Raw genomic sequence first — 144,179 nt, 5'->3', positions numbered from 1 at the left:
AGAGGAGAGAGAATTTGAGCACTTACATTTAGAGGCAGCAATGACTTCTAGCCTGTAAGTCGGATGGGCTGTTGAAGATATGTCTGCAGTAAGAAGGTGACTGATCACCTTTAAACATTTGTTTTCTGGTATTTCAATGTAATTTTATTATGTTTTGTAGAAATTGCTATTATTTCATTATAGAATGAGAAGAAATGAAGCAATAGGTAGAACTTGAAGATCTGGAGAGTTCTGGAAAGGTTAAACATCTTTGTTAAACTATGTGCAAGATATATGAGTTTCATGTGTTTGGGGCCCCAAAGCTTGACTAAGTGATATTTTTTTCATAAATGGTGTGATGTGGGATTCTGAAACTAGGTAGTGTTTCTAGGACATTTCTGAGAAGGGTATTTATGTCATTAATCACTTGGATTTTCTGATTATTTGTATTTATGCCCAATTCTAATTTAGAAAATTACAGTGTCAATCTTTAAAACCAATCCTTAATTTTTAGTGAATGGAAGGTCGCACCATCCACAAGAAAAGCAGCTGTGCTGAAATCTAAGCATTTAGGATTAGGAAGTATTATTGACCCCAGATTTGGTTTTAGTAGACTATTTTATGGCTTGGAAAATGTGATGATCATTGATTCATCCAAAAACTTTCTAGCCACTTGTGATGGTATCCAACTTTGCATGACCCTGTAGCTGAGTCAGTAGCATGGAAGAACAGTGGTGACAGATTGCTTGTATTTCAGCTGGATGTTGCTTTAACTCTTGAATCCTGGTAGAGTTAATAAAGTTTTCTTTTCTTGAACGTGACTTGCTGTGTGACCAGAACTGTGAGGGTAATATGGCCAAGAGGAAAGTAAATTTTAACTAGAATATCCTGCAGAGGGGGCACATCTGGCACCACAGTAGTGCCTCCTGCTCTCCCCAAGGTGCACCCACCAGGTGATTGCTGAGCAATGCCAGCACTGCCTGATGATTCTCTGGGGATGTTGGGAAGAGCTTTGCACCTAAGTGGAGCAAACTGGTGTATCTGTTTCCCTGTCTCCATTTATTAGCAGCAAGAAATTCAACAAGCTATGTAATATTTGAGCTGCCAGCTGCCTAAAATTTCACTGAGAAAAATTGTAAGTCAGGCACAATAGTTTTCAAATGCTTCCACACCTCTTGGGGAATGTAGGTGTTAAACTAAGATTTTGAGGCATTAAGATTTTGGGGGAAGTATGCACACAGACATAAATATTTTTATGCCTTTTAGATAGTACCCGTGGGCTTCCAGCAACCTGCCAGTGTGCTTTGCTTTCCAAGGTCAAAGAGCCCACTTTATTGTGCTTTATTCTGGCAGATGACATGAGGAAAACTGTGCTTTAAAGCAGCTTGCATGTAAGGCCTCCTTTGCAAAGCGTGAAGGAGAGCCTATAGTGTGATATTTGATCTTTTAGAATCTCTAGTTGAGTGAAATGCCTTAAATAGAAAATAGGCCTGTTCTGAATGAAAACCTACCCTGGGCACTGTGCAGATAGGCACCTTTATTGCTTCCAGAAGAACTTGTCTCATGTAAATGGATATTCTGTTACTAGAGTCCTCTTTTTTTCCCAATAGCTCTAATAGTCATTTAAAAATAACAGAATAGTGTGGAATGCTCTATTTTATAGCTTAGCTGTATTCACCCTGCTGTAACTACCCTGGACTGCTTTTACCATATCTGAGGCTTTTTACTGCAATTCAATTGATTTACAAAATCCAGTGGCTCCCATAATCAAGTTCCAAAACAGTGTAGATGAAGATGACAGCAGCAAAGCAACAGAGGAATTGTTTTGTTTGCTTAGGATTTTTTTTCCCCACTAAACCTACCCACTCACTCGGAACACAAAGATTATAAATCCTTCAAAAGGTAGAAAAATTATGTATGATTGAACTGATTGCCATTAGGAAACACAACATTTGTCATTGTTTCATATCACCTTTCTGCACTATATTTTGGTGGGGTTTTCCCAAAGTTTGTGACATATGTGTGATTAACCTGTATCAAAACAAAGACCAGCTCTTCCATTTTGAGGTGCAGCATGAAACGAGTGCTATACAGGCAGGACTCATACAGCTCATAATGCTATACCTTTCTCTAATAGTTACAGAATCTTTTCTTAAAATTCCCTTTATAGGGAATTTAATAGTTATAGCTTTTTAGATACAGCTTTAATTCTTGGTAAAATTTAAGTCAGATTTGCTGAACCAAATAGCTACTTTAGCATCTGATGTAATCAGAAAAACAAAGTGGTTCCCTCAGTAGCATCTTGCTCTCTCCACATATTTCAGACTCTACTACTACCTGAAAGGAGGTTGTAGCAAAGTGGGGGTCAGTCTTTTCCATCTAGTAGCAAGTGAAAAAAGAAGGAGAAATAGCCTCAAGTTTCTCTAGAAGAGGTTTAGATGGATATTGGGAAAATTTTCTGCATCAAAAGGGTTGTCAACAATTGGAACAAAGTGCCCAGAAAAGTGTTTGAGTCACTATCCCTGGAGGTATTTGAAAGACATGTGGGAGTAGCACCTGCAGCCATGGTTTAGTGGCAAGCATGAAGATGCTGAGTTAGCAGCTGGACTTGATGATCTCAGAGGTCTTTCCCAACCTGAAAAATTCTATGATTCTGTACCAGGGAGATTGTGTTAAGATTGTAGGTAGAGATTCAATTTCTCCTAATGTTGTTCATGATAGGTGAACTGTCTACTTAAAACTTAAAGGTCTCCTTGTCCAAATATAAATATTGATTTGAACTGGTTTGTTTGTTTGTCTGTTTGGGTTTTTTGTTTGTTTGGGGTGGTTTTTTTTGTTTGGTTGGTTTTTTGTTTGGTTTTTTTGTTGGTTTTTTTTTGGGGGGGTTTTGTTGGTTTGTTGGTTTTGGTTTGGGGGTTTTTTTCTGACACTGTTGTGTATCGTAATACACTTAAGGAAGAGTTTGCATTTTTAAGACTGTTCAACATTTCCCTCTCAAGAGCAGAAACTTAAAGAGCAGATTGAAGGATTAATCACTTGTAAAAGGCAGACATACTTAATTAAGGATAGTTAACATTCTTTGGGAGGAACATTAACTGAACTAAGGAAGATATCTGCTCTTTCTCTGGTCTAGTGGAAACAAGGGTCACTTAAGAATACAAAGCCATGAGATGTCAGGGAATGATACATCTGTGTGGGTGATGCACAATGTGCAGTGCACAGGCAGGAACTCTTTGAGGTTCATCCAGTGAGGCTCATATCCATATGCTTCACTGCATCCTTCAGGAACAATGACAATTGTTCTCTATCACCTGCACACCTGACTGGTTTCTCCTCCTCCCTGGCCCACACAGGAAGCTCACAGACTCCATCCCCTGTGCCCAGCAGTGCTGCTTGCAGCACCTACAGGCACCTTTCAAACACTTCTGCACACAGAGAGTTACCCTCAGCCTCTGCCTCTGAAGGTATTTCTCACCACTGGTCAGAAGAAAACCTGACATATGAAATTCATAATTAAAGCCACAGATGATAAACAATGAAAAGTATGTCTAGAGTGTCTGGATGCAGTTTTGCACAGACCAGTGCAATCTTTGGCTGTGCCAGGCAATTGCCTTTTGGAAACATTGGGTGGCTGGAAATTATTCTGTTTAACTTTTGCTTGTGCAAAAATCATCAACCTCATGACAGCATCTGTTACTAACCCAAAGGTCATAGATGTCCAACTTCCATTTATATGAAATAGAACCAGATGCAGACTATAAAATGATCTGAATATTTTTTAAATGACTTCACTGATATTTGTCTCATATTTTCTTACAATTCATGATTAATATTTAAAAAGGTGATTTATCTTTCATCTTGGGTTCCACCATTGTTGACTTAACCTTAAGAAAGCGTGATATAGCTTGAGAAGGAAGATCACTTGCAAAACGTATTTTTTAAATATATTTCAATTAGTAAAACATGAATTAAACCTGTAGAGTTATAAATTATAGATATTAAAAGAAGATTATGTTGGGTTTTTTTCTTTTTTTTTTTTTTTCTTCTCACAAGCAGGGTAAAGCTAAGGAATTTTTGTCCTTTTAATATACTGCTTTGGATGACAAAACTATGCCAAACCGATTAACAACTTTTGACCCAACAGCTGTGATTGGTAGAGGTAGATCATAAGTAGGAGGCTGTCTCTTTCCCCATTTTGTATTACTAGTAGTATGTTATAACAATTAAAGGACAAAGTTCTCATCCTATTTTTGGTGGCAAAAATTCAAGAGATATTTATCCTGAAGGAAATATGGTATTTATGGAAAAGCTTTCTGAGGTTCTAGTAAGGCTGTCTGGTTGTTTCAGCAAACAAAAGTTGCAGGCAATTATCTGAAAACCATAGAACTGAAGCTTCTGAATTCAATTTAGCACTTCTTTCACTGTATTGCTGAGGGCAATGCTGCTCGTGCATGAAGCCAAATATGTGTTTGAATACTTTCACTGAATAAAATTACTGAACAAAATTATAAATTTCTGTCTATAGTGTGAGTTCTGTTATGCTTCTGTTTGAAGTTACTTAATGCATGAGATATGTGTGCTAATTTTGTCTTTACAACTTTTTTAGTGTTATGTTACATCTATTTATTCATAAAATAAAAAATAAAATAAAAAATACTGGTTTTAAGAATGATACCAATTGCAATTTTTCTAATGCCAAAAAAAAAATAAAGGTAATAAAAAGCACAAAGTGTGTTGTCTACAAGAATTTATGAAGTTATTTCAACAAATGGTGGTAACATTATCAATAAAAACCTATTTGAATCATTATCATAGCACATCTCAGGACCTATGTGACACTTGGAGACACATCAAATCTTCACAAAAAAATGAAATAATGGATAAAATTGTGATGAAACACTGTGAGCTTTGTTCTTTGTGAAAACTCCATATTCTAATTGCAATGATTTTAAAGAAAGTACTCCAGTCATCTTCCTATCACTTTCCAAAGCAAATTGTGTTCTCTCTATAACATCTGAAGAAATAAAAGTATTTTTGTTTGCAGGAGGTACAGAGGGCTGATGTAATTCAAAAATGAAAGATGATAAAAAATAAGTGAAATTAGAGTGCAGTGTAAGGAAAACCGATCCAAAAACTCTGCTGTCACGTTTGTGACTTGCTAGGTAAAGACTATGACATCACTCTTCCAGTTTTGTTGCTTGTTAGTTTGATTTTAGAAAAGGACTTATAAAACTGTACAGTAAAATTCTTTGTTGTGAGGGTGGGGAGACTAGAATTTGTTTCCCAGAGGTGTTATGGGTGCCTCATCCCTGGAAGTGTTTGTTCTAAGCCAGACTGGGGCTCTGACCACCTGATCCAGAGGAAGGTGAAAGGATGGATATGTGTGCTTTTTAAGAGCATCAGCAGACCTTCTTGGTCCTGGTAACTAACTAGTCCTGGTATCAGAGTTATTCCATGTCACACCCTGAAGAGTCTGCCTGACCCCCACCACCTTAACAGAGAAGATGTTTCCGGTTTGGAAATGTAAATGATCACTTTCCTAAATAAAAGATTTATAGTTTTAAACCTCTGTTGAACAGAATCACTACAGAAAAATACCAGGCACAATTGTTTGAATGACGGTTAATCAGCTGAAAACAACCCCCACATAATAAAATTGAAAACACAAATCTTTATTTGAACACTTGTTGTATATGCAGATTTGTAGGTCCAGTTAGCTAGGTTAAATTCATTCTATAGATCTATAGATAGTACTATAGTACTATAGATCAATAAAAACAAAGTGGGTTTTATTTATGAAGAAATTTGAGATTTTCTCTTAAATTCCAGATTCTCTGTTATTTAGTAACTTAGTTTCTAAGCTTTGAAAAGTCCATTTTCTTCTTATTTTTCTATGAAAATAAAAGTTTTAGGGGTAATGAGGGGGCTTTTTTACTTTTTTTTCTTTTTTCCCTTCATATGCACCTGCACATTTTGCACTGTTTTTTAAACAGCTGTGTTTGGTAGTTTAAGTGATGCCTGTCACAAAAACAAATGCCTCAATGGTCACCAGTTGTCTCCTCTGTTCAGTGACTCACAAAGCTGCTCAGAACACTTTTTTAACAAAGAAATTAATATAATTCCTAACTACAAGGCAACATTTAGAATCTGTTAGAGGAAGGCAAATGTGGAGTAATGTAACACATAAGTGATTCTCTTTTTTATTAATGTCTCTTTTTTTCTACCAAGACCTGTGAAAATGGATTAATGATACATTTTTCTTACTCATATCCTTGCCCCAGTACTCATCTTACTGTCCATGCAAAATCCCATGAAGTGGAGTGAGGCTTTGTTTAAAGTGCAAGGAAGACACAAATGGGAGACGGAAACAAGAACATCATAACAATATATAAATAAATAATGAATATATGAGATCAGTATCTTGCAAACTTAGGGCACGTGAGCATCTCATGTGAGCTGTCCTGCTGACATCAGTGGAAAGCTCGCGTGATTTGTTGAATTTTCCTAGCAAAAGTTCTTGCATTAGTCACAGGAATGGCATTAAAGTGCATGATTTGCTTCTTTCTCTTTGAGCACTGCATGTTCTTGCTTAAGTAATACTGAGGTCAGAGCACTCCTCCTTCTTATAAGTTCATGCGTGGAGATGATGATGATAATAATAACAATAATAATAGCAATAATAATTTAAAGAAATTAAGCTCTTATTTCTTTCATACACTTTTGAGGTCATTGCTATAAGTTCAGCATTTTATCATTCCTTTTGTAGCTATTCCTTTGCATCCCCTTAAAAATGCCAGAGCTTTGCTGATATTCTGCTTATGGTACAATGACACAGTTATTATAAGTTCTCTTCTCACAGAACTTATCAATGACCAGGATGAACTCTGCTGCTCACTGTTTCCAACACACACTCTAGAGAAAGACCATTCTTTCCTAAGAAGTAAAAAATACCCTTTAAAGACCCCCAAAAAACCCCCAGACTTCAACAGGATATTGTATTAAAGCCAGAAAGAGCTGTGATAACAGTCAAGAGTTGTCCAACTGCTCTGGGCACCTCTTCAGAAGGACAATCACTGCTAATTTGTTACATGATGGTCCTGATAGTAGGAACTTACCTCTTGGGGATGTGTTGATACCTTCACCTCCCTTGTTGTCTTCCAAGGCTGTAAATTCTGCCTGTCGTGTTAAGACCTTATTCCTGTTAGATTACTTAGGGAACTGTTGTGTAGGGTCAGCTTTCATTTTCCTTTCCAGTCCTGTCCTGATAATCTCTCCTGTTGACTGAGAGAAAGAAAAAAATCACATGTATGCATGTATATAATAAAAAATATTTATTATCCATGCACTAGCTTAGTGCTTTTGAATGTGTTTTCAAAATAATTTTGTTTAATCTAAACTGTGCAGATTTGAAATTTTATTTTTCTCTTCTCTTTTGGATGAGATTTTTATCTCATTTCTGGTTTACATCTATGCTGACAGGTTTATGACATTGCTGCTATGTTTTGCCAACTATAAGAGTGTAGACAACTGCTCCTAGCAGTGAAAAAGTACCTGTGTAGCACTTAGAAATGACAGGTGTGAGGTTTGTGAGTGGCTAAGCTATCAAGAGCCATTACCAACAAAAAGTCAGTGTTTATTGGATGCTGCTTTGTCCATAATGTCAGTAACTTCTGCAGTTTCATAAAACCAACTTTTATTGTTGCAGTTTGGGCTGGAGTGGTTGCTGTGGGATGTGTCAGAAGACAACAGCTTCATGCAGATCAGAAAGTAGGAAAATTCCCCAGCATGGTCCCATCCTGTTTGTAACCATAATTCCATCCGTGTCAAGCAGCAGAGGAGGGCCCAGTCCCTTCAGCATCCTCTTTATAGGTATATATAGGCTTCTTTCAAGGCACTGCTGGGTTTCTGTAGGTCAGAAGCTTGTTTGTCTGGGCCTCATGACCCCAAACATTTTGCTCTTTTAATCGTACTGAATGGGAAGTAGAAATTCAGTGGAAAGACTAATTCAGACAAAAACTTGCGCATCAAAACAAATAATTAAAAATTCTTACATTAGAGGCAAATTTCCCTAAGCCATTATCTATGGCTCACCACAGGCTACAGCCTTGGCTGAAAGTACCTCCACAGTGGGACTGCAGGGATAAAGCTGTTTCACCAGGCATGTAGCACCAGCCAAATTCCTAATGTGGGACAATTCTCTAGTTACTCTGTGAAGTTAGAATTGATTTTAAAATGAGGCTGGTGGATGGATCCAGCTGTAAATGCTCATTGCACAGCCCTGTGGATGTGAGGTACATTAGATGTAGTTCAACTCTGTACTTCAGAGCCTTGATCTCATTTCTAATTACAATCAGCCTAAGGGAAGGAACAAGAGAAGCCTTATAAAAAATGGGCCCAAACCCAACCATGTGAATATGCATGACCATGTTGCACAAGTGCAACCTAGGTAATGCAGGTGACTGACCCAAAACATTATAATATGCTCTCTGGCCTTAAAATTTATGGGTCACACCCTCAGTTCATATTCACAACTCATCTGGGATAGTGCATCTCTCTGAGAATTTGTTGGCATTTCTACACAGCTAATTACTGGTCTGGTTTTTTTTTTTTTTTTTTTAATTTTCTCATATTTTACATAGAAGTGTAGTTTCTCTCCCATTTCACACTCAGTGCTGAGACAATGCACTCCCTGCCCACAGGGCTTGCCTACTTTCATCTGCAGATGGGATGAAAGTAGCTCAAGGCCACTTTATTTTGTTGCTGGGAATATATATTCCAGCACTTTATTTTGGTGCTGGGAATATATATAGCAATTGTGAACTACACTTGCAGGACTCTCCCCAACAGCTCTGTTTGGGCCTGAGGCTGAAGTTAGTCTGTCTAAAAAGACAAGAAGAGCTGAGAGATGATATTGAACTGTTTTGGCACATACTAAGTCCGTTCACCTCCCCCAGGTATTGTGAACAGAAAAGGTTAAGCAGGCAGCTCAGCTAAGTCACTTCAGATGTGTATGTCAGGAATAAATACTTGCAATGTCACACCCACACTGATGAGTTGCTGGCTTCAAGCAAACTGCAGTGCAAGTTTATGAGAGATGTGAGCTGCTCTGAGCCTGGTACAGGCTGGGACTCCACATGAGCAGACCAGCCACATCCCAGAGTGAGTGCAGGCTCACATGCAAGGTTTTGTTGTTGCAAATCACTGACTTGGGTTGCCACAAGGCAGGATTTGGAAAGCAGCATCTCAGCAGTTTAGTTTCTGGAGGCAGCACTCCTGGAAGAAGATGCAAGTCACAAAATTGTGCCTGGCATCTCATTTGCCCCAAGTACTTCAGTCTCAATATAAAAGCCAAAAAGCCATTAATAAGTGAAATCCACACTAATCCTCCAGCAATGTCAGCATGGTACTGGTATCAAGAGGAGTCCGTCATTAAAACTGGAAATATCCCTCATCCAAAACAGTGCCCTGATGACTCTGAGAACTTGGTGTTTATGCCAGAGGGTATAAAAGGAAAGATGGATAGGGAAAGAAAAAAAATGTCTTTACAGTTTATCTGACAATGATCCAGTTAAACAGGAAGACAGTCCCTCTCAGTATAAATCTTTACAACTTTATTGAAGTCTATGCTTGGCTGCACCAGCACTCATGACACTTACTCATGATTTTGATTTTGAAATAACAGCTCAGCAGTCCTTTGGCTTTCTTATTTCATATTATCAGACTGCAAAGGCATTGAAACTTCCCATAAGCTCTGGGGGAAAAAAAAAATCAGTTTTTAACACTAGGCCGTTGGTTTTCTATGTGTGCAGTTTTTTTGACTGAGGAGAAGAAAGCTAAAAGGATAATTTGAATGCTTTACTGAATATTTTGAATTCAAATTGACTGTGGGCTTTTAAAATGCAAATTTAATAAACCAGTGCTTAGATAAACACACTTTAGTTTGCAGCTGCTTCTAATGTTAACCATTTGTGCTGTAAATAGCATGAAGACGAGAAAGAAAAATTGAGTGATGTTCAGCCATGACATATGGACAGAATTTTGGCTTCTGTTGTCTTGGAGAAACATCTTTAGTTAAAAAAAAATCAGGTATTCTACATATTTGGCAAAATTGAGGTACATAATAGAAGCTTAGCCAAAGTTTTCTCACAGCTAGAAAGGCTGAGCATTTGATTTGAGTTGTGAGTAAAGCTTAGCTCTGAAGCTTATTTCTCTGCCAGGAACCATGCAGGTTTCTATTGAATCCCTAAATGATTTTTTTTTAGAAAAGCATTTGTTCTAGGGTCTTCCAAAATTTAACACCCATTGGAATAAACCCTTTTTCATGTTCTTTCTTCAAATTAATTACTTAATCAAAAACTAAGTAAAGGAAAACCTTGAGAATCCTGACTATTTTGCCATTAAGATTCCCCATGTCCTCCCACAGTGCCCACATATCTGGAAGTTGCTTACAGCTCCTTTTTTACTCCAAGACCCCTATTCCATAGCCATATACACAGTCCAAAGCTGATCTGAGTAGAGTAAAGCACTACACAGTGTCAGGTTGTCAGAGAAGAGCTCCTAGGAGATGTTTTGCAGAGCCTTCCCCCCAGCAGCCTGACAACACCTATGTCAGAACAATTCTACACAGCAAAGAGCACATTTTGTGTGAAGTGCTTGGGAATTTACCTCCTTTTTTCGTGCTATCAGCTGCTATCACAGTCTATTTCTTCATGCTTGAAAAAAGAAAATGAAGATGTTCCAGGTAAAAGCACTTCTGCTCTGTGAAATCGAAAAGGGCTATTCTGGAATGTCACAGCTTTTGTCATGCAATGCTTTAATTGGATGCCATGTCCTCAACAGCCTGCAGTCCAAAGAGATCAGCTTTACTTAAAGCTTTTGAAAGATACAAAGAAAGAGATGGCAAATAGCAAGATAAATAGCAGCTTTATGAAGCAGAATGAGATTGTGGTTTTATCAGGGAACTGTGGAGCCAGGGAGGGTTAAGGGTGAGGGAGGTGGCAGATATTTTGTAGGAACTGAGTACTTCTTTTCCTTGAAGGGACTTGTTATTTAAAGGCCCACATTTTACCACTGCAGAGATCTCTGAATTCTGAAAAATATTCGGACCGTGGTTGAACACTGGTGTCATTACAAATATAAGACTCACTGTCCAAGGAAAGTGCAAGGAGATGGCACCTGAGCCAAAGCCTTGTGTAGAGGACTGAGGCACTGAGAGTATAAAGATCACTTTCTAGAAATGACATGCCATGCAAAAGGTCCCAATGCCATATAGCTGACTTAAATAATTTCTCAGAAATCTAATTGCGCCTTGTCACTGCTCCATCAGGGTTCTGGATCTCATTCAAGAAATTTCTTGTGTACAAAGAAGTTACAGTAGCATCCACATTATTTCTTTTCTTGTATTTTTTTTTAATCCTGTTCTTTTCCTCACCCATCTCTCATCTTTAAAACAGGAATTCTAAAGAAGAGTCAACAAAAAGCAGTTCTGGAATATAAAAGCAGGAGGTGAGATCCATTTTCCCTAAATTTGTGTCTATATTTTAGATGTTTGCTGTTGAGCTCAGTACTTGGCTTTCTGCCTGATTCAAAGCAATGACTTTAGGCAGTTATGTCTCCTTTTAGGACAAAAGGATACTCACCTCAAAAATTGCTTCTTCTTTCTTCTGGGAGACAGCTGTACACTTCCACAGTAGCACAGGCTGCACTCTGTGCTCAGACTTCTCCTGTGCAGTATGCCTGGTTCAGCCAAAGATATCCTGTAGGATCTTTGGCAAAACATCTCGTAATTTCATGCTGATATAAACCTTTCACTGCTCACACAACAGCAGAGCTATCCTCTGTCTGATGCCCTGCTAGACTGGGTGTTGGCCAGGGCAGGTGATCATCTTCTATTAAGAAGAATCACAATCCTATTTGGAGCTATGAAGTTTTACACTGGTTGCAGCAATTTTAAATGCCATGCTACTTATTCATTAATATTCTTTAAAACACATAGAAGAGGTGAAATACTTAGAATGAGTTGAAGTTAAACTACTGAGGAAAAAGCACAGCTATGAGTGGACCAGAAGACAGTGAAAGAACTCTCTTGGGAAAGTGTAGGTCAGCATTTGTTCAGTTCTGTAATAAAAAAAGTGTAATTTTAGTCCAGCTTTATGGTAAATGGCTTTAGGTCTACCTAGTGTCTGACTCCTAAGAATCTTTATCCTTCCTCAGTGGAAATGACTGGATTCTTAAAAATATGAATTATGGAATTCTATAAAGGTAATCCCAGCAGGAAAGCTAAAACTGATTTAAAGAGAAGAGTGCAGCCCTCTGTGATTCTGACATTTCTAAAAGTTTGGAATTTATTAAGATAACAAGGCAAATCCTTCTGTTTTCCAGAAAGGAACAAATCTTCTCCCAATGAACAATAAATTAATTTTCCTAATTTTTGTGGATGGACGTACAATTTCTTTTTCCTCTTTCAAAATCCAGCATTCAAAAATCAGTTGGTTTTTCAAAGATTTATTTATTTTTGGATGTGCATGAAATGCTGTCTTGCCAGGACCTGAATAATTTAGAACAGGACAAAAACACATGTGGGATTTCTCCTTTAATCAATGTCAGTTCCACATACCCTGCAAAGGGATTTTCCAAGGGTTAATATATATTATGTATTGTCACTCTTAATTTCTTCTCCATATAAATAAGATAACATTTCTACTGAAGTAAAGTCCAAATGGCACTCCAAGCTTGTAGCTAATTCTTTTTTTTTTTTTTTTTTTTTGCCTTTACAACTTCCGAGCACCTTTATTGAAGACAAATCTAGCTTCCAAAAGACACCAAAAACTTCCAAACAAAACAAAACACCACTCAGCTTTCCCTTTATTGTTTTCTAAGCATACAGGTATAAAGAGTTCCATGAATGGAGCTTCTGGTATATACTTCATAATTTATAGAACCCTCTTTTCTATGAGAGGGAGACCTTGTGGATACACAGTCAAAGGAAGTTCACACCCTGTCGTGGACCAAGGAGAAAAAATTCAGGCAAACAACCCCTACATTCCACTTTTATAGTACCTTCCAAAATCAGTTTTATCCTGAAGTAGCTTCTCTTATGTATAAAGCCTGAATTTGCAACATATTTTAAACTGCCTTCTGCCGGTGCATGGGATGGTATCTCTGTAGTCTCTGTGCCTCCATCAAGTGTTAGTCTGTCACAGAGTGGTTCAGGCAGTGAACAAAATCAGGACGTAGTGCAAGGTATTCAAAATACTTTGGAATTAAGCTAGGTTCTCAGCCACCTCAAGAGTTTCAAGTCCTGCAGAATAAATCAGAGTAAATAATCTTCAGTGGATGGTGGTTTTGGATTTAGAGTTTGAATCTAAATTTATATCCAGTATCAACGAGCTGATGCTGTTAGTGGATTATAATATTCTATAGCCTGTTGCAATCCTTAAGCTCTCAGCCCCATCAATAGCTACTTGACTTTAAGAATATCTACTACTTCACTTTCCTTCCAAAAGTGGAACTGACACAAAGAGAATTGTCTCTGGGATGAGAAAGAGACAGAAAATCTCTGGAAGTCTGTGCTAACACATTTTAGCCAGATGTACAAAGATTTTCCTATTCTTTTCCTATTGATTTATCTGGTTTCTGTTTTTTTCCATCTTTCTGCTTTGTTTTCTTTCAATAGGAAACAAAATACCCACCCACGAAAAGAAAAATCAAAAAATAATGGTAAAGCATAGGTCCACGGACATATCTTTTGAAGCAGCTATTTTCAAAGTAAAACATTTTTAGTGAAATATTCGTAGTAGATCTACTAATTTTATTTAGAGCATTTAATCTAGATATGTAATTGCTTTAAGAACAATGTCTTTTTTCAATAAACATTTGGTTCATTTCTCTGATAGTCCCTTGTGAAGTCACTGAAGAAAGAAAAAAGGAGGACATCAAAGGACTTCCAAAACCAACAGATTCATCATCTTCCAGGATAAAATTTTTGCAAGAGCCAAGTCTACTGTGGAAAAGCAATATCTCAGCAGGAGGGTGCAAATTCACTCACTGTTTTGTTCCCATCCATACAAATCTTCAGAACTGGTATAATGACTGTAAGGCAAATGAACTCAGGAGGCAGTTTTCTCATCTGCAGCATCAAATCTAAGAACAGATAATCTACCCCAATAAAGGTCCAAGGCACAAAAAAGAAGAAAGCACTGAGCAACTCCATTTTTAAAGACTGACAACTGGTAGAGAGGTGTCAGCATCACTGAGACCTTGTTAAAATTTTGGCATAAATTTTCAGAATCACTTGATTTTGAGATGGCAGACATGGAGTTAGGCCAATTTTGATCCATTCAGAGTTTGGCATTGATCAGTGCTGAATGTCTTTACATCAGTTTTGGAATTTGTCCCTCACTTTAATCCATATTTTGCCTTGCAAGTCGACAAGATGGGACTGACATATTTCAGTAAGTCTTTGTGAATCATTTCCAGTGCCCTTGAATGATCACAGATCGTCTGCTGTGGCAACTACAACTTCCTACGCCAACTAAATACTCCCTAAAATATTTGGAAAAGGACAACTCACCTGAAAGTGACAGGAAAACAGCATTGCTTCACCTCTCCAAGACAAAGCATTTGACTTTTTTAGACTGGATCATTTCGTTTCAGGTTTGAATTTTTTTGAGTTCTGCTAAGTTTTTGGTTTGGTGTTTGTTTGTTTTGCACACTGATCAGATTTCTGAGAATTAAAATATGTAAGGTAAAATGAGAAATCCCCAAGATTTCATAAATTGTATCTCAGCATATCCAGTCATGCTTCTCACCACATTGACTAAAAAGAATGATTAAGAAAATAATTTTGGTCTATGCTTTTTTTGTCATGCATTTCTGTAAGTCAACACATCTCAGCGCTGGAACTTTGCAGTGTTTAGCCATAAGTAATTGCATTTACAGCCGAAGTACAGCTATCACATTACTCAGGTCAAAAGCCAATTTATTTATAATGCAAGACATTTCAAAACTGACATCTGTTCTTGAAATACACAGAACTTCTGAATTGACGTCAGTGATGTAACCACACAGAAGAACGCTTCCGGTGGATTTCCTTAGAGTTTTTATCTTAATGATAACGTAGCTCAATATAGAGAAATCTGCTTGCTTTTTTTTTTTTTTTTTTTTTTTTTTTTTTTTTTTTTTTTTTTTTTTTTTTAATGCCACACAATGGTGTGAAAGAATGAATTTAAAAAAATATCCCAATTATGTGAAGCAAATTCACACTTGGCAAGCATAGTTATCTTTATATCATGAGGACTTTTTTTTTTTGGACAGATGCAGAGATGATAGACACTTCTGGGAGATTGTCTCTTTCTGTAGAAGATGAAACCTTGAAAGTTGGGATCACTTGTGAACTGGAGAGTGAACAAGTAGAGGTATGCTTTCAAATTTTCCTTTATTTTTCAAAGGTAAACTGGCAGCAGTAGCTATGGGATTTCTCTAAGCAAATAATATTTTCTGGAAAAACTTCTGGCTATGACTTAACTGTGCAGTTTTCAGTCTTTATCATAGTATGAAACACATATTGAGAGAATAACTTACTGCAGCTACTGAAAATATCATTAAAATAGAGATTATTTCACTGGACTTCATATTTGGGAGATATCCCTCCAGAATTTTTTACTTGAAAAGGACTCATTAGGAAACAAGGGGTTTTTTTTCTTAGCTATTTACAGGGTGTCAGCCTATAAGAAGGTCATAAGGAAGCAAGTTTTCTGGGACCATCAGTGATATTTCAATGTCTACATATAAGACATATAGTTAGATTTTTCCACCTAACTATAAAATAATGAGCAAAACCACTGAAAGTGGAAAAATCAAGTGTAATTTTAAAATACCTGTATGAGGAATATTCTTGAGGCATTTTGTGCTCTTGAATTTATTCATAACCTGATTAGTCCATCCCTGACGCTGAGTAACTCAAAAGTTAGGTATCTCCTGAATCCTTGAAATTTTTAGTTGTCTTCTCTGGTTAATGATGACACCACTGGCTAACCCAGGCCCATACAGTTGCATTATGGTAGGGAAATACCATTAAATCATCTAGTCTGTGTAGTGACTTACTCTTGACCATTAATTGAGGGGATTAGTATATTTCAGATTAGTATATTTCAGTATATTCCTCATAGCAGGATTCTTTTGTTGCTTCATTAGCAGCAGAAGGATATAAATTCTTCCCTGGGACAGGAATGACACCATTTACATGGAATATGAAGGCCCCAGTCAGCCAGGAAGCACATGTAGGGGTTTAGTCCACCCCCAGCACAGCCTGTTCTAGATTTACATCCACAGAGGGGTGAATTCTGACCCACAGACATGCACATCTGGCCAGCCCAGCTGGATGAGGCTCTGTATACCTAGACCTACAGCTACTTCCAAAAGGGTTGGGGCAAAATTCTGTCTGCCTTTCTTTCACAAGGATTCCCTCCTCTTTTCAAATGCACTCCACATTTTGACAAAAGTTCCAGAAATGTAACTATTTCTGAATTTTCTACCCTTTTTAAAGACTGAAATTAGGATGGTGTTTAGTACTCACCAGACAGACCTTTTATTAGGTTACTTGGTTTCAAACGTATTCTTGCTTAAGTTAATCAGAATTACTAAAAAAATCATCTTAGGGGAGTCATAATGCTAAGTGTAAAAAGTAGTTCAAGCATTTTCCAAATTTAATACAAAATGTGCCGTATAATACTGAATTTCTCCAGTTCTCCCTCTCCCTCTTGAATACCCACCACACAGAGTATAAAGCATTTCACTGTGGAGGGTCGTAAGTGTGACTTGAGTGATTATGACTCAAGTGAAATAAGTGTTTTCAAGAATCAAGTTTGCTTGTTCCCTTTAGGAATACAAAACTAGATGTCGCAATGGCCCCAGACAATGACACAGAACTTGCTTAATCTGCAGAATTACTAGGAATGTAGGTGATGCCTGAAGCAGGGCTTTGCTTTTTATTCCATGAGGATACTGTATTTTAGATGGAAGAATAAATTGGATTTTGATCGAAACAATGGAAATAGTTATTTGAAAATCTTCACTCTTTTTTTTTTTTTTTTCCCAGGAAAACAACCTAAGCTTTTAGCTACCACTGTGTTTCCAACAAAGGACTGAGGCCCCTAAAATCAGTGTTTTGGATGCAAATTCTTTTTCTAAGTTGTCTAAAATTTTTCTTATTATGTCCAAATAGATGTTCTTATTTAAGCGTATCATGAGAGCAGAAACATCATATAAAGAGAAGTAGAGAGAGCACAGAATAGATGAATATGAAATGGCCAGGTTAGGCATGAAAAAAAAGTTTTCAACTGCTAGTACATACAGTGAGATTTTATGATAACTTTAATGAGATTGTGATGACATGAAATGTGCCTATTTTTATTATGTTGATAGATAGAACTGTATGATATTCTTGCCTGTAATAAAAGAGACCATGAAAATAAGTGTTCTGCAACTCTATTCCACATCATTTGGAGATCCCACTTATATTCATTTTAATGGATATTATGTGCCCAATTACTAAGCTAATTTTGAAAACATGTTTTGCTGTTTAAAAATTGTACAGGACCTTCAGAGGATGTGTGTTGTGTTGTCAAACAAGTCTCCCTGTGAGCTAGATACCAATCACAAACATGACATTTTGAATCAACATTTTCAAAACCAGATGGCTAGAACTAGATTCTGAGATTCCTATTTAGGACTTCATTGACTTTTCAGAAGTCCAAGCTTTAAAAACGGAGACTTCAGTAAGTTGATATGCAGACTTTGAAAACAAGAGCATTCAGAATATGCGTCTGAACTTTGAAGAGCAAGGTGCTTACCCTCATAGACAGAATTCCTTCAGTTTTGTGTTATATGATGTTTTTCATGGATTTTCACTTAAAATCCCCTTCTTTTTTCAACTGCATTGATGCACTTGATTAGCTTTCTTACACTTAATTAAGTGAAAGAATCATTTGTGAAGCTGGATGCTTCTTGTGCATCTAGAAGAGGCAAATTAGGCTGTTTACTTTTACAACTGAACCACCTAGTTTATTTCTCTATTTTTTAATTTTTTTTTTAATTTTTCTGGCATGGCATGGTCAGTCTATCTCCATCTGTTCCCCATTTCAAGAAGACATCATTAACCCCACTATTTGTGGTAAAATGAATGAAATAAAACATGGCAAAGAAGAAGATCCTTTCAAATTCTTTTAAAAATCCCCTAAGTCTGTGGAACAGACATGCTTTTTTGAACAAGTTTCAGAGCAGTAACATGATTTACTGTATTTTCAACTCAAACTGCATCTACATTAAATCACCACTTTATGTGATGTCAAGGTGAATGTACAGATGGAAAGAGAAGCAGAACATATAAATATTTAAGGGATTGAAAGATAAGGGATTTAAGCATATGCAGTGGCAAATCACCTTTAGAAATTGTATTTGGTAATTTCCAGGTTTTGGAGTCTACAATAGGTAGATTTTCCATGATAACTGATGAAGAAAGTTTGCCTTATTCTTCAGCCAATACTGACTTTCTAGGCAACCTGGACATCATTCCAGCAAGACCTACCACAAGAATGTGTCTGTATTTTTCTACAATCAATTATTTTATTCAGTTTCAGAGGTTACATGGGTTTTGGTTAGGCATATAGAATGTAACTCATCGCTGAATGACAGAATCACTTATAATTCATGCTTTCATGGCTATTGTGAATTCATCTTAGGGAATTACTTACAGATGAGGGATTAGAATAAGTCCTCCTGCCTGGATAGCATATATTTCTGAGATCTGAGTCAGTAGTGATACTGGATTGTGAAGAAGAAAGGTGGGTTTTGCTAAAGAAAAGGAAAACAGGTACATCTAACTCTCTGTCCTCTGATTCAGGAAACAGTTCTATTGTGGCTGCTTCACGGTGGCTTTTGGTTACATTTTATGTCATAATTATGAAGTGAATTTGTGGCAAAATGAAGTTAAACCATGACTGCTCTTCTTTCATTTGGTTAGTCATCAGGTTTTCTTGAAAGGGTATTATTCAGAAAATGAGGTCTCAGGGGAAGCGACAGTTGTCTACGTCTGTGGAATTGTTGCTCACCAACAGGCCCACAATACCAATAAAGGGTTAAACTATAAAGGTAAGATTTTTATCAGTAAAAGCTGTGTGTGCATACCCCATCAGAAATAATGTCTCCACATCTCTTTTATAAACAGAGGGAAAGTTCCTTTGATCTGTTTTAGATATCCAACTTACAATGAACTTCATAGTGACATGACTGCCTTTTTGCACTGAATGTGACAGGGGCCTTGCTAACTGGTTTGGAAGCAGTCACTAACATTTAGTCAAGTCAGTCACACCTAGATTTCTAGCATTGTTTAAACTTACTTGGTGTTAAAGCTGCCTCTGTAATTTATGTATTCCGTAAATAAAAGAACAACCAAAAAAGTGGAAACTTGGAAAGCAATGGCACTTGAAACAGTCTAGATACCAAAAAATTCTTTTATCAGAGATGTTTACACTTCATGCTTGAAAAGCAATGTTTGCTAACATTGTTGTTGGATCAGTTAGACATGGAGATTAAAAGCACATTGCAATTGTCTAACCAAAAGAAAAAGAACAGGAACTAAACCCCTCAGAGAACAATAGTTGTAGTTTCTGGAGGTGATGTTGAGTCATCAACAGACTTCTGCCCCTGGAAGAATGTTTAGGAAGTGAAAGTGCAGTCTTGGGTATTGCAACCAGCCAGAACAACAACCAGACAAGATCAAGTGATATGATCTGACTATGTCTGTGTCTTCTCAAAAAAAAAAAAAAAAAAAAAAAATTATTTTTTCTTTTCTTTTTTCCCTTGTGGTAATTGTCCTTAAGAATTTATAATTGTTTAAGATGGATCTGCAAGGGAATCCTCCCAATTCCATAGCACAAGTGCAACCTCAGCCAACAATTCTACCAATTAATTCTGAACTTTCACATGAGTATCTAAAAATCGTTTTGTCTTTTAATGTTAAAACCAGCTTTTACCTGTTGATTATAGCATTTTTATCTATTATGTGGCCAGAATTTTCTAGGATTCTCACAAAAAAAAAATAAATTGAAGATTATGTCATTCATACTCAATGTATCACAAGCCAGAAAGTCATGAGGGGAGAGGAAAGCATGACAATGAGGTCATACAATTAATCAGAGGAAGAACATATTAAATGATCCTGGTTTTTCCTCTTCTTTTCTCCACTAAGTCTGATTTTCCAACAGTGTGTCTATGAACTCAAGAAGCAAGCATGGAGACAGTGAATAGGGCTGAAAAAACTGCAAGAACTTATAAGAAATTGTCAAGGAATGTGCACTTTGTAAAAGAGGGTGGCAATGACTGTGTGATGTATGACTGGAAAGCAAGAAGAAATGTTGGAATTATATTATGAATGTATTAGAGGAAATGGGCATCTCAGAATGTTTGGAGGGATGTGATTATTAAAGCAAGAAGTATAGACAACTTGCCTTGATTACACTGGACTTCATGGACAAATTATTCTAGACGGGACCTTCCACAGAAGAGTATGAATGAGATCATAACTTTAAAAGCTCTGGAGCACAGACATGTAAATTCTGAGTAGTTAGTCTAAGCATGACAGATAAAAATCCATATAAATAAATTAAGAAATAAACATGGAAAAGGAGGAGTCTCGGTGTAGTGGTTGATAATGAGGAAATAGAGCTGCCAGTGGGGCTGCTGAGAGCAGTTAGAAAAATGAGCAGTGAAGAACAATCGAGGGGACCAGGGAGAAGCTGGCTGCCAAGAAGAAGGGAAATGACTAAATGCATTAAGGACAACAGGAAGATCAAATAGGCTTTGAGCCAGGTCAGAAAAAGAAATTCAGAGGGAAGCTACCATGGCTCATGTGCTGGATTGAGTGATTATTCTGCAGAGAAAGCAACAACTGAGATATCATAAAGTCTCTAACATTTAGAAGAAAAAACAGAGGTAAGACAGATCCCATGAAACTTCTCATACAAGAGAACAGACCTTCATCAAATTTCAGTGGCTTTTGATAATTGTCTTTGATAATTGTTTGCAAATTTTCTTCTGCAGACCTGTGCAGTACTGAATTGGTGAACTGGGTTTCTCTGTTCCAGCAGTTTCTCATCACAATGTGAAAGATTCATCTCATTCCTTGATGGTAGCTTTTTATGCTTGTAGCAATTCCCTCTGGTTACTAATGGATCATTTACACATCTGAGAATGTTGTTAAGAAGCTCCTGAGGTGGAAAGAGATTCCAGCTGTACCTACTGCTCCTATTTCTTATGGCAGGCTCCTGAGAGTTGCACAACTGCCTATTAGCAAGTTGATGATGGATGGAACAGCTGTAAATTTACAAATAACGATAAGCTTGAGACTCCTAAATTAGTTAGAAAACAGAAGTTTTCAAATTTTAAACCAGACCTTAAGCCAGGATCTTTTTACAGGATAATGCCACCAACAAGACAATAGGTCAGTGGCTGGAAGTTACAAGCATTTCTCTGTCCTTTCAAGTGGTTCTCCAACTCTTTTGAAAATAAATTATTGAAATCTCAGGCTAATTTACCACAATGTTTTAAGGAAGGGCTTTAAGTTTTCAACTGATCTGTTGGATCATAATCAAAAATCTATATGTTCCCTTCCATATCATCTCTATTCTTCTGCAAAATCACCTACATTTATTTATTCTGGGAGGTAAGTGAAAAGTAAAGAATTAGTGTATTAAGGAGGCAAAACAATTATAGTTGCTTAAGGATGGTGAGAAAGAAGAAACAGCAGAATAAGGAGGAAGGAAGAATAATGCCGCTGGTTCAGGAGATGGAAAAGAGAGAGCACCATACCCCTGGTGATTCTGTGAATCTGTTAAAGAAAAAATAACTTTAAGAGAACGGTCTGGGAAGGTGAAAAGGAGAGAATGAAGAAGATGTGAACTTGATGTACAGAAAGCTTGTTTTTCTTGCTGCCTTTGACAGAAAGCCAGAAATATATTTGAAAGGCCAAAGAGATTTCTACTGAAGGAGAAATGAACAAGTTTTCTGGAAAGACAAAACTCTTATTCCAATCATGCTTGCAAGTTTGAAAGGAACGGAATGAAAAGTGACCTTTGTTTTTTTTTCCTGTTGTTTCACCTCCTGCCTCTTTCATCTCAAGGACTGATTGGTGGGCTTGACCTTACCTAATGTTAGAAATCTTCATCTGAGCTAATTTTTAACACATGTAGATTAAGGTGTTTCTGGCATTCATTCACTACCAGGAGCGTAATCTGCATCTATAATCTTAGGACCTCAGAGGACTCTGGGCAGAAAGAAAAGGCACTGGAAGGTCTTGGAGGATAATTCATTTCACAAACAAATCTGTATTTTTGCTGTTTGGGTTTTTGTCTTAATTTTGATGTATCTCTAGACTTTATTCATTTAATAATGAATTATGTAGAAGGTGTCTCCTAGGCCTAACAGATTTCAAATCTCTCTTCCTTTTGGATTTAAAAATCCTTGAAATTATTTATTGTAATGGTAACTCAGTCTAAAAATGTCAATGCTCTATGTAGTTCATACCAGGGAACAGAAACAAAAAATATTGAGCTTTAAAATGCACACAAAGAAAGAAGACAGGGGAGAGAAACATAAATTTAGTGGTTCTATTTTCATCTTCAACAGGCATTAGTACCAACTTGTTAATTGTTCTGAAGAGCTACATGATTAGTGAAGGAGTACATGGAGTACTTGTTTCACTTAATACTCAGGTTATTGGTTTTTATAGAACTAAAGTTTATATGAAAACACAGAACATGACAGAAGACTAAAGAGCATTAGTAGGCACTTCTAGTTAATGTCCACAGTCTCATATATGGAGTTCAATGATGCTACTGTGTGAAAATATGCTCCAGCATATGGAGGGTAGGACTCAACAAGAGCAAGTCCAGCTAGTGAGAACTGAGATCTGTGTAGGACTGTGTAATAGCGGCAGCAGATGCATCTGCAGGAAAGGTTTTTCAACCCTTCTGTCTCCAAAATTTCAGTGCCTGTCTTGTCTATCCACTTATTCACATGATTCAAAATGAACTTTTATGGAACTGCTCACTTGCTTAAGCATTAGGCCTAAGATAGGCCTCTGGTTAATTGCTTTTCTCTTCTATTCACTAATTGTGTATAAAACTTTTCTAAACCCAATTCAATGACAATAATCTCATAGTGTGTATGAAAAAGGAGAGGAAATTGCCACCAAGGGAAATTAGAACACGAAGACACTTATTTTCCTTTGGTACTTTTTCCTGTGAAGACAATACTTTTATTGATGTTCTGTTGTATCACTTTATTGCTTCATTTAGATCAGCTCTGCAGTACTTTCCAAATTTAAATATGAAATGTGTGACTCTCTTCTTTCATTGTCCAATTTAAAAAAAAAATGTGACTGAACATTCTCATTTGAACATCAACTGTGTGCTTTACAGAGATGATTCATGAGATACCAAGTCATGGGGAAAATTGAAGGGTAAAAGGGCACCCTGAATCCTATTACTTTTTTTTCTGTGTTGATTTGGGTTTTTTTTGAAATAGGTAGCTTTTTACTGTTTCTTTATCTGCCTTTGTGATTTCTGCTAGTCTTTATGTTCTCAGAATAAAATAGAGGCACAATCATGGAAAAGGGAAAAATAATCAGAAAGCAAAAGGCCACTTAACTTTCACTCAGATACAGCACAACCATGGCTTTGCTGGAAGAATGAAGACTGATGCCAAACTCAAGCAACATTGCCTATGAACAAACCAGCTAATACTTTTTCACAGCTTTTGTAACTGAGGCTGGTTTCAGATCAAACCACGGAGTATACAGATGTATTTAAATAAGTATCTTGCTTAAGAAGAATTTTTTTTTGTTTGAGAAACAAAGTTGAGTGGAAATTCACTGACAGACTAGAATACAATGTTTACTTGGAATAGATGACCTTCAAAGCAAGTCTAAACTTCTACACTGTTAAGAATATCTGTCCAACACCTCTATTATTTATTATTATTCGACTGTAGACATCTTTTTGACCCCACTACACAAAAAAGGCCTATTTCCCTACATATGAAATTTTCCTTACAGCGAAACTGTTCCCCTAAAAGTGTGAGGCAGCATTATTTTGCCATAATTCCAACTCCAAGTATAGCCCTAGAATTGACTTTATTTTTAACAGACATAAGCAAATTAATTTGCATAGTCAACCCAAAGTAAGAATGTGTATTTTTAGTGCCATTTTAAGCTTAGTTCAAGTATTGTTTACTTTACTAATCAGTTGGTTTTGTTAGTGCTGTTTATGTGATGCTGTAGGAACATGAATTAAAACTCCAATATTGAAATCAGAAATCAATGGAAGAAAAAAAAGAATTATTGCACTAAATGATCCTTTACATGGTGAATAATTTTATTTTTAAGAATGCAATTACAAATATGATTAATGACATCTGTAGTGGCCTGTGGAGAATATCTGCCTATCTATGTTTTTACAAGTATGAGAATAATATGTCAGTGAAATTCTGTCTACGGTCTATTCCTATATTAAGAATTTTCCAGCCCCAACCCCCTCCAAATATGGATTAAAACTATATTTTTATTTCTTCCAATTGTGCACAATGTTGATATAAATATAATGTAATTTTTTTATCCACTTGCTAATGTTATTATTCCTCAAAATCATCACAGTTGTCCTTCAGATCCTGCATGTGACTATACACATATATATGTTTCTGAAGCAGAGTCTTTGAATGGCCCATGATCTGCTTGATAATGACTTATTGCACACAGGGTTTACCTTTATTAAACATGCCACAGTATTATGAAGGCCAGAATTTGGTCCAGTTGTTCAAATTTTGAGATGAAGCTGTTAAAAAAGTTCAGCCATAATAATTTGTCTCTTTTGGGGCATGAACTGCTGACACGCTTTTTGTCTGGCCAATCAGTATGATAACTGAGTTGGAAAATCCTTTCTGGTAACATGAATGTAGTCACAAATATGTCATCTTCTCATACCTTTATGGAAAACCAGTACAGCATTCCTGTCTGTCTTCAACAAAACTAATTAGCAGGCTAATGAGGGTAGCAGATTGAACAACTCCTTTGGGTTTTCAAAGGAGTTGAAGGAAAAGTCAGCATTATTTGAACATTGCTGCCTGCTTTCCTTTGAAAATTCCATAATAAAACATAGAGATACAGACAGACATACACAGAAATCAGAATATAGATACTGTGCAATTAAATAAAAGGTTTTCTTTAACAAATGCAGGCTCAAGCTTTTAGTTGTTTTTAAAAATTCTCTTCTGTAACAAAATATTTTTGCCTTTAACATTGCTGATATTTATCCATAGTACTTTGCTATTTATGTATTTTTCTATTTTTAAACTTATTTCATTTTCATCCAGGTTTTGCAGTAGTATGGGGGATTTGTTGTAGAAGCTATAGTCTTTCTGACACCAAGAGAGTGTAATGTGGCTGGATCCAACCTTGTTCCAGACATTTTAAGTAATCTTACATAGCATTGCTCTTAACTACAAGAGCATTCTGTTGCTGCATGCATTAGACTTGACAGATTATGATTTTTCAGGTTATACACAAGGTCTACATCCTTCTGTAGTGAATACTGGAAAGCATTTTTCAATATTCATAATTGCCATTTCTTGCTGGATTGTCCATCATCTGAAATATTATTTCCAAAAAAAAATAAGTCAAACTTTTCAGGAGAAAAAAAGTTAGCACTTACTTTTGAAAATTCCAGTTGTATGCAACAAATATAACCAGATATAAAAGAATTTTAAGATAAGGACATTTCAAACTGTTTTTTATTCGGTATGTTGTGCAAAAATGGACATTGCCCAATAAAAAGTTTTAGCAGTGTCTTCACAGGGTCTTTAAAGTTTCTATATTCCTGAAATATAAATCTTAGTGATGAATGAATTTATATCTAATTGTATAATTTGCTTCCTTTGCCTAAAAGTTTGCTGAAAAGACACTGGTTTATCATCTCTCAGATTAATTTCATTCTTTGCAAGTACATTTAAGACCGTGTGAAATGAAATGGAGAAAGAATAAAGCCCTAAATAAGTTGATTAAAAAAAAAAAAAAAAAAAAAAAAAAAAAAAAGAACATCAGTCTCAATAGTGCTCATCAGGCAATTTTCAAATCATGTATCTGGTTTTGTCTGGAACAAGACTGTATATTGCAGTACAGTGTCTACAAATTTCAAGTCATGTTGAAAACTTTAACCCCCAGCTATTTCTTTGTCTGACCTTTTAATAAAAATACAAAAGATGTGGACAATTTTAACACATATAAAAATTATATGCATATGCATTTTCATTCTAGTCAATAAAATCTTGCCTTTCAGAACTCAGAACATTTATACTTTAAGAGATGAGAAATGATATCCAAGAAGATGTTCCATTAAGCTGAGGTGAGCAGTAACATAATAACTGAAATAAAATTTTGAAACTTTCTTCAGTGTGTTTCAGAAAAGAAAAGAGACATCAACCTAGGCATATTATTGTTTGTTTTTCCAGAACAATATTTCTGGTCTACGAAAAAAACACATGAGAAGAATCACTTATCAAGTCAGGCCATCCACAGCATGTATATTTTTTCTCCTTGAAGTATTCTGTATCTGAAAAGTCAGCAGTTTAACTCATTTTATTGGCCAGACACACCCTTTCTTTGCATTTGGAGCATTGAATAGGAATGTAGTAAAGATTGGATAGGAAAGTCAGTAGTTCCATCTACTAAGGTGCTGAAGATATGAATTTAAGCTTTTCTCTGGACTTGCACTTACATCTTAGTTGTATGAGGGAAGGAATCAAAAGTGATGCTAGTCACATCAATCCTTTTTTCCATGGATGTGGTGTCCTATAACTATTCTGTTCATTATATACCTACCCCAGTACATGACCAATGTCTTCTTCCATGTAGCAAAAAGGAAGGAGCTGAATTTTAAGTAAAGTAAGTTTTGTCCTCATGGCTGTTTCCAATTTCTTTGTAAATATTTCACACAGTGCGAAATAGCGAAGAGCAACATTGGCTACTTCTTGGTTTCCCCAACTCTCCATACCTCCAGCAGAAGAAAAACATACTTGAACAGTCCTGGAACATTTCTGCTTCCAGTGATATGGAGATATGGCAAATTTCTTCATTTAAATCCATCCCAGTAAGAAGTCAACTGCACTGTGAATTTTATTTCTCTTTTGTCCCTTCAAAAATTCTCCTTTTATCTCATCTGACATGTTTATAGCAAAGGAGGAAACATGATAAAAAACTCATAACACCTGATAGAGACAGCAAAACAAAGATATGTACCACTTGTGGAACTTCAAAAATTCAACCCATTGTTGGGTTAGAATTGTGTCTAAGCATCTTAAATTTCCAATCGCATATGATTCTTCTTATAGGTGATAATGATTGATGGCAATGTGGTAGCATGTTAGTTCAGGAAGGAAAAAAACAAACAGGTTGTGATGAGGAAACTGTTTAAACAATATGAAACTGCCAAATTTAAATGTGCCCTTTAAATGAATCCATCCTCTCTACCTCTCTTTTGCAAGTGCTGTAAATATGTCACTTCTGTTTTCTTTAGTTTCAGACTCTTCTTATCTCTTAATAGAGTTTGATGGAAATATCCCACTAGCTCTTTCCCCCTTTTTCAACATGTCCAATGAAGCAGGGTTACAAAAACCAGGGCAACACTGAAAACTGCTATTTGCATGATCATATCTCTTGCCAATTTTCACTTCTGCTCTCAATTTATTCCACACAGCTGATTTTAATAGCAATAACAAAGTTTCTGATATGCACAGTATGGTTTTTTGAACTTCAGTCTAAAGAAGTAGGCTAAAAATTTCCAAAGGCAGCGTTTAATTCCTGGTGTAGTGATGATTTAAGCATTCAAATTAAGACAAGTGAGATCCTATTTTAGAAATGCTGAGCATCAGCAAGTCTGAGTTCTAGAGCATTAAAACTCAGCACAGCCAAATTATCAAGCAGGCACATACAAGCACTCCAAATCAGAGCCTGTTTTTGGAAAATTTAGCCTTGTTTCTTAAGGGTGAAATCTCGGCCTTTCAAAGCCAATTACAAATCTCCCAATGACTTCAATAAGCTTGGATTTCACCCTTTATATTTTATAGGAAAAAACAAGCAACTCATACAGAAGTTTCTCTTTTATGATTTTCTTGATGTTTGCTCAACCCTGGCTTCCCTTTAGGTAGGAAAAATCATGGTTTTAATTTAAACTCCATAAAAACAAATAAACAGTAGCTTAATTACAAGGGTGGATGGGATGTTTCACAATGCTTAAACTAATGTAGTAAAACACCAAGTGTTTGAAAAAACATTTTTAAAACTCAGAAAACTTTAAACTGTAGTGTGTCTTCTCCTCCCTATTCCCAACAATGCTGGAGTTGCTAATTTTACAGCACAAATGGGAAACTGATGACAATTCCTAGTAAAGTAGGTTCCATTTATTTTGACTCATGCCAACAGCAGTACTGTAGAAGAACATTTTTAACTGCTTTATCTGTAGTAGGCACTTCAGTATGTACCTCTAACATACACTGTATTTCTCCTCCAACTCTATAATATTGAGCTCTTCCCATTTAATTAGGTACAATAATCTCATACTCATAAAGGTCTTATGTTTGTATAAAAACATTTGTGCCCATGCCAATAATTTATAAAATACTTTTACTGGTTGTCATCCTTAAAGATTAAATCCCTACTAATGATTCAATAGGGACAGTATTACAATACAAAAACTGAAACACAAAGAGTATATATTTTTTAACATATAGGCAGTCTCTTGGTCCTTGCGTTGGTCTGATCAGGTGAAAATGGGCCAGTAAGCCTTAGCCCCTACAAAAACTCTTGTAAAATCTTAAAGATTCTTCTGCTCTGTATCTGTGACATATTAAAAAATGCCCTGCCAGTTCAAAGACTGAATGACTTATTTATGTATTCCAGTCCTTCCACTTGCCCATTTCTCCATGTGTTCACAATGCAAGGATCAGCTATGATAACACAGAAAATACAGCTCTTTGTTTTGAATATGTACACGTCTCATCTATGTTGACTTGTTTTTCATAGGAAGATTAGATAAACCAAGATTTTTATCTGATGACTCCCTGACTGCTCCATTTCAGGACTAAAGCAGAACCAAGAATATTGTTGGTCCACATATGTAGGGTCTTGGCATGAAAAATGGTTTTGAGAAATACTACATCTCTTTTTTGGGGGATATGATAATATTTTCTTTGAAACTTATTCCACTCCTCTTCAGTTCAAAGATTTGAGGACAGTTTTCCTTTCCACCTGCAGGAGGCAGTGTCAGCAGTGCTCATATTATCTTTATTTAATTTCACTTGGTGCATTCGCACTAGTGGCCAGACAGTCAAGAGGCCTTATTTCCTGCTCAGATTTGTGCCTTGAGCCACGCAGCCTACTTAGAGTACAGCTAGCATTTATGGGAAATAAGCTGAAGGAAAGAAAACTTGTCCTCCCTTATTTCAGTGGTTGGTTGTTTTCAAATGGATTGGTGAAGCTGTCTATGGCTGGAGGGTCTCATTTGTGGAGGCACCAGAAGACAGACAACCTTTGATCATCATGCCCAAGGCACAACACTGGATTCTATTTTAGAGCACAAGAGTAATTTTAGAAAGTTTTCCTTCAGCAGCCAGCAAAGGTAAAATAACAAGAGAATGGTTCCTTGCTGTGTGCCTAGAGGTCATATTTTCATCTGAGCTCCCCAAAGTCACAAACATTTCTTTTGTAAATTGCACTCATTGCCATTCAATATCAGTGCTAAATTTTAGTCATCCTATTGAAGTACATTTTTGCTGGGTTTTTAACCAAACAAAATATTACTGGTTATTTCTATAAATAAAGGAGAGCATTCAGCCAGTGTATTTTATCTGGATCTGCTTTTGGACACTGTAAACTGTTTCCAGGATTTTAAGTCTCTTAATAGAGAGCGTATCCTTACCTACCCACCTATCAATTCTGGGTTTATAATGTTCCTAGAAAATATGCTCAGAAAATAATGTACTTCACTAGACCACTTTACCTTTTGCCTGGCAATGCTCCTGAGGCATCTGTTGTCAGATCAAGGGAACATTGAAAGGTCTTAAATTTGATCTCTCAGACAGCTGTGCTAATTTAACTAAAGGGGCTACAAGAGAGGATGGAGAGAAATCTATAAAATATTTGGCTGACATTTGAAAAAAGAGATAGGATGTTTTCTTGTTAACCTTTAGAGCAGCCCATTACATAAATTGTGACAATGTTCTCAGATTAAATGAGACTGTATTCTGTCTTAGCTCTAAATTTATCACTTCAGCAAATGAATTCTACTGTAAATTCTGGCAATATATCTTTTAAAGAATGCTGTTTATCTCACTGGGGAAGCAGAGTGCTGATAAATAAGGAGCACAGCCTTTTGGATGAAACATGGTAAAGACGGATTGAAAAGAAGATTCAATAGCATTGCTTTCCTGCTTCAGTGTAGGAATGTTCCATGTTATGTGTCTGATTTAATGACAGGTTTCTCATAGCATTTCTGTAAGTTCTGAGATGATAAGCAAAAAAGATCAATGAAATGTTGCCTTCTCATAACATTTGATTATGTGAATTCTAATTACATATGAAAAGCATTTGTACAGAATTTAATGATGAATGGTTGAATGAAGCTAAGCTTCAGCTCCTACTTAGCTTTCCATTCACTCTAAATGAATAATTTTCACCAACTTAAGTCTATAAGCTCAGGCTGAGAATGGATGTTTTAAATAATTTAATTTTAAGCTCTCCTAAAATTAAAACAACTTCAATGGAATTTTTGCATTTCCCAAAGACTAAACCCTGCGATAGTTCCTAAGTGATTAAATTTCTTTTTGTTCATTCAAAACCTGAGTAATACAAGAAGCTGAAATATAGAGAAGCTATGGAAATCTAAAAGGTTCATGTACATCTTTAGGGAGAGAGTAGAAAAAAGTTGGAAAATTATTTTAGATTAAAATATGAACATATGTTATAAGACTATGAAATTTTATCAGAGGCTGTCAGTTTATAAAAACTTCTTGCTAGAAATGACTGACTCAATTTCTGTTAAAAATTATTTTTAAATGTTAATACATTACCTAATAACAAACCAAAAATTAAGAAGAAGAACCTTCATTCCATTAGGATGAATTATGAACTTTTGAAACCTAAAAATCCCCACTTTCAATATTACTTAAACTGCACTGTGGAAGCAGTAAGGAGTTGGTAAAAGTCAAGGGGTTACACACTTTGTAATGTTCAGAACACTCAGATTATTTTAAGGGTAAATTGTCAGAATTGTAAGCTCTGCAAGTTTCAAACTATAATTGCATTACTCATAAAAGAACTGCTTACTTGCCTAAATATAGCAAAGATTGTTCCTTATAGAGAAAAAAAATTATTTTTGGTAAGGTTTTGCATTCTGAGGGAACTGAACAGAGCTGACCAGAAAGCAGAAGTATATAATCCTACCAGTCCCAGACACTAATTTTGTTGAAGGTTGCAGTGTTTCTTTATTTTATCTTTATTTATCTTTATTTAGAAAGTTTGTTGGGTGATGGTGACTAATAGCTGAACATCTGGATGCAGTGACCTTTAAAAGCCTTTAGTCATTACTGTGCCCAATTAAACTCAATATCAACAGAAGTGCTTGCATTTTGACTGGATTAGTATAAATCACTTTGCAAATACATTGTGCAAACAGGGGGAAGTATTACCATCCCGGGCTCATTCCCCTCTAATGACTTCAGCAGGATGGGTCAGGAGCTGAGGATTTGTTTTGGTTTTTGTTTCCAAAGTACAAACTTTGACAATTAAGAAAATTAATTAATGAAGTTAGCTGGACCAAATAGCTCAGAAACTTCATCAAGGAACACAACTGGAATTTATCTAAGTCAAACATACAAAAATTATCTGGGATTCACATCTCATACAGAGAGAAAATAACTTTTAAGAAAGCTTTTTAAAGGCCTAAGTGGATAAACAGCCATCTCATAAAAAGGATATTAGCAATAAACAGGGAGTTTATCTGGAATGGCAAAATGAGTGATCATTTAGGGAAGTTTTACTTTAAAGGTCAAAAAGTGAAAGAACAAAGCGAAAATTTTGAAAAGCCAAGCTGAGTTTGTCTTTATAAAGTCAAATAAAGCAGGTGAGCAGAAGGGTCTTCTAAAAATGTCCAAAATGTGAAAGTTTGGCTCCTGTTCAGTGAGGGATCAAGATAAAAGAAAACCTAAAGTGGCACCAGAGCCCAACATTCAACAGAGCAACTGTTGGAAGAAGGAGATGGATGGGCCAGAGATCAGCTGAGGCACTCAGGCTTCAGGCACCTCATTGGAGACAAGAAGGAGCCATGGCCAGGCTGGGACTTTGGCAGCAGGAAGGGCTGAGATCCAGGCCAGCATGAATGATGATCTGGGTGACCAGGATAGCTGGGCAGGGCTGTGGTGGGGCCAGGGTGGGACATCAGCTGGGCAGGGGCCATGTACAGGGTTGTGGCAGGGCTGGAGACGTGTTCTCTGGCCTCTCTGGGGCAGGCACTGCAGCTCCAGGGGCTGGAATGCCATCCTGTGCTGTGGCAGGGAGGCACATTTGTTTCCAAACAGAGTTTCCCAAGTGTTTAGACTTAAGCAGAGTGATTGGAAGCCTGGTTTTCCCATGCTCCTCTAAAATCAATGGGGAAAAAATCCTTTATTAACAAAAGCTCAAACTCTCTAAGGTCTAATTCTTGTCTCTCCATAGACAGGTCTTTGGGCAGTTTTTGTATTCATGTGTTGTGAAGTGATGTGCTGAATTTGGGAGTGCTGGAAAATGTTGCTTCAGACCTTCAAGAAAATGGACTCAGAATGTAGCAAGAAATAATAAAGATTCTGTCAGATTGAAGAATTTACTTTATAGCTAGAAGCTGTACAACACAAAATTTGTATTTAAAAGAAGAAAAATGAGATCTTGGGTGGCTGAGGAACAATTGTTTAACCTTTGTAATATGGAACACCTGGAGAAAGTGTAATTGAAGATTTCACAATAAACAGAAAATGACATAATACACAATGAGTTTTTCAAAGTTAATCATAGCCTGCCAACAGAGATCTTTTGATTTTCCAAACAGTGTACACATCCAAAGCTCATTGTGATATCATGTCATATAGGAAGCTTTTAATTTTACTACAATAAAATTATGGATTTGTGAAAGTAAGATAACAATAGATTGTGATGAAGGTAACTGTCAAGCGAGAGACACTGTAACTTTTTGTAACTAATATTGTTTAGTATTTCTAATTAGTGTTTACAGAATAAAAAGTAGATATGTTTCCATAGGGCTTTTCAATATTCAGAGTATGTTGTATGTAGCTAGACTGGGTGTCACTTTATGCTTCCTAACTACCAAAAGTCCCCGTTCCTTAATTGTTAACACTGGTGACCTACCTGGAGCATATCACAGTTCCTTCCAAACTAGATATTTGAGTATCTGGCAGAAACAAAGCTGCTGTGTGTCTGGATCTTGCCCTGAGGTAGTCTTAAGAGAACTCTTTCACATGAAGCAGATTTAATATAAACATTGTCAATGTAAGAGTGATGACTTAGAACACCAAAGTGTTAGGAATAGAACAAAATCCAACAGTACAACATGCCCAGACTTACATGTGGATCTCAGAAAAATATCATATGGTTCAACAGTCATAAATACAGAAGCAGAGAAAGATCAAGTACTTAAATTTAGGCTTTAAGAAATTGCTTGAAAAATCTTAATCCTTTTGTTCTGGTGAAGGACAGAGAGCTATTGCTGTTCTCTGGTAGACCATCTCTATTAGCAACAGAAAGCTGGCAAAATAAAAACTGATTTGGAGTCATTAACCCCAGCTTAGAAACTCTAAGGGAGCACTAATATTTAGATAGATGCAAAGACTTCTCAATAAATACAGCAGTCTTATAGGTTGTGTCTAAACTGAATTGCAGGTGTGAACGTAATGTGAATAAAAATCTCAGTTCCTGGTAATTCAGATTAGGGGGCAAGGCTGAAAACCTGCTCTGATCTGATCCAATTTCCTGAATGTTATTTTCTGCAAAGGAGTGAAGCAAAGAAGGGGATATGATTTGTGCCTATCATGGAATGGATGTTAACTGAACTGAAGAAGCATTTCATTATGTGCAAAGCAAAACTAAAAAGACTGAAAGAAACAAAAATATAATTAAGAAAGTCATAATAGGAAAAAACACAACAATATTCTCTCACAGCAGATAAAAATTACAAACACTATTGAATTTAAGCCTCTTAGAAGTGTTATTGCATTGTAAGGTTAAAAGTCTTCAGATTTATATCTGATTGAAGTTTGAAAGATAAAGGAATATATTCAATTAGTGAAGTAGAACTGTAAGCAAAACTAAATAGCCATCTAACTTGACTTTTAAATATTCCTGGCAAATATGTACATGAAAATTAGACGTAATTGATTTTATCCTCTTACCTTACCTTTTTTTATGGAAAGTACCAAAAGGAAAATGAACTGCAATGATTACTGATCTAACTACATAAATATCCACAGCCATTTTCTTAGATACTGCCTTGCTCAGACTAGAACTGGAAAACCTTACAGCTAACCTTTTGGCTTCAGTTTTCCCATTTTCTCCCTACTTTACTTTTTATGGATTTATTCCAAAGACAATTTGGCAGTAAATATAATTTCTTTTTTATCCAGTCTATGACTTTTTAAAATTCAGATATCTGCATCACATCTGTGGAAAAAAAAAGCATATGCCATTATTGAATTTTCTAATGAAAGAGAAGAACTCTCTAAGTGATCTTAAATTGATGAGAAAAATTGCACATCAAATATTGTCACAAGACAAACTGAGAGAAACGCATACTGATCAGGGTGGTTGCTGTTTTCAAATCCTGTTCCTGACAACCTGTTGCTATGTAAATCCAATCTCTGCAAAAGCCATCTCTCTATATATGTTTATATAAGTTGCATAAGGAAGGTATAGCATAAATCTGTGATGTTGAGGACGCTCAAGACCTAAGTCCTGAGACAAGACATGTAACGCATTGGCTTGGATTCATGGTTTCAGATGTCTGGAAGGTTTCTCAGAGCAGAAATCAAAGCCTCCTGCCTCAGCATTCCCCACAAATTAACATGATGCTGGACACGTCCAGCCAGGCCTTCCATGAGGCAGCACTGTGGATGGTGGGAAATATGACATGGCTGTTCCAAGGAACGGAAGCACTCCTCAAGAGGTTTGCAAACATTGCTGGAGACACAGAAAGCAATTCAGAGTTTGCTACAAAAGGCGCAGGCAGTCAAACAGCATGGACCTCAGCTCACACAGGTACTCTCAGTTGTTGAAGGTGGGATTTTTAATGGCCCATGCACCTGTTTATAATAAAATCAATTGTCAAGTTTTCCCCTAGATACACTGAAGCAGAAACAGGCTAGTGCTGAGTGGCAGTGGCAACACCACAAAACCAAAACATATCTTTCTTGAATGGTCTTCTGTCTAAGATCGGGATTCTCACAATTCCCAGAAATGTCTGTGGTAATTTGCTGACTGCAAGGAACTGTTTTCCTCTCGATTGCGTGTTTCAGCCGTGGCATGCACTCAGCTCCTGTGTGTTGAGTATTTGTTGCCTGCCTTGCAGGTTACTCTTAAAGAGAGAAAGAGCAGGTCACAGGAGACTGTGCACTATCAGTGGTGATGGGAGCAAGCAAAAGCTGAGAGGTGCTATGATGTATTTACCTTTGACTACAAGATCCTCTGTTTGGATTTAACAAATTAGCTTCTCAGAAGTTTGCTCATCTGAGCAGCAGCTGTTTGCCATATGGATCAAAACTGTATTTGGCAAATGGAATCACTTCCTCAAGCCCATCTGATTTTCATGTACAGTCATATATCAGAATGTCTAAGGGAGGAGTTTGCTGGTCTGCTGAGGGTGGTTCAGCTGAGAAATGTTTATTTTGTATCCCAGTTTCCTTTTTTTTTCTTTTTTTCCCAGAAAATTTTTCTCCTACATAATACTTAAAACCCAGCAAAAGCAAAAAGTCTTAAAAACAAATCTTACAAAGTAATATGAGGAAAACAAAAGGTAGTGAAAAAGCAGATGAGAAATCTGTTTTATTTTTTGTAAAATAAGACAAATACTCTGAGTGAAATTCTGTCTCTAAGGAAGTAAGAAACACTGTATTTTTTATATCTACTAAGTATTGTATTACTATCAACAGATATGAGAATTTAATCAAAGAATATGAAGATTATGCATGTCAGCTATAATATTAATGCAGGAAGCATTAATAGCATTAATACTTTAAAATGTTGACAAGGAATTTCCCAGTTTAACTAATTATGGTTTAAGTCTATGCAATGGGATTATGTAAACAGAAAGAAAAAAAACCCTGGTATGGGTCATAATCCTATGAGCACATAATTTTAGTTATAGATTTCTAGCACTGCTCATGCAAATCTGTCACAGCAGATTTCATGCTTTTAATGAATGAATAGAGCCTCACAACACCACCTGGTTGTTATGGGTTAGAATTGTTGGAGCCAGTAACTGAAATGAATGAGATTAGGAAATTTATTCAAGGACATAATGCATATCCAGATTTACATATTATGTTCACATGTTCCCATGTGAATTCCTACACCAACAACACAAATCACAAAACGTCAGAGAGATAATACATACATAAAAATTAGGTAATGTGTAGTTGTGGATTTATTTATAACTTTGGGATACTGTCCTCATGACCAGAACACTGATTAACTGACTTCTTGAGTTCTTGACTCATGACTTATCTAATCAGAACCTTAGCTACACAAAGAATGATTTTTTATCATTATAAGGACTATTTTTATTACTTTTATTATTTTTATTCTTCTAAGTTTTTTTTTTTTTACAAATTCCTACTGATTTTATTAATTCTACTCAATTTTCTAAAAATTCCTATTGATTCCTATTGATTACAAACTCATGGACATGGAGTTTTTCATGTGTTTCCACTGGTTTCAGAATGGTTTTCTAATTCACTTGGGGTGCAGTAAAGCAACAAAATTTCTGTCCTTTACCTACTTTTTGTTTCATGAGATATATTTCCTTAATTCTTAGATTTTTTTTTTCCTGTGAACTTATTTATCTTCTGGCAATCAAAATCAATGAGCAAATTTCTGCTAAAAAGGTTTAAGTTGAAGACACTCAGAAAGGTGGGCATTTGGCTAAGAGGAAGCAAATATTTCCAGAATATTTTGAGAACAATCTGAAAGTTTCACTGAAATTTATTCTATATAGGCTTATTGACTGTGACACCTAATACTTCTTTATTACTAGCAATACTACAATGAAACCTAAGTGATTACCTCAGATTTAAATGCCCAGACCCTGGATATCTAACATTAGACGAAAGTCACAATTAATAACTAGGTACAAGTGAGAAGCCCATGTAAAGATTTCCATTGGAAAAATATCCTTTAGTAGGGAGTCCTTTCTCTTGCTAAGTATGTATTTTATTGCTTGTTTGTGACCAGTCCATGTGTGCATGCCATGGGACATGGCAAAAAGGTGTGTGTGCTGCTCCCACCAGCATGGCTGTTGCTCGAGGATGTGACAGACACCTGAAGGCAGCCCAGGGACAAACAGGAAAGTTCTCAGGAAGACACGTGCACCCAGGAATCTGGGCTTCCTTTGGTAAGGCTGGAGGACTACAAGGCAGAAACACGTAGGAAATGTGGAGTATAACATGGCAAAAATACATTGTGACAGGCAGAAATACATATTTTCCCACCTTTGAAAGAGACAATCACAGGTGTAATGATTTGTCACTCTTCTAGTAGTATTTTTTTAGGCTTCCTGGACTCCAGAATATATCCGAAAGTTTTCTTATGTTTCTTATTTTCACTTCTGGTTCCCTGGTGTATATATAAAAATGTCTTTTAAAATGGATTTGTGGGTAGGCAACCTTCCATTCCAAACACAGATGGTACATCTGCATTTATTATTTAGACATGCTAAGTGGAACACTCTTTTACAGACTATTGTAACTATACTTTTTTTCTCACTGACTTAATCCATTTGGAAATGACGCAGTGACTCTTTTATTTAAAACAGAATATTTATGCTCTATTACCTATTAAATAAAATGAATAAGCAAATTACTTTATCCTTTTGCTGCAGTTGCTGTTCCTGCTTGACTACGGAGATTTTTACCTACTTAGAAAGTTGTATCATTGTCTTGATACTCATCAAGTATATGATCAGTCTTGGCTTAAACAGTGTGATGCACTGCTGAAAAATTATTTTCCTTCCTGTTGCAGTCATGTCATGTTTGACTGAATACTTGTTTCACCATGAGTGCTACTTCACTGGAATTTTTGCTGGCCAGACAATCTACGATCTTCAGTCTGAATGTGCATTTTTCCATGGTGACATTCTGTTCTTTGAATTCCATGACAAAAGCTAGCTATCCATTCAGACTTGATTTTGCAAGGCAGATATTTATCCTTTTTTTTTTTTTTTTTTTTGAGTGCTTTGACTCAGGATAAAACTCTGTAAGTTTTTTATCAATAGTTCGTGAGTTATTTTGGAGTCAACAATTTTTGGAGTACCTCCTCTATTTTTATAGAAATATTCCCATATTTCTCCCCTAGAGCCAAGAAAGTTCTTTTGAAAAAGTGTCTAAAATCATTAGTAGCCCCATAGATATGACTGGGACATAACCAAGGATAACCAAACTTGTGAACATATTCTGTTATCTCTTTAAAAATGGGTCATCCAGAACAATAGCCAGTTAATATTATTCAGATGTGATCTTTGTGAGCAGCAGAAAAGCTGATCCCTGCTGTTAAGCTCCGTCTTTGAACAGGCTGCTATTTACAGCACTGATACTCTCTCTGTATTGGGTGGATACACTCATGTGATAGAACATTTCAAGCTCTTAGTATCCTTCTACCTCCTTAAAAAGTTTCTCTGAAAATCTACCACAGAGAAGTATCTTTGGTTCAACTGTAACTGCATTTCAGCAGTTGTTCTGGCATCAGCAAAGTCAGGAAACAACCATGGACAGGAGGGCAGGCAGCATATCTCAGTATGCCACCCAAAATGCCTACTCTCTGGGATTTAGACACTAAATTTTGCCCTCAGAGTCATGATTCTTTGCTAACTTCTTCTTGCAAACTTCTCTTCTGTGTTTGTTTTATAGGCCAAAATTAAATTCATAAATATTAGCCCATTTAACTGTACTTTTAAAATTGGCAATATACAGGAAGGGTATGGGGTTTTGCTAAAAGTTTTAAAAGAGAGAAAGAGAAAAAAAGAAGAAGAAAGAAAAACAGGATGGTAGGGAGAAGGTTAAAGGGATGTGACGGAGAAAGGGAGAAAAGGAAAAAAGAGAGAAAAAAGTGAGGAAGAGGAAGATGAAGAAGAAGTGAAAGAGTAAAGGAGAATGAATGAAAAAGAAAAAGAAAAAGAAAGAAAAAAGAGAAGGAAAGAAGGAAAGAAGGAAAGAAGGAAAGAAGGAAAGAAGGAAAGAAGGAAAGAAAGAAGAAAGAAAGAAAGAAAGAAAGAAGAAAGAAAGAAAGAAAGAAAGAAAGAAAGAAAGAAAACAAGCAAGCAAGAAAATATTAAATTCCATATTCACTGTCAGTATCTACTGTCAATGAGGCATATAAGTGGTTTACCAGAGTAATTAGCACTCAAGGTTATTTAAAAATGTATTCAATGTTTTGGTTAACTATGCTTCCTGTTAAAAATTAGAAAATTGTTTCCAGATACAGAGACAGGTTTCTATACCAAAAGTCCTTTCAATAGGACTTTATCAGACATTCTTGTCATAAAATACAGATTAAATATCAATAGTGTATTTGCTATTTTTATTCTTGGAAAACAAATACCAGGATTTTTTTTTTCCATTTTTTTCCTTGGAGCAGTTATAAGAAAAATAGTTTAAACATTGTTCATCTCAGGCTGAGTGACATATCCCTGTATTTCCTGTGGGTGCTCTATGCACATTATCAGTGGTTTATCTGAAATATTTCCATAACTGAAGGACATGTGTATAAAATAATCTCAGGCAAAAATAAAGAGTATTGCCATTGCTCTTTAATACATGAATTGAAACCACATTGGTTTATCTACTGGGAATAAATGAAGAAATACATTGGAATGGCAAAAATTGCTAATCAGATATGTGGTACGTAAATTTACATATTTTCTGTATTGATGGTTCTACTTCCTTATTAAGAATTGTTTATTCAAGGGTTTACATGAATTGTTTATTCAAAGGTTCACATGAAAAACAAGTAAAGGACAGCAGGGTCATTAGGGTTTGGTTTGGCTTCTTTTCTTGTTAAGAAAAAGTAATAATATTGCAACTCTGAATATTCATTTCTCCATAGTATATTAAAAAGACGCTATTTTTTATCAGAAGAATAAAGAAACTCACAAAACTGTATATTTGAAAATCCCTTGCTCAGCTGATTTAGCTAATTTTTGCTTAGCAGTTTACATGGGAAAGATCTCTGCACAGAGAGAGAAATAAGTCGTAAATCACTGGGAAGATAATTTTATGCCATCCAAAGTTGGATGACCATCAAATATTGGCAAGTACCAAAACATTCTAAGGAAATATAATTGAAAACTTGTTCTGGTTTTATACTTTTCCATAGACAACCTCCATTGATTACTGTCAGATAAAATTTCTTGTGTATTTGGACTTGTCCCTCAAACTAATCTTCAGACTGTTAAATTAAAACCAAGTGTTACTGATCTGGGGATTTAAGAGATACAGTGAGTATTAATCTTTTTATCGCTACTGTAAGAAAGACTTCAAAAAACTTCCAGTAATAATACAAAGTCAGAAATAATGTGTTTCAGTTTAGGGCATAGCACAACTTCTATTCAGCAGAGAAAAAATAAAACAATTTTTTCTATAATTTTTTCTATGCTACTGTTGGAAATGTATTTCTTTGTCTTATGTTTATATATATCAATATGATTTCATTATTAAAAAATCTTATTTAATAATATGACAAAAAACATTGAAACAGGCCATCATACCAGCTTGCTTATCAGTAGTGTACCAAATTCAAGCGTCTTTATTTGGTAACTTCAATTTTTCATGTAAGGAAAGGGATCAAAATTTCAGCAAAGTTCATCAAAGCTGTAGACAGCTTTAGAATTGTAGCTTCAGCCCATAGACATCCAAATTCTGCTTTGGTCTTATTTTTGCTGCATAAATTGGTACCAAAATCCTCAGCAGCAGAATATGCTAAGGCAAGGATATATATACTCTGTCATTGTTTAATGTGCAGTGAAGCCTAATCATCCATGCTCAAATTTTACCTATAAAAAAACCCAAACAACAACCTGGCCAACAGTCTATCACTATGAAATGTGGGGATTGAGTACTTAGTAAAAAACACTGTGCATAATTTTGAGGTAGAGAATACTGAAAATGGCCTCGGGAAATGAAAATTCTTTATTGGAGCAGCAGATGTGGAGCACTCACACTGTTATGAGCATCATTTCACTACAAGAATTGCAATACCTCTGGTACGACCTTAGGAGAGAAAGCTGGCTTGATGAAAGATTTTTCTTTAAGATATAAAGAAATGACAGAGCAGAGAAATTTAACAGTTTGCTCTGGTCTTCCTTTGAGAGTTCCTGTCCTGATTCTGGAGCCACATGTCCCTTTTCCCTACTTGACTATTTTCCAGTAGCTGCACTACGAAGCTCGTATCCCAAACAAGGAGACTTTGATTCAAATAAAGCACCCAAAGCTTATTCTTTAAAAGAAGTCAAGCTGAGATTTCTCCTTTGATAATATCTTTTCTGATATCTTGGCAGGCTTTCTTTCTCTGGGCTAACAAACCTTAAACCAGGAAAGATCAGTATTTTATGGACATTAATGTTTTTTGTGAGTTCTTTTTTGTTTGTGTTTCTTTCAAAGCTGTTATAAATTTGGCCCTCTGTCTGAGAGACTGCTAGGAAACTGATGAATCCTCATGAAGGTTTCTTTCTAAAATCTACAACAGCACCCTAGGTAGAAATTCTCCTCTTTGATATGAAATCCTAGAGAATTTAGTCTTGACAGCAAGCTCTGGAAGTCTTCAGTCTCTGGAATTCAAAGAGCTAAGGTTTTTGTCTCTGGATTTTTGGATTGCTGAAGTTATTCCATAGCATACAATCCACAGTCAAAGACCAGTTTAATTTTATACTTTGGTATTCTAAACTTATTGAAAACACTTCTTAAAATCTATACCAGTCTGAGATTATAGTATCTTTGCAGCAATATCTTATTTTTATTAAACCACTGCATGCCACCTTTTTATTGTATTTGATTTCTCAGCATCAGTTTTGGTAGTGTTTTCTCAGCTTATCTGATGATGACTTTTTTTACAGGAGCATCATAATGGAAGATAAAGATCCTTTGCTTTTTGTGCCAAAATGTGTGCAAGAAGGAACTTGTTGGAAAATTTCCCCAATTTAAAAGCATGCATTTAAGTTGAAAAAAACAATACATGGGCCTGCATTGCTTTTGTCAAAATTTTCCTGGAATAATTGTGGTTTGTTTGGACTTTTTATTGCATATTATAGATTTTCTTTTTTTAAAATTCTAAGTAAAAACCATGTCCTTCCTGATTTGAAACCCATCAAAATTTTATTATTTTTTTGAAATAAAAGTGATTACTGAAAGTAAAAAATGCTCTAGAAAATGCAAAAATTATTCTCCAGTTTGGAATCTAACATAAGAATATCTTAGAAAAACTATCCTAGGTTTTCTGGTTTAGCCAGATAAATGAAAACAAAAATTCAGCCATGGATGTTCAGTGGTTTTATTTAAGCATATGCTTGGTTTTCACTGACTTAAAAAAATGTAAGAGTATTGGTGAATTATTTGTATATAGAAAGGAAACCTTTAATATACTGTCCAAATGACATATATACACACCTTACCTCAGGCACTAAAATCATTAAATTGATTTAAAATACAGGTTATTCTAAAGAAAACGTGACTTGGAGATTTTCTTAGTGGTTAAATATTTTAGGTGGATATTTCCAAGCTTTTTAACAGTAAAGAAAAAAAGTACAAATACAAATCTTGATTTCCTTGACCATGGTCAAGTTTTGTGCTTTACCTAACTATGCAGAGCAGTGAAGACTTTCTGAACCAAAAAACACATCCTCAGAAAAAACCACTTAAACTATGGCATGTAAATAAAGGGCTTCGAGGGCTGTTGCTTCATATCAAACAAATTCAGCTTCTGTTTTTTTTTTTTCCAAAGGCCAGTACCACAACTAAATTCTAGTAGACCAAGGTCACAGAGAGGTTCATTTTTTCTTATATTCTTGCACAAAATAAATTATAAAAAGCTATTGTAAAAGGTTTGCAGTGCAAATTAGGCCTTGAGTAATACAAAGTACATTAGAATCTATTTACCAGTACTCCCAGTGATAGTTATTCTTTGCAGACTTTCTTGGCACTGCAGATGCTAATAGCAGTGGAAAAACACAAATATAAACCAAAAGTTTAACATTCTTCATCAACATACCTCAACTCTGATTACATAAGAGGAACAAAATTCTTCTGAGTTGAGTGAGGAATTTTTGGCATTTCAAAATGCACATAACCATAGTGCAGTACATCCCACAAAACTTCAAATGGAGATTACTGGAAATTTCAATGAAAATAATAATTTTGTATGCACATCTCCATGTAGATAAAGCATTTAGGTGTGTAAATATCTAAATTTCAATCAGATAAAAATTTAACAGATTTTTCCTACTAATAGCAATGTGCTGTATATATCCTCACGTTTATCTTTTTTTCTTTTTTTTTTTTTTTTTTTTTCTTTTTCTCCTCCCAAATATTAGGAATAGTAATTTCTGATGGGGTGCATTATCATCTGCTGCCCTTGGGTACCATTCCATAAATGACTTAAATGACTTTCACACTAGAACCTGAAAAGTGTCCTGTTATCCATCTTAACTCTTCTTAGTTAGTTAGCATATAGCAAATACAAGAAAAGCAGTTACCATATGTCCCATGCAGGAAAACCATAAAGGATTTATGCTATTAACTGACTACAGGGATGAACGCAGGATTACCTGGCTTGGGTTTAGCAGCCAGGCCTGAGCACCTGGGACTCTGTGTGCAGGAAGAATTGTAAATTATGTGTATTTGAATGTTATGAACAAATGTGAGTCACAAGGGGTGGAACCAAGCCCAGCCAAGTCACTCTGGAGCTCGTCTTCATTCTTGGGTTTCCCTGCTGGAGAACACAAAGCCTCACGTGAAGTGCCACAACGTCCTGCTGCACTTCAAGGGGCTCTACACACTTGACTCTGTGGTGAATCTGCCCTCTGAGACCAGCAGGGCAGATCTACAACATTTAGTATGATGACATGCAAAGTCCTTTGGGCTCTGAATCTAGAATAGTAGACCATGAAGTTTCTGAGCCCTTGCTTTCAACTGGATATTAATTCCTGCGTGTGGATCTTGTTATCCACTTTTTTCCTGCTCCTCCTTCCAGTTTTCATACCTTATTTCCTTTTCTCTTTCTGCACGAAGAAGGTGTAGGTATTATCTTGGAAAGTACCACATGTTCCCAGAGCTTGGGCTCTGGCTGAGGTGCCTCAGCAAGTACTGACACCTGTCATGTGCTGTAACTCTGCTTGAACTCTGCTTTTCCCAGCAGTGTGAAACCTTGTGGTCCATAGCACAGCCTTTTCTGCTCCGAATCTCAAGATCAGGTTATATAACAAAGACAATAAAGCTTAATACTTCTTGAAATTTGAAGCACAATCACTTACTTTAAACTACTCAGGCAGCATGAGACTTTCATGAATCAGCTCTGTCTAACAATAATTGCTACAATTACTTACTTGTTTATTTGGCTTATTCCCCACAGTGATACCTATACCAGATAAATCAAGTAAAAAGGTTTATTTTGAGTCAAAGTATTGCTTGGTATGAAAGATGCTGGTTCATTTAGAAAAGTTTTCTTTGAAGCTAATTGTGAGGTACTATTTTTTTGTATACATGTAAGGATTCTTGCCCAAACTCTGAATATCTAGCATTTCTGAATGGCAAGTTACATCTGAAAAACAGATTCGAATGTGGCTATGGTCAGAAAAGAGAATATAAAAATAGCACTTTCTATGTGTTTAGTCATGTCTGCTTACTTTTCCAACCAAAATAAAGTTTTAAATTTTCTTTTTTACTCATGTAGGCAGTCCTCATCAAATATATCTTTGGTAAAGTGTGCAGTAACTCTTTTCTTTTTAGATAACTTCTACAGAAATATTATGCTACTCTCCTAAAACAGAGCTACACTGATTCGAAAGCCAGGTTATCAGAGCAAGTTTGCAGAGCTGCCAAAAAATTGGAAAAAAAAAAAAAAACAACAAACCAACAACCCCAAAATCCCCACTCTCAGATAAGCCTCAAAACCAGAAATAGAGAAAGAGATTTATAGGTTCCAAAACATGCCCTCAAAAGGTCAGAAAACATAACATTCTTGCATAAAACCTACGAGTTTCGAGTATTATATTTTAACTTTAGTTAATCTATGTGCAGACTGAAACTGAATACGGAATTCTTTCTGAAAATTGAAGCATGAAAATGTAATTTTTGCAGCTTTTCTTCATATTGAAAATTCATTTCAAGGTAAAATTTGATTGAATTGATATTGTGCTTCAGTTTCAAAATATATGGGGCAAGAAGACACAGAGAAAGAATCATCCTATATTTTGCAGTATATGATGGGGCACCAAAAAGCATTTTCCTTTCACAGATCCAGATGTAAATCTTTGTCTTCTTGACTGCCTACGAATAGAACATCTGAATATAGAATCTGTAGGATCTTTCCTTTCTAATTTTCCTTCTGCCCCAGGCCCTCTAGCCAGTGTGTCCTGGCTCCCTCTGAGGGGAGATATTTATGGCCTGTGTAAAAGGCAGAAGCATCCTCAAGCAGCTCCCCAAAACTGGACAAGTGGAGAAGCAGGACTATGAAGTTACACCTGCCCAGCACAATATATGCACCTAAAGAAGCTTGTGACCACAGCTTGAGCTCTCCTACAGAACTGAGACACATAATGAATAATCCACAAGAGTATGTATTAATAATAGGAATCCATATAGCAGAATATTTCCTCCATTAAGGAGCACCCTAGTCCCCATGAGACACAACAGCAATCTTCCTAAAATTTAGGAGGAATCTGAATACAGGCCAAATAGTCCCCTCAGGAAAGTCATTGGTAAAAATATTCTACTTGACTTTAATGGCTTATGATCCTGTCCTCTGCAAGAAAGGTCACTTAGCACATGCATGGACAACAAGTCAAATACATCTGGTTAACAGAATGTGGCTATTTTGGGCTCAGAATGGTGATATGATTATTTTTCTTGCTTTTTGTTTATACTTATGTCTATCTTTGGCAGGGAAAAAAACCAGAAAACAAAACCTGGGAAATCCATGTTTTATCAGTCGCAGTGGGCAAGGATTCTACACAAGGTTGTCGGCCAGTGGAATGCATGTTCTCTGTTTCTCAGGTTGTATACCTCCAAGAATTACTGGAAATTAACTTTTACTCTTGGGAGAAAAACAAGGACTGTAAAAAGAAATCAGCTAAAACTCCTAGAAGTAATGCCTCAACAAAAAGTATTTTTTTCACACAATTGTGTTTTTCCTGTAATACCAAATGTTCAAAATATTTTCTTAACAGACTGTCTCTCAACTTGCTTTTGTCACCTTACTTTCATTTAGTAAGGCAGTAATTCCAAATGAAAATTTTAACTTTTGCCACTGGGCACAAACTGGTTAGAAAGGCCCACTCATATACGTTGGAAATGCTTGATTAAAAGTCACTTGTAGATTGGGAAACAACTTTTTTTTTTTTTTTTTTTTTTTTTTTTTTTTTTTTTTTTTTTTTTAAGAATAGCTGTTTCACTTAAAGGCGCTAATCATCAGTATGGGCAAAGAAGTCTAGGCTGGGAAAGAGGCATATATTTCTCACTCACATCGCATGGAGTTCTCTGTTCATGTAGGTCTCTGGTTTATTCATGGAAAATGGAGGGAAACAGTTTCTGCAGTTGTCACACTCTTCTGCCCTAGATGGTAGGTGGATGCATGGGAGAAAGGAACAGTTTAAATTACAGCAAAACTTTTCCTCAAGTGTTTATTTTCGAACACTTACGTGTCACGAAGGCCGGTCTCATGACTTTAAACAAAACCTAATGTCATTGCTTCCATGAGGTTAAAATGAAGTGCAAGAGAAGAATTATAATGACTCTGCCTCCAACAGAAGGAAGGTCAGGCATCACTTTGGACTGAAGCTTGTCTCCATGGAGCACTGCCAGCAGCTGATACTTGACCTTTAAATTGCCCAGAGCTGCCACAATTTTAAGGAAGTGGGATTTGTCAGATGGCCAACAAGGGTGATGGAAAGGCCGAGCTGGTGGCTAGGTGCAGCCATGGCTAGGTCAGAGGAAAGGTGTCTCCTTACAGTGAAATTGTCCATGGGGTAGGAGAATCCCGGTGAAATGGCTATGGAGGGAAGAGCTGTCTTGGGATGAGGGCAAGGGGCAGGTGCAGAAAGTGAGATGTTGTGAAGGGAGATGTCTGCAGGGAAGGAGAGGTCTGTTCTCCTGCAGGTGAGATGGCAATGGGAACTCTGAGGGAACCATGCAGCAGGGGCCACTAGCCCCGGGGCAAGAGTTGGGAGACCCGGCCCGGCCCGGCTGCTTCTCCCGATCTCTGAGGGATGGAGACAGAGAGGCGGGGGAGAGGCGGGCGGGAGGGAGGGATGAGGCGGTGGAAGCCTTCTCCCCGGGCTGGTCTGTGGGGTGGGAGGGAAGGGAGGCAGCTCCTGAGGAGGGGAGGAGAAGAAGAGGCAGAGAGGGGATGTTGTTAAACAGTTTCTTACCGTAAGAGGGAGTTGGGACCCAGATCTTTCCAGTTAATCACACAACAAACTTAGATCATCGCAATAAAAAGCTCGGCTCACTCTGCCTCCTCGAGTGACCGGCGGTGCACGGGGTCCCTCCGAGGAGCCATCTCCCCTTCTCCTCCCCGCAGCCGCCGGGGGCCCGCCGGCACCATGCGGGCCACGCACCTCCTGCCAGCCTTGCTGCTCCACCAGCTGCTGCTGCTGCCCACCGCCATCCCCGCGGCAGGTCAGTTCTTCTATCACTTCCCTAGCGACCCCCGGCCGCCTCGCAGCCGCAGCACATCCCCTCTCCCCCGCTCCGCCGCGGCAGGGAGGGCGCTGGGGCGGCGCGCAGGGCGCAGGTTGGAGTCTGCAGGTCGGAGCCCGCAGGTCCAGCCCGCAGGTCGGAGCCCGCAGGTCCAGCCCGCAGGTCCAGCCCGCAGGTCCAGCCCGCAGGTGGGGCTGGCAGAGCCTCACCCTGCCTGTCCGGGCGGGGAGGCAGCGGCCGCGGAGCCGAGCGCAGCGCAGGCAGCGCCCGTGCGGACCGGCCGCGCTCCGGCCGCGCTGCCCGCGGGACGCGCTCCCGGCCCGGCACCGCGCTGAGACGGGAGCGGGGCTCGCCCAGGACGGGCAGACCTTGAAACCGGGAGAGAGGGGAATCAATTCTCATCATTGCCCAGAGGTGCTGCCGGCCGTTGTCAGGACGCGACCGTGTATCTTTAATTTCCAGTGGTAGAATAAATGTTAAATAGCAGAAGTTGACAAGGAATAGCCAAAAGCACAGGATAGTGCATTGCTGAACGGGAATGTCCTTGCTGAAGTTCAGCAGCATGAACATGCTATTTCCAGACTGAAATACTTGTAATTTCATTAGATGTTCCCGCTGAAATCCGGGAGATGGAGGGGCGGGGGCAAGGAACAATAAGTAATCAAGTGCTGGATGCTCTTTAGCTGAATTTCTTTCCTGAAGTGTCCCCCCTGGACTGGTTATCTGAAGAGCCAACTCTGTGCTTTCTATTGGCCCTCTGGGAAGACGTTTAAGAAAAAAGTTTGCAAAGGTTTCTACAAACCTTTCCTTCCTTCCGGGAACATTGTTAGGGTCAGACCTTTGCACAGACAGAAACAAAGGACAGGCACAATTCAGGGAAAGAATCTGCCAGGAGCGGGCAAAGGCAAGGGCAGGGAACTGTGGCACCTGGGCTCTCGGGCAATATCTGAGGGCATCAGGCAGATTACGGCAAGGAACACTGATGGCTTCTAAGATGTAACTATGTTTTCTAGTTAAAAAAAATAATATTTTGAAATGGGATTTCAAAGTGGAATATTTTGTGATCTGAGTGGGCAAGTCAGAAACAGACTGGCAGCATCACGTGCACTAAAACCTGTTGTTTTCCCCCTGCAAGCAAGAGTGTGGCTCTGTAGGATGCTGAACAATCTCATTACAGCTTCTGTGCTCAGTCTGCTCACTGGGGATATTGTTTTCACAGGCATTCTTTGGCAGGTGACACAGAGATACAGACACTATGATACTATACTTTTCTGAACTACTTTTCCATGGACATTGGAATTTCCATTTTTCCATGCAGCTTCTCTGAAAAGTGATGACTGGAGTTGGTTAGGAATTTTCTGAGGAAATGTTTTGGGTTTCTTTTACTGGAAAATGCTGATGCATCAAAACTTTTCACAAAAATAATTCCTGTTAAAGAGAAACTTTCTTTGCTTTGTTTCCCTCAAATCAAATGACAGTGAAATATGCTGCAGGAGACATTGGCAATAGCTTGTGGTAACATGCTGTTGAGAAACCTTCACCTGTAATAGAAGCTCATCAACTGATGGGATAGTTAGAAAAAAAGAGCAAACACACTGCAGACACACTCACACACACTTTATTCCATGGGCCAAAGGTACACAGATAGTCTGTAGCCAAGCTCATAAGAAGCTAGGTCATGATTTGCTCTCCTAGTAAGTCAGAGTTCTTTTACTGAGTGAGAGAAAGCCCTTGTTGTCCCTGACTGTAGGCTCTTAGTGCTGGTCTGTAGTTCACCAACTTCAATGAATATTGGATCTGTCTAATATTTTGAGAGGGAGACTGAGAGACATCTTTTGTACTGCTGCATCAGTAGGGGATGATGAATAGAGTTGTGCCGTATCCAATGGGCTCTCCAGTTTAGGAGTGAATGGTTCACCTTGATGAGGAGAAAAATTGGATTTCCAAAACTTCTGAGTTTATTAGAGTGGGACTTGTTTTTCTACCAGCTCTCATGGTGACAGTTTCTTGACAACCCTCTCTTTCTTGACTTTCCTCCTTCACCTTCCTTAATATTAATTAATCCTATTGTTTACCTGATTGGCAAGAAAGATGACTCTTATGCTGCCATTTTGCTTACCTTGTTTTTAAAAATGTATCTTCAACAGAAGTGTCTGTATATTTAGACTACAGTCAAGAGAAAGTTGTGCTACTTCTTTTTGAAAATACAAATTTCTAGGTCATTTCTGAAAATGATTGCCTTGTAAACATACATGTTGTCTTTGTTTGGGATGTTGGATTCTTTTTACTGGGATATTTTTAAGAAAGATTAGGATTTGCCTACATATGAATATTTTCTGATATGAAAAACAAGCTAAATGATGAAAAGATAATTAAAACACGAGAAGTCTTTTGCTAGTGCACATCCATACTTCTAGTGCTGTTCTCTCAAATCTGATTTCAAATGTACATAATGATGAAAATAGTTTCTTCTGTGAATGAATATTCTGGGTTTTAATCCCATGCCCTAAGTTCTGTGCAGACAATGTCCTGTGCAACATAAGTTGCTGACTAATACAGTTGCTTTATATTAAGGGGTAAAGAAAAAGGAGAGTGAAGAAAACACAAGAAATTTAAATGTCAGCAAGTTGTCTATGCTATCACTTTCTGAGTTTCTTTTTAATATATAAAAGATAAGACAGTGATTGACGAAAGATAAATGTGCATGGTTCCTATAGACTGCTTGCCTAGTCATTATCAATATCCTGTAAGTATCTGTCACTTGCACAAAGAAATTAATCTGTAGCTAATAATTTTATCAAAGAGCTTTCTATCTTGTTCAAATATGCTTATTATTCAGTATCCTTGAGAAGTATCTCTTTAGTAATGTTCATCTAGTGAAACTAAAAAAGACTCTTTAATCAAGGCAAAAGGTAGATTGGCATGTTGCAAAAGAGTGAATGTTAAAGATTTATTTAAATTAAAGATACATTTCTCTGTGAGAGGACTGTCAGCCAAGTGTGTTTATTTAAATTTATTTAAAGCACATTCTGTAGTTTGGATGATCTGAAGAAGTTGCTAATGAAGATGTGGGAGTTGCTCTTAGTTCCTATACATAATTATCATTTTAAGAAAAATAAAATCAAATCCCATAGACATTATCGATTTTTGAATGTTGTGTATTCCTGTCGTCTGCATAGCTAAGTATATTTTTAAAAATTAATGTGATTTATACTTTCCCATCCCAGCTGTAGATAATCATTATACTATATACTGTCAACAAAGTGAAAAGATACTGTGCCAGTTGGAAGAGTGTATTCCTTCTGTTTAATGGAATCTTTTGGTGCTCAGTGCCAGGGGCTGCTTGTTTTGCTCTCACATGTAATACAGCACTTACCCTGCTTAACAGATTTTCTGTTTCTATTAATGCCATTTTCATAAGCAACATAGCAGGAGAATATGGAGTTGAAAGACATGAGATTAAAATGTTGCATAAAACTCTGGAAAATTGACCACTGAAGTCAAGGAAAGGAAAGCCTCTTATTGGAGGAGCTCATCTGTCATTATTGTAATACTTCAACTGAGGCCAGTGTTGGAAGGGAAACGTGCAGTCTCCCTCAGAGAACAGAATATCTCCCTTTTGGATCTTTATGCTGAACATTAGTTTGCCACTTAAGCACTTCAAACTTTTCCAAGGAGGTTTGAAACCAGGATAACTGGGCCTCTTTTTTGAGTAAAAAAGCATGATGTGGAGAAAAAAAAAGCATTGCCCTGAATGCTTTACAATTGCTTGAGCAGGATGAGTGCTGGAATTTCACTTTCTCCCCATCAGCATTGAGGTGGGGTGGAATGGCAGAGGCTGGAAGGCAGCACAGAGGTGAGAATGGATTGATCATGGAGGTGAGAAAGGATTGATCTCTGTACTTACTTAGGAAGCAAGGATAGTAGGACCACTGCCATAATGGCAAAATTTGAACCTTGCTGTGGGGAAGGTATGGCAGTTCAAAAGAACTGGTAAGAAGGGGTGAGGACATCCTCACTGCTGGCCCATCTTTTCCTGTAGGTTTTTGTGGCAGTGCCCCAGAGGGTTCTGCAGCTGTTCCCGAATGCATTTAGTGCCTACATGCAGAGCAGCACTGTGGCGAAGCAGAGCTGGGAACATGCTCCAGATTAGTCAAATGTGTTGGCAAAATGTAGCTGTAGTTTTCAGTGGCTTGTGGGCCTCCACCCATGTGCTGTGTGATGAGCCCAGCCGTGCCTGGCAGTCCTCGGTGCTGCTGGCCCAGCTGGGGACTGGCTGCTCCCTCTGTCCCTCCTCAGCTCCAGCTTTTCCTCTGACTCGCTGCCTTGGCCAGAGGCACTATTTTTATGTATACAACACGCAGCAAGGCCCTCATCACTCCTCACGGGGGCTGTTTTGCTGCCCTCAGCCATCTGCCATTCTTTGTTTTGCCCAATCCCTGCCCAGCCTACTTGTGCTTTTCTCCTTACCCCTTGCTGCACGCCCGGAATTCCGGCTGGCTGGGACAGCACCACACAGGAAGGGCACAGCATGCGGGGTGCCTTGAAGGAGACATCAAGTGCTTGTAAAGATTGTGGAACCCAATGGGAAATGGTGGGGACTTAGTACTTGTGCACAATGCATAAAAAAGACAAATCTTCCAAGGGAAAATCCTTTCAGTAATTTAGCCAGAGGTTATACACAGTAAGTCAGAGTACAAACTGCAGCACATTTGTTTCTGCCAGTGGGTCCCAGCATCCTGTTGAGCAGATAACCTTTTCTTGGAAGGAAAAGAGCTGTCCATTTGCAGCTACCATCCAATTTTAGAATATACTATCAGTTTTTAGCATTAACCTCAGCTCCTTGAACTCTCATGCTGGCTATAGGAGGGGGTTCCAAAGGCAGGACTTAGCATAAACATGAAGCTGGGTTCCCAGTTCCATGGCAGTCTTTGCAGTTGATAATAAGAGGGCGTGGGTGTATGGTGTCACTAGTAATGTGAAGCCAAAAAGAAATAACTTTTTGCATTTCCTGAATCTGCTCAACAACCAGACTGAGAGCCAATGTAGAAATACGGAAATCATTATCTATTATATATAGATATTGTATGGATAGTTATACATATTTCAAACTCCTTTCTAAAAATTGTGTGTTTTTTCTCCATGAGGCTCTTGTGCCAAGAAAATAAATTTCAGAAGTTAAAATATTCACATCATCCTCCAGGTACTTCTGAGAAACTGTTTAGTTTTGACAAGCTAGAGATGCCTCCTTGGACAGCTGGTTTTATTTTGGTGACTTTCCATCTACACAGCTGACTGCAGATTTTATGGGTATGGTTGGTAAACTTCTTTTACGCCAAATTATTGTCTTACATAAATAACCGCATTAAACTTAATCTGCCATTTTAAGCCTGTCCAATCTACAAAGTTGTTTTCTTGGGCACAACTCAGATTGTTCCAGTTTCTCATTATGTTGGTCTGCCTTTCTTCCTTTTTTTTTTCCTATTCCTCCCCAAATGAAAAGTCATTTGGAAAAGGTGTTCACTTCTTGCATTCTAGCCAGGAACTGGATATTTCTGATACTGAAATAGACAGAAGGAAAAGTCAAAGTGAGTGAAAGTAAGTTAAAACTGTTGAGCATTAATTCTTTTTGTCAGAGTGACTCTGTTATGACTTAAGAAAAAAACTACCTTGAATTTATTTGTTGAAAAAGTGCTTTCTAGTTGTTCACACAGATAACAATACTGTGATAACCCTATTAATGATCTTAATATCAGCGTTCATCATTAACATCCTTTCTTTTATTTCTGTGACCACACTTAACTTCAGCATGTTGTATCCAAAACCATTTAGTAACATCTACTTACACCATCTGGCGAAGATTGGGATTGTTTGTTTTTTCTTTTTTTCTTGATGAAGCCAGTGTATTTATGCTATCATATTGAGGGACACACCAGAATACAGTATTCCCTTGATGCTTTATATCCTTTAAAAAGCATTGTCTTGGAAATACTTTATTGAATATAATTACAACTGTCCCCTCTATCATATTTTATAGATAAGTAAAACACCTCACTGTATTTGCATACTGGCATCAACCCGTATATGATGAGAACTGCTGCTTTTTTCCAAACCCCATTCACTGATTTTTTTCTTGTTACACAAGTTTTGCCAAATGCTCTTTTATACATATAAACAAACTTTGTTTTTAATTTTTGTATTAAATTGTCAACGTTTATACTGAGATAAGCATTCTGCTTTGATGTATCTGACACTGTGATAATACATTGTTTTGCAGATTTTTGCTTTACACATTTTTTCCCATTTAGAAACTTATGAATATAAGTTACCATGCATTTTTTATCAAGTATGGTGTCCTATGATAAAATTTTAGATATGTTTATTGTGCTGAACTGTGCTTTCCTAAACTTATTTCAGTTGTTTTTAAAGTTGGGTATTTTTCCCTTGTTTTACTTTTTTTTATTTTTTTTTTCACAGTTTTTCATATGATGGTAGATTTCTGATTTCCCACCCCCTGCTCCCAAGTTTTAAATCACATGATATTCCTCTCTTTTTTTTTTTTTTTTTCCTTGCTCACTGGGAAAATCCAGTTTACTTTAGCTTGCAGTGATGATTGTTTGCAAAATTAAATTAATAGCTAATCTCATTTTAGCATTCTGACCTGGTTATCAATTATAACACAAATAAGTCAATCCTTAATTAGTCCATCTGTTAACTGCTCAAGGTCAAGTGACTTAATTTCATTACAAACATGATGCAAAATATTAAACAGAGCTCTAATATGCCAATTGATACCAAAGAAAGCGCCTATGTCTGTTTTATATTTCTGAAATAATTGTGTCACTTTATATGAACATTTTTTCTTCACTGGAATATATTTTGAATCATCAGCTTCTGTGTGCTTCCTGAACAGCATGTGGACAGTTTCCTTCTTTTAAATATTTCTCCTCATGCCATGTTATTTTGTATTTCATTCTCCATTGGGAAGGACTGCATTTGATTCCTGCAGTTCCCTGACAGCATCTGCTAGTCTAAGGAACTCAGGTATCTTCATTTTCTTGATTTATTTTCCCAAAGATTTATTTTATCTCTGACATCTGACAAACAAAGAACAGTGATGCTTTTACGTGAGTCTTCACATACATTTAAAAACTGGAAGTTTTAAAAGATCCCCACACAACTGAAAGTTTAGCTCAACAAAGCAAATAAATAGTAAAATGTTCAAGTTCTGCAAGTTTAAACAAACAGAAAAGTGAAATAAAAATCAATCACAAAGCATCAAGTTTTCATGAATAATCTCAATTTAAACATAAATGTTTAATTTTTGTCTTCCCATTTGGAAAACCTCATGTTAAGTTTTGATGGGTTTGTCTGAATAATAAATTGGGATGCAAAATTAGAAAGAAACAAAAGGAATTAGCTTCCTTACATTATCAGGAGACTTTAAGATATGTTTCTTTAAGATAGCACTAACCTTTGTATAGAATAGAGTGAAATTTGGGAACCCTGAAAGCTGACATGCTGAGTACATCATAACTGGTATTTAATAAAAGATTTGTAGAGTCTGTAACAAGTCCATAGAAGTAGAGATTTTGCTAGGGGAGGCAGCCAATATGCTCCAGTTGTGCTGTGTAAGACCACAATTTTGCAGCTGAAAATGTTCATCTTTATTAAAAAAAGATGAAATGGTGGAAAAAGGAGAAAGGGGTTACCAATGAAACAGATAAATTAAGGCAATCTCCTTGTAAAATGTTGCTGTAGATAATGCAAGTAATGTTTAGATCTCATTATAATGAACAAAGGTGGTCTTTGGTCCCTATGACACCCTGTGCTCTTTTGATTACCACAACAATGGTATTGTGTTTGCTGAATCAGGTTTTTCCTACTAAATAGATAATGCAAAACCAAATACTTTTTGTGATCTCTCTAGGACCAGAGGGTGTAAAATGTGACTTTCTTAGGTGTTCCAACTCTAAATAACCTGACATTAGATTTATCCTGTATTTCTGTACCCTCATGTAGCTCAGGATCAGACCAATTGTATTCTGAAAGGGGTAAGTTTTAATTTGAGATACAGAACATAATCAGGTAGTTTCAGAACTGAGTGATGCAGTGGTTTGGGAGCCCAAAGCCTTTTTTTGGTGGTGGATACTAGGCCGGAAGGGAAAAAAGCTGTTTTGCTGTCATTTTTCTATCAGTGATTACAGAATAACTGGGGAGAAAGAGAGATCAAAATACAAACACCTTTGGCCACTCAAACCTGTTTCTCTTGTTGATCAAGAAAGTATCTTTCTCTGATATTGCATGCTGTGGCCTCCACTGCTCACAGCCCTCTGTGTGACATCCTATTTTGTATAAATAGAATTGAACAGGTTCTAGAATGCAGGCACTGCAACTTACAAAAATGCTGCAGAATGTCAATTTCCTTTATCTCTAATTACTGAGATTATTTGACATGACTCCAACTGCTCCAAGAATAGGTATGGTTGGAGATCTTTTCCTCCAAGTGCTCTATAGTTTGAGCAATCTCAGTCAATTATTCTTGTCTGAGAAGACTATACCAAAACCTCATTTGAAAATTTAGCAAGGGAACTGAAAAGTGAGTTCTTGTAGCTCCAAGATAAATGTCTTTACGTGTGAGGCACCTTCTTTCTTAAGTAAATGTTTAAAGTCTTTTATGAAAATGGGGAACACCAGCAGGGAGACTGTGGAAATCCTAAATGTGGTTATGGAGCACTTGTCCAATGCTGCATCTTACTAGAACAGATGTGTCAGTTCCCATTTCCTTGGGCACTGACTGAGGTCTTCTCTTTTCTGTTCAACTTCATTTTAAAACCTAGAAAAAGCCACCACCCTCACCTATTTGAGGACTTTTTAAAGTTGACAGAAGAAATATTTTTAGTTAGTGGTTGTTTCTGTTGAAGAAAAAAGTGTTGGTTCACATTTGAGTGGATTCCTTTGTGTTTGAATCAGCTGCTAATATTTTCAAATTTAAGTGGAATGTCAGACTTCCTTGGTAATGTGATATGAAACTACAGGAAATATCAGAGAACAAGGCCCACAAAATGAGCAGAAATCCTGATTAATCAAAGTTTAAAAGATTGAAATGAATGGCAATCACAAATTGGTGACATTGTTATAGCATACCAAACTTTAATGTGGAACATGCCTAAGGCACTATTTGAGTTAACATTTTATCAATAAAGGCACCTAATTTAACACAAAAAGAATATTTTTCATATATTTTGCTGCTAGAATTGTTAAAGTAGTGCTTTGCATTTATTCTGATGTTTCTAACAGTCACACCACAGATGCACTTGGCCCTTTGCCTCTTGGATTATAGGCAAGACATAGAATGTTGTTGTTTGAAAGCTAAACTAAATCAGGCTGTTATGAATTGCTAAATGCAAGATCAAACCCATAATCCTCTTTGGACAACTGCTAGGAAAAGAAGGACAAAAAGAAAAAGCAGAACTCTGTACCATATTTTTTCAGCCAGAACAGAATTTCTTGATTTTTTTAAAATGATATTCTTGCATGCTGGCTGGTGAGTTTAAGAAGCTGTTATCATTGAGGATTAAGATAATGACACTTATCAGTAGGTGGGAAATGTTAGTATCAGGAGCTGAAAGAAAATACTTTGATATTTCTCTACAGGTTCTTACCACCACTTGACATAAAAGTCTTGGCTGAGACAATATAAAACTAACAAGTATGGCTTGGAAGATAATAGATTGAGAAATACACCACAAAAGCTTTATAGGAGATTTGTTTTCCTGTGGTTTACTTAAGGGGAAAACACAATCGTTTTTGAAGCACTTTGGCTCTATCACAGGTACAACAAAAAATAAACACCTCCAGTGTAGACACAACCATTTCCAGTAACAGGATGTGGACCCTTAAGATGAGAACATCATCATAACATTTCTCCAAGCAGTAATTCATTTTGGGTGCACATGCACTGCACAAATAGAAGGATGAAAATGCTTGAGAGAGATTATGAGTCCCTAACACAACACCAAAATTATTATAATTTGATTTTTTTAATCAAAAGCTTCTTCATATAATAGCAATTATATTTAAAAGTAGATTTTTTTTCTTAATTTTTTTGTGATTGGGATTAAAATTGTGAGTTGGTAGATGCTGGGGAGTAGCATAGTTTACTTTCATCAGTTCAAAAAGAAAGAAAGGAGAATGGGGTGAAGATTATTTAAAGTGATATTATAGCAGAGATATTCTGCTCCTTTGTTTTTCTCCAAGTTTTTTTTAAGCTGAAACTTGATGAGATCTAATGTAAATGTCTTTGTTATATTTCTAGGTGTCTTAGGGATAACTCACCACTGAGAGGTGTGATTTAGCTGAATCCAGTGAAAATGTGAACTCAGTGATGAGGATGAGAGTTTGCAAAAGGAACACCCCTGAGCCCTCTTTGGGTTTTCAGTGTGTGGAGCTGTCAGTAACTCCTCCTGAGCCTCAGTTATTGCAACTTACAGTTATTCTGAGCTTCTGCAAGTCCACCAAGCAAAACTGTACTGGCCTAAGTGCACTCTGCAGTGCATGAGGTTCTGTTCAGAGCACTGGGCTGAGGTTTTAGCTATTGGAAAAACTCTGGTGAAATTTAATAAATTGAACCTGAGCATTTGTGTTCTATTATTGTTTTCAGAGTCTGTAGAGAAAAATGAAAGGACAGCTGTGAATCCAGTTTCATGGAAATACGTTATGGAAAATACTCTTTTTTACTTTGTAAACTAAGGAGGAATTTATTCACCTAACCTTACATGGATAAGCCATCTAATCCAAAAAGATCATCTGGGATCCCTGAGTGAAATAGGAGAGAGAGATCCATAGGGCAATTTTTTCTCTGTGTGTTACTCATCTGACAGAATAGGGACAGTTACTCTCCGGACGTGCTCATCTGCCCACTCAATGGAGTAGCCTTCACTGGCAGACTGGTTTTCATGGAATGCAAAGTAAAAATATAAACAAATATTGGAAAAATTCTGGAATTTCCTTGCATATGTCAAAGATTTTTCCTCTTGCACTTTAGCCAAACATCTCTAGCCAATCTTCCTCCCTCTATTTTATACTTCTTCCTCTGGGCCTTTCAATAGAGACATGGAAAAGAGATAATTGTGTTCATTTTTGCAGGAATCTTTGCACCACTGCAGACTGTTTCCATGCTATGGCCTTTGCTTGACCTTATAATCTTTTCTGTGAGCTAACAACTCTAGTTCAGTCACACTTAAACTGGACATAGCATTCACACTGAGTCTTCACTGCAGCAGTGAGAGGACAAATGATTCTTTTGTGTCACTTCCAGAATCCACTTCTTTTCACAGTTTGTAATAAATGAATTGTTTTAAGAACAGCTTGCATTCAGCAACTGATATTCTTTCACTTGAGTTTTTCATGGAAATATTTACAAGGTCTCAGATTGGACATATTTATTGGACACATTTATATTGGACATATTTTGAAGGTTCTGAAAAATTTTGCAAAGGGCGATATACTTCCTTTTACCTTTTTACACCATTGTGCAAGTCATTATTTGAAACTTGTTTTGCTGTATTTCCTACTACTTTGGTTTTAAAAATGGAAATCACTATCTAAAGTAATCAATTCTTCTGCAGGATATGCTTATACCCTGTTTTTGTGGAGTTCTCTATGCTTTAGGTACTGAAGATGCTATATTTCCTAGAAAGTGTTATCCAAACCTAATGCCATTTTTATTCTTTGCATTCTTTACAATGTTTCATTTTGTTATTTTTTTTTTCTTTTCTTCCTTTTTAGACGGTAAAGGAAAAAAGAGAAATTCTCTTCACGACTTCAAAAAAACAGGAGAGCTGATGCTCATTAAAGTAAACAAAACACTGGAAGTAAAAACGAAGCTATTAAATACCACAGAGCAATGTGCAAAGAGATGCAGCAGGAACAAGGGCCTTTCCTTCACTTGCAAGTAAGTTATGTATCTCTTTGTTTTATTCCCCCAGGAAACATGTGTAACAGCCTTTGATCAAAGGTCTCTCTGTAATTATCATCACTGGTAGCTTGTACCAAGAACAACCCAAAGATTGTGATTTTTGATTTTAGTGATCTTGCTCTACCTGTCCAGAGAGTGTCAGTCTTTTCTGAGGCTTTATCTGAGTTATCTGTTTTCTTAGCTTGTCCAATCTGTAACCTTTTCCATAATATAGCTGGAAAGATGTACTGGTGTTAAGATGGAGATGACTTGGGCTGCAATGTAGCATTAGGTGAACATTTCTGAGATTTTTATGTGTCTCATATTTAAGAGGTTATTGTCATACATCACAGCTGCAGTATTTCAGCACCACTTCAGGCCATATTCTATATTCATTCTTTGCACATTACTCCTGCTGAAATCAATGGGAACCTCACACATGGAGCACAGACACAGGCACTGCTGAAGTTCACTGGCAAGTACTGTGAATCTGATAGAGTGGAATCAAACCTGGGCTGTGGAGAACTATCCCTCAGCATCTGCTGGCTCTTAGAAACACATCAAGCAGCTGATCACTTGTCTGCCTTGTACAGATTCTCTGTAATTTTTTGGAACGAATCACTACCATTTTTCTCATGTATTTGACTTATATGATCCCCCTGGCCTCTCTTAGTCTAGACCATTAGCAATCAATGAAAGGCAGGATCTTGGAGAGAGTGGATGCCTTCTGTAGTGGCGAGTACTGGGCTAAATGTGAGCCTGAACTTGAAACATAAAACAGTTTTGACAATTGGTACAAACTGAAGCTAGACAACAAAAGTTCTTCCTTGGCAGAGAAGGTTCTCCACTGCAATTAAGTTCTTCCATAAGCCTTTAATCCCATTGTTCTAAGATCTTGTTTGTATCATTCTGTACTCTATTTATATGTGTAAATAATGAGCAGAGTTAACTTTTTTCAGATAGAAAATATTTTCCAGGCACTAATATTTTTCGCATGGTACAAGCCATGTCTTTCCCTACTGGCACAGCTTCCATTGATGTCACTGCCAAGAGGATCAGGTTGTCTTCAATACAGCAAGACACCCTTGAGTTCTGATGAGCAGCAACAAGGACTATTGCAAAATTATTTATCACAGTATAAAACAAATTAAGTATAATGCCAAGCAAACAGCAATTCTGTATTCTAGCATCAATTTAGGGAAACTCTCAGGCCACGTGTACTTGCTCTGAATCTTATTTTTTGTGTTCTGAAAAAAAAAGCAAGTTAATATATATGTCTATTCTCTTTTACAATAAAATTAATCTAGAATCTCTCAGAAGTTTAAAAAATGTCTTCATGTTTGGTAGATTTTTTTTTGAGACAGTGTCTGATGGATATCTTAAGGGGCAATTTCTCCTTTAATGAATCAATACAACAACATAGAAGAGACATGAGGGACTTTTGAGATTACAGCTTGGAAAAGCCCTGCTCACAGATAACAGAACAGCAATCTGTCATGCAATTACTTTGCACTGAATATGGAGAAGAATTACAGATCCTGATGACTTACTCTGAATTCCTGTTTTCCCTGGCAGGCTTTCAGCATGGGGGTGCTAAAAACCTGCTTTAGCAGTAGAGGTGTAGGTGATGAGGTCTTGCCTGTGCTACCACTATGCACAGAGTTCATGGTGTTTTCTTTTCTGGGGTCTCAGAACATTCTTGTGGTTTCCCTTTTGGCCCCATATGGGTCCTGTTGTAGTGTGAACTGTTCTTTGATGCTACTGTAAACACACATTTTACATGTGTTCCCTTTTAAAGGATCCAGTGTTTACTAATGTTTCCCTTTTATTCCTAGGATCTTAGTCTTAAACTTCATACCAGCACATGGTTACTACAAGGTGAAATTTGTTGCCAACTTAAATGAAACCCAATTAGCTTCCTGCCTGCAATGGGAGCATTCTAAAATAAGAAGTAATACAAAATGACATTTTAAATGCTTGAAATATGAGACTTGAAATTTCCTATGTTTATTGACATTTTCCTGGCTTGATTCTTATACTCCATATCCATGCAGCAGTTCTCCGTCACTTAGGTCACAGAACTGATGTTTTATTTTCTGTATGCAAGTTTTATGTAAGAATTCAAAATGGAATTGTTTGTAACATAATTGTGACAATAGCACTGGAAGCAACAACATCTGCATCTGTGCACTGTGACGTACGTAAGCAGGAACAGTGTTAGGTTTCTTTTTTGCCAGAAAGTGGTAAAAAGTAGCATATTTCAGGCACTACAGACTTGTAAAATTCAGGTACTCATTGTTTTCTGGAGGGGGGAAATTAAGACAACTTTCTATTTTTTCATTATAAGTTTATCACTCATAAGTAAATTTTGAGTATTTTATTGGTTAATGATTAGTCCTTGCTGGTTTTAACTCTAACAGTTTTTTGTTGAAGCTAATATATGTCACTTTTCAGAACAGATATTTTCTCTATTCCCTTGTTGTCATGCTTGCATAGATCTTGTGATTCCAACTAGTTACAAGATCCTTATCTAGACTTGTTTCTTTTTTCATAATATTATTCCTAAAATCCTCCATCAAAGAACCATTTAGATTCATTGTGTTTTTGACTTCATAAATCTCTGTGCCTCTTTCTTCTGCCTTCCCTATCAGTTTTATCAAGCTGCAGCTGCTGTTGAACTGTTCTATTCCTTTGTTTCACCACACTTTGCATTCCATTACTCTCTCTGTTTACCTACAGTCATCCTTGCAGTTTTTCCCACTACCATTCCTACAGATAAAAAAAAGTCAATATAGTTACTATTTTATTTGCTATACAGGTGACTTTTGCAGGCATGTCCCTTTCTTAGTTGCAAAGTTGTCACTGTCTTATGCTTTATTATCTGCTCGGAATTTCTGTATTTATGCAGAAAGGGATTTCAGTGTAGACAACAGAATTTCAGTACCTGATAAGAAAATCTACAGACTATCTCAGTACAAGGAGAAAAAAACAAAAAAATTTGTTGTTATCGGCTGTATCAGTAGAAGAAAGTCCAAGAATTTGCTCAAATATGTTGACTTTGGAGGTATAAAAACCCTCCAGATTTGGGTCCAAAAAAAGATTGTTACAAACTTTTATATGCAGAAGTGGTTGAAGCCAAACTGGAAAGAAACCAAAAGGCAACTGAAAGGCAAAAAACTGAAAGAATAGTTTGTAAACAATGCATTCTGCATTCCCTCTTTAGGAGGGAGGAGCGGAAACGAGAGTGTAATTGGGAAGGCAGGAAAGGTCAAGGATATTTTTGTGAAGATGGAGTTAGAGGCACTTGGATATGCTCAAATTTGAGAATCAGCCAGAAGAGAACAGAAGGCTGCACAAGGGCAGAGGGATGAAGGTTAACAGGTTGGAAACATTTGGAGTCAACAGAGTAGAGAGAGCAGTTGGATGAAAAATCTGTTTGGTGATGGAAACGATAATGAAGAAGATATTTGAAAGAGTGAAGACTGGAGAGATTGGATAGGATCTTGTAGCATTTTTAACTGAAGCCAGCAAGATCTCACACGGAAAGCTTGTGTGGTGAATTTAATGAAGATCAAGGAACTTTTTGTTGGAGGATGTAGTGCTGAAGAATATGGCATAGCCAAAATATGGATGAAGTGTAAGAAATCTGTGTGACTCTTGGATATTATCAAATAGTGTTAAAATATCTTCTCAGATCAGAATAAAATATCTCAGAAGGTATGGTATGAGTGACAAAAGTGTAGATTTTGTGGTAGGCTAGAGGAAATATCAGTTATTTACTATTTGGTTCAAATTAAAAATTAAGGAAAAAAAACCTATGGAATTTTTTCTTATTTAAAAAAAAACCCTTAATGGAATAACTGTTGCTCTCTCCAATTGTGTTTTAAAAATACTTTGAAGTATTTTAGCCATAGTTAAAGACTATCCTCTCAGAACTGTCACAGGAGAAAAAGGTCTACATTTCTTTCCCTCCCTCATATCTAGTCAATTCAGCACACACTCTACTCACTCCTAGAAAGCAGTTAAAAATAAAATAAAAAAAAAAAAAAAAGAAAACAAAATAACAAGGACAAACTCTAGGTACACTATCACCATTTATTTTATTAATAATAATGATAATAATCTTGTTTTTAAACAGCTCTGTTTTTCTAGGAAAGAAATAGATTCCTTGTGCTTGAATTTTTCAACAGTCCATCAGTGTGAGACACTTAACTATTTCAGAAGCATGTTATAAGCATAGCAAAGATGATGTCCTAGTCTTCATGGCTTTTTCTTTTTTTTTTTTTTTTTTTCCCAGAAAGCAACATAACTGAGGACACAAATGATGTCCCAGTCACATTTATCTAAGTTTTAAAATAAAGATCTTTAATGACAAGGGAACTCTTAGATTAGTGTGAACAACCAAACTGGTATTTAATGTAATGACCACATCAATTTAATTTCTTTGTTTCTTTGCTCTTGTCAGCACAGTTGTGGGTTTAAATAGTAATTTAGACTGTTTCTCTGACTTTCCCAGTAAAAATAAATCTGATGTCATTGCATGCTCCTTGGCAGGCTATGTGTCATTATTATAAACCACACAGAGATTTTTTTCTCATCCAGATTTTCTTTGCAGGGCCTTTGCTTATGACAGAGTTACAAAACGGTGCCATTGGTTATCCTTCAACAGCTTGACAAATGGTGTGAGAAAGAAGCAAGACCATGCGTTTGATCTGTATGAAAAGAAGGGTAACTGATTTATTTACTGATTTTGTTTTTCTAGCTAGGGAAAAAAAAAAAAAAAAAAAAAAAAAAAAAAAAAAAAAAAAAAAAAAAAAAAAAAAAAAGCAAGCTTTTTTGCCTTTTGAAAGCTTCATCCTACAGGTTTATTTACACATATCCTGAGTTTCCTGTCATGCAAATTTGTCTACCATTTGATGTTGGTCACATTTGCCTTCCATCATACATATTAGTTTCAGTTTTGCACTTCAGTTTACTACTGAGCAGCTCAGTTGTATGAGTTACCATTTATTACTTAATATTGCTCTTATTTACCTCATTAATGAGTAGGATACTCAAGTCCTCAGACACGGAGTGTTGTTCAATCAGATACATTGGAAACATTTCCAGGATTTTTTTGAGGTGAAATAGCCATCAAAATTTGGAAAAAAAAGTTTGACAAGACAGGCATGTATGTCAAGAAATAAAAAGTATTGTGAAGAATTCAGTATATAAAGGCTAATAAATATATTATTTTTATATGAAAACAGATGATGAACTTTAATTTTCTATACATTAACCAAATCTCTAATTTTTTTCTCTTTCATTTCAATAGATTATGTCAGAAATTGTATCATTGGAAAAGGAGCAGACTATAAAGGAACAGTATCTGTTACCAAAAGTGGTATCCAGTGTCAGGCCTGGAATTCAATGATCCCCCATGAGCACAGGTAAGAGTTCAGGAGCAAAGACAATGGGAATAGTGCCCAGACAGCTTCCATAAAGCATAAGAATTTATGGGAAAACTAACCTTAGACAACAAAATCTCTTGGGTACATTCTTGCCTTTCTCCAAGAGATGCCATTCTCCAAATCCCAGAAAATCCTTATCTTGGACTTTCTCCAAAGAGGTCTCTCCTAATGCCAGCCTGTGTGTCTGTATCTCTTTTTTCCTGTGTTGGGGTTCTTTTTTAGCTATTTACATCCTTTTGATCTCTTAGCTACTGGCAGAAACAAAACATCTGCATTATTTCAGCCCAGGGCCTGGAAGTAAATCACTGATTTTCTAATTGACTCCTAAGAATTGAGCAATTTTGAAAACTACATTATTAGGAAGCAGTTGATATTAGACCACCTATTTGCTTAGTGTGTAATATTGTTAGTATATTTCACATAGTTACTGTCAATTCTCTGTTATTTATAGAATATTCTGAACTCTATGGAGCTTTTAGGCCAGGAAACAAATCCATGGAAAGGGCTGAAGAGACTTTTGAAATCCTCCCCTTCAAATCATATAACTGAATGTAACATATAACTTCAGAGCAATAACTAAAGACTGAGGGAGCATATACAGGACTTATCTTTTCAGATTAGGACCTGGTACAGTGAGAAACTGAGTCCAAACCTGCACCTTGAGAGTAAATCTAGTTGAACTCTATTGGCTATGGAAAAAGAGAAGAAAGACAAAACTTGAAGCCAGTAAGAGTAATGGTAAAAACAGATTCATCCACAACAAATGTTCCCAGAAACCAGTAAAAGGACTACAAAGTACTGGTCTATTCTTTAACTTCTCTGTAAATATTTTTGTACTGGCTTTAGTCATGTAGATAATAAAACTTGAAGAGACAAAACCAGAATGTCCTTCCACCCATAAGTTTGCTATCCACATTGCTGCCTTTTGCTCCGGACTTCCAGGGTCAGCAATTTGTTTGGGAGGAACCAAACTGGAGATCTCTGGTGAGGAACTGGGCTGTGCACTGCTCAGTCCTGTCCTGACCAAATCAATCCAGTGTGCAAGAGGATATCTTGGAACAACATTAAAAGGCAAAGGATAGTTGAGTTCTGTCCTCTTATGATGTGTTACAAAGCTGAGCCTCAGGCTTTGACTTACTGGACTTGGCTCTTAGAGTATAGACAGCAGTGTCTGCTTTTCAGTCTGGGACCAGACCTGCTCTTAACTGGGAGTGCACCATAAATGCCACCAGATCCCAAAGCAATGACTTCTTGAGACTCAACACCTTGAAGTATATCTTCATATATCTTAATCTTCCAGAAATGAAAGGATTCTAATCATTATAACCTAAGCAAAAATGAGAATTTATTCTACATAATATACATGCGACTTTATATAATTGAAGAAATGAAAGTGTCTGGACAGCACACATTATCACTAGCTTGCATTTTAATACACAGCATACACAGTTTTATCACATACACAGTTTTATCCAATGCATTTGGACAGCCACTCTTCTATGATGAATTTTATGAGAGTGACTCTTCTCCTGCCTTGTGCAACTAGTTTAATTTTTAAAAGGTCACCGGATAAATGAGGTGGCTGCATGCTAATTTTGTTTTTCAACATCAGAAAATATGGTTTCATCATCAGAGACATGAGGGAGGTGGGAAGAAGCAGACAGTAGTTGTGTGTTTGGAACTTATTAGCACAAAAGACTTAGCTTTTTAGGCCAGTTTTTCTCAACAGCTGATTATCACAAAGTGTCATTGGAAAATAAATCCTTTTCCTTATCTAAGGGAGAAATGTATTTTAATTATTTTTAATTATATTTCTAGGATGAATTGAAATAAATTGAAACTTCAAACTTTTGCTTCAATCTAGCAAGTCATATTTTTATTTATTTGTATTCCATCAGAGCACAGATTCGCAGCAAAACCCTGCTTTCTATTATTGTCATCTTCATCCCAGAACAGATTTTAAGACTCTTAGAGAGTTTTAAATTAAAAAATCTAATGTAAAAATGGCTCAAAGAAAAATGGTCAAAGAGCAGACCAGTGCTTCATAGACTTTTGGCTAGTTTCCATGGCTTTTGTGTGGTTGAATCTGTTTTTACCATTACTTATACTGGCTTCGGTTTTTGGCTTTTTCTTCTTTTTTTTTTCCCTTACCTAATGTAGATAAACTAAATCATCAGTTTTAGGAGTGGCCCTTTTGTCTATTTCTGGGTAGATCTTTACTGCAACTCATCTTTTTCTCTTTTAAAAATGTTGCTTCAGTACCTGTTGAAGCCTTTTGTATACCTGACCCATCTTGCACCCCCAGTGCTATTCATTTAGACTTTTCCTTTATTTAATGCTCTTACAGCATATCTGATGTAATTTGAGAAGCCTTTTCCCTATATTTTCTAATAAGCAGAAAAGTTAAATAGAATATTCTAATATTAGCTCTTTAACACATATGCAGATAGGAATGTCCCAACAAAAATGTTTTTCTGGGGGTCTTTAATTAAAAGTTTAAGATAGTTACATTATAAGATTACAAGGGGAAAAAAATAAAAAAAAAGCACCAATTTTATAGGCAGCAGGAATGACATAAAAATTAGTCTTTTCATGCACCAAAAAAAAAAAAAATCACCTTTATGTAATGCTTCTACGTTCCAGTGACTAGAACTGCAATGTGATTAAAAGAGGTATTTTTCACTTCAGTTAGTTCAAGTATTTCATTAATGGTAATAAATGTCACATGTATTTTTTTTCTTGTTTCTTTCTATCAAAAGGCTCAAAATAAAATATTATATAATTTCAGAATAAAAGGTGCATTATTTATGATATTTCCACTAAAGCTTAGATATGGATTACAAAAAGGAACAAATCTTATAAATCTCAAAAATTAAATAAACTGATTAAGTTCAGTTACAAGTTATATGTGATCCTCTATGTAGTTAGCCCAGTATTTCAATTAATAAAAAAGCCTTCACGGGGCAGATTAACGATTTTAAGGTGTTTTCTAACTCCAGGGATTTCACTGCTGTTTAGCATCACTGCAATGTAGCTGGTAGAGGAAATGCCCCTGGATTTGTCTGCAATGTGCAGCCTGAATGTGGCCATGAGCTGCTGAAGTGGCATTGAGCAGATCAGCTCTGGGATTGGGTTCCTAATTATGGGGTTAACTGTTCCTTATTTTGTGGGCTAAATAAGTTAGCACCACTTTTATGTGTAAATACTTATATATCTCTATATAACTTGTGTCTGTGTCACTGTGTACCACATCGTTCTCTAGATTTAAGCACATACTTTTACAGATACCTGAGAAGAAAACACCTTGACCCTGGACATTTCAAGTCAGCTGGGGTGCTGTTAAATGTCTGAACATATTCAATGCAGTTATGAATGGGTCTGTAAGTAGCAGACCCTAAGGTGGCAACAGTGGGGCTTGTGGCAGAACATGAAGGAAAAGTAGTTAAAATGGCATCTGGGGAAATCTCTTGTGCTGGAATGTAAATCAGTCACTGGTTTCAGGCAGTGAAAGCCTCTCAGCAAGGTGTAGCACAGACTTGGTCACACTTGCATTCCTCTGTTGATCAGTTCTTGCTGCTGCCTGACCAGGGATGCAAAAAGGTTTCTCTGCTTGTGGGTTTCACATAGCAGGTGAGCTCTGAGCGCAGCTGGACCTGCTGTATGTGCCAACACACAGAGGAAGGACTGGCCTCACCTGGCCACAGACCCCATCAGCCCCTGTGCACCCAGAGCTGCTGAAGGAGAACACAGCGCAGGCTGGCAGGGAGTGTGTGACTCCCTCTGGCTCTGTCCTAGATAGTTGGCTCTGGAGAGCTGAGGGAAGGGAGTAAAACTCTCTAGAGCACGCTATGGGCTAGACAAATTGTCCCAGATTTAGGCCATTTAGGTTGAGTAATCCCAACTGAAGATGTGTATTTGTGTACGGACAGATATTTGGGTGTGTGCATTTGCTTAGACAGGGTGGAGGGAGAAGGAAGCAGAAATGGGATTGTTTCTAACTGTTTGTAAAAATAGTATGATTAACCCCAACATTTGCATGCTCTTATACTGTAATGATTGTCATTTTAAAACTAGCTTTTTGCCTTCGAGCTATCGGGGAAAAGACCTGAGGGAAAACTACTGCCGAAACCCCCGAGGGGAAGAGGGAGGCCCCTGGTGCTTCACCACCAGCCCAGGGACTCGCCACGAAGTGTGTGACATCCCCCTCTGCTCAGAAGGTAACCCAGCACAGCTGCTGCAGAGAGCTGCCTCTGCTCTGCTGGCAGCAGCTGCATGGAGCTTCCAGCAGTCATTTGGATTTAGAGAAAGAATAGGTGATTTCTCAGCGAGAGTAACTCACATAGCAAGAAAAGGAGTTGTTAGAGGAAGAGGAGATCTTGTGATGTTCCAGTATGCTGGAAGGTTTCAGGCTCAGCAGCTTTTGTCGGGTTATGGAGGACCTTGAACAATGAAGTTGTGCTGATCGCACAAATGTGACCTTTTTTTTTTTTTTTTTTGCTTGTCTAGTCCATGTTGAATACATTAACAATTTCAGTATTACTGTGTGATAAAATCATCCAGTGCCATTCCATGATAAAATCAGCTTTTCATCTTCTTTTTGATGAAAATATAGATACTGGATTATAAAATGAAAGCTTAAGATAAGCATGCATTTTGTTTTTTGAATAAATGCTGTAAAGAAGTATAACTCGTTGCAAATCCAACCCCATTTGACTTTCAAGTCACAGAATTTGAATAACACTTTATATGCACCATTGCATTTGTTGACTTTTAAGTCCTGTTAACCTCCAAACTAAACTCTTGGATCTTGCTAATCAGCCAATTCAGTTCCAGTCAATTGACCTATTTAAATCTTAAGATAGAATGCCTTTAATTTTCCTGCTAATGTGTCATATGCAATAGCTATGCTGTCCTTAGGAAGGGAAGAGAGGGAGGGAGGGAGACGGGGAGGGGGAGAGAAAGAGAAGGAGGAATAGAATTATTTACACAGAGCTTGAGAATTTGTTAGAATCTATCATTTAAAGATAAACTTATGTGAACTTCAAATGGGATGTTTGACCTGGAGTTCACTTTAGGATGAAAACTTTGGTAGCTGATGTTTTTTGATGTCTGTAATTCCATAAAATATTTTTTTCTAAATGATACTTCCTTACAATTACTCTAATTAGGGAGTACTTGAGAAGTTTGTCTGTAGTTAATTCTGGTGAATTTGTTTAATGTTTTCCTACCTTTCATTCTAAATATTGTTCAATAGTGCTTTCAAATTCCTTTGATAACTTTTGCCCATTCTCCCTCCATGTCCCCTACCCACTTTCTCAAACCAGGACTGAAAATACATCTCAGTTTAAGCTGCGAAAACCCATTATCATCAAAAGGATACAGTATCATACGTAGCTGAAAGGGGAGGGTATATAAGGAGGCATACTCTACTGCAGTGAAATTGGGATTCCACCAATATTTTGCACCTAAACTTGTCCTGTAATTATACTGTGACTTAGAGTGATTTAGAAATATAAATGGTGCTTAATTAGATAATATTACCTTTAAAAAAATACTTATTCCTTAGCTATGTGTCTCTCTCTCCTATTACCAAAAGACTGATAGGAACATGAATGCCTCTAGTAGCTTCCCTCTACCTGCTTCAAAACTGTAAGTGTCCTATAAAGTGATATAACATTTAAGCATCTGGATTAGAGCTGACAGATATAATTATATTCCAAAGGGCATTACACACACCAACCTAAAAGAAAGATACAAAGAAAGATACCCCTTTTAAATACCTCTTTAGAATGGTATCATTGTATAAGAGCAGGGACATGTTAAGGGGTATTTTTTGTTGATTTCTTTGGTGAGTTTTTGTTTGGGTTTGTTTTGGGGTTGTTTTTGTTTTGATTTTTTTTGTTTTGTTTTGGTTTTGGTTTTCTCTCTTTTTTTTTTTTTTTTTTTTTTTTTTTTTTTTTTTTTTTTTTTGTATAAGTCATCAGTGTAATAAATGACTAGTGTCTATATTTTTCCTAGTTGAATGCATGACCTGCAATGGAGAGAGTTATAGAGGGCCAATGGATCACACCGAAACAGGCAAGGAGTGTCAGCGCTGGGATCTTCAGAGACCACACAAGCACAAATTTCGTCCAGAGAGGTAACCTCTCCTCCCCCCCAAGCAAGACCATGTGGTCATAGTTCGAAAATTACACTCATTCTGGAACAAGCTGAGCAAAACTAGCATTGGCACAACTGAAATTTATGGAGTTCACCAGTTTTAGATGCTTGGGTTCCTGGCCCATGGTGTAGACTGGCTACTGGCATGATGGAGATGCAGTTCTGGTTACATCCCATGCCTGACTAGTGTATTAATGCTGCTACTGCTTTAATTGTTAAAAAAAAAAATAAAAAAAAATCCTCCCTAGCTCATTGACAGTAAATAAATAACCTCTGAGTATTTCTGTATATATTGATATCCAGCTGCAGTCAGCTTAAATACCTTAAAGTAATCTTAATAAACATAATGATAGTAAACAATGATTTAAAGTCATAAATTTCTGTTTGATTTCTTAACACAATTAATAAATATAAAGTATTGTCAAATAAAAATGCCCTCCTTTTGGCAATATTGAAAAGCTTTAAAGCAGTAGGTGGCCTTCCATTACAATCACACTTAAGTATCCAATTTGTTTGACCTAACTGTTTGCCCACTATATGTGTTTTTTCACCCTGGGAAAGGATTTAATCATTCTGTTTAGCATTTTATGACCATGGATTTCTTTATGAAGCTTTTTTTTTTTTTTTTTTTTTTTTTTAATTTAGGCACTGATTTACAGTGCCAGAAGTTGAGTCAGAAATAGCAAGACAAATTTCATCCCTGTTGGGGTTTGTCCTACAGGGCCAAATTCATGCAACTACAAAGGGTCATCAGTAATACCCACTTCTGAAAGTATTGTGGGAAGAAGGAAGTGGGCAGGGGTTAGGCCACACAGGAGAGGGTCTCTGTTCATCTCAAACTGGGCTAAAATTTCATTTTAGTTTTATTCTGGATTTTGGAATAACTCAATTTATATATTGTTTTGAATAAATTTAAACTGCCAGATGATGAAGACTGCAAGAAGACAACAAAACCAGAATGAATAAGACTTTCCATTGAAAGTATCTTTTTATTTGTTAAAGTGTTTCACCAAATAAGACATTATTTTTATTCTAAGAAATATGGGTACTGGTAGATTTTAGAAAGCTTGATTATTCAGCAAAATATTGAGGATCTGCAGTTTTGGACCTTATGTGGTATAATCTGTTTTTTCCCTTGGCTTGGATGATCTGCTTCATGAATAATAGCAGACTATCCCATTGTTCTGCCACAATAAATATTTTGCATTAGCAGAAGATTATCTGAAGATTATCTGTTTCTGAGTTTTGCCATGCACTTACTGTGCATTCTAGAACAAGTCACAGAAACAGTTTTGTTCCTTGGGAGTGAAACATTTATAGAACTCCTGGGTACAAACAATAATAATTTTACTGTCAGGAGGAAATTTCTTTTTTTCCAATAATTTCTGATGGTTTGCAAAATGACTTTTCAGACTAACCACACTCTTACGAACAATTGTGTTCCTCTTTGAAATAATTCCTTCTGAGAATATCTTGAGAGTTTTCAGACAGTAATAAAATGGGTTTTTTTAATAAAAAATGAACCCATCCAGATTGAACTAACCTGTATGGACTTTCAGAAGAGTAATATCGTCCAGCATATTTCTGATATACTGATGTTAATTAAGTCTGTGAACAGTCACTAAAAGTAGCAACAATTGTACTTTAATTAAACCACATTTTTATAATGTTGAAGGTTTTGGTTTGCTGGGGATTTTTTTCATAATCATGTAAGTTGAAAATAAGATAAAAGATCTGGAACAAATGACCCATTAAAATATAGCAGTCTCTAGTCTATACTACTCACTTGTAGTATATCATCCAGGTGTAATGTAGATAAACTGGAAACCAGGAAGGATTATCTGGACACATTTAAACCTATTTTAATTTAAGTCTTGATCAGTTGCAATGATGAAGAAAAGGAATAAAGATGGTAATCTTTCCAAATGCACCAGTCTACCTGCTGTTGGACAGTGTTTTTAGCTCAGGGTAAATGAAACTCACTTTTCTTTTCTGTCACCTCAATGAATTTTTCCACATTTACTCCCCTCAGAGATCTTCAGTTACTGAAGATATTTACTGTCTGTTTGGATGTGATTGAAGCAAGCAGAAGGAATCCCCCCAAACACCTCCTGCATGGCCCATTTTTTAGCTATTGCTATTAGTGGCTGCAGAATTATATTCTGAAAATTTACTTCTCTTGTGTACTTCTCATGGGCACAGTTATGCCTCAGGATGGAAGGAAGGATAATGTCTTGGGCATAGAGCAGCGTGAGCATAAGCAAAGTTTTTTATCCTTTTCTGCTCAAGCTCAAATATCCTGAGAAAATATTTATTACATAGAGCACAGTAGAGTTGACGTGCATCACAGGACTTGAATATCCTTTTATTAGTACCCTGGCTTATGTCTCTAGCATGAAAATTTGCTTTATATAATATCAAGTTTCCAGTCTTACATGTCTTTAAAAAAAAACAAAGATGAAAAGAAGTATTGGTGAAGAGCTTTAGGTACTAAATTTATATTTATTTTCAGGAGAGCTGGAGATCAGCATCTATGTCTTTAAAAAGAATAAATTTTATCTCTTTGGGTAATAATCTCCTCCCTTTTCTCTAGATCCTGAGATAAAGCCATGATGTTGACACCAGATATGTATCCTGATGCTTAATTTCAGTTCTGGCAGTGAAGTACAGATACTCTTGTTTTAAGGGGTGCAAAGCAGAAATTTGTAGAGTTCTGGAAGATCTCTGACACCTCAGGTCCTTTCTTAGGTCTAAGAAAGGAGTCTGTGCCCAAATGTACTGGAGAAGGAGGAATATGCACAACAAAGAGACAACTCTCATGGAATCCTGTATGGGCTCCCTGTTGAATTGTGTGGAACAGTTTGAAGCCCTGTTATTTATCTTATTGCTAATATTTGTTTCTTGAAGGTATTAGTTGGCCTTTTTTATAGCAAGTTTTCCTTGCTGGGTGTGAAGGAAGGCAGAAGCCTCCCTGAATATTGAAGAACCATTGACTGGGAGGTCTCGTTTTGCTCTAGAAGAGGACACGAATATCTAGCTAAGAATAAAAAGATATGGCTCACAGGCATTACTCCATCCTGTGAAGACACTCAAAGCTTGATCCTGTAAGAACATCTCTACCTAGTTTTAAGTTTTAATTAGTACGTTACCCCTTTTTGATATACTGTGGGAACGTGGCATATAATATTAGGAAGGGTGGAGCATTCAGTGAAAAGGCAGACATTTGTATTCTAGAACATGGATTCTTTGCATCAAGAGCTGTTTCAAATGCTTTTTGTGAGCTGTGACTGGAGATATTTTGTCATTCTTGGACTCACCTTGGTTCTTGTGTGGTAAAATGCACTTTCCATGCTATTTGATGTGGAACATATTCCACCAGCATCAAGGCTCACCACTGCACCTGCTGGGAGGCCAAACCCATATCGTTTTCTGCTTTATTGTTAGCCCATGAACTAATTTTTGGGAAATCCTTGGACACAACTTGTTCTTTACAGTTTGTTTTACACCAAGCAGAAAACAGCTGCTAGATCTGAACTTAGCACGCTCATGACTGCCATTGAATTCTCAGTTTGGTGAGGTTTCTCCTTGGTGGTTTTGTTGTCATTTTGGTTTTGATTTTTAGGGTTTTTGTTTGGTTGGTTGGTTTTGGTTTTGGTTTTAGTTTGTTTGTTTTAATTCTACTCAAATCTTATCCTTTTTCCTTGTATAGTTGAAGGAACCTGATTTTTTCCTAAGAAATGGGTGGACATGTTGCAAATGAGTAAAAATTAGGTTATCACTTGACAGAAAAGGCATCCTAGCAAAAACATACTCTTGTAAATCATATTTTCCTCTGCTTGTGTGAAGCACATCTGCTTGCGTTGTAAATGGATTCAGGTTCCCAGGTAGTTAACTTTATTGTTCTCTTGCATACTTTTCATGTTTCCCTCAGAGGTAAATCTACTTTTTCTTTCTTTTGCAAACATATTTCAATGAAATTGGAAGGCCATGACAATTTGTATTCACTAGAGGAAAAAAATAACAAAACAACTGGATGCATTTATCTCCTTCAAGTGTACAGATGTTCGTATCACATATTTATACAAAAAACCTTATGTATCTTGGATGTGTATCTGATCATCAGTGATGGCTGTAGGAATGTGGAAACATTTAAATATAACACAATAGCACAATACTATCAAGTCTTAATGAGATAAAGTGAGACGGAAGTCATTTCCTTATTTTTCTCCTTCTTTCTCCCAGTGCTTGAAATGAGGACATGACCAAAAATGAGCTCTGTTACAAAATTGGAGTTATCATTACTAGCATAGCTACTCAAAATAGCTTCCAATTTGAACCCAGGGCTGTTGCACTGAAGAACCTGTTTTCTTAATGAGTCTGGCATGGCAGGCAGTATTTAGATAATCCACATTTAATTGGTCTGTTTCAAAAAAAATGAGTGGCTAAAGTGTCTGGTCATCAGTTGACAGACACAAGAGCAAGAGTTTAGCAATTAGTGGAGTTAGCCTATCCGGTGCCCTATGCATTAGCACAGCAGGGAGTCCCCTCTGTGGAGGTCTGATTCTGCTGCAGATTTGGAAAGTGTTTATATGTTATTAACTTTCTAACAGCGTTTGAAGCGTTTTTGCCTCCATCCTACAGGATCAGACCCAAGGTTAATAGGAACCGGTTCTTGTTTGCCTCTGCTGAAATCTGTCCTTTAAGTACCTTGTAGAAGGCAGTGCAGTGTTGCCAGGAAGACTTCCTTGACACATTTCTCATTGTGGTTTGCAGATATCCTGACAAAGGCTTTGATGATAATTACTGCCGCAATCCTGATGGCAAGCTGAGACCATGGTGCTACACTCTTGACCCTAACACCCCCTGGGAGTTCTGTGCAATTAAAACCTGTGGTGAGTTCAAGCAAAATTTATTACTTCCTTTTCCTTTCCAAAATCTGGACACAGATATTTCAAGCAATGTAGGACCACCGCTAGTTCATTCATTGCCCTTCATTGGCTTTTAAAACATAGCTTTCAAAGAGGGTCTCCTATAAACACTTTATATTTAATCTGGGCAGGAAAGAAGAGTTGTGTGTTACTTACTTCTGAAATATGTGTATGTCTTATGTAATTTAAATTGCATTAAAATGCATGAAAATCAAGAACTAAAAAAGGGAGTCAACAAAATCATGAGGGTCTCGTGTATTAGTTTGGCCATGATGGACATTTGCATTTCATTTGAGAGTATCAAATATCATTTGGTGCACACACAATCCCTCCTCAGTGTCCTCTGCTAACAACTCTTGACTGCTTTGCCGTTCAAGGCCTTGGGTCCTGCACATTATTCACTCTTGTGCTGAAGATAGAATTATTAATTTCCTCATGGGTCTGTGTGTTACTCAGCACTCCATATCAAAGCAGTCCACAGGCAATCAATTTCTTTTTATGCATCAGCTACAAGATGGTGGCATTTCTTAACCACAATTTAGAGACAAGGAATTGAACCAAAGTGACATTAAGGTATACAGGGATTGGATGTTATTGGAGGTCTCTTTGAGATGCTCTTGTTTAGCACTTTAGAGCTTCCTGCAGCTTGTCTACAAAGCTTAGATCAACTTAACTTTGGTGACAGCTATGACAGCTCTATTTTACTGATAATTAGATGACCTAAATGAGAAGTAAAGAGACAAGAAAAAGGTAAAGTTCTTGGACGTTCCTTGAAAACTTGCACAAACCAATTTTTCTAGACTTTCCTGGTAATACTGAGGGTAAGGCAGATGATGGAATCAGATTTGTTGAAACATGCTTTTAATATTGGGATGGGTGACAGGGAAGAGGTAATAGCTCTAACATGAAACTTTGTTTATGAGCAGCTACTGCCTAAAGAGGGGTTCTCCGCCTTCACTTAGAATTCTTATTGAACAAACTATACCATGTTTTCTTTCTGAATCAATAATAATTCAGAATTTTCTCTCCTTGGATCTTCATAACTTAGGCCAGTTCTAATGTCCTGGAATTCAGTCTGATCTAATCAATTTGTCGATTTCTGAAATCTGAGGGTTGAGTAACAATATTCTGTACCTCCTGATGTAGAGTAATTAATCTTACTATATCTTATGTCATTGTAATTCCATTGTACAAGGTAGTTAAATTATCAAAATTAGTCCACTGTTAAAAAGGCAAAGTTATTTTCATACTTTGAGCAATGTCTAATCGGGCTCTCCAGAAACAAGAAACTTGGCAGGATTGATGCTTGTTTTGGGTCAGGCACCCATTAAGTCATACTCACACTGAAAGTCTTACCTGTGAACTACAGGACTAATTAATGTCTTTGTATCTAGACTTATTTATAATCTTTGATAAAGGGGACTTTATCAAAGCTTGATAAAAGCTCAGACTTTCTCCTTTGTGAACACAGATTGCTTAGCTGTGCAACTGAATCATCTTCCAAGTTTTTAGTTTCTACATTAAGTAAGGAGCTGTTGCTTTGGATTTTTGGCCTGTGTTGGTTTGGGTTTTGTTTTGGTTTGCGGTTTGTATTTTTTAAACTAAACTGTGCTTCCTACACTTCTCCAATTATTAGATAACGTATGAATCATGTGTAGCATACTAGAACTGTTCTTTTCCCCTGGTAAATATGTTACTATTATGAAAAAAAATATTCCTAAGTTACAGCTGACTGTTTCACAAATGCAACTTTTATGAACCTTTATCCTTTGGCATTTCCTGAGCTGATGTGTCAGTGTTCTGAGGATTCACATCTGGCTTTGTTGGTCACGTAAGCTTACGCCCCATGCAACTTCCAGTATCTACACTCTGGCCTCAGTCTTATAAAATAGTTGGGTGGGAGATCTCCTGAAAACTACTGTACTGTCACCTTTGTCTTCCAAGTCATAGGAGAACCCTGAACAAAATGTAAGTATCAAAAGGAAATTAAAAAAAAAACACCAAAAACACAGTGCAAGGATTTTCATATTGTGATGAAAGCCTTTTGTCTTAGTTCTAGGCAAAAGTTCACTGAAGAAACTAGAAATTCTTTCCTTCAGTTAGAAACGATATTAAAATCAGTGGAAACTTCAAATGTAAAACTGTGTTTTCCCTGCAGAATACTGTATGTCTTTTGAAATTAATAAGGCAATCTGTATGAGAAAAAAATACAAAAGTAAGGGTCTTGAAATTGATATTTCAAAGGTTTTTTTTTTATATATTTTCAAAAGGTATTTCAAAGCAGTTGATATTTTCAAAGGGTTTTTCTCATAGCATGTGACATTAACGTCTATGTAAGATGCAGTGATGCTCAATGCTTTCCAGTGAGGGAATTTATTGCTGATGCTACTGTTAAATCACCATCTTCATGGCCAGAATACTAACAGAAAATATCAAACCCCTGTTTTCAGTTTTCTGTCTTTCTTGAGGCTCATAAAAAAACTGTTTTCCCACCTCCTAGTAGGGAGCCCGAAACACTTGGCTATTCTGGGTTTCAGTGGCTGCTCTGCGTTTCTGAAGCTGGGGCTGTTTGCAATCTCAGAACACTAAAAAAGAGATCATGAGTTATAGGTCTTTATAGCTTTGTGGTTTGGATTCTCACACAGGTTTTTAATTCCTGTGCTGAGGACTGTTTATTTAATTTACAAAAAATACTAATTAGGAAAAAATGCTTTGCAAATCCATGTCCCTGGACTATATACAAACATGTAGGTGTCCTCTCTTTGGGGAGTGGCCACAAGGCAACATGCTGCTTGTGGCTTTTGCTGCATGTCGTGAGTGCTAGTGTGCTCTATAGCCAAAATGCTGACAACAGCTCATATACAAAATTTTCAGCAAAAAAGTTGGTGGAAGGAAGCGTTTAGAAAATAAATATGGTTTTAAGACTGAAGAGAGAGAGGGCATTGTAATTTTACTTCCAAGCACAGAATGCAGCATAAAACATTGTGGCTTACAGCCAGGGCTGTGAGAAAGAGATGACAGGAGCAATTAGGAATTAGAGATGGCTCAAGCTGCAAAAACTGGATTTGGATTAAGACTTTGGGGACCCCAGGACTGGTTTGAAGTTGCTCACATATGTGTCTGTGGTTTTGGCTTGAGACAATTTTTAGTTAGAAGAGAGGATAAAAGGACAACTAACAGCAATGAAGAAGTGTAGGATGAAATGAAGAAATGGAAGCAGTTCCAGCTAACATGAAAAAGGAAAATGACTGTTATTTTGGCATGAATGAGAACACTGACTACAGGGAAGACAGGAGTAGGGAGCTAATACTGCTTTATAAAAAACCCAGACGGGTAGCAGCTTCTCCATGGATGAGCTTGAGAGAGGTGCTGAGGCCCATAAAGGAAACTACATATATCAGTCATTTGAGAACTGCAGAGCTTTTGGGAATTACTGTGCTAAGGACAGTGTTTAATTGATGCCTACCTGATGTCCAGCCAACCCAGATGCCTTTACTATGGATTTAGCCTTTTCCACCAGTAGTCACTGACAGTAGTCAGGAGTGACTAGAGCCTGAAAACCTTGAGAAAATTCAATATAGGCTCCAGTTTGATGAGAAAGAACAAGTAATAAAACACCAAAACTGAGACTCTAGATATAAAATTAACTGTGTTGTGATCACAGCTTTTGGAAAAGCAAAAACCCACCAATAATTAATTGCTCATTATTTACAAACTGAAATTTCATCTGTCCATTTGAATGCACTGTTTCGATTAAAGAGTTGTTTGTTGAAACATTTTATGTAAAGAAATAAAAGTAAGACTCATTTAAGGTTAATATTTGTGTAAGATAAAGTTGTTTATGGAAAGCAGACAGTGAAAAGATATTTATATTTAGTAGCTGATAAAGTGTTACCTTCCATCTTGCATTACAAGGAAACAAAGAATAGGTCCAGCATTCACTGTTTATGCAACAGCTTAATCCATATTTCCTCAAAAAGGATCCTTCTCAAATCTGTTTCATCATTTCTATGGTAATTTGAAAGTGATATTTAAGAACTCTAAATGTGATGAGATTTTTCTTTTTAAATACATTTAAAATGAAATTTGTTTGAATTTAAAGCCTTGTTGTATACACTGGAACAGCCTGGAAATATCTGTCTGTGCTCATGGACAAATGAATTGAATGTGTGAAGGTTTTAGGTGACGATGAGTTCTCCAGTACTGTGATTCTTGAGCTTGTCTATAATTGCTTTCTTCACTTTTCTGTATGTTTTTACTGAAAAAAAAAAAAAAAAAAAAAAAAAAAAAAAAAAAAAAAAAAAAAAAAGCAGAACACTGAATATCAGTTGGGTTTTTCTTCCATTCTTGTACTGTGTCATGATAGTACAGTACATTCTTGTACTGTACATTGAAGAAAATGTAGAAAGGAAAGAGCTGCCACTAAACTAGTGCCCAGAACTGTAAGTGCCATTGCTAAAGGAAGGGATGCCTGAAAGCAATGTAACTGAGCATGAAGCAGCTTCAAAACATCACTCAGATTTCTTACTAACATTTGCAGAATTACATGGATCACATTTAGAATCAACTTTTAAAATGGTTTTGTTACAAATCAGGGCATATTCTCCTTCTGTGGACACTGCAGAAGAGACATTGTATGAATATAAGCAAGAACTGATATTTTCCTCATGATATAGTTTAGGACTCTGCTTCTTTTCCAACTATATCTTTTCCCACAAATACATAGGATGTATTGTCATGAAAGAGCATGAATTCTCCAGCAAAATCTTCACCTTTTTTTAAGTCAGTATGATTCTTACCATTGACCTAAAATCTGTGCAGGATTTTCTTCTGGGTCATTGGGATTAAAGTCAGAAATAGTATCTAGCTGGTTACTTCAGCTGTCAAATGACTCAAGGCCCCTGCTGACTCCCTCATGCTGGCGTTGCTGTGAGAACCACAACTGAGAAGACTCTCTGTGGCTTTACACATAAGGCTCTGGATAATGTTTCATCTTTTTACTTAAGCACCTATGAATGCATGAGCTGGCCCATATTAATAAAAGTTATGTATTTTGAAGTATCAAAAAGAGGAGGGTTTCATGGAAAAAAGAATATCTTTGCATTACCGCCCTTTGGTTGGGGACTTCAGAGTGAATATGGGAAGGTAGAAGTACTACTAATAGGAAATCCCCTTGTGGGGCTGTCTGAATTGCATGTTTAGTTTTAGTCTTCCAGAATTTAAAAAAGAAAACAAAAACCCACAAAGTTCAAAAGTAGGAAAATGCTGCTAACAATTACCAAATCCCTCTATTCATAATGAACTTTCCTACAGGAGTAATAAGTGATACTGAATCCATACATTATAAATAATTGTCTTTTATAAGGTGGCATTTTGTGTGATGTTTCTTTAACAGTATTTTAATCTAAGTTCAGAACTAAAAAAATGTAAACTGAAGCAAAAAATGCTGGGAACTTTCATTATGAAATATTAGCAAGTACTGCAAAGTAAGGGTTGCTTGTTGATTTTAAACGAATCTAACTAAATTCAGATTGCCTTCCTCATTGGAACAATCCCTTGGGTTTTCAGATCTTAATTTATGTTTTGGAGGATTTGCTGGGATAAGGATCGGAATTTAATTTTATAGATTTTGATCTTGATCTTGATTTTGCCTTGTAAGAGACCTGGTGAGTGTGGTATTGGGGCTCTTTCACCAATGCTCTGCACATCTAATGTCCATGCTCAGAGTTATTAAATTTAGTTAATTTGGTGTGTGGGTGATGAGTAATTAGCCTCAACAACCAGACCAGTAGTGAATGGAGATGACTATGTAAGTTGTAGGCTTGGACAGCCTGGGCACTTAGTTTGGCAAGTGCTGTATAACCTGCAGTGTCTGGTGAGGCAGGCACTGCTCCTCAAGCTCTTGCCTGTTCCTGTGCACATCCAGCCCAACTTTCATTAACAGGAATAGGGAGACTGTTCCCATCATGCCTGTTTGTGGAATGGACAGATGAATGAAGGATTTCTCAAGCCTTTATTGGTAAGTTTTGAGCTTTCTGTGAGACTCAATAGCCAGAATGGGAATTGGTCCTGAGGTCACAAGCCTTCAGAATTTCAGAACTAAATTTCAGAAATATTTTGGAGTCTCATTTTTTGTTTCAAAATGAGACATTTGTAGTATATGCAGGTGGTACAGCAAGAAGAATTTGGGGAGGGTTCTTCCTTTTGGAACAATGAAACAGCTTTATTAGTAAAATTAGAATATTTTAGCGATCCCTCTCATTACTAGAATTCTTACTGAGAGCTGCCACAAAGTAATAGCAGATAATAATGTTGCAGATTTCTAAATACTTTCTCTTAGTCATTATAAAGCAAGTCTTTCCAGGAGTGGCTTGGCTGTGCAAATATTCATGGCAATGTTAAAGTTAAGTTCTGTACATTGTATATTTTGGCATGGCCAAGTTGTAAAATCTGATCTACAGGTGGAGGTTATTGTCCAGACACGTACATCTGCAGATGTACAAGAAGGAATGCTCTTCCAAATTACTACTGTCTTGCTTAAATCAATTGATACATTGCTTCTTTCATTTCAGGCATGTGATTTAAAAAACAACAAAAAAAACCCCACAAAAAAACCCAAAAAACAAAAATCCAACATAATGATGTATAAACACCAACCTAATTACTTTTTCTTTAGCATGACTAAGTACAGAGTAGGCGCTGTAGAAACTTCGTAATAGTTGAAAGAGAATTTTTTTGTGTCTAGATAAGGTCTTTGCAACTGCTTATATTAGACTGATATTTTGTTATTCATATTTAAGAAGACTTTGGTAGAGTTCATAGGGTATGTAGAGTTACATAGTTTTAATTTATTAATTTACTAAGGAAATATTGTGAAGCCAGGGTGTATGCTGAAATTTATCATCTTAGCAAACTCTTCTCCCCTACCCCTCAGGCTTTTCCTCAGATCTCTTTCATTTGTATAAAAGAAAAACACGTATTTTTTAAAAAGACTAATATGTATTTGAATGTGACATAACAATGACCACTCTAATCAGCCTAGAAGCTGTTTTAGAGCATAACTCCATTTGGTTTCAGATATTATTTATAATGGAAACCACAAATAGTACAACTATTTATTACTATAAGTTGTATGAATTCATCTTTTTGTAGTCTAACTATTTTAAAGTGGTGTATAAGGACTAAATATACAGTAACTAATTGCAAGACTGTTTGATGAGTGCCCTAGAAGGAGTGCATTTGTCAGCCTGCAGAAACCTCCTTGTGATACTTCCAGTGCCATATCCTTTTGACTTTGGAATGAGCTTGGAACTCAAAAACCCATTGAAACAGGACAACATTTGCCTTGGGAAGGAGGGACAGGAAATGAATTTGACCGTGAAACACTTGATTTAAAAACATCAACCAGATGAAGAGCGAAAGGGATGCATGGATAAATGTATAATTCAACTGCACAACTTGATGTTATCATCTGACAGGGAAATGATCTTTAACGTCAAAGATCAGTCAGCAAATCAGCCAAAACCATCTGTTATGACATTTGGCTTCCTTTGGATCCATATTTTCTCTGAGTTCATGGAACTGGCTCAAGTTGCCAGGAGTAAACGACATTATGAGTAACACAAATACTGTTCTATTCACTGGACCATTTGAAGAAAACTAATTAAAGAACTTTGTTAACATACTTTTTGCTGGCAACTAATACCTTTAAGATAGTTAATAAAATTAGTCTTGTAAACAATAGCAATTGCCAACAGATATACGGTTACTTTTAAAATATTGTATTGGGAACTTTTGAGGATATTGCAGAAGAATTACTCTTACTGCAGTGTATTTAGTTTTGTACTACTTTGTATATATATCTGATGCAATATCTGTGCCATTAATTTTCAATTATGAAAATTGCATAAGAAATAAAAAGAGACTTTAAAGTTATGTGAATGAGTCATTTAAAAACCACTGTTTTTCTGAATTTAGTTCAAGACAGCCCACACCAGGGTGAGTGCAGAGTATATCAACATCTGTAAGAGATCTTGAGTCTGATGAATTTGTTAGTCTTTAAAACATTTTTCTCTCTGTAGAGAATACTGATCTTTGATTTCAAAAGCTAGGCCTTTTTTTCCCCCTTCTTTTAACCATATGAGGCATGAAAAAAACCCAAAAAACAAACTTTCTCAAAGAATTTAGCACGTTAATTTATAATAAGATCTATATTTTTTTAAATTACTTTTTATCTGCATATTTTTTCCTCTGACCTGTTACTCTGGGAATTCTTTAAAGAAACCAAATTGTATTTTAATCCTGCAAATATGTGTTACCATGTTTAACAGTGTTCATGTGGGTGGTCACTCAGTTTTTTAAAGCTGAGGGAATGATATTTGCTGAACTTGAAAGAGTAACCAGAAATATCTTAAAACCTCCAATGAACAGCATAGGCCAGGTGTCTCATGCAAAAACATATTGCAGACTCTTTGCATGCAAGCAGATAAACTAGCATAAAGCCTGGCACTTATTTTGATGTTGGATTTTTGGTGCATGTTGTAAATGTGAAGAGGAGAAAATTATACTATAATCACATTGACAATTTCACCAAAGAACAGCAATTACCATGTTTTGAGCATCATGTAATCCATGACTCCATCAGTAATGCGGAGTTCAAACCTGACATCCTGAGCCATTCTTAAGAGAATGAAAGAGCACTTCTTGTCTGGGTCTGCAGAGGAAAGCTCCGTGAACAGCACAGAGGCGGCAGCTGAGACCACAACGTGCGTTCGCGGGCAGGGCGAGGGTTACCGCGGCACCGTCAGCACCATATGGAGTGGAATCCCGTGCCAGAGGTGGGACTCCCAGTTCCCTCACCAGCACAACATCACCCCTGAGAACTTCAAATGCAAGTGAGTAGAGTCGTGTGTGTATTATTACTGCAGTGGGGAAAGGGTTGAGTTTTAACATGTTTAACAATTCATGCCACTGGAGCAGACCCTGGGATTCTCGTCCCTGCCCCATGTTCTGATGCATCCACTCCACCTGCTCAGGATCAAAACCATTCATGGCTGGGAAAAATCAGTCCTTCACATCTCAAAGCAGTAGTTCTAGACAAAGCTGTGTGAAACCCTAGGGATTTTTATGAACTTTTCCTTCAAGCATGTATTCATCAATTTGATTATGAAGTGCCTGGATATGTTCCAAGCTGGGATCTGAATCTCAACAGTGCTGATACATTATCACTGGATTTTTTTTCATAGAAATAAAAACTTCTTCAGAGCTTGATTGCTGATTTTAATTTAATATGTCCTAAATAGGACCTGAATGTACTCTTCTTTGTAACAATTAATATTTATAATATTTGAAAGCACTTCTTTAATTTTTTCATAATTTAAATCCTTTTTTCTGGCTCATTACTAAATATAGATACATCAATAGGACTGCTTTTACTTGAGTGACCACTGGTCATCATACATTTCTGTATGATTCATAGATTTCCAAGGTGTGAATAATCTACTCTTTTTAGGCATTACCAGAGTGCTTACAGCTTAATTGTTAGTCCTTTTTTAACTAAGAATAGAGAAAACCTTGCTGACCAGATTGGAGCCACAACCCAATTCTCACTAAAGATCTTTATTGATGAGTAAAATTTGCAGTATTAGGCCCATTCTTTCCATAGTCTGTTATCAGTAAGTGCTGCAGATGTGAAAAATACAGTGAAATATGGAGATGCACAGAACATGGCAACAACTGTCAGGAGACAGGGAAATAAAACTTAGCATTTAAGAGGTTTGAATATTTCATGCAAGCTGCAAAAGACATTTAAAGGTGTTCCCTTGTGACTAACTTCTACTTTAAAGGTAACAGCTGTATAGAACTTCAACATACACTTTTTATTTTCCACATTTCAGTTTCTTAAATGAGTTACTGATAGTCTAAAGCACTCTGTTTCTCAAAACTTACCAGAACCATTCAAAGTACAGGGAGCTTTAAGCACTCTGGTAATGTTTGTATTTAAAAGCACTTGTAATGTATTGGAGGTGTATCCAATGTCAGTTGTATACAAATTTTGATGGGGATCCTGAATGAAAATATTGTTAATCTTCAAATGAAATCTTATATCCCATCAAAATGTATGTCTGCTGAAAATGATTTTCCACAAGGATATTCTTAAAACATTAATATTTGTTTTCTGGACACTGTTCTTACTGGCTCATCTCCTTGCACTTGACACTGATCAGTAACACAGAGACCTGAAAGAACCTGTATTTTTGTTAATTCATTACAAAAAACAATGGACCACATTGGTGGGTTTAGGTTATCCCCGCTGTGAGCTAACATATTTATTTTTATAGGGATTTGAGGGAGAACTACTGCCGAAATCCAGATGGATCTGAATCACCCTGGTGCTTTACCACTGACCCAAACATCCGTATCGGTTATTGCTCCCAGATTCCTAAGTGTGATGTATCAAATGAACAAGGTAACAGAGGAAAGGGTGATAACTTAATTTTAAGTGAATGCCATACTGTTCCGAGGATCAAGTAGACAGCCTTGAGAACTGGAGAAGTGTCTGCATTACACCTATGTAGTTCCACTTTGGCTTTATTGGCATACTTGGGATTTGTTGTGGTGTAAATGAGATTCCTTTCCCAGTTTAATTTGTGATTCCAGCAGGGAATGCTGCAGCAAAGATTTGATTGGATCTGATTATTAGACAAGACCAATCTATGTATCTGCTCCATTGTCTTTTCTTAGTTTGAAAGGCCTTTTTGCACAGCTGAGATGATTTCCTTTGTTCACAATCTTTTTATAATTGCATATCAGGCTACCAAAACCAATTTTTTTTCACTTTTTATTTTCTTGCATATGCCTCCTTGTCTAGAAAGGATTGACCTTCTGAGTTCTTACCTACCTCTGCCTGCGAGGTTCACTCTGAGTCTTCACCCAAACGTTTTTCCCATGAGGTCTTGGTATTACTGTAAGGAGTAATGTTGTATCCTGAATGGATGTCAATCACAGCATAAACTAAGGCTAAGACCTCAGACCTATAACCCTACATCAGGCTGCATTAATATCTCACTCTTTGAATTTTAACCAATTTTTCTTTAAGTTTGAAAAAGTTGCAGTTGCAAGACTCATGTCAGAGAAAGGACTAAACTTTTATAGTTATTCTGTGTTTCTTGTAAAAGATCAATTATCAAAAAGTAAAAATACTGATGAATATGAAATTAAGTGCTTTATGCAAAATGTCTTTATAGTACTGATAATTTTAAACAATTCTCTTGAAAAGTCTCAAAAAGGCTTGTGATAAAAGCTTATGAATTAAACATGACTTCTGCTGGAGTGAACAGGCAAGTTTTTGAATTACATTAAAATTAAAGTCATGATGATTTTTTGATTTTTGAAGAAATACTTAGGTCTAGAATTATATACTGTTTCCAATATCTGTAAACTACGCAGAGCTAAACTGAATGCCTATTTTTTGTGGAGGGAGGAATAAGGGACCATTTTTTACTTGGTTTGATATAAACTAGCTTCTGAAAACTTTTAGGATATTCTGTGTGACTCTTCTAAATTAATCACAAGCCAACTATTTATGAAAGAAAATGTCTAAGTTTATGTAAGTTAAGACAAAAGTTAAAATACTGCTGTGTTCGGAATGAAGGTGTCAAGCAGGAGATTATGTATGTAAATTTGAAAACTATTTTCCATTTTTCTTCTGATCTGATTTATACAAATGTCTGATTAATAGTATATAGCATTTGCTAAACAAAACACTTGTCTTTAGTAATTTGGATTACTGATGAAAAGCAAGAATTTTCTTCTTAATTCTTCACAATCACTCCCCACTTTTATCTCAACCTTCTTTTTTCAGATTGTTATCGTGGCAATGGCAAGAGTTACATGGGGAATCTCTCCAAGACAAGATTTGGGCTAACTTGCTCCACATGGGACAAAAATATTGAAGACTTACGTAGGTGTGTACGTATTAAACAGAAAGAGATGGTTCAGTGAGTCCTGAATAAATATTGCCTCCAGATGGCAACTCTTTTTCATCTGCATTGATTCTAAAGTTGCCCCTATGCCCTGGAGCTTTTAATATCTTTGTTTTCCTAATCTTTATTTTTATATTTTTCTTTTTTTGTTTGCATTTAAATATATTGCACAACATGACTTTGTTCAGGCTAACCACTAATTTCAGGCTTTGGGATGTTCCTTAGTGTTTAGTTTATGGGCTTATTTTTCCCCCATCCCTGTCCTTGAAAGTTTAGTACAATGAGAGGATATCAGAAATTAGGGGAAAGGGTTGTCTCGTCAGCCTTGTCTCATAGCTCATGCTCCTTCAAGGAGGAGGTTGGACTTGAGACCACCTAATGTCCCCTGCAGCCTGAAGCTGACTCTTTAGTCTGCAATCTAGTGACACTGATGTCAAATGCCAATAAAAAGACCTGCAATTTCAGTTGCTTATCTTTAGTTTGGCTTTATTTTCAAGTAGTAGAAATGACAAGTTCAATTTATTTGATGAAGTAAAATGAATTATCAGGACTATATATATAAAAAAAGGATAATGAATAATGAAGTGTTCTGCTATGTATGAGATGTTACACACACTAGTGGCTGTGATGAAAATAGTTTCTCCTTCATTTTCTTTTAGTTTCTGGTGCTGATGCAAATGTGTCAATATTAGCTTTGGTGCTTGTTGTAGAGTCACAGTGCTGGATACATAAGCCATTGTCCTTTGGAAGGACTGTGTAAGTCAGGAAGTGAGGTTTTGAGGAAGCTGTATTGCAAAAGGCAGATTTCAGTGGCCCTGTCTGGTATCATCACCTGGAATACATGTGTTTCTTCCCACAGATGGGGAGAGAGAGGATACATATGTGTATCCAGTGTGCTGTTCATGTAAGGGAGGCAGAGGTTTAAGCTCATGCTTTCTAAGAAGCATGATAAGACTTAATTTGCTGTGAATGTGGCAGTATAAACCTACTGGATGCTTGATGCAATTGCATTCATGTAATAAAGCACAGATCAGCCTTTCTTTTTTTACTCCCACACATTTTCCATCTGGGAACTTCTTTGGGGAGTTATCTGTCTCACTCCAACAGCTTCTCTGGTTATGAGTGTTCTAGAGGCAACATGTGTGGTTGGTTATGAACTGAAGGAGCAGTACAGCTGTGACTAAGGAAGCCTGTATCCTTGTATCTGACAAGCTAAAAATAAACATCTTCCTCCACTTCAGATTTTGGCCTCAAAATTTCACCTCTAAAGTGCTTCACGTGGGCTTGCAACTTAGGTGACCTATCACTGCAGTTTGTCTGAGCCATTCATCTTTTTCCTTGCCTGCTGCTCATCCTTGCTAACTTTCTTAGTTTGCCTTTCTTTTGCCTTTGATTCAGCTTTGTAGATTCAATGCTCACCTGTGCTGTGCAACTGCAGAAGAAGGTACCTCTTCTCCCCAGAGAGGCCTGCAGATTTGCTGAGGGCATCACAAGCACTCTTCTAATCAGTATAATGATCCCTCCTTAGGGTATCTAGAGATTTTAGCTTGAGTGGAAGATCTAGAAGCTGTCCAGTGGACACAGTGCTTAAAATACAAACCAGAGGAACACTGGACCCAGATCTAGAAAATATTTGGGTCTTATCTGCCCTTTGATTTTAACCAGCCCTAAACTCTGACCTGTGGGCTTCTCAATCAGCTAATAATACAATGTGGAGCAAAGCAACATTTAACCTTTGAAAATTTGGGCTATAGTATAAAGCTTTTCAACACTTTGATTTTTTTTTTCCCTGTAGGCATATACAAATATTCAGAGAACCAGATGTTAGTAAACTGAAGAAAAACTATTGCCGCAATCCAGATGATGATTTTCATGGTCCCTGGTGTTACACAGATGATCCTCTTGTTCCCTGGGATTACTGCCCTATTTCTCGATGTGAGTACTTGGTGTGCCGCTGGCACTGCCAGCTGTGCAGTCCCACTGGAGCCACGGTGCCACATGCCCGTGCACACCTTCCTAATTGTCACTTGTGGCAGCAGGAAATGTGTTGATTCTGTCAGGAATCAACTGTGCGTGACTGAGAAAGGAGCAGACAGAAGCTGCTTGTGCAATATATGGACAAGGGGTTCTTTTCCTTGACCAGCTTGGAGATTTCAAGACTTATTTATGCAGCAGGAGCACAAAGGGGCTATTACAGATGGTCAAACATTTTCCAGCAGATCTAGCTATTGAATGAGGGCTGGACGGAGACAAAGAATTGTCTAGTGGTCAGAATGTTGGCTGTGGCCTCAAGAAACCCAGGCAGAGTTATCTTCTGGGCTACAAGCTTCAAAAACTCTTTGTGTGATCAGTCTTTGTAATGACAGAATAACTCACTACATATATGCTGAAGTGTATATGTGCTATAAAGATTAGATTCTGCTTTCGGATGTTTATGGGATGATTTAACTCCTGGCAAGAATTAGGAAAGTCATGCCTCCAAAGTTGAATGTTTAAATCTAAATAGCTTAAATAAACAGAATTAAGAATCCTAGGGAATTCAGCAATAAACTGATGACAACTAGAAAAAGATAGTTTAATACTGAACAATGCACAATTCACATTTATGTTCAAAATCTTTCTCTTCAGTTCTTATTTCTAAGTTACTTTGCTCTATGTCCTGGGAGAACACTTAAATGGTAAATCAGGCTTTTGAATGCACGTCTGTGATCTCTAGAGGTTAAGGATAATGTTACACTCATTCCTAGTGGCAATCTGCTGCATTTCCTCATAGTCCAAACTCCAGCATCTCTAAAATGTGGTATTTGAAGTCTCAGGTGATATTTTGGCATCTCTGTGAAGAGTAAACAAAACTGTGCAAAAGGTTATTTGTCTCAGTAAAAATGAAGCATAGCAGCTGGAGAAACATATTTTTAATTCGCTCTTTCTGAGTTCATTATTTGGATCTGCGAAATCCTAAGGATGCATTCTTGGGAACATTTGTAGGGTATCCAGAACTGGTGAGTAGTACATTTCTGCAATCAAGCACCAGAGTGGGAATGTGCCAGTTTTATCATTTTAACTCATATGGACTAGTATTACAATACTGTATATATATATATATATATATGCACATACATAGGGTAATGCATAGAAATGTATGTATGCACACATATGCATACATCTATACACATACATATATGTATATACATGCACATAGAAACTTAACTATGGATATAACTGTATCTATATAATGAATATACATATGTATGTGTGTGTGTGTATACACATATATTTTCTAAATAATGGAAATCTAGTTGGATGAGGCTGTTTAAATTTATCTTGTGCAAGTTTTCAGCAGTTAACCCTGAACCTCTAGCTCATAATGCTGGGTCATTCTGTAAGTGTCACTGAAGGTAAACATTTGGAAACAAGTTTAGGCAAACTTGTTGTAACTTTTTTTTTAAAATAGGACTAGATGGAAGAACTGAACTAGATTTTGAGGAACATGTTTTGATAAGATTAAGTTTTTGCTGATAGGAACTTAAAATGATTTTTGAAGTTTTTTAAGGAATGAAGAATTTCTTTCAATTTTCTTTGGATTTAATCACTTTACTTCTATAGTTCCTGAAAGCTAATATAAAAATGATAATCTTATTTTTCAGCATTTGCTTGTTTGAATGAAACATGTAAATTGAACATAATAGGCAACCTGATGTCTTCAGGATTCAGCCAAGAAGAAAAATACTTGACATTTCTGTTACAAAATGTTTACTTCATATTTCGTTTTATTGGAATAAAAATTTGCCCTCTTGTAAAACCTTACTGAATATTGTTTTTGCAATGTATTGAATAAATCGTTGAAGTTTAAAACTTTGGAAACTATTAAAGTTAACAATATGTCATTTGTTGTTGAATTTTATTCAATTTTTAAATGCATTTTAATTTTCTGTTGTGGCTATGTCATGTGTCTGTCTAGGTGAAGGTGATACAACTCCTCCTACAACCAGCTTCGATGGTAAGTAACTTTGTGTATGATCTGTGCAGTGCATGACTATCCTCCAAATCTAGACATTGTTTTGCAATTGGGAAACAAAATAAAGATTAGTTAAAGTTGTAAAAAACCCACCACAAAGACTGAGCACAATTAATTTAACAAGACAAAAATGGGGAATAGCTTTATTATATTCCTTTATCTCTCCTCACTGTTGTGTCTTGCCAGTGGTGAGATTTGGTAATGAGTTTCAATGTTTGCTTTTTAACCATGTAGATCTCAAAAAACTATTTAAGTTTATGTATTTTATATTCCCTATGGATATTTAAATAGACCTAGTCAGCTGCACTGAAGTAGTTTTGATGGCCAGAAATACATTCCATTAGCACAGGAAAGATAATACATAATAAATATTGACCTTCTTGTGGTCTTTATGTGCAACTGTGCAGGTTTCCTACCACTGTTTTTAGTAAAATGTGATCTCTGGACCTGCTTTCAGATACTGCCATTCCCTGTGCCTCAACAAAACATTTGAGAGTTGTAAATGGAATCCCAACACAAACTAACGAAGGATGGGTGGTTAGTTTGACATACAGGTAACTATCACTTTGATTAGAAGAGAAATGCAACTACTAGGGTATACTTTTTAGAATTGTAGAAAATGTTGACCATAACAAGAATAGTTCTATATTGCAGTTTATTTATGTAAAAGCAGGGAATCAGCATTCCTCTGATGTCCAGGTGATGCCATAGTATTCACTTTGTTAGTGAAATACTTTATATGTTCGCTGTCACTAACTTATACACATGAACTTGCATTCATAGTGTTCTGCTCTTTCAATTAGCTACTGCAGACCTTTTCATAACACTGGCTTCACATTCAGCACTAAACTGTTTAGTTTAGAGGCTGTTAGAGAAAAATCGAATTCCAGATCAGTATTTTCACTTTGATGGCAGAGCATTTGAAGGATATGAATCAGAGTTGTGAAGGATAAGATTCAAGATTTTGACCTGTGTCAAATTAAGCTTTCCTTTATGATATTGCATGCAATTAAAATTCATCTGGTATTAGAAAAAAAAAAAAAAAAAAAAAAAAAAAAAAAAAAAAAAAAAAGCTCTGAGGAAATCGTTTTTATTCTGTAAAACAGGACCCCTAAAATGTACAACTTGTGTATAACACATGTATCACATTATGGCAGATCTTTGCTGCTGTTTAAAGGCCAGAACACAGAATGGCAGTTTCCTATATTCTTTATTCTGGTTCATAACTCATCAGCTGGAAGTGTGAATCATGAATTTATAACAGGATATATCTCATGCATTGGCTCTAGATCTTCTATCACAAAAAAAAAAAAAGTTAAAAAAATAGTCTTTTGTCTGCTGGGCCAGACTAAAGTAAAGCTCAATTCAATTAGCTTATGCTTCATCATCTCCTTTAAAACTATGTTGTAAAAGACGTATTAATTGAAAAATGTGAGTAAAGAAAAAGATAAAGATTGCATTTTCTACATCTCTTCATCACTAGAGAAGTTCAGGTTGAGGGAGTTTCCCTATCCCTGGTGACTTTCACATCTTATGAAATCCATCAGATCTCAACCTTTTTGGGAGTGCATTGGGTGGTTCAGAAAGACTTTTGTAGAGGAAAATCACTATATTCCTAGACTAAGTAACCAGATAGGTGGACTAAATCGCTCCCTGTAATAGTTAATTTTTGCATTACTTTAAAAGTAGCCTTGATATTTGATGAACTTTTAGGCAGGTAAGGTGAATTACATCTGGGTACCTAAAATTTAAATAGTTATTGTTAGGGTACTTGAACCTGGATTTTTTGCTATGCAATAAAATTCCATGAAACATGAATGCTTAAATGATTGCAGATCTTTTTATGAATAAGGGATTCCTGGCATAGTCCAGCAGCAAAATATATCTTGAAGTATTACATGTGGGCATAAAAATGTAGTTTTATTTTGCATTGTTACCAAGGAAGCAAATAGAATATTGTCTGAAACAAAATCTTAATGGCTTCTGACCTTTGCGCAAGAAAGCCTAACTCTACACTCCAAAATGGAATTGCTGTGTTTGAATGGTGAAGGCCCAGTGAAACTTAGAAGCTATTCGTATTTGGTAACCAAAGCCCACCTCTAAATCTTAAATTGATCAATGAAATTTTCTTGAATATCCAATTCAGATTCTGTCACCAAGTGTATTTAAATATTTTTAAATGGTTTTATTCTGTTTCATGGAACCAGCTCTGAATTTTTCACACACTTAAATGAGGAATTAACATTTCTATGTGGATTAATGAATCTAACACAAAAGATGAAATTCTGTATAACATAGTAAGTGATGCAAACATAACATAGAGGAACATAGTTATACTCCTGGATGTATATTTTTATAATAAAACAAGCTAGAACCTACATTTCAAAAGACTCCAGCCTTTTGGACAAGATATTTTGCTACTCAACCAAAATATGTTTTAAAATATATAAAAGTCAAAGCTCTGTATTATCCTGCTGTCTGTGAACTCCATATATAGTCTGGTATACATCCAGTAGTTCTTTGCAAAACTTTGAACATTTGTGTGATTTGAATTTATAAATTGTGAGATTTTAAGCTTTTCCCAAATTGCTGACAATTCTGATTCACTTTCCAAAGAGCTACAGAAAATAAATGTGATTTTGGAGGCACAAAGAAGGAAACTAATTAATCTACATTCCACAGTAATTTTTTTAAAGAACTGTCATGCTTAATTGCTTTAATTTTACTTGATATATTATGCTTCAGGTTTTCTATAATCACATGTAGGATGTCATACACTGCAGATTGTTTCCAACTGAAGTATGTGGGGACACAAATCTCCTAGGGCTTGTAATCAAATAGGAACTCTCCACCTTGAGGTCAATGCTTTGAATAATACTTACATGAGTAATGACCAAATGTTGTTTACATCTGGTGGCAGTTTGGGGACTTGCTTGAAAGTTTCAGTCCAGTTCTTGTTACAAAGTATTGCCCCCTCTCCTTTTTTTTTTTTTTTTTTTTTTTTTTTTTTTTTTTTCTTTTTTCTTTTTACTTAGGTGTCTTATTACAAATTCAGCTTTGAAACCACTAAATGAACAGAGTAAATGGATTTGTCTTTCTTTCTGGTTTTTTCACACTGCAGTAAAGCTCTGTAAAGTCATGTTACTGTAAGTGTTGGAACTGGAGAGCGAAGGGACAGAGACAAGTTTCCTCGTGTTGTCAGTCTGCCACTTTTCACCAGAAAACACGCATGGGGAGCAAAACACTCTTTAAACTTTTTGACTATGTGGAAACTAATACTAGTGGTTTGGGTTGGTTTTATTTTTAACCTTTTTTTTTTTTTTTCCTTTTCTCCCTCAGGAATAAGCATATCTGTGGTGGTACTTTGATAAAAGAAGAGTGGGTTCTTACAGCAAGGCAGTGTTTCCCTTCTCGGTACAGTAGTCTGTAATTTTGCAGTATGAAAATTCATCTATTTTCAGGAACTTATCAGCACAACTCTTCTTCAGCTTGAATGCAGAAATTTTTCCTCCTGTTTGGCTTAAACACTGTTTTTCTGATATAAAAGGCCTGTGGGACCTTGTTATTTTCTGTTATTATTGCTGTAAATCTAAATAGCCCTGGCTATTTTACATAGAAGCATAAATACATTTTCCAAGTGTCATGATTAGACAATTGCCTCTTTAGGAGAATAAGCTCATGCTTCTGCTTAACTGGACAAAATAAAATAGAAAACTTGAGTAAATCTAAAAAAGTTCAAAGGTTCATAGTGTCCAAGGATTTAAATGTTTGGACACTGTTATGAAAAAAAAATTAGGTTTTAGTAACAGTTAAAGATAAAATTATGTAATGGCTTCAGGCCAAAACCTTATATCCAAGCATGTTGATTTTGGAATAGCAGTTGGCAGCATGAAATCATTTCTGCTAAGGAGCGTTAGTTAAGATCTTCCAGCATAATCATATTAGGCAGAGTTTTTTAGTTATTTTATTTTCAGTCAGAAAAATCATTACCAACTTTGCCTCACTTAGGTACAAAGATTTGAAAGACTACAAAGCCCTGCTTGGAGTCCATAATATCCAAGGAAAAGGAGAGGAGAAGCGCAGACAAGTCCGGAATATTGCCCAGTTGGTATATGGCCCCCCAGGGTCAGATTTGGTCTTATTGAAACTTAGCAGGTTAGTATCTGTTATTGTGAATTCTGGGACTGGGTGAGATAAATTCATAATTCTCTTCCTAAATGACGTCTTCAAGTTCATTGTTGTATTATCTCCAATACTACAGATGCTGTCTCCATGGGGTAAACTTCCAACTGAAAGAAATTTTATTGGTATATGCAGAAATGCAGGTCCATTGACGTTACTCAGAAAACAGATGTTACTCCTGTGAAATCATACCTACATTATTCTTCCTGTTAACCATGTTTAGGTTTGTTGGGAGATTTAAAGAAAACCCACAAAGTAGCGGACTAGTATATGGTTTTGATTTATAGAATGTGCACCAGATTGTAGCTGAGATCCTTGTGTACATACAAGCTTTCAAAATTTCTCCACATTAACAAACCTATATATCCAAATGAAATGCCATCACTACTTACTTTTAAGATTAAAACCCAAGTTAAATAGTCTAAAAGTGGTGACAGCATTTCAAGAATTTTTTGACAGTTGGCAGCTGTAGTACAGAAAATAGGTAGAAGAATCCATCATATTCTTCAAAGACAGAAAATGAAAGGAAAAGAATTGGCACAGTTTTTAATTGCTGTGGTCTACAATAGACTCAATGTAATTTTTAAAATACATCTTAGAAGGTTATATCTATATTTTTTTTCCTCTTTTCAGACCTGCTATATTGACAAATTTTGTAGAAATAATCCGATTGCCCATTTCTGGATGTACCATTCCAGAGAAGACCAGTTGCAGTGTTTATGGATGGGGATACACTGGATGTAAGAAACTATTTTTAAAAACTAAATGAATACGTTGACAACTTACTTCCTCTTGTCATTATAGGTGAGGCTGTGGGTATTGCCTGATGCCATGGTTGTCCAACACTTCTTGTTAAAAAATAGAGTTGTTTTTTTCTAATTTTGTAAATCTCTGAGCATTTTATCCAAGTTAATTTAATATGAAATATTTTCCACTACTCTCTCCTTTTTTTTGTTGTTGTTGTTGTTGTTTCAGGGACAGGCAAAATGATTCAAACATTTCAAGGAGTGAATTAGAGAAAAATACCAATCTACATGTTTAAAAAAAAAATCAACAAAATTGATCTGTAGAATGTTAACAGGGTTTTTTGACAAATACTTGTTCATCTACTTGAGCAGTCTCTTTCTGTAATCCAAAGTAGGCCCCTGTGGAAAAACTAATACAGAAACATGTAATCAAAGACTTTATTAACACAGACAATAACAATGAATTTGAGATGCACAGGCAACCCTAAGTCTGGCATTTCCTATCTTTTGAATATTTGACTTTGCAACCTTTCTAATGTTTATTAAACACAGTTTTGTGCGAAGAAAATACAAATATGTGGGAGAACAGACATTTATTTAGTCTAGTAAATGCTATATCTGGCTAATTAGGTGTTGATAAAAAGTTAATAGTTGCCAGTTGACAATAATTACTCCAATATTTACTGTGCTCAAATGTTGTTTTGCCACAGACCCTGAGTAAGCAGCAGCAATATACTCACACTGTCCTGGAAGCAGAGCAGAAGCTAGGCTGGAATTCTGAGGCTGTCTTCCTTGTAGCCACCACTCTGCCATTTCTTTGTGGGTGGCAATTAATCTGTACCAGCCCTCTCCCAAATGACTGCCTTTGATGTTCCCAGCATGTCCATAATGGCCATCCTCTGGGGGCATCGGCTGTCTGGCGGACAGGGACATCAGGCTGGAGCACAGTACAGCATCACAGGGAAGCTTAGCTTAGGACAACTGATAAGGAATTTGCAATGTTGTGGGGTTATGTAATACAGTAAATACATAACATCTGTCATCCAAGGACTTTGTACTATATTTTTTGCACTACTTATTATAATCCTCAGAGAATCCCGGTCAGGGAAGGAAGAAGTGTTACATCCATTTGGTTTTTTTTTTTTTTTTTTTTCAAGAAAACAGGATAATAAGTCAGTGGAGGGCAAGCTTGGCATTTTCTTTTGATGGCTGTGCAGAGAATGGGCAGGTCCAGACCCTTTATTTATCTTTGCAGCTTGTCTAGGCTTGTCTTTCGACATGTAGAACAAGAGTAAGCTCCACAGGGCTCCTGCTTCCTGACCTTCACACTGGTGAATGGAGATTGCACAAGGCTGTGGCTCTGCCCTTGCAGGCACAAAGTCATTCAGGGTAGCTGAGCCAGCACAGAATGAGAAAAACTCCACTCTGCTGCAGTATTTTTCAAGTCACACGTCCTTCCCTAGGCCATGGCAGGCACTGTTACACATTAACTCGTGTTTTAAGTCAGGGAGAAGAATCCTCTCTCCACTGATGGGAGTGATAACATTTTCAGGCTCTTTTTGTGATTTCTTTGATGACTGGGCAAGCTGGTGGTGAGCTGCAGAGGAAGTCCAGTTACCCAGCCCTCTATTCTAGTGCTACAAACTTACCCAGATATTCTCAGAGAACTGAACAGCCATGAAAACCAAACTAATGTCTGGCAAATCCCATTTGCAGAAAATATAAGAAATCCAAAATACAAAAGCATGATATGAAATACAAAAGCAAAAACAGTGGGGATAGAAAAAAATGTGAGTTTTTGAGAGAAAATACAATAACTGAAATCATATTAATAAGTTTATTTAGACTGTATCTTGAAACACTTTTTCTCCCCTAAAATACCATATTTTTTATTTTATTTTCAATTGTAGTAGTTAATTATGATGGCCTTCTCCAAGTAGCAAACCTGTTTATTCTGGGAAATGAGAAATGCAACCAATATCTCAAAGGGAAGATTACTGTGAATGAGTCTGAAATCTGTGCTGTGGCTGAAACCATAGGTGCTGGGCCTTGTGAGGTAAATATTGCATTTCCTAATACATTTATAAGACCCTGGCTATTTCTTAAAAAAAATAAAATTACTGGAGGTTTTTTATAATTATTCTTATTGCACTGAACTTTTACACTGGAAAATGAATTTGTGTTACAAGTGTTCTAGTTTATGTCAGAGTGCAGAAATTACTTCAATTTCACTGTGCTACCACGTCACTGAAAGGTTTACAGGAATCTTGTATATACTCATATGCTAAAGCACTTCACTAGACATACTTGTGTTCTCTGTACTAAGAACAAAGGTGGACTCTGTGGTAGCAATAGCTGTGTGTTTTGACTGATTAGAAATCAAAAGCTGGAGCAAATTCGTGTTCTTATTTAGAGGAGGTATTGCATGCAAAAATACATAATTCTCAGTATGAGTTGATAAAATTATGAAGGAAGGAGAAAGATCTAAAAATGTCCTGGGGTTTTTATAAGTCAGAAGACTGGAGCATTTTGGTCTCCTGAGCAATATGTTGATGAGGACAGGACAACTATTTCAGTGATCATATAGTTTGGTACAGTTGTTTGGCTTACCACTGGTTTTGGGGATGGAGAAAAGACATTTTAGGAGAAAAGCTGTAAATAATTTATTACAGGAAGATAATTTTTTAATTTTTTTTTTAAATTGTAAAATCTGACTGCAGATATCTAGATGGAGGGAAGCCATGAACGTTATTAAGTATTTATTATCTGGAACAGAACTGTTGATTTCCTAACACCAATGTTAACCATGTAACAAAATTTTCCCTACCCAAGGGTACTACCAAACCATGGGGAAGAGAGGTCATCTTCATAAAGCTGAGGCCTCTTCCATTTGTTATTAATATTCCATGGGATCATTTTTTGTTGCAAAGTATTTTCTTCAAAATAAAATATTTAATTGTAAATGAGGTCTTAGACTTGTCAGGGCTTATAAATGAAACATCTGCATGGAAGTCTGCTGGGGATCCTGCACTTTGTTTTCCCCTGCAAGAAGAAATGGAATGAATTAATATTAGCAATCAGTCTTAATCACTGAGCAGTTTCCTGGTCTCTGAGTTCTCCTTTGAAGCTACTTTCCTCAGCAGAGAACAGGCAGAGGAACAAAATCAGATTGGCAGGTGAAACTCCACTCCTGAAAGTGTTTTATGAGCCGCTCTGATGGCGCTGACACAGTTCATTGTTCATGTGGGAACTAGTCTGCCGTCAGTCAGAAAAAATCCCAAACCAAATAAAGGTCAAGCATTGTTGTTTCTCTGGTGATCCAGAGAGAATGAAATGCTAATTGTCAGCTTTCATTTTTTGAAACAATGACTCACTATCTCATATGAGCATTTGCTGTTTAGTTTTGCAGCCAGTTTGCTGGGTCCAGTCTACCTTTAACCTGGGCAGAAACTGCAGCATCTCTGTTCAAGTCCCAGGTCTATGTGATTGTATCTAACTGATCTCAGTGGGTCATACTCCAAATTTTCATAGAATGCATAAACTAGTGTATAGATGTCTCATTCATCCATAATAACAAAAAAATATCATCTTGACAAGTTATGTTTCAAATTCTTAAAAAATATATGACCTTTTATTATGTTTTTTATCTCCCCTGCCTATTTATCTATGCAGATTCTCATCCTACGGCCTTGCAGGATGATTGACTGAAAGAAAGATACTAACCTGACTTTGTCAGTAGAGTTTCATGCAAGGCCTGTCATCATAACAAAGATATTTATCTGTCAACTCACATTCTGCTCATCTGGTTGATATTCACATAAATAAATTTTAGCCTTGCAGGTAGCTGAAAGAGGTGAATAAAACCTGCCAGTCTGAAGTCACTAAAATGACATGTTAAGATGGATCACAGAGCTTAATTTGCACAGAAAGGAACAAAAGGTCAGAGGCCAACTCTGCACTGTTTCTCATAAGTTCTGGTTATGAAAAAAAAATAAAATTGGAAGTTGGTTTATATCCTGTGGCAAGAACACTATTGCCTGGTGCATCCTGTCATCCCCAAAAGAAACCATTCAGTAGCAGACAGGTGGGACCTCTGTCTTGAAGCATTTTGAGAAGTGACACTTATGCTGTTTATTTTTTTTTCCTAGAGAGATTATGGTGGTCCTTTGGTTTGTGAACAAAACAGGCTGAAGATTGTAATTGGTGTCATTGTTCCTGGCCGTGGATGTGCCATTCGAAATCGTCCTGGGATTTTTGTTAGGGTCTCATATTATTCCCGGTGGATACACAAGATTATGATGACCTACAGAAAACCCTGAAAAAGTCAACAACTCCCACTGAAAGATTTTGGACAGCATGTAATTAATGTGTAATGTAAAGATCAACAATTTTTTTAAGTACTTGATAGTCAAGTTTGTTGAGCTTCTTTTAATATTTATGGGTCTTTTTGGTGTTTTTGTCTACCAGTGTTGTTTTATAAATGTTGGAGTGACTTACAGTATATGCAAGTATGGTGACATATCTCCTGAAGATACTTGAATGGATAAAACAATTTTGCAAAGACATTACTGGATGATAAATGGTTTTGTAGAAATAGATCATATGACCTTCTTAATGCTGCTCTTCAGATTATCTTAGAAGGAGAAACAAATTGTAGTTCTATTTAACACATTTTATTCTTTCTATGAGCCATATATTTCTCTCCATATATAACAAAAGCCCTACTGAGAGATATATGCATCTGTTGAGGACAGCATTTATGATCATGTTTCTCTTTCCCCTTTATAAGAGGTCAAAGATTTCAGTATTTTATTAAAAAATAATATCTTTAATAAGTAATTTTTTCATTATTGATGGACTTTGACAAGCCTACCATAAGCAGAGTTCTTGTAGAAGTCACTACCACTTTCTTTTACACAGTGCTTACAGACTCTAGTCCTGCACTTGATTCCTTCACTGTGTATGTGGTCCTCTAACAGACATCTCAAACTCCATTTTGATTAGCAAACTGTTGATCATTTCTTTAAAGTTTGACCCAGAAATAACTGTAGATTTACAATGCTAAAGAGAGCATCTCATACAGTTTAAAAAGTAATCCTGATTAGCTATTGAAAGACTTTGGGCATTTAAAGAAATTTAAATCAGATATGCCCGAATCTTTCTAAACAGACAACTATTAAGAAATCAGTTGGTTCCAGTTATTTCTTGAAAATCTGCATTTGCAGGAGAAAAAAAAAAAAAAAAAATCTAGCACCTGGCTGAGAGACTTAAGACTCGGAAAAGTAAGTTATACGTTAATAACTTTTCAGAAGTTTGAGAACTTTAAGGAAACCTTAACTAGATTTGGACAAAATTCTATCCTTTGTATAATTCCTTTTGGGATAATAAAACGATTACAGAGATTGATATTATCTTGTATTTAATATGGACAACATCATTGATAGTTTAGTTGCTTGTTTCCTGCCTATATATAGGACAATCTTTTTCCTTTATGCTGACAGGGAAAGGGAACAAAAAATCATCATCTATGAAAAGTGCTTGTTCTTCTGTAGGCATTATTTTTATGTCTGGAAATATTGTACAAATATGTTGTTATACATGGCACTGATTACCATTTATTTCTGGAACATTGATAAAACTTATATCCAATTGTTAGTTTTACTACTGTACATGTAATTGCATAAGTAACACCACTGTTGCTTCACTTGTGACTGTGTAAATTGTAAATGTTTCCAATAGTGTTTGGTCTGTGTATCATATCTAACTGCATAGCCACGAGGCTGACTCCATGGTGTAGACATGGAAAAGGACATTTCATGCAGAAGATACAGGATTGAATTCTGCTCTGTCAGAAAGTGACCACTTCAGGGGAGATGTCTTGGGAGACAGGCCTCATCTTGACTCATCTAATTTTTCTTCGGCAGTGCACTTTGACTAAAATGGGACTCAAGTATGCTTACATCTGGTGAGCTGGGATGGGTTTCAGCCCACGCTTAAGTGGCTTGGCTTGCTGAGATTTGTGTCACATATCCAGCAGATTCTACTGGTACATAGGACAAAGTCTTTCAGCAAGAAGAGCTTCTGAAATTCCTCCTGATGTAAATAGTCTCTTTGGACAAGATGTGACTTCTCTGTACAGCAGATTCAAGGTTGTGGATGTTCTGCAGACAGTCTGTCTCAATCTATTCTGACCACCTCTGAAGGCTTTGTGCTCCCTTTGGCCTCTCTTACTTACCAGCCCTGAAAAGGGCAGGATTTAGCCTGTTGTATTTACACTTAATTATTGTCATGTAGGTGAAAAGTATATTCATACTAAGTATATACTGACCATATCTTATTGAAAAGATTACATTTTTAAGAAAAACTTTTAAAAAACTCCAAGTGAGTTTTGTTCTCAGCCACAAGTAGAATGTGGATAAAACATACAATCCCATGTTCACTCTTTGTATTCTAAGAATTGTTATGTGCTCACTGTATTATATTTGCAGGTGTTTTGTTATGTCTATCTAAAAAAATCAAATCCTAAAATATTTTAGTTATAAGCTTCTGCTGTGCAGAAGACTGTGATTTTTATATATATATATATATCACACACACATGCATATATACATGATAAGAATACTGGGTTTTGTTAGACAGTGTGTAAGGATTTTTACCTGTTTGTTCTGGACAGTGCCTCAGTAAAATAAATTTTCAGAGTTGATGCTCCAGAACATAACAAGTTTGTATGCACTTGCTTACCAGGTACTTTTGCTGTCCCTATCTCAGAATGGAGGGCACCTGAGATCCTGAAGAGCAAGGGAAGAGAAGAATAATGACATGTGGTAATGAATCTGTACTTCATTTATTCCTGTGAATATTTCTTGTTGGTACCAATGGTACCGTACCAGGCAACTGTTATAACTACAGGACTCTCTTAAGAAAGGACACTCTACAGATATTTTTTCACTATTGTAATATTTTTTCTCTGTTATAACAAGGGAACCTGATCCAGTGCGCATCTAAATTGCTAAAAAACCTCTTACTAACTTCGGTGGGATTTGAACTTCACTTCATAAATGTGATTTTAATCAGATTAACATAAGGGGTACAGAACCTAAATTCTTATCTAAGGACATTCTTCAACTCCATTGAATTTCATTCTTATTCTCCTTGCTGTAACTAATCTTTATCTCTGAAAGGTGTAATGTCTGGATATAAAATTCTGGAACTAAAACCTGAGAGATGATTTTGTGTGACTGGTTAGTCTAACTTAATCATTATTTTCTTTGGGCATTGTAATTGTCTAACACTTCTTCCTTTTGTTAAAGAAAACATCTTTCCCTTGAAAGAGTTTTCCCCCTATTTCTCTTTCTCTTGTAAACCTCATGACCCTCAGAGAAAAATGTAGCTCTCATTGGGAATGTACTGGTCTAGATTTTTGCTGCTACTGCTGAAATCTTCTTCTCTAGTTTAAGATAAAAATTCTCTGAGGCATCCTGCAATCCCTTCCTGCAGGTAATGCCAATGTACTTGACAGAGCTACTCACTTGAGTTAGAGCTTTTCTGATGAGGGCCCAAATATATTTCTGGGAGTCAAAATCTACTCAGGCAAAACGTCCCTTGAATTCAGTGAATGTGATTGTCAAAAGAGCAGGGTCTAAGAGTTCTTCAGTACTTTTCCACATGGTTCCTTGTACACAGATTCTCAGCTCCAAGGCAACCTCAGCAGGAGTTGAGGCTTTGTCATCATCCTTCTGGAAAGCTGGTTGTAAACCAGTTGACCCCCAATAAGCCTATTGGATTGTTTATTTAGCTTTGTCTCCTTATCAATTATTTTCTTCCTCCCTCATGTGCACTGGTATATTACTGTTTTTGAATGTTGGGGCTGCTGGCAGGAACTGACATGGCTTTTCACCCTAAAATTTTCCGGTGTTCCTTTTAAACATACCCTTGGGCATTTATGTGTGGTGTTTTCTTGCATGGGATCCAAGTTCAGGGAGCTGCCTGTGGAGTTTAGTGTATGATAAAAGTATTTTTTTCTTATTTAAGTGGGAAAAAAAATGCTCCCATTAACTACAACATGCTGAATGCCTAATGAAAAGGGAACACTGTGGTTATAACTTGTTATACAAATCTTCTGTAATTAGCATCTTCATTAGTTAATAAAGTTGGTATTTTTGTAACCTTGTTTACTCTTATTATTCTTAATAAAGTATTTTATAAAAAACAACAACTAAATTAGCATTACATTTCTTATTGAAAGAGCAAGGTCAGAACCCCACTGCAAGTCTCCCAATTCCAATTCCAGTGAGGGATTTTAATGTGCAAATAAGGAGGACTGGTGCTTTAAAGATCCTCTGGTATCCAATTGTAGAATTGAAAATAAAATGAAAGAAAAAGCCAAATACCTGGTGATCTTGTTGAAACTTCCCAAGATCTTTCTGAATGATTTCTGTACTAAGAATGGTCTAAGCATATTGCAGTGAGATATATATTACTATATTTCCAGTGGAAAGGGTATTCTCAAGCTAAACATAAATATTTTCTGAGAGTTTTTAGTTCCTTACAATTTCAGTAGAAGCTTGGGATTTTCCTTCTTTGTATAAATACACTTTACACTTCTGGAAAGGGCTCCCCTGTCAGCGTCACTTAATACTGATGGTACAAAAGATGATGCAAAGGAGAGCAATAACTTGCAATAAACCTTGATGATGCTGCTGCACTTAATACCACAACCACCCAGCAGCTACCAGAAAAGGAAATAAGCAACACCCTTACTAACCCCACCAGTAAGTTCATAACTTCTTTGGCATTATCCAGCTGAAATTTCAAAGTTGTAAGCATTTCTGGTTACACTGTGATTCTGATGATTTAAATATATATTTTCTCCAGCTATATCCACAGTGAATCATTTTTCAAATAAGCTCCTGTGCAGAGAGTTTGAAGTCTGGTTCTGAAATTTTCCATGGCAAACATCACTTTCCTTTTTTGTTGTTTTCCAAAAAGGGGGTTTTCTAATCAATCCATAACATGATTGGATTTTATCAAGAACTCCTGAAATCAGTGGGAAGCTTGCAATAACTTCAAACATGCAGGAATGCTTCCAAAGTAATAAAACCCCATAAATATATCCATATGTCAAAACAATACTTTGCTATAGTTTTGCATTCAGTTTTCAGTATGTTCAGGTGACCTGTGTGTCTTCTGGGATCCATGAGAATTAACTGCTTGTACAGCAATTTGCACTAGAAAAATCTCTACAGGGATATTGCCTTCATATTACATTCTGTTGTGGCTTTATCTTCTGTAGCTGCAGGAACACTGTGATCTGTAGATGATAAATGATGGAAACCCACACTGATGCTCACTGCTTGTGTTCTGCTCTGTTATTTAACAAGCCTCGTGTAAACAGAGCAGGCCATTTAGTAGGGCTCAGTTGTGTATCTACTCTGCCTTCAAAAGCACCGATTTCTGGACAGCTCTGTTCCAATAAAACCCAAGTGCAATAAATAGGAAAGAAAACAGCTGGGAGGGAAAAGGCAGACCATAAAAAGATTATTAACAAATTAAGCCCTAAAAAAAAAAAAAAAAAAAAAAAAAAAAAAAAAAAAAAAAAAAAAAAAAAAAAAAAAAAGTTGTGTTACTTTTAAAAACATAGGGTATATGGTGTGAAAAGCTGCAATAGAATAGCTTAATAGCTAAGTCTACTTTGTTGAGAACACGTAGGAAGATGCAATGACTTCTCCATATGGTCACAGAAGATATAGGACAAGTTGTGCTTCTGTGTCTGGGGTCCTGATCATAGTTGCATTGAAATCACTGTCAAAACACTATATTAAAACACTATTTAGCCCAATCTAGGGATAATGGATATGTCCGAAAGCTTCCTTCTGAACCCCTTGGCCTTTGTTGTGACATTGTTTGGGATCCTGGCTTAAGGAAATGCTCAGGGCATGTTCCAGACTGTTAATGAGTGTCAGAGGGAGAAAATATAGATTTTATTTCAAAGCTGGCTATCAAAGTTCAACTGCAAACTATCAAATTTGCTCAGAGTCTGATTGAAGATGAAAACTGTTTAATTTGCTTACTATTCAAATATTGTTTATTAAATAATAACAAAAATTTTATTAATATTATAAATTATTAAGAAGAACAACAGCAACAGCAACAATCTTAAAACACATGAAGAATGCAGTTGCAATTAATCTAGCTTTTATACACAAAAGAATCAATTCTTTAGGGAAAAACTCCACCAGAGCAAAAAAATGTACCACTTCGGAGTCCAAGAGATGTCATTTTCTTGAGATATCTCAAGTTTTGTCTAATGAAGCTAGTGTTGACCTCAATTGGATTATTTAATACATTCTACTGGGAGAGAAATTATAAAAAGGTCAGTGAAATTCATTAAAAAAAATCAAAAATAAGGCAAAAAGCTCAAGATTAGAGGTATACACTGGATTAGATGATGCTAGTGTGAAACACAAATAAGGATACAGTCCTCCTCTTCCACAGAGAGGTTTTGCCTTCAGCAATATATGACTTTATAGTATTTAATTCAGTTCATATTATACTGCCTAAAAAAAAATCCAGATGGTTTTCTTTTCTTGAGGATTAATGTCAGCATTATACACACAATGAGCAAATATGCATTTACATCAACATTGCTATTACAAACCATGTCAACAAGAGTTTCATGTCTTGGGAGTAAATATGCCATCTGCTGTTCAGCTTTGTGTTTAACAGGGCTCTCACTTCACAGAGCGGTTACAAAACTGCCATCACAGAACTCCTTCTCCATTTTTTTAATTAACTTTCTTTAAGTATTTTTTTTTAATGAAATCATAGAAAATTTGCTATTTGCAGTGGTGTAAGTTGTGGAAGATTTGCAGTAAACATTCACTTGAAACCTCTGCTTTCCATTTCTGTGAACCCTCACAGGGCAGATGAGTGCCAATTATTGGTTGATCCTTCAGTTCTTTGAAGCCTATGTTTCTGTTGGCAAAGTCTCCACATGGTCTCATTTTCTTCTGTCGTATATATTCTGAAAAAATCCTCAAAATACCTTTAAGGGGTGAAAACTCATTGCAGCCCAGCCTTCACCTATCTCTCCTGATATTCCTAGCTTCCTATCAAGTAACTTGACGGAAAGGAATATTCTAGTGAGCTTGTGGGCTAGATGGCTTCTACACATCCCACATTATCAAAGTCTGGGGAGGTGCTCCACAGCCATCTATAGCAAACCAGACGCACATTGCCAGAGGTCTGGCGTGGCTGAGCACTAAAAGCACAAAAACTACACGTGGACACACAAACTGGTGCACATCACACTCACCCAAATGCACATAAATACCTTCACAATGGTATCTAGCCAGCTAATTAACAAATTTTCATTCTAACCACATCCTTCAGGAAAAGGATTATAACCTGAGGGTTATAATTTATAATAAAAAATATTATCCTTGTCCCAGTGCTGTGATAACTCAAGTGCTTTGCTACAGGAATAGGACAGCATAGGAAGAGAGGTCATACTACAGGAAAACTTATCTCACTTTCAAACTAACTGAGAATAATAAGGGGAAGCTTTATAGTGCCAGACAGAGATATGAATTTTTGATATCCTGATTTGGCACATTTGTGATGACAAACATTTGAGTTTAGGCCTGAGCTGGAATAAAATCTTATGTACCTCTTATCCTTTTGCCATACTCTGGATTAACTGGATCCAAACCAATCCACTTAGTCCTGTAGTGATTGCATGTTTGCATATGTCTTTGTGGATGCATGTGCCTGCCCATGTGTGCAGAGACACATGTGTCTATTCTTCCTGGCACAATTACAAGCTCTAGGATTGCTTTTTATTGTTCTGGAAGCAGACAAAGTAGACCTGGCTAATTTTCAGCCATCTGTGTTCTAGTTTTTACGCATGGGTGTAACTATAACCTGCATGTAAAAGCCCCAACATTTAGAAGTTAAGAAGTTCAGCCTTGGCCCTTAGGATGCTCAAACAGCTTAGAAAGCCAGTGCTAACCACTTTTATCTACACTGCTAATTGAAAAAGTGCATAGGCCTTTGAAGATCCTTTTAGAGAGTTTATTCTTTTCTTTTATTACACTTTAATTTTTGGTAGGTGTCACCAAAGGCTAATTTTAATTTTAAAGATGCCTTAAAAGTGAAAATCCTTCCTGTAGAAACGTGTAGAAACCAGAGGTCTTTCTGGGTTGTTATCTTAATTAATTTAGTTAAGAGTCTTTTATAAAGTTGTGTCTTCTCAGGCTGACCTCTCACTTAATTTTATTTTTTATTTTAGCAGAGACATCAGGCTGAATTTGCAAGCATTGTGGTTTTTAATCCCTTCTGATGTTACTTGGTGTTAGCAACATTTTATTTCATGTGCTCCCTAACACTAAACCCCGAGCATTAATTCCTTTAGCTTTCTATGTAAGTTTTTTTAAGTCTTACCTTCCTGCCTGGTTTATACATATGCTTAGAAAATAAAAGGAGGGGAAAAGAAAAAAGAAAAAAGAAAAAAAAAAAAAAAAAAGGCTTTCAGTTTTCTTTAACTGGCCTTTGCCTGAATGCTGCTAAATTTTCTTATCGGTACTTTTCCCATCATGACATGCAGATCTTACCAACTCAGTCTGCAGGAACATGTCAGTTTTATTGGTATGTTTGACAGAGACCAGGCTGGTTTCCAACTGAAATCCATTTGTTTTCCCTCCAGCGTGCTTGGTCACCTCCCCAGGCTCACTCTCTGTGTGGCTTCCTCCAAAGAGGTATTTCCCTGCCTCTTTGGGTATGTATTGCACATTGTCTTTCAAAACTGGCAACAGAGTTTCCTGTCTTCCCAAATTACCCTGTGGAGGGTGGACTTTTCTTCCCATTTCCCTGTCAAATTCTTCAGGAGAGTAATATATTCCTTACCTTTAAAGCAATTTGCAGCTAAATGCAGGAAGGAATTGGTGAAGCGGATGTGATCTTGGACAGCCAAAGCTTAGAGGGAAGCACCTCACTTCAGCATAAAGCAAAACCTCTGGATGTGCTTCCCTGTTAAATATTTAAATATAGTCTTGGCATTCCCATATTCCTCTGAATGGTTATTTCAGACACTTAAGAAGAGTTTGTGAATTCCCTTCTTGGATCAGACATGGTGAGGCCGGGGTGTTTGCACAGGCTGCTGTAAAAAGAGTGATCCAAGACACTTCTCAGCACTGCTGACAAACAAGGTCTCCAATTCTTTTTCTTCTCCACTGGGTTTCTTTGCTTATTTTCTTGTTTGTCTTGTTTGTTTGTCTGGTACTTTATTATCCTATTTTAACGCTGACAGGAAGAAAATAAACAGGGAAGAGTAGGGCTAGTGGAAGTGTTGTGTTTGAACTGTCTTCTGGGTGAGATTTATGGTCTGCTAAGGCAGCTTTTTGGAAAGTTGTCTTCAATCCTTTCTTGGCAGTTTTTTCGGCCTCCTTCGCTGTCTGAAGACACTTCACTTTCTCTGTTTGGAAAGGGTTTTGCTCATTATCTTCTCTGTAAGGGTGGAAGTGATGAGGTCACTTTGTGTGTGACCCTTTCCCCGCCCCACGCCGCTATCTGTGTCCCTGGGTGCTGATTCAGCCACAGCACGGAGCGCTCACGGCACGACATTTTCCTTCTGCAAAATCCTGACCAAGGGGATACTTGAGCAAACTTGTATCGAAGAACAAAATACAGCAAAGCACGGAGCAGAGTGGCGTTTCTACATTTGCCTCACTCTCTCCAGAGACCCTGCCTGTGAAGACAACTGTGGTGTGTGAGAGTAGACAAAGAAAGCTCACTCTGGAAAAGAGAATTGTTAGAAAAGAGTGTTGCTCATAGACTTCTGATTGTTCTTCAAGATGCATGTCTGCCTGCACATGAATAGTGACTAGATGCCTGGCTTGAAACAGAGACATTCTGCAGAGACAAATGCAAATGTTTGGGGCTACCCTCCGGGAATTTTAGGTGATAGAAAGCAGCACAGTAATTTTAGGTCCCAGCCCATAGGAGTGGCCACTGAGGAGCTTGGGAACCACATAGCTTCTGACCACAACTCATGAGCCATATTGTTTTCAGGTCTCCTTCTTTGAAAGATAAATCTAAGAGAAGAAATTAAATTTTGAGGGAAAAATTTCATCAAGCTCTGCTGAAAAAGCTCATCAGCACACCACTGACTTCCCTGAGATCAGCCCTTTGCACATGGAGCTGGTTTGGTTTGGTTTTTCTGTTTGCTATGGGCAAACTGAAAAAGTGGCCTGAACCAGTTTATGTCTGTATCTGAATTTAGCCAGTCTTTTGAATCCAGCTCAGAAGATGAAGATCAAGGGAAGAAAAGGGCATTTTTTTTTAAATGTTCTTTTTCAGGCCACATCCTTCCTATCATTTTCCCAATTTCACACATTAATTAAAAGAAGAAATGTACTCATGCAGAAAACAAACCAAGCCCTCCAAGTGAGAACATATAGCAATTTCATTCAAAAATGCTTCTTTTAAGGCACAGAGTCTATAAAAACCACACCAAGAGAATACTGTACTCTGTGGTCATTTGTTAGTAAAGCTGACAGGAAATCAAAACTGAAAGGATTCTTCTGTAACTGCCAACTTGCTGTAATGGAAGCCAGGGAAAATATATTTATCTGTTTACTTGACTAAGAAGAAAGAAACCAAAACATATTTTCCTCCAATAGTAGAAGGAGATTAGACTGTTACTAGTCACTTGTGTGCTAGACTTCCCTCCAGGCCTTTCCTAATGTTTTGTCTCACATTCAAAACAAATAAAATATGAGCTCTGGAGAAAAGAAAACATTTCACAGATTATAGAAACTAAAAAGATCTTTATATACCTAATATTTTACCTTATAGCCTAAAGGATATTGCCCAACATTACACATTATTCAGAACCATAATTTTGTAGAATTTTTTGGAAACAGGTTTCATGCATGTCATATGGTACAAAACTGCATCTGCAAAGGAGGACAAGTCATTTAGAATATGAATCACTGGGCTTGGTTTTCCCTCTAAAAATAATTTTTTATTGTATTGAAATAAATAACATGAAATATAATGGATCTGATTCTGTCACCTTGCTTAAGACTTGATGATCTATAAAAGTCTGCTTTTAAAACAATTCTGGACTTCTTGTAATGGATGATAAATCAATTGAATCATAGGATGGGGGCTACTACCAATCTGATAATAATGTGATCTCTACAGATAGATCACTGTTAAAAACAGTTTCATGATAATGTAAAGAATAAAATAGCATGAAATATTCGAAGGTCAGGCTCAGCAGTGGATTTTGTCATTGTTACATGGCTCTGATAATGCAGAGTTGCCATAAATGTCTTCAATTAATGTATTTACAGAACTTTTCCACTGCCATGTAGCAGTCAAAACCAGATGGCAAATCTTGTCACAGATATTTCAGCTGATTAATTCTTCTGTCTGGGCAGATGCAGTGCAGTCTGTCAAACCATGAAGATAAATAAAAAATTAAGATGTTTTTTTCCTAGAGACTGCTAGTTGGGTAAAGCTTTGATAGCTGGAAGAATCAAATGGGTTTTTTCTCTAACCATAGATATTTGCCCTAACAGGGTATCTTTGATGTGAATCTTAAAAAACCTCTTTTTATGGTAGTTGCATGAGGGAAATCAGTCAGTTTATAGCTTGCAAGATAGTTCCACTAGATAAATAACACATTAGGTTTTGCCCAACTTTTAAAATCCCCAGCAGGAACCATATATGTAGCAAGAGATGAATCTGCATGTTACCACCACATATCACATCAACAATTTTTGCTGTGGTTTTGTAGGATTTTCAAATCCTGTCATAATGTTCAAAGCACTGCGAAAGAATCTCTTGCATAGTCATTATTAAACATTGAGTATACCTATATAAAATCAGTGATAGCAAACTTATAATTTATTTAGCACCATAATAAGAACAGGAACAGATTATGCTGTAACAAAGCACTCATGTCCTCATTTGGGACCATAATAAACATGTCTTTAATTTCAAGCATAAACTGTAGACCCATTGACAATTGCCTGCCTTTGAAGATGCAAATAATCCAGTGAATTTATAAAGCATTGTGACTTTGGCTGAATGTGGGTAAGAACTCCAGCTAGGGATGAGACTTGTTTATACAGTGCCTAAGACAGGAACACCATTAACATAAAAAAAGGCTTCGAAAACTGACATTAAAATGTTAGTGGTTCACTTGAATTCCTCTTCTCTTTTCAAAATAAAACCCAAAATGACATTCAAAGGCTCAACACTGGCAACTATACAGGAGAGAATGTATTGAAATTTACTTCTGAATTAACCACAGTTTGTGAGACTCCTGTGAAATTAGGTGTGGTGCCATGGTTTAGTCTTCAAAGTCTTATTAGATGCCTTATTTCATGTCTTTGTGCAGTTGAAAGATAATGCAGGGAGCATTTTCATATGGTTGCATTTTATTGACATTCCATCCAATTACTTCAGAATCTGTGGGGAACACCTATAACTGGCCTGTGCTCTGGAGCTGAATTTAGATTTTATATCTCTTTAGCATCTACATTACTTGTCTAGACACATCTCTTAGGATTCAGAATTACAAATGACAGATTGTATACCAGGCATGACATTTATGTGATTGAATATAGAGATATATTTATAATATGATGATAACAGTATCTGATATGTGCTTCATCTAGAATCAGAATGAAGCCCAAAGCATTTGCAAGTGGCAGGGTCAACACCCCTTAATGATTAAATCAGAGAATAAAATATATCTGTATATGTGCAAAAGCACCACATCTTGGCTTTCCAAACTTTTTTTCAACAAATTAAAATCAGGTCTATCCTCAGAAAGAATGAAAGAAGATTAAAAAAGACTCAAAAAGTATTTTTGAAACACTGCAAATATCTAAGTCACATAAATTATTTGATAAAGCAAAGTGAATTGTGTTCAATAATTTATTCTACATCATTTAGTAAAGCACAATTCCACATTTCTACAAACAAGGCTATTGTGTTGAGACTAGCATGGAAGATTTGTGGGTTACAACCAAATGTTAATGACAAGTGAGGATTCACACGGAAGAACCTGAAGACATGTTCCTCTCTAGAGAAAGAATAAATTCTGAAATAGTTCTTTGCAATCAATATATGCATCGATTTTGTTGCTATTAAAATTTTAAATTAATTTAAATTGAATCTAGAATTTATTTGAGTTGTATTCAGGTTTTGTCTTTGCCTCTGACTTTTCAAGATTTATTTTATCTTTAAATGTTTGTTGAAACCCTGAGTGGACTCAGGGGCCCTACTATCTCTGCCTGTCCCTGGCAATCCCCTCAACCTACTCATAGCTCAGGACTCCACTCCAGTCCCAGGAACTGTCAGGTCTTGTCCCAAGGAAACTGTAGGATTCTGTCTCCACCTGTCCTGGCTCATCCCAGCCTCAGCCTACCCTCATTCCCACGGAGGCTCTTGATGTCCAGGGCTGGGGCTGCCCTGTCTGTCCCACTGCCTGCCCTGCCTTGCCCTGGCTGCCCTGACACCCCCAGCCCCTGGCCTGTGGAACCACTTGCCCTCCCAGCACCATGACAATGTGTATTCTTTATTTTTAAATCATTACATTACTTTTTCTTTCCCCCATTTCTTATTACCACACGGAGAAGAAAGCTTCTGATGCTCCTTTCTGTTGGGGTTAAAATTTTGTGTCTGTGAAGAGGAGTCAATCAACCTGAATTACTTTCTTTGATACGACAGATCCTCCACATCTTTTCCCCATTCACTAAGTTTTTTCAAAACTCTCCTTTTTTCAACTGAAAATTTTTAACTTCTAAAGGCCAGACTTTGTTTCAAAAAGGAATTTAAAGGCTGTGAATTATAAAATGTTGGAGAAAAAAAGTTGCTTGGATATAGAAGGTTTCATTCTAGAAATGTTTATCTTTCATAGTTACCTTTATTCTTAATTCAGGAACAATTTTAACCAATTCTCATAGAAATGTTTCCTTTGTTGGTTTTGTGTCTCCTAGGTAGTGGTTGAGATGTTCCGTGTAAATTCTCATCAGGATGAACAAAGACACTGGACACGTGTCAGGGAACACTAATATTTTATAATATAGTTGCCATGACCTCAGCAACCAGCCCACTACTCAGACTGAAAAGATGTTGGTTAACAAGCCCTTAAATTCTTACAATACACTTCCACAAGAGTGAAGGCAAACAGGCCCTTGATTAAGTACACTTCAGTAAGTTCTCAGCTCCCACAATAAATTCCTCAAAAGCTGCTGGCTCACAAGCCACAGCACACCAATATTCGAGGGCACTGGCTAACAAGCCACAACACTCTGCCACAAAGTCTCCACTCCCACAATGAAGTCCACTAGGGAGTAGGGGGAATAATATGGTAGTTGCACTTTGCCCAGGCAAAACAAGGGAAGAAAACAAAGAATATGACCAGTACTTAGCTCCTGCATTGACTGCACGGTGTGCATGGTCTGTAGCTGTGGTTGCAAGAACAAAGAAAGAGAAAGAAGAAAAAGAGACAGAAAAAGAGCCAGGGAAAAGAGGGAGAAAAAGGTGAAGGGCCTGATCTGCTCCCTCTTATAGTTAACCTGGTGCTTGCCTGTTATGTAAATTAGACTTCCCATAGCAATACTCAGTGTCTGAGATAAACCATGCTTAGGTCTGCTCCTTTACAGTTGAACATCAGCGTTGAGTTCAAGGACACAACTTTGTTGCAGCTCTTTTATGATTAAATGCTTCAGAATGCTTTAAAATGCTCTACAAGAGGTTGTTAGTTTCTCCTGAGCCCTTATGAGATAGAAAGGTAATTGGCAGATATTTGTCTTTGTTTCAATACAGAAGACAAAGGTGATTCCATGCTCCTAAGATTCATAAGATTTTTTGGTTTTCCCTAGCTACCTACATCAAAAATTTATAATGGAACATGAGAAACAAGAGAAAACTGGTGCAGTTTTCAAAGGCATCAGATCTGAACATAAGGACCCCTAAACCCCTTACATGTGTAAAAACACAAGCTTTGCCTTTGTGTTTCTTTGTATTTCGTGAAGAAAAGTTTATAAATTTGGGATTTATTGACTAGGTGTGAATTTTTTGCATTTAACTGTGATAAACTCTCTATATATGCTGATATAAACATAAATATGTATTAAAAAAAGAAACCTATTTTTCCTCCACCTTGGAGATTAAGATATGAAGAAAATAATTTTAAGCATCTTTAAGAGAAAAGCAAATATAGTATCACTGCTTTATTTTATTCTTATTTTATTCTTTCACTTTGAAAATGGCTACAACCCCATCTATTTGATATGAATCTGATATTGATGTCAAAAATTATGTTAGATATTTCTGGATACCATACAATTTTAATTTCACATTCAGCTATTTTTACACATTAAATTTTCATAACATTTTCCTTATTGTTGAATTAACTAAACATGATAGTAGCTGTATCCACCCCAAGATGAAATGCACACATTTTTTACAGCCATGGTGTACAAAACTTTGGTGCATGAAGTAATATATCCAAGCTGAATTGAAAGCGTAAGCGAAACTTTAAAGAGGTAGAATGCAACCAACATTGAAAGTTGGCAAAGATGTTACACAGTTTAACACAAGCTGTTCCTCTCTAATATCGTAGTGACAGTTTCATATAAATGACATTTCGTGAGTAATAAAATGACAAATACATCATTAAAATTAGAGACAGATTGCTAAATGGATTAGACTGCAAGTATCTTGGGTTTTTTTCCTTTTTCTTCCACATGCATATTTCATCTTGCTGAAAAGCTATATGCCAATGTTGTTCATATTGCCAGGCCTTAAAATGAGTTTTAAAATTCATTCAGTTCTACCATGAAACAGCTCTTTGAAGAGAGGAAATTCAGCACTGATTTTTTTAGTATCCTTGAACAAACCACTCCCAAGCTCTTGGATGTATGAAGTGCCCGGCACACACAGGGCCTTGTACATGTCTCAAGTAATTCCAGAACAGTGAAAGGGCTTATTTTTTACACTATTTTTCAAAAGTAAAATCTATTTTAGGGCTCAGGTAAGAGTATCAAAGATTGTTGCAAAGCTTAGTCTCAAAGTATAGAAATAAAACATTTGGGGCCTAGAATAGGAACCAGTCAAACCAAATTCACACAGCTGAATAATATACAAGATAATATGAAAAAAACCAAGTAGAATAGACTCTTCTCAATTATTTTTTTAAATTTTTTTTAAAATAATCACAGAGTTATCTTGGACATCTAACATAAAGAGAGGTAAGAAGAGTTTTTTGAGAGGCTGTCAGAACCCTTTGGTAAAAAATATAGTTTCCTTTTGGGTTTTGGGCTCACTAAGATTATTTATTGTGATATTCATTGTAGAATACCTAGTCTTATTTAAGTCTTTCAGGAGTATACTAACTTTAAGGTATCTTTTCATATGTCATTGCATTGTAGACTTGAGGTACTTATCAAGGGAACCTATAGTATGTCTGCAGCCCATGCAATAATAATAAACAACATGATGTTCTATTAATAGAGGAAAAAAAGAGGTTTGATTTCCTGTGGATGTGTCATCCTTAAATATCTTTCTCTGTAGTAGCACCAAATCTGCCTCACCAAACAATACGGGGCAGTTATGAGAGTGGTCCAGGGCTCTGCATGTGCTGAAACAAGGTTTTGGAGACATCTAGCCTTTATTTAAGTGTGTTTGAGGATTCAGAAGGATTCAGATTCAGAAGTTGTTACAGATGGACAGAGCAGCAGTTACCTGAACCATGGAGGTTGCCCACAAGCCAGCAGTGCACTACCACAGCAAAGCAGGCCAGCAGCCTCCCATGCTGGAGACACAAACACCTTTCAGGTCTTGGGGCATATGGCCTAGAAGGGAACTGGGGCTGTGCATGTGTGATTCTGGACTCCTGTTTCCTCAGGAAGCTATCTAAACAAGTGCATATGAAATCATCAAAATATCTGTGCAGCTGGTTCTTGTTTATTCATTCTCATTGAGCAAGTAATTTTGCTTACTGGAGGCTACTCACGCATCCTGCAAACCCCAACTTTTGTGGAAAGAGAGAGCACTTGAATAGGAGAAACCTGACAGAGAACTCTGGATTTGTTAGAAGTGAACTCTGGATTTGTTAGAAGTGCCATACGTTTCTCTCACAGTGATTTGTTAGCCAAACTCTTCTTTTATGATAACACTAAGATATCATTTACTGGGGAAACTAATGGGCATCTTATCAGACAACCTTCTTAGCAGTGTTCCAATGGAAACCAGCAGGGAATAATTTTAGAGTAACTGGACACAAGAGAAAACCAAATTATCTTTTTTTTCTCCTACAAAAACTGTAGGATTTATAAATTCAAATGGTAATTGCAGCCTGTAGGAGTAATCTTAACTTTAACTCGGCATTCTGATTAATTTGCAAGCTATTAAAAAGGAAGTAGAGATTCCACCAAACTGACCATTAAGAAGTATGTACATCTGCAACAAATCAGGGCTATTAGTGGCTTGGTAGTTTCCACTTTTTGTTAATGTACTGTGGAAATGAAAAATTGGTAGACTTGGCCAAGGCATATTGTTTATAATAATCTTCAGGATCACACTGGTCTTGGATCTAGCAATACAAAACTGTCTTCATTCCAAAGCACAAGTGAGAGAAAAAATACTGAAAAAATGTTAAAGGGCCTGGAAGGTACTGAATTACTCTTGTGAACGACTTGGCTTCAGCTAAAGCAAAGATCCAGTCAGGATGAGCACCTCACTCCATGAAATAATCTTCTGATTAAGCATGTGCTATTTTCTTCTCTCCTGAAATGAATGTGTGCACATTAACATCTGTAAATGTCAGACAAGTGATCTGCTGTACTGAGCAGTCTCACTTTAAACCTGTCTAATGCATGTCCTGTCTTAGTAAAGATACAGATGCTTTCTGTGGTCCTATAAAAATGTGCATTTTAATGATAAATGGAACAGTTTATAGTTCCAATTACTCTTGTCTCCTTTGAAGCAGGAAAACTGGCAATCCCTTATCTAGACTTTAGCAGGTTGAGATAAACCTCGATAGCAAAAAGTATCTGGATTGTCAGAGCTTTTAGCTACAGTAAACTGCTTAAACTAAAAGCAGCTGTTAGTCAAAAAGAAACAATACCCATTCATTTGTAAGATGTTCTGTGGCTGGGATACTATTAATGAGTTTTTTTCTTTAAGGCTGTTGTAAAAAGTCTAAGTTACACACGCAGACACTCATATGCACAAACATGCACATGCAGTGATATAAAACACATAGAGTTTGAAGAAATCTCGTTTGGCTAACACACAGTAGTCACTTGGAAGAAATAATCCCTGGGGATCACTGTGTTCAGAAAACTATGGTTTGGTTCCAACAGTATAATAGTGAGATTTCACTCACAGTTATGAAAATGTTATTGTTGCCTCTACAGATCTATTATTCCCATTTAATGTCTGGAACAGTAAAATTATCCTCACTGAGAAATCCTATTCTTTCTGCTTCCTATTTGTTCTTAAATATATTGGAATTACATGGACAGTGCAGTCTTCTATCATGTCTTCTTAATCGCTACCAATGTGTTATTGATTCTGACTCCTTCTAGGTTTTGTACTACGTTACTTCCAAGCTTCTATAAAATTTTCTGGTGCAAACTTAAGTCTGTGTTTTAGTTAATATTGCAAACAGGAAAAGATACTAATTCAACTTGTAGCATATCTTCAGTGTGTTCACTTTTTTTTTTTTGCAAAACACTGTTGTAGTCTTAGAATTCTGCGTGGAGCTATTCACCCAAAAATGATTTCTCCTGTGGTGATTAATTACGTCCCCCAGTTCTCTTAAAATGTCTATACCATGCACCTATATTCCCAAACTAATCTCCTGCTTATATGAAAAAACAAATCTACGAGACCAAAGCTGTAACTGACAAAAAACTACAGCAGTACATATGATTTCCAAGAGGTAGAAATTGACACCAGTTTAAAGCTTCCATTCTGTCTGCAAAAGTCTCAGTTCTGTTTGATTTTTCTGTGGTTTCTGTGTTCTTCTAGCTTCCAACCAACTTCTGTACTCAACTGTCATTCAGTTCTGCTGGGATTAAAATGTATTTTCCCTTGAAAACCAGTCTGGACAGTCATGAAACTCCTCTCCTGTTCAGGCTGCACTTCCAACAGACTACACTGATACTTGACTTTGCAATGACAGGGTAATGTCAGGACTCCTTTCTGGAATTTATGTACTAGTTCACTATTGTCTATGAGACAGGGATGAGCATCTAGTTGGAAAGATTAGGCGGCAAAGGAGAGGGTTTGGATAATTGTAGACAATCTCCACAAAGTTTCTCCACACGTATCTGCCAGTGGGTCATCATAACTGCGCAGAAACACAATTTTCCTTCTGGTTCAGATCTGTGGAGGAACCAGCACCCAGGACGAAGTTTGAATACCTGCATTACCCTCTGAAATTGAAGCCTAAATAAGTGATTTCTTCCAACAGAGACAGAGGGGAATTGGCAGGCCATGAAAAGCTGAGGATCAGCCTTACCCCTTTCTTCATGTTTTTGCATTAATTCAGACTTAGATGATTTCTAGACAGATTTTCCCATTTTCATATGCATATGCTTATTCTTGACATGACATGGCTTGTGCCAGGACCTGGCAGGTTCATCTGGAATTGTGAACTTCCCTCCCAGACAAGGACCTTGAGCCTCTCCTGTGAACCAAAAACCTGAGTTCCTTCTGTCAGGATTTCTTGTATAATACTGTAAAATAGTGGGCGTCTAATCTATTCAGTTTACGCCCTGGTACTTTTCCAGTTTGATATTGTCTAGTCTCAGAAAAGGGAAAAAAGACTACTTGAGTTTCAGTAAGGTAACTTCCTGCATTCCTTTATCAGTTTTGAAGAGAAAAAAACACTTCTGGGGTCTGCAGATGGAATTTCAGGCTGCTGAAATTAACTTTCTGCTGTACGACCTGTAATTTAGGTATCATCAGAGAATAATCCAGTCTAGGGTACATGCTTATCTATTTTCCATTGACAATACAGTAAAATAGCAGGGAATGTTCATCTTTTCCATTCACTTGGGATGCATTCTACCACATTTCTTTGAGCAGAAATTGAAACCTCCCAATCTGCTAATTGGGTAAGATTTCATATGTGCAGGACTCCAGGATCTGTTCTGGATATAACCCAACTGCCCAAAGGTGTTTTGTCTCTGAGACCATGGTCTGCCGACCTGAGTCACTGTGCAGGCACTGGCCTGGACAAGTCAATGAGCTTAGGAAATGGACCCAATCTACATGCTAATGTTTGTTCTCTATCAAAATTGGCTTCAAATATGACAGCATGAATATTTCTGGGTTTCTCCAGAACATTTCGGCAGAGTTATGGTATGGTTGGTCACAAAATGGATGCAAAAACTAAGTTTTAGGTGACATTTAAAAGGCTGCTATCCCATCAGAAGCAGTACTGGTGATCAATCTGAGAACTGTTTCCTCTGTCCTTTCTCATCAGAATTGTTGGCTGATACAGCAATTAATGTTAGTCAAGTGCAAATGATGAGTAGAAGTGAACCAAACCATGCTACTGAGCAAATCTGAGCTAGATTTCATACTTGCCCTAACACAGTGAAATTATTTATTTGACCCTGTTCTGCAGTTCTCCATTTGCCTATGAAGTAAGACATCCTTGTGTTTTAAGATTGCCAAGAGACTGAAACCAAATTTCTAAAACATGGGTAAAAAGTGTAAGGAATAGAAAAAGATAGTAAAGTCAGATAGATTTTAAAATAATTATGAATTACCACACTGTGTTATAAAACATTATTTTCAGTGTTTGTATTATTGTAATACCAGATATTTTGATCCTGCCAGAGCCAATCAGATTTTATGAGAACATTAACTTGGATTGGGGCCAACAAATAGGTGTAAACATCAGAGCTCATTAGATTTTCCTGAACTGTACTGAAATTGAGGTTTATTTCATGTCATTTATAATTAGACAGTTATTGTAATTATTCCAATTTGTTTCACATCAAGACTTTTGCACTGCACCCTTTTAGGATGAGAACTGAAATCTTCTATGCCCCAAGGCAGATGATAAAAAAAAAATTGTCATGTCCTATCCATCTAGAGGGCAATCAACATTTGTATCTATCCTCCAATAACAGCCAGCTCCTGAAGCCTCTAAGGATGGCAGAATTTCGGCAGAACAGAGAACGCCTGTAGATGACGTGTGTATGAGAAAGGAAGAATCTGCATTTTTTAAAGGATCATTTAAACCCACAATAATTAACTCATTTCTAAACTACTTTGTAGACTGAGTCTATCTTGAAGAATCTTATGAAAAATGATTCTGCAGAACTGACTGACTGGATTGAATGATTTGGGCGTAGATTATTTCATCATAGTTGAAAGCTTTTTCCATCTGCTGTCCTTGCATGCACAGCCTGTTTCTAGAAGCATTTTTGACAGATTTAAGCTGACTGTGTTTATGTATTTAGTTCATTTGTACACAGCAGGGTACAGTATCTACAGGCAGCTTCAGAGCTCTGAAGACAGTGGATCAAAAACTAATAAAAATATTTCTTTTTCTGAATAAAACCAGATAAACTAAGAGAAAGCATATATGCTGGAAAAGAGGATGCAATTTTTTCATTTGTGCTGTTTTTTCTTACTTTTTTAAAATTTGCAATTCTTTTTGTGCTTTTTGGGGAATTCTAGACCAAAATCATCTTCTTCCCTGTTTTTGACTGTTATTGTCTCTCTGTATAAACCTTTTGAACTCTTACTCCTAAGACCCTCTCCTCCTTCAGTCATTCAAAACACTTAGTCCTGCAACTGTTGTAGAAACATTTTATCTTTTGGCATCATCAGATATTTCATTTCCCTTTGCCTTTGTCTGAAATATCTTGAAGAAGTTTTTTCCAACACCTATGTTGTTCTGACATTTGTAATCCTTTTCAGTTGGGGTAGGTGTTTTCTTAAAAAATATTATAGATCTGCACTACATTTTTATTTTACTGTCATAGGAGATCCACTTTGTAGTGCCTGGAAACTCATGGAGCAGTAAAGGGCAAATAGTGTCTCTGGAGCTTATATTACATTATTACCTACTCTGAATTAATAATGAGGCCACCATATTATTCCCTTTGAACCTGTTACTATTTACTAATTATTACTTTATTTAGCAACAAAACTGAGTATTCAATAAATATTCAGTATGCCTTGCTGATACATATTTTTCTTTTTGGGGTCTTCTCATAATAGTATATGAAGATTATCCATCAAATCCTGTAGAATTGCAGACTAAGAGGAACACAGGATTTTTAAGAAGGGATTAGAGGCAAAAACCCCCAAGTATAAAAGGTAGAAATGCTTGACTAGATTTATACAATTACTTCTTTTGGCCATTCACTATGATAATATGATACTCATTGTAGCCATCCACTACAATAATGTGTTACTAATTGTCATCAGAGAAATCGATCAGGTCTTGAGGTTTTACAAGCTGCTGGAAGTTCAGGAAGTAGAGTTTCTAAGATTATCCTATGCAACGAGGTGCTGAGATCGCCTTTTAGCTCTAAAAGCCTTAAAGCACTTTTAAACTCATAGGCAAAGTCAGGTTTGGATTCATAGTCTATTGTTAATAAAATTATTCTGTTGAAACATCCAATCAAAATACTCTAAATGGTTGTTTTGGCTGGGAGATATGTTCTCTGAATTAATATCCTTCTGAAATCAGAGCAGTGGATTGAAAAGGGCAAAAGATGATATTCCAGAACTACTTCTCCACTGCTCTGATTCAGAGAACTTAGCTCTATGGAAATTCAGGCACCATGAACCGACTCCAGTGGTCCAGGGGAAGGTTTTCTGGTACAGAAGCAACAGTGGATGCAACTGCAGCTAAACATTGTTTCATGTTTGATAGGAAAATGCTTGCCATAGGAAAATGTGTAAAAGCAGGGCTGAGAGCGTGCAACAAGTAGAAACAGAAATGCACATATCACTAGGGCTGCCACAAGGCTTTTGGGTTGTGGTGCAGACTGTAGTGATCAGCCAAAATATCTCTCTCTTCCCAGCAGAGTGGGAGATTTGTTAACATCCTGATGGCACAGTGGGGCCACATGAGCTCACTAGATTATTGTTTCTTCTGTTGTGCTGACTCTGACCAGGGCAACAAAGAAAAAACTCGTTCCACCCCTATTACTGTGTCCTGCCATTTTCTTAACTTTCTCTTCTTGCATTTTGATAATATGTCACAACCTGCCTCCAGATCACCACTTGCTCATGGAAAGTTTATTGACAATACATTTCACAGCCTTCACAAGTTTTGATACCCAAAAAGCACCATGTGGCAGAGAAAATAAATTTGGGTATATAGATTGGATCACAAAAGTGCAAGTCACAATCACAAATTAATATCTGAAGGAGTGTGAAGTATCAGGTAAAAGGAGTCATGGAAGCTCCATATTCAAGGAAGAATACATCACTTCAGATTGTATTATACTGTGAAAATGAGGGGAACACATGAACCAATAAGTTTTGTTATGATGATTCATGATGTTTTCAGTCCATAACAAGACTTGAGGACAATTACAACAGTAGTCTTTCATTACAACTCTGTTGATTATATTGAAAAAGCACCTAAAGCATTGTCCTTTTCACAATACATGTGTCTAGCCTTTTCGTCTTCGATTAAGTGTAGTTAGAAGGACAACTGCATTGGACCGGGTGGCCAACATATCTTCAGAAATTAGAAACAAAGTCATGCAAACAAGAATTGGAAAGTCATCCCAGCAGTTTATCTCTTGTACAAACAAATGATTACTACTCCATCTCAGTGCTCCTCCCTGAGTATCAGAACATGATGTAAATTTTCTTTGGGGAAGATCCACTCTGTCTCCAGGAGAAAAATGAATGGCCTGCTGAGCCATCGGTCATTAATTCTAGATGTCAAAGACACAAGAACTAATTTGGAAGGAAAATTCAGATTCCACAGTTTTTATTTTGAATCCATTCTGTTGGAGATTTTTGGGTGGGTTTGTCCTTTTTGTTTGTCCTATTTGTTTGTTTCCCTTTTTTGTGTGGTTTTTTTTTTTTTTATTTTTTTTTTTTTTTTTTTTTTTTTTTTTTTATTTAGTTTGGTTTGGGTTTTTTTGTGGGATGTCTTATAATGTGGACTTAAAAAAATTGCAGGCAAAGAAACTTCTCTATATCTTCATTTCTCCTCTTTTTTTCAACACTGTAAGTCTTCTCACAGAGCTGCTACAAAGGGAAATAACATTTTGTCAGTGGCAACTGAAGTAAAAAGCACATCTGCCCCAAAACATGTACTTTCTATCCACAAATCTGTCCATTTTTTTCAGTCAGTACAATGTGACACTGTCAGTTTCATTACAGTAGCTTGCTTTTGCCATGCAATTTATGATTAGACTTTCATTACATTTAAAACATATTTTCACACATGTTTCTACAAACTTCAGGGCAAAACACCCTCACCTACTTCTTGGCTTACTCATTTCATTTCATGAATATTAAGCTAGCTGAAGTAAAAATTGGAAGACAAGAGAAAATCTGTCTCTCTTTTTGCTCTCTCTCCAAAGAGGTCACTACTTAGCACATTATTAGTTCTTAGTCATGGTAATTGAGAAGGAAGTCGGTTCCGGCTGTGTCATGTGACAGTGAAATAAATTACTGAATGTTCCATCACCCAAATGATCAAACAGCAAAATATTTTTGTGGAAAAAGGGCAGAACTTTTTCCCTGCACTTACATGAGAATTTGTGTATACTCTGAAACTGATGGTCAGCAGATGTCAGAGGCTGGAAGACTCCCATTTTTTGAGTCCAAAAGGAGCAAATGTGAGATAGCCACCAAGTTAATATATGAGATTTTACTCAAACTGGACATGTCTTGGAGCAGAATTCTTAAGACTTCAGAAGGGAAATTCAAAAACTGAAAGACTTTTTAGGGATCTTGGAGGGTGTCTGGTTTAGACTAGACCCATGCATTTAAGCTGGTTAAAACTGAGTGAGATGAACTCAAACCACTAAGAATTTTAAGTGGGAGTTGAACTTACATGCTAGTCTGTTCTGTGAGTCAGGCCAAAGTGCCTGTTATGACTAAGGAAGTTATTTGAGACTTTCTAGGGGCTAGATCACTGGAGACCTCCTCAAACGGCTGAGTCCTCACATTCTCGTCTAGCTGATGTCAATGACACTCCTGAGAAAGGTCAAAAACTTGACGGACTTTTCAGTTTATCAGTTCCACACTACTTTCAAATTATCATTGTAGAACAAGAGGAGGATTCCTCATTAGTTAAACTGACTGTCTTGGATTAAAGCTTAGTTGTGGAAGGGAAGTCCATCATCAGCTAATTTGTTTGTCTCCCTGGCAGGCTATTATTTTGCTGTGGAAAAACCTTAAGCCCACAGTATAATGGCATTACTGTCTGGTATTCGTAATTCTAGCCACACAGTCCCCTTTCTTCAAAATTCATCTGCTCATTATTTGCTGAAGCCAACTTTATTTTTTCTGCAAGATGCAACAATAAGTAAACAACATATGTTATTGGTTCAAAGAATTAACAAAAGAGCGGTTTCTTTCCTGCTTGAAAATCCTGTCTGATGAGTGTGTGTAATATACTTGCTGCTTTTTCTAATTTCTCCTTCTTCTAGATGTTTGCATTCAGAAGCTGAAAAGGACTTAGATGTTAATTGCACATCTGCTTTGAGTCATGAATTTATTCTTCTAAATATATCTTATATACACTTAGACATATTCCTCTCTTTTTTTGTGTTCTATCGGTCATTGAGTACAAATGAATACAAACATTTGTCTTGATCTTTAGGAAACTATTGTGCATGGCTGGGTGAGTTGAAGTTCCTATTTTTCTGCAGTGGAGTATGATTTCATCTCTGGATTAGTGACACTATGTTTAGTGTACATGACTTATATATGCTCTAACAGCAGCCAGCATCTAAAGTCTGCTCTTACTGACATTGTTTTAAGTTGTGCAGAACTGCCACTCAAATGTCATCACTTTTACCTGCAAAAGGAAGTCCAAGCATATTATAAATGTGGTAGTGGAAACAAACTTCTGTGTTATTCCCAAACCCATACTGAAAATTCGACTATGAACATCAATAAAAAAGCATTTAGCTGAAAGACATGGGTGGATTTGATGGCCCTTTTCAGTCAGTGATAGTAAAAATGTAACTTTATTGTAAGTTTAGAAGGCAAGTTCATCCCAGGAATCTTACCCACCCACCCAGTTTTCAGGAAAGCCTATGACACATTTTTGCTAACATCCTCTAGTGTTTACTTGGTCAAAATTGTTCTTTGGCATTGAAGACCATTTATGTCAGTGAAGTGCTTGTGTATGTGTTAGTCTAAATCTCAGTCACAGGAGAATTTACATAGGAAATTAAGATTAAATACCAGAAAATATAATTTGTAAAATAGTCGTCTAGACAGGAGATGGAGCCATGTGAGACTTATCTGGCCAATCAAAAGCATGATGTGTAACGAGTCACATGAATATTCATACTGAAGAGTTGGTAAATGATCAGAGTCTGAGAAGTCATCTAATCAAAAACAGCAAAGAACTAAAAATTGAAGAATCATAAAAATATCGCATTTTGTAAAATTAACCTATGCCCTGGCTTTTCACAATCACTTTTGTAAAATCTATTAGTTATTTGAACTTAAAACTTCTTTTCCCAGGGCTCACTCTTGTGCTAATTATGAGTAAAATATTGTCATGGTTTTATAGAGAGTACATTTTTGTCTTCTGCTAGCACTAGAAATCCTTCTATATTGCAAAACATCTCCTTCTAGATACAGTTGAGAACAATGTTTATACAAGATATACTGCATGAATTCAAACCAGTATAATATAACATATAACTCACTATATTCAGTTCTCTGCCTATGTGAATTAAGTAATGGGAAGAGGAGGTATGTTTAGCATCTTTTCTTCAGAGTACTGGTGGAGATGCATATTCATATCTAGCACTCATAAATTGGGACAATAAATTGTTTAAATTATTAAAGTATAAAAAACCATGCTTTCTCTTTATACAGCTCCTGTTTTCTTTATCAGGGATTAAAACATATTCTATGTAGGACATACGAAATGGAAAAAAATATATATGTGAGTAATGAGTAAAAGGCTTCACTGAGCTGCAGTAAAATTTACAGTACAAAATAAAAGAATGAGATAGTAAATATAATATAAAAATATTTATCACATATTCTATGATTTAAATTAATATTCACTGGCAGGAATATTTTAAAACGCAGCTTACAATTTAGATTTGTTTGAAGATAACTATAAACATGCAATTCTCAAAAGCATACATAAAGCCTATTTGTTAATAAGAATTGTTATGTTTATATGCCTATCTATTAAATCTAATGGTGGAGAATATTATCTCATCTGTCCAATTTAACCAACTATTTCACATTTGCACAATATTTTTACATATTGATGTACATGTTAGCTATTATCAATTTAAATAAGGTAGAAAGTAAGTATTATTTTAATACGTATTCTCTGTGGACACTGCATTTAAGCTATGCATACCTACCTACTTGCATAGAGTTCTGTCAATTGTACAATAGTGGAGTCTGCATTTCATTGTCTCCATCTACTCAATTATTTCTAATCTTTTCTGACGTCTTGTCCATGAAGACCTGTCTGAAATCAGGCATCTGCTTCTGATTAGAATCAGTTGTGATTTACACATATCAACTTCTAATCTTGCTTTAGTCACTGGACCTTCGTGTGGTCACTAGTCTCTATTGGCTGAATGATTTCTAATTTGATTATCCTGCATTAGTCACCATCTAGCAGATGTAGACATGAAAAATTTCCCAGTAGGTTTATAAAGTCATTTATGACAGGAAGCAATTTTTCAGTGCATTCATCACTTCTGCCTCCATCACGCCATTTCTTTCAACAAAGGGTTTTTGAAATATAATACCAAAAAAGGTGAAACTATACAACTCCATCTACAATTTTAATGATTATTCTTACAGCTTTTCCATACAGCCCAAGCTCAGCTAAGTTGTTCATTGAAAAGTTAGTCTTTGCTAAATAATTTATGCTTATACTTCTGGTTTTACTTATAATAATGAGTAATCATTATATCTGTTAATATATTAAAGTTCAGTGGTTATTCTCAAAGTCATTAATTATTTACTCTTAGTGCTATGTGATTGGTTGCCAGACATGCTCTGCTAACCACATTTTATTAGTACTGTATTAGCTGCTAGACTCATTACATCTCCTTTCTATTATTGAGCTAAAAATAAATGGTAGACTAATGAATAACAAAATTCAGATTCTTTTAATTAGTAAATTCATGTCCTCACTGAGACAGAGAGCTTCCTGTAAGGGAACGCCTTTGTCAGAGCAGCTGAGGTAGTTTAAATAAACAGGATATTCAACACAGAAGATTTTCTTCAGGTATTGAAATTGTGCAATCCTCAAAGTCAGACAGAGATTGCTCCGAGGTTTAGTAAACCTGTGATGAATTAGGCTTATGGGGAGATAATGTAGTTTGGAACTGTGAAACAAGGGGAGGGAGGAGGCATTTGCATAACTACTAAATTATCTAAATCACATGGGAGAAAATGAAGAGAAGCAGGTGAGTTGCTGTCTGTTGGACATGGAAAAGAAATAAATATTATGGTAGATCTTCATGTGAAATGTTAATTTTTTAAACTGTTATGAGAGGTAAACCCAAAAATAATATAAATTTTGGCAAATACAGAAATTGATGGGATGCAATGAAAGCAGAAAGATGTGGAAGAAAATCTGTTCTTTATGTTCATTATTCAGCAGGTTTTAGTCAGCATATATATAATTTAAAGACTTCTGGAACATTACAGCCCTTAAACTACAAGTAATTTTTTAATTTTTACTTTCTAATATGGGCTATGCTCAAAGATTATAAGAATAAAACATAAGGGGTTTTTTGTCTGTTTGTTTGAGAGTCAGCTTAAATGTTTTTTTGAGGGAGCAATAATGTCCAAGGGGAAAAATCACTCTGGGCAGAGGAGATATCACATGGTATACTCGTGGCTCAGAAAGGTCGATAACTTATTTTGAAGTTGCTCTCTACAAGAGAATAAATACATTATAATAATAATCTGTGTTTTATTATTGCTCATGACTTTAACATCTTGATTTCCAATTTTACATTTAAATCTACTCTGGCCCTTATATTCCTGATCCAAAAAAAGATCAGTGATTTCATGTGTGTGCTTTTAAAATATAATAAGCATAATGTTTCAAAAATTAAGAAAATATGTAAGTTTAAACCAAAGGTAAATATATAGAACTGTATATTTGTGGTAAAAACCCCTACAAAATAGTAAAACTGTTATTAGATGGATCTCTTGAAGAAATTTAAAGTTGATATCATAACAAAAACGATCAGTTGTCACCATGATCAAACTGTTCACAAGCATAGCCTTGAAATTAGGACAATGAGTATTGAAGAACCACTGTATATCCATTAAATATGCAATAGTCATCTTGCCCGGACTGACTTTTGTTCAAACTTAGTTTTACATGGAATTATTTTCATTTTTTACTTTTACAGTGAAATATAACTATGTATGTAAAGATTTCTTCTTCTTGTTTTATTCCTTTTTCTAAAGAAGTCCACAATAGAATTGCAAATAGAATTGCTGCTGCTTCTATACTGTGCTTGTTTTAACTGGAATGGAAGAACTGCATATGGAATAAATGCCCTTCAGCACCCTATTCCTGTTTCTCTGCAATGGAGTGCTTGGGTAATGATGGTCCCATTCATGGAAAAACTCCCTTTAATCTGTTGGATTACTTCAGTTGAGAAAGAACATTTGATGGCCTACTAAGTCCTGCATAATTTACTCATGACAAAAGTTTGAACTCAATGAAATGAATATTTTAGGAAAATATTAATCTTGACTTTTCATCCAAGAGGGACAAGATATACCATAGAGCCAGGACATTTCAAATATCGAGGCTGAAACCCTGTCAGCCATTTAAGACTTCTTTTTCTCACATCAGGAAAGTTAGTTCACCTGTTTTTTCTGGAATAGTTTATTCCCCAGTGTGTATCTAAGGAATTACACCAAAGCAGGCTGACCTGAAAGCAATCATTGTGTAGATTTAGCTAAATGTCTGAGTCAAGACAAAACCAGGCTTTATGAAATTGAGAATGGAGCACGATTAAGGGAGAGTCAAAGAAAGATAGGAGAGGTATAAGCAGTTATAACATTCAGGTTCTCAGCTTTCTTTCTGGTAGACATGAAACTTTGCCCAAGGAAAATTTGTTGATACATACATTTTGGAAAATCTTTGCCTTTTGTTGAAACAATGAAGTATTAGACGTGAAAAAAAACCTATCCAAAAATTACTAAGCACTTCAGTATTGCTATTTGTGAGGATAGGGTTTAACACCCTCAGTCTGAGGGGGTTAAACTGAAAAGTAAGCATGAAGTTTCTTTTCACCTGCTGCCTATTTAAAGAATGGAGAGAGCTAATCACTTGTAACAGTTTTGGGGTTTTTTGCTAGTACTTTTTCTTCCCTATTTCCAGTTTTTGCTTTACTCCCCAAGCATATTTTTTATTACATTTTTTATTGGATAAATAGATGTCCTCAGAAATCTGTTATCTATGGCAAAGGAAATACATTATATTTTCCTGGATCTTTCCTGGAGCTTTCAGTTGTCCAGGTTTTTTATATCCAGGGACAGGGAATACCTTAAGTAGCATGAGGTCGAGCATTCACCGGGAATGTTTGGCCTTGAATTCCACAACTTATTTTGATAAAAGATAATTAAGCATTGCCTCAGGCAAGGAATTGTGTGCATCTCTTTCATTTAAGGCTGTGCTGGTAAAAGCATGGGATTGCCTGCTCTTGGGGGGCTTTTCTGCTCATTCTCATAGTCAGTGCTAGCTCATATTTCTGTTTGTTTCTCTACGGGCCACTTTGAGTACAGCAGATACGTATTTACTCCAAGATCTACAGCTAAAGCATATTTCCTTAGTTGAGAGCTGGCTGAACCTGAGCTGAAAGCTGACATGTGGTTTATTTTAATGGGAAATTTCTTCTGTTTCATCATGGCATTTGTCATCTCGAAGTAACTGCAAGTTGTAGTCATATATATCTTCTCCCTTGAGTGGGATTTCCCATATGATGGGAAAAAAATAGCAGTGTCATGAAATTTGAGTACTGAAAGGGAACACCTTTTCTCAATCTCCAACTGTTTGAAACACAAAGTAATAGCAACCCAGCAACAAGACAGGCAGGCTATTATCAAAGCATATCTTTTTTTCACTTTGACATAGTAGAGGCAGAATATCACTCACAGAATCTCTCCCCCTACTCCCTGCCCCCCCCCCAAAAAAAAAAAAAAGTGTGATAACATTTTAACATTTTCAAACATAGATAAATTGAATTTGTTAGAAGCATCTAAGGAATATTCCTCTGTCTGGGCTTCATTTTTTATCTAGTCTTTATACAAGAACTATGATAATCAGATTTTTTTTTTCTATAAATAGATGTTTTTCACCACAGTTTGAAATTAGAGCCATTAAGGAATTGAAGGTATTGCCTTGTTTATGGGTGACAGATTTTGGGACATGTCTTCAGTGGCCTAAAAGAGACTCCTGTAGGCCCAGAAATCTAGGCATTTGTAAATTGTGAATATTCAGAGTCTGTAAGAGTGACTTAATAAATTGGTGAGCTGATTTGGATGGTGCAATGAAGGGAGTACAATAGCTTGCATTCTTTGATACCAATACCTTGATACAAGTATAGGTTTCTTAGTGAAGAAAATTAACATTTTCTAAAGGACTGATCATCAATTCTCTTATGAATTGGAGTTGAAATTAGGAGAGTCCTCCTGAAAATACTAGCAATGTTATCTAAGGGCATTATGATGCAGTGAAAATGATGTAGTTTTCCTTTTTGCTGAAAAATCCATACATGGAGAAAATCATATGCTTTTCTGAGCTCTAGTATAAGAGGTAATCAATGGTGTGCCTGTAGCAATAAGAAAAATTTAGGCTGATCACATACAAAACTGATTAGATTGTTGGCTCTTCTCTACAAAACACAAAAAAGCAAACCCCTACCCTCCAAAAAAAAAACCCAAAACACCCCCCAAAACACCAAAACAAACAAACAAAAACCAACGAAAAAACCCAACCAACCAACCAACCAACCAAAAACAATTAAAAAAAAAAAAAAAAAAAACAAAAAAAAAAAAAAACAAAAACGAAAAACCCCAACTTTTTTGCTCTTTCAGAGTTAGGTTCCCTATAAACTGTGACTGTTTTCACCCACTCAATGGCATTGCTCTGAAATCCAGTGACCAGGAAAATGTTTAATAAATAAATAGTTTTTAATGTTTTATTCATAATATTGAAACAGACTATGTAGGAGAAAATGAGTTAAATATAACACTAAGGACGGAAGTTTTCATGTGTGGAATTATGTTGCATCATTAAAAAGTGCTGCACCTTCTGTGGTTGACCAGTTCAAGTTTCAGCAATGCAAAAATTATTTTGGCTTCTTTTATAATGAAGTGTCCATACAGTCTTCTCTGTTTGTAGATATCTTATCTTTCTCATTACCCCTTTTTTTTTTTTTTTTTTCCAATTTTGTCCTTTTATCCCCCTTTTCTTTTTTTTTTTTTTTTTCAGTACAGCCGAGCGAATTTTAAGCTACTCTGCCATCCAGACCTGTCTATCTGTCATGATGGAACTAAGATGCCTAACTTAAACAACTTAGATGATCTAGGGAAAAGGACATGTCCTTCCATAGGGAGAAATGTGGTTGGACTGATTTGCCATACAATGGATATTGCTTCCTCTTTGTGAGTATAGTCCAAGTATTAAAAATGAATGGAGGCATGCATGTGCATAACATGGGCCCAAATAAACTCTCAGATAGAAACAGTCATTAAAGACAGAAGACAGGGGTAACATATCTCAGGAATTTTGCTCAGGGTGAGGGGAACTCACTAGAAACTATGACAAGAGTTAAGACTATAAAACCATCTGGTTTTAGTCAGATTTAAAACTCATGTGTGCCAGCATCATGTTGCTGATACTGGTCAACAAATGCTTTGGTAACTGCACAGCTGTGCAGCTTCCAGCCATCTCTTCTTGGGACTTTCTCAAACTGAAGATTGCTCCACATCATCTGGTTTATTAGTTTTTGATGGATCTTCCAGTGCCTAATTTTTTTAATATGTTTTTGAATCCATTTACACTTTTGGCATGGGAAATTATCTGTGGCAGTGAGTTCCACAACATAATGAGGTGTTGTGTGAAAAAGTACTCCAGTTGCTTCCTTCAAGCCTACTGCCTGATAATTCTACCTATTTCTTTCACATCCTTGTGCTATAAAATACAGGGAATGATTACTCCCCAGTGACCTTCTCAGCCTATTCATGATTTTACAGCCTGTCAAATCACTCTTGGTCAATCCCCTCTTTTCCTAAAAGTTCTAGATTATTTAAAAACTTCTCAGGTGGAAAGCATTCCTCTCCTCTCATCATTCTTGTCTCAGCTCTCTACATCTTTACAAGTTTTACTTGGTGGAGAGAGGTGAGGAGAACTTTCAGCAGCATTGCTGGTGTGTTTGAGTTTTACAGAGGTACAAGTTTTCCTACTGTGTCTTAAACACCATTCTATTTTCCTCTGATTGTTGATGATCACTGAACTGGTGATTCTAGAGAAATAACAATGATACAAAGATTCCTTTCTTCATTGAGAGCAGTGTATTCAAAGTCCATAATGACATCCGAGTAACTAGATTTTGACTATTTTATATTTTAATCAACAATTATTTTTCATTTGACCTTTTAACTGTCCAACATATCTGACATATTCAGCTCTCTAAAGTCATTTTCTGGCATTACTGTCTTGAAAAGATGCATGTCAACAGTTTATGTTTTTATTTTCATACCAAGACATTTATATTTATCCATATTCAACGAAGTGGAGGTCTTCATGGATTAAAAGTAGTAACATTTCGGATTGTTCTCATTATTTGTTTCCCAGCTTTTAACTGAACATTAGTCTGTGAGAAAACCTTCCCTGTTAAAGTAAGAATTTTAATTAGGAACTTTCAAAGTTCTTTGAAAATTCTTTTTTTTTTTTTTTCCAGTCCACAGTGAAGTATGATTTTCCCCATCTAAACTCATACTGAATATTCTCCATTAAATTATATTTATTCATATGTTTCATTATACAATTCATCTACTTGGTTCAGCAAGAAAAAGACTTTCTTATGTATATTTTCCTGGATATCTCCTGTCAGATTCTTTGAAAACCCACCATTTCATTCATCATTTTCAGATGACTCAAGAAATTCTGACCACCTCAAATATAATCTGATTTTGAGTTTTCAAGGGAAAAATATTTGGCTTTCTTAGTGTTATCAATGATGAAAACAATCATCAGAACTCTAAAACTATTCTAAGCAAACTTTAGTTCGAGTTATTTTCTTGTATTTGTCTGCCATAAGGAAAGGCTCAGTGTCAGAGCTCACCTGCATTACCCTAGAGTGAACACCAATGCCAATAATTCACTTAGTATGTCTGCTAAGAATGCATCTTGTTGGAGAAATTATCTTTTTTTCCTCTTTTATATCAATTATCAACCCTGAAAACAAACTGGCATGTTTCCTGCTTTTGGAATGTTCAAAAAAGTTTTATTTGCAGTTTTTATCCCTCTTGCAATTATTCAAGAAAGTGATTTTTGGCCTATCTTATTCTAGGCTTGCCAGACTTTATGCTTAATTCCACGGCTCGTGCTTGAAAGCATTTTCTGTTTCTTGAAGAAAGCCCTTCTGGTTCTAATAGCCTGTATTATGTTTCCATGATGGCTTTCTGTGGACCTGTTAGGGTCTCTTTGGGTAGGTGGTACAAGTTTACTCTAAGTCTCTGTTACAGTGTTTTAAAACAATTTCCTTGCCACCTGTGAGCAGTTTGCAGACTGTGCGGGAGGCAGACATCTGTTAATAACATATTTGAGGGAAAAAGAGATTTTGTGTTACAGATGCTCATGTGTTTGACGGTATTTGAGATTAGGATTCACATCTTGAAAAACTCTAAGCTATGCCTTTCAAAATGATTTAAGACAAACACTCAATGGTTGGACTCTATGATCTTCAGGTTCTTTTCCAATCTAAATAATTCTATGATTCTGTGATTAAATAGTCATAAAAGAAACAATATTTGATGTATTTTTTCATATAATATGAAAAGTTATTTTGGTTTTTTCACTGCTACTACAATTGTTAATATTATATTATTCAGGGAAATCTTCAATTTACTGAATGTGAAGAAAGGAATATAATTTTCTGTTCTGAACATCAACAAAGAGGTTTTACTTTCTTCTCTGGGGTGCTTTGTGGTCATTGTATGAGTGGGAATCATGTAAAACAGAAATAATGCTGGAATAGAGTCTACCTAGGCAATCAGTGTGGAAGAAGAACAAATGGAAGAACAAACTAGAAGGAAGTTTCTTTGCTCAAATACTAGACAGAGACTATTCAAAAGCTCCATAAGGAGGAACAGGCAAGAGTTTGGTAGATGAGGCTGTCTTCTTGAAAGAGGAAATGTCTAGTAGGGTCCCTTTTAAGAAGCTTTGAAAGCAAGCTTCTTGCCTCTGAATATATGCTCTGGCACAAGGACAGGCATCAAGAAAAGAACATAACTCTTTCTTCTCTGACAGATGTCCTTCTGAATGAATGCCCATGGCATTTGTGAAGTCAGGCATTTGAGAAATCAGCACTTCTAAGTAGATTTACGTATTTTCTGAGCCCAAGAAATGGCACTTTCAGGATACAAGCTTTTACAACTTTTATGAGAAATGTTTGACATAATGTCTTTTATATCAGTTGGCACTTAAAGGTGTGAATGAAGAACATGTAATGAATACTTGACATGTAAAGGATGCAGGACAGTTCTTCTTTTTGTTAGGATATTTCCAGTGTCATGAGGAACATAACCTGCTTCTGAGTAGCTTACCTTTCTTTTGTTAAATAAAATGAAACATACATTTACTATAAAGATGACTGCTACAAACCACTTTTGTTCTCTATAACTTCAGACTAACTGTTCTTAGTATATTACTCATTTTCCATAAATATCTTCTTCAGGGGAAATCTAAAAAGGTCAAATCCTGGTTTATGCAAAGCTGTTTTTGACTCAGTGGTATTGTTGAAATAGAAAAGTGAACAGTATTTAGACACATGGTAGACAGGAAATATATTTCTTCTTTGTCAAGAAATGACATAAGTTTTTCTCATAATAATCCTTTGCATTTTATTAGGGGAAAAACTAACCATAAGAAACACAGTTGAGGGGGAGTTGTTTTGTAATTAAAACAGGATGATTTCACCTACTTAACTGTCATGATCCAAAAACATAAGCATGTCTCAATTACTATTTTGTATGGCACATCATCATTTCAGTACAAATTGGATTCAAAAGTCTGAACCAGTAAAATCCTGAAACTATTATGGATAATGGAATGGAAAAATATTAATTTTAACGATGTCTTGTTCTCTATGTGGGCCTATGCCTTCAGGAAGAACAATGAGTTATAAAAATTTCATTAAAGTTCATGATTTACTCTTCTTCTTAAGATATTTTCCATTGTAGTTTGCAACTAGGAACCTAGATCTTCCTGTAAAAAAAAAAAAAAGTGTTAAAAAAGAGAACTAACACAAAAAATGTGGCTAATAAAAATATTTAGAGTTTCTGAATGCAGTGTTCAATAAGTCATCTTTCTTTTTCTCTTTGGTGTCCTTGGATTTCAGGTAGGTCTTAGGGGCTGGTTCAGCTTAGCACTGCAGTGCCTAAAACTCGGGTGCCGTGAGTGTGGGGGTTAGATCTCTGCTCTGTACCCTGTGTACGCCGATGGAGACAGGCTCTGAAAACCAGCTCAGCAGCACCACAGGAGTTGACAGATGTCAAAGCAGCAGTTTTCTTTGAGATTCTTTCACAAGAGTGTTTTGGTACACGCCCCAAGGCTGCAGTCAAGAAAGTCTATGAAACTATAGTTTAGTTCTTGAAACTCTTTTCAAGGCATAGGTGCAAAGTGGGTTTTTTGGGTTGCTGTTTGTTTGTTTGCTTGTTTATCTTTCTTAAGCATAGTTGTTGGTGGAACAATTTTCTCCCTTTCAAATATTACTGTCTGTTCCATAGGACTTCTGAAGAAGCGTTTCTTCAGTAGAAAGGTGGGGGAAAAAAAAAAAAAAAAAAAAAAAAAAAAAAAAAAAAAAGAGTGAGGAAAGCACATATTTCACATATTTTGCACATATTGCCAGAAGCTCTGCAATCCACCACTTCTACATCTGGAGAAGTCTCTGGAAAGGTCTTTCAATGGCTCTTTGGCAAAAATCAAGAACTGATGTTCAGGACTTGGTTTTCTTGCCTAGTGTCATTTCCAGTTCAATGGGGACCCTGCTCAGCCCGTAGCCTTTTTTCCAGGGGAATGTCAGTCCCACAGGTCCAATGGCATTGCATTTTCTATGGTGCTATGAGGTGCTGGCAGTAAATCCCCTTGAATAGCTCTTCATGCTGATTGTTGATTTCCTTCTCAGCAATGCCACATGACATATCTGGAAGTAGTACTTATTCCACATTTGAAAGATAGAGATGATAGAGATATTGTTTTACAGATTTTTTTTTTTAATGTTCAGATCCCTGAGCTTTTATTTCACTGATTGCAGAAGAAAGACAAATTTTAATCCCTTTGATTTATGCTCACTCATGGTCAAAGTAATTGCAGAAAAACAGCAATAATACAACTCTAAAAATTTCAGCTCAGGCTATGAACAAGTAAAAAGCATTTTCTGATGTTATGATGCATGGAAGCTGTTCACAAATAAATCTAGATTCCCACTTTGAGAGTTACTCACTGATCTTTTTCCACTGAAGCTCCTGTCACGTGTTTCATGTCATATGTCTGGCAAGACTGCCAACTTTACATTGTTGTACACTGCTATTTGCATCATAGAAGGAAATTGCTGAGGAAATAGTTAAAAGGGTAAATGTCTTTCTTATGCCAAGTAGTTAATACATTAAGCTGTTGATTTATGCTGTGAATGCTGTATGTTTATGTTTCAATATGTTTTAAGTTACTGTGCTTTTTTTTTTCCCTTTTACTTTTTAATCTTCTTTTCTTTGAGTCTGTTATATAATTGTAGATTTAATTTACCAGTTGTACTGCCTGGCCTTAAAAAATTTACCACACAAGAAAAGAAACACTGTGAAGAGTCAGAGAACTGATATAAAACAATTTTCCCTGAAATCCCCTGTACGTAGAACATGATTAATTTCACAGCTGTGAATCAGACCTGGCCTTGCTTAGTAGACACAATCTATAAACAATGCATGTACATATTTATACATAATGAAACAAAGGAAAGAGCACAGAGTTTACTTGGCCAAGAACAAGTATTGCATCAGTCTAATATCTCAAAATCCCCAAAGACAGGATGAATCTTACAGCTTTGTAACATGATAATTTGATGCTCTAATTGTTTTTTTACATTGATGTTGTAACAAATACTAGGCAGATGTTTAATTTAAATGTAGTCCATAGTACTGAAATCACGTGTCTTTGTAATATAAGTATCACCAGGGTACAGTAGAACACTGTTTTTTAATTAGGAGCCTTACGTTCAAGCAGTGTGCTATTTCACAAAATAATGTCTAGAATTAGAACAAAAGTTATTTAAAGTTATCTCAATCCATTCTCTTTATTTTACTGAGAGAAGTGATAAGAACAAGAGTAGACTTGTGACATATATTGTTATAGATGTTTAAAAATTAAGAAGAAGGCTTGTGGGAAATTATATTTCAGAAGAAGTTTTTATGAAGATTACTGAAAAAAAATTAATATTAGCTATCTAAAATGATGGAAAATGTCTATGAACTGCTCTATGTAAACTCTGAAATTTTGACCTTAGTTACTTTAAACCCTGTTTAAATTGGTAGCAGGACCTAATGAGGGAATAATTATCATTAGTTGATGAGTGAATTAAGTTCAGACTTGAAAAAATTAGTTTGATGCCAAGTTGAGTTCCTAGCTAAGATATGCAGACATGATTTTAGCTCTGTAAAGTAAAATTATAATGCTTTTTTTCTGACAATTGCTGCAAGCTTGATATTTTGATTTTCAGTCTTCAAATGCTGCAGATGCCACATTTCATTTGCAGATGCCATATTTCCCTGCTGAGTTTCACAGGCCTGTCTCAGTGCCCCTGCAGGGAAACCTGACACCTGCCCTATGTTTAAATTCTACTGCTTTTGGACAGACCCAGAGCATCCATTTCACCTACTGATTCTTAGGGTATGGGTGTTTAAAAGTATTGGGTGAAACCTATCCTGTACAATGCCATCAGTTGTAAAGGGAATTGGTAGGCTGGCAGGAATAGAAGTGGGTAGTCCTTATTAACACAACAAGCAAGTGACAGAGCCAGGAAGGGCACCTATGTGTGCAGAATCCCCAGCAAGTCCTGCTGGCTGCACCAAGTCATCTTGCAAGGACTTAATTTACTTCATGTTTCTTCAATTTCTGTGTAACGTAAGGTAACCCTGTACATTACAGAATTTATGTTCAGCCTAAAATTTCATATTTTTGTTTACAAAAAATATCTGTCTTCCTTGTATTTCTGCATTCCACGGTTAATTTATGTACATCTTGGTACATTATTTGTCTGGTTAATACAGAAATTTGTGGATTTAATGAAACCCATGACTATCGCTTGTTTGCATAATCAGAGAAAAAAAAAAAGATTCAACTAAATATTACTTTTTGTCCCCTTGGTATACTTTGGTTATCAGCTCAGAATATCTTGAGTTGTTCATGATAAGTCTGAACTTTTGTCAGAGGGAAAAGAAAAAAAAAAAGTGATTCACTGACTGAGTCAGAGCTCCCTTTCCTTTCTCCTTTTTCCTCTCTCCCTCCCCATCACTCTCCTTCTCTCATGCACCCCTGGCCCTCCTAAATTATTTCTTTTCTTTTGAAAGTTTAAAATAAATGATAGCAGCAAGTTACTTGGCCGCTATACCTTGGTCCTCTTTTCTTGGTAACTGAATTAATCCTGTTTTCAGCTGTTCCAAGGAAGTCTGAGACATGCATGTGTTGGTGAGTGCTGTCTGGACCAGTCACTCTGCACCTGTGAGTTATAGTCTGGAAAAGCACAGCCAGCCTGGGGCTAAGTTGTTTCTCTCAGACGAAGAAAGTGCAACACCAGCCCTGGCACTCTCTGGCCATGGAATAACTGACTGCAATCACTAATGTGATATTAATACAAGTGAGTTTTTTGATGACAATGTTGTACGTAAAAACGAGCAGTAATCTGCTGACCTCGTTTGAGAGCATGCCTGATAGCTTTTAAACACGGCCTGAAGGGAAAATTCCCACCTCTAGGCAAGTATTTAAAGCTTTATTCACACTATATTTCACCTTGTTCTTTGGATGGCTTTGGGGGTTTTATGGTTATCTAATATGAACAAAGGAGAGAGAACTTGATCCTAAGGAAACGTGTACATGGGCAAGAGAGAGGGAAAGACAGAGGATTTTTTTCTTCTGAAACTGGAGCCTTAAATGATTATGTTTCAAGCATTCCTATCTACAGTGGAAATCCTTTCCCCACAGTCAATCCAAAGCCTATTCAAGTCGATGGCTTTTGGATCTTTGTCATCTGCAGCTATGGCAGACAAACAAAACAAACTGCTATCAACTGTAATATGACCTAAGTGTTTGCAGCTCCTTAGCAAAGAAGTCTGGCTTTGGGTAATTTCAAGGAGCTTACTGAAGTGTTTGTTTCAAGTGTGTTCTGTTTCTAAGCAATTTCATATAAAGGAAGCTGGAGAAAATATAAGTTCTCATTGAGTTGTTCTGAGCACCTCATGCAGGAAAAGGTTTGAATATAGTTTTGAAACTTTTTTTTCCTGTTCTCCTGATAATAATAGGATCATTTAGCTGCACTTTGAAGGCAGAAAATTTCTATCTGTCTGAACAAAAATGTAAATTATGCTTAAAAACATCCAAAAGAAATAGTACATGTTGAGCTGGCCCAAGTTGTTTTGTTTCCTTGAAACACTGCTAAGGACCTGGCCCAATGTATTTCATTTTGTCCAAGTGTAGATATTCTGAGAATGAATAAAAACCCCTTGTTTTGGAGACATCAGCACACTGGATTCAATTTGTTCTCTTTCTGCTGCAAATTCCTGGTGTGTGTCTTCTTTTACTGAAAGGGGCTATGTAGTCACTCACTTTTGGAATTTAACTTATTTAGCTGAATAAGAGGAAAAAATAGAGGACATGAACATCAGAACTTTGTCCCTTGTCATAAAGTGCCTAATGAGTTTGCTAGGAAAGAAGTTTACTCAGCTGGTATACTGAGTCTTTGTTAATTTTCTGACTGCAATAGCAGACAAAACAGCTCTGCGTAAATCAAATTGGAAATATAATTTCTCATGTGCTGTCCTATCAAAATCGGAAATTTTTGGTGAAAATTGCAATCAGGACTGATGTCTACAGAAACTACAGAAAAAGTGGAACATTTAAAAGGGATTTACAATAAGGCGATTTAGAAGAGTCAGTAAGAAGAACAGGACCAAAAACTTTGGTAAGTCTAGCTGTGGTGGCTGGAGGTAGTTTTTCCCTTATCATTTTGCTGGATAATCTGAAAAGAGGTGACAAAGCACCTCTGAGACTAGAAGGGGTAGAATTGCACCAATCACTCTCTTCTGAAGCTTAAGAATATTCACTTCTATTACCCCAATCTCACTGCATAACTTCTGTCAGAAAAAGGCTAGCAGAAAGATGAGGGGTTGATATCTCAAACTGATGCAGCTGTTTGCTCTGCTTTGGAAGTCTGTGTCTAAATGAGATGTTCAGCAAAGCGACTCAAGTAATGCTGTAGGGAAGAACTTGTGACAGTGAAGACCAGTTCACTTGTTATTTTGCAAAGATATCATTAATTTTCTCTGACTTTAGAAAGGTGCTCAATCGCTGCAATCTCTTTGTTTATCTTGTCTTCTAAGGTTACAGCTGAACTTGTATTTATCACAAACTTATTGAGTCTTGGTGAGGTCAAACCAGTTGCCACAGAAGTAAGCCAAGCTTATGATCCTATTGTTGTTGGCAGTAAAAAAATCTTACCAAGCTGCTGGAAACCTGCAAGAATTTATCACTGGCTTAAATGAGTTCCCAATTTTCTTTCAACTCAATCATTTAAGCACATTTCTGATTAGCATTTCATTGGACAGAGATAGACTTGAAATCAGTGTTCATTCCATGGATGTAGCTTCCAAAATAGTTTCTTTTACAGAAGACATTCCAGAAGCATGATCAAATAGAACATGTTCCTGTTCCACCACAATGTACTTCAATAAAGGAAACTTTTTATATATATTGAAATAGAACTGTTGGCAGAAGTAGACAAAAGTCCCTTTAATGAACTCTGGTTCT

General features: G+C 36.5%; 1 protein-coding gene across 1 annotated transcript; it reads left to right on the top strand.

Annotated features, from left to right (window-relative positions):
- Positions 1-52,768: 52,768 nt before the first annotated feature.
- Positions 52,769-102,896, top strand: HGF (hepatocyte growth factor). Its single transcript, XM_066318736.1, has 18 exons — positions 52,769-52,802; positions 60,028-60,193; positions 64,812-64,924; positions 65,511-65,625; positions 69,736-69,863; positions 71,665-71,785; positions 76,579-76,697; positions 85,453-85,627; positions 87,074-87,201; positions 88,597-88,699; positions 90,513-90,652; positions 92,676-92,714; positions 93,190-93,286; positions 96,072-96,146; positions 96,741-96,887; positions 97,548-97,654; positions 99,571-99,716; positions 101,809-102,896. The coding sequence occupies exons 1-18, from the start codon at positions 52,769-52,771 to the stop codon at positions 101,977-101,979; spliced, it is 2,124 nt and encodes a 707-aa protein (XP_066174833.1). The 3' UTR covers positions 101,980-102,896.
- Positions 102,897-144,179: the final 41,283 nt, after the last annotated feature.

This window comes from Sylvia atricapilla, chromosome 5, assembly GCF_009819655.1.
Source record: "Sylvia atricapilla isolate bSylAtr1 chromosome 5, bSylAtr1.pri, whole genome shotgun sequence".
Lineage (NCBI taxonomy): Eukaryota > Metazoa > Chordata > Aves > Passeriformes > Sylviidae > Sylvia > Sylvia atricapilla.
The sequence above is the reverse complement of the archived record's forward strand: the minus strand, read 5'-3'. Positions and strand labels throughout refer to the sequence as shown.

Excerpts from the sequence above, each read along its gene's own strand:
- HGF (XM_066318736.1), top strand. The coding sequence starts at position 52,769 with ATGCGGGGTGCCTTGAAGGAGACATCAAGTGCTT. Across the intron at positions 71,786-76,578 it reads CACAAATTTCGTCCAGAGAG|ATATCCTGACAAAGGCTTTG; the intron begins GTAACCTCTCCT and ends TGTGGTTTGCAG. Across the intron at positions 90,653-92,675 it reads TTACTGCCCTATTTCTCGAT|GTGAAGGTGATACAACTCCT; the intron begins GTGAGTACTTGG and ends GTGTCTGTCTAG.